This window comes from Nelumbo lutea, chromosome 4 (assembly GCF_056320005.1).
Source record: "Nelumbo lutea isolate HS-2025 chromosome 4, American lotus-T2T, whole genome shotgun sequence".
Taxonomy (NCBI): Eukaryota; Viridiplantae; Streptophyta; class Magnoliopsida; order Proteales; family Nelumbonaceae; genus Nelumbo; species Nelumbo lutea.
This window is the reverse complement of record NC_142687.1, coordinates 26,736,110-26,847,983: the sequence shown is the minus strand read 5'-3', so window position 1 is coordinate 26,847,983 and position 111,874 is coordinate 26,736,110. Positions and strand designations below refer to the sequence as shown.

Below are 111,874 nucleotides of genomic sequence, written 5' to 3'. Positions count from 1 at the left end.
CAGCCTAGAACGGCATGATGGCACGTGGACTATACCAGGCCTAGCATGAAGGTTCGCACCAAGCTGGGGACCTAGGGTTCGAAGTCCATGGGCTGGCAAAGCATGACATGTCATGTTGCCCGCGACAGGATCGTAGCAGGCCATTCTCTGCCTATCTAAGAACTAGTCATTGGGGAGACCCCCCCCCCCCAATGGGTTTTTTACATAAATACCTCCCTAATAACTATAAGTAGGGGGTTATTTATGTATTTTGGTTATGGGGGAGAGAAAAAATGATACAAATGCCCCCCCCCCCCCCCCAATAGTTATATAACAACTAGTTTAATGGCATTTTGGGTAAAGTTATAAATAACTTTTCAATGACCAAAATACCCCTCTTAACAATTAAAAATAGATAGTTTTTAAGGTATTTTGAGCAATTGAATTATTTTAAATTCTTATAAATAGCCCTATCCTCCACCATTCTCATCACACCAATTCAACAATTCTCTTAGTCTCTCTTCTCTCTCTCTCTTTCTCTCTCTCTCTCTCATACATTCTTTGAAATCTAAGTGAACTCTAATTGATTGATTATTTGATTCTCCAATTCTCAACTTTATTGAAATTTCAACAAGAAGACTTGCTCAACCAGTTCAAGTATCTCAAGTTAGCAATTTGAGAGGCCTGGACTCTTGGAATTAAAAGGCTTTAACCATTGAAATCAAGTTGGGGTTATGAACCAGCAATCCAGGTAGGTCCAATTAAATTAATTTTTATTTTATTTTTAATTAAAAAAATGGCTAGCTCCTCCTGAAATCAATTCCCCAACATGTTCACTATTGACATATTCAGTTGCATCATGATAGTATTAGCACCGACATGGATGTTATTGATATTGATGAAACTTTCACCTCTAGTAATGATACTAGAGGAAAGAAAAAGAAAGCATCAAAGTTGAGTAGCCCGATTTGGAAAATATTTAAAGTAGAGGATGTTGAGGGGAAGGGAAAAAGGGAAAATAAGCAATTTTATAAAAAAAATTAGGAAATACTTTAGCTATTGTAATAAGGGTGGTACTGGCCATTTGAATTGACATTTGCTCACACATGAGAAAGAAGAAGAAAATGAAGAAGTGAGAGAAACAACACAAACACAAATTGGGAGAGGGGGATTTGGTACATTTAAATATTTTCAAGAAAAATGAGACAAGAATTAGCAAAATGCATTGTGCATGTAGAACAACCATTTTTATTAGTTGAAGATACTAAATTTGAAAAATGATTATGTAATTCTATAAATCCACAATATAAAAAAGTTTCTAGGAATACTATTAGATCAGATGTTTTAAAAATTTTTTGTTCATATGAACAAAATTTAATTTATTTGTTATCAAATCTTAATTCTAAAGTTGCAATTACTTCTGATGTTTAGACTTCTAAATTTAACATAAGTTATATTTGTGTTATCAGTCATTTTATTGATGAAATTTGACTTTTAAATAAAAGAATTTTAAGTTTTACTAGGCTTGAATGGCCACATACTAGCTCAGTTATTGCTATAAGCATTTTAAATACTTTACATGCTTATGAAATAGAGAATAAATTATTTTCTATCAGTTTTGATAATGCTAGTAATAATGATTCTGTAATAAATATTTTAAAAGCTCAATTAAAACCATGTTTAAATGGTAAATCATTTCATATCAGATGTGCATGTCACATCTTAAATTTATGTATTCATTATGCTTTAAATATTATTTATATTCATTTCTAAAATTAGAAATTTATTATATTTATTAAAATTTTGGAGCAAGAAAACAAGAAGCTAAATATTTATGTCAAAATTATGGTTTAAAATATAAACATTTTATGTTAGATGTTAAACGTAAATGGAATTCTACCTATGCTATGTTAGAAAGTTGTATTTCTCATAAACAAATTCTTATTGATTTTTATAATGCAAAAATGCCTAATAATATTATATTTGAGAAAGACTGGGAATGGCAGTTTGTATAAGAGATTTTTTAAAACAAATTTATGATGCAACTAATGAATTATTGGGTATTTATTATCCAACTAATTGTAATTTACCTTATCAATTAATAGTGATTAGTGGTTGTTTTGCAAAATATAGAAATAATGCACAATTTAAAAGTATTGTTGAAATAATGGAAAATAAATTTAAAAAATATTGAAAGAACATTTCTCCTCTTTATTGCTTAGCTACAATATTAGATCCTAGGATGAGGAAATATGGTTTAGATATTTTACTTAAAACATATTATGAAAATATGAATATTGAAATTGGAAATAAAAAAAAATTAATAATTTATTATTTGAAATGTATAGTTTATATGAATCTGAAGTAATAGGAAATGATTCTACAAGTTGTACAACATCTCACTTCTAAACTTGAGCCTAATAGTACAACTTGAGCCCAAAAGTTGTACAACATCTTCTAAACAATGTGGCATGGCGCCAGGGGTGCTTTTGTAATTTCAGGGAATTTTAGGAGCAATGTTTGGTAACTTTCAATACGTTGGGTTAAACTGGGTCCAAGGGTTGAACCGGGTTCTTGGGTTAATGATGGGTGGTTCTGGGTAAAAAAATGGAGGGTTGAGATGGGTCTGATCACAAAGAATTGGTTTGTGTGTGTGGGTTAACAAGATTGGTCGAAATGGAATCTTTTTGGATGAAAGGGTATTTTTTTATGTGGGCTAACAAGGGTATTTTTGGCTAAAATTTTGTAAGGTGGGGTTTTTAGACATCTTGAGCTGATTGGTGGAGTCAGATTGGCCAATTGGATCAGGATCAGGCGGATTTTGAATCTGGTCAATCTGGCACCTCGAAATTGAATCTTTATGTAATCAAAGAAAATGAAGGTGTTTTGAGATGTCTTGGATCTGATGGTTGTGTCTGATCTAATGGTTGAGGTGTGAGTGAGAGTCAATCGGGATCATTGGTATCAGACAGGTTTAGCGGTGGATATTAGGGATCTTAGGGTGAAATTTGGGTTTTTTGGGTTTTTGGGTGTTTCAAAGAGGTTGGATGGGTCTGACCGGGTGTTTGGGGTGAATTAAAGGCTCAGGCAGCAGACCGAGCAAAAATCGGGTGCTAACATGCATGAACGATGAAAGTATAGAGATGCACATCTACTTTAAATATTGGTTGGATGCAGAAGATACATTACAAAACAAAGGAGGGTGTAACACTACACCTGATGTTTCACCTGAAGCAGATGATGAAAGTCATGAACAATAGTTGACTAGTTATATAGAATTTTTTTTATTTTTTTTCGAATTATTATAAATTTTGGTTTAATTTTAATTTGTAACTATATTGTATTTTTTTATATTTTATTAATTTATTCCATTTTCATATTTCATTCATCCAAGTATCCAACCATTGTATGCTTTGTAATTTGTATCATTCAAATTTAAATGAAATAAAATTCCTATTTTTCTTCCCATTTGTTATTCCATCATTCTTATTTGGTTAAGTTTTTTTTTTTTTTTCATTTATGTATTACATTTCTCATTTCTTAATTTTTCAAATAGTTCCCAAAACTCAAAGGAAAGTTAAATATTTTAGTTTTACACTTTTACTTATAAAAGAAATCAAAAATTTCAAAACAAAAAACAAAAAAAAATGCAAAAAAAAACAGTCTAACCCGGTTCAATCCACGCCCAAGGTCCAGCCTGGCCCAGGCCCGCAGTACGGCATGGGTCCACACGGGCTTGGGCCGTGGGCCGTGCTGATCTGACCCCAAGGGCAGCATGGCCATGATGGCCCGCGGGCCAACATGTACTTTGCACGAGCCCCCCGCGGTGTATAAAAAAATGCTTGGTACAAACGTAATTTTTTGCAATATTTAACATATTGAAGGTCTCTTTCCCAACTTCCTAATTCATATTGGAGGTTCACCATGGCAGCTTTACGTCATACTTGCTATTTTACTTGATCTTATGTTCCACTTTTTTTTTTTCTGCAATCACTCGTGTATCAGATATGTAATCCAAGACTTGATTATTGTTGAATGCATGTGCCTACGGGATATTGAAAAAAAATATATAAATTAAAAAAAGTAAAAAAATTGAAAAGGGGGAGCATTGTTCATATTAAATATGCATTGATACCAAATTTTAGATATGGAATGTATCCATATTTTAATCTTTGCTGTCATTGTTGGGAGAAATTTACGGTGATTGATAAAAGGTTCCCTGGTATAGAGTGATCCTAAACACGGGATAATATGGTGTCCAAGTCTAATCAAGGGTGCCCCAAAAAGTGATTATGAGATGCATTATAGACAATGCTAATAAAACTATTTTTCCACGTTTATTTTCAACATTATCTTATAGTGGATGCAGTTTTCAGTTTCCAATTCTACTTTTGAGTACCCAATTACTTTATTAATCAAATATACTCTCTAACTGCAAACCAATCAGTTTCAAGTCGCAACTTATCACAAAATGTTAATTGCAAGTTGTTGCAAAATCCCCAACATTATCATCAATGACCCACCAGTTCAGTTGGAAATTAAGACAGACTCGTATATTAAATGGGTACATGGAAGCGAAAGTATAAGCATTTCCTTAAGCCTTTGTGCTAAGTTGTGCAATAACCAATGAAAATTTATCGAAATTCATAGGGTGGTTTGATTAATCACACTCTCAAAAGTGAGATCTTTCACTATTATAACCACCCACTCTTCAGAGTTCGACCAATCAAAACCACCCCATAAACTTTAATGGGTTCTTATTGGTTAGTGATTTAATGTACAATTTAGCACAAAGCCTCAAGTTCAAGAAATCCAGACTAATATAAAATGGCCATGGACCAGATAAAAACCTAACCTTCGGCACTATTTTTTTCACAAAGAGGGGCATCTTCTAAAAGAACTAAATAATGCATTCATTGCTCTGATCCCAGAAGTTAAATGCCCTGAATCCCCTAATCAACTGTTACTGCCGTGTTCATCCCAAAGCCTGCCTTATGTAATTAAATATTGTTAGTGATGACTTTCTTTTTCTTGAAATCTTTGTCTCCTTCTGAATGAGGTCAAACTGGTGATGAAGATTTCTTTTCTTGATACTGAAATGAATCAAGGATTTGATCGAAGAAATGAACCACAAGGTTGTATTTGGTTTGATCCTTTCCCTACCTTTTCTTTCAAACCAAACACAGCCCAAGTTCAATATCTAATTTTGATCTGCACCCTCCGGCTGCTTCTTAATACGATATTGAAACGAGACCATTTCATAATGATCATGAAGAAAATATACGCAGATAATTTTATTGAATTTCCCTCTTCACAACAAGTTAACAAGTTCATTTTTTTTTCTTTATTTGTCATTAATTCATGAGTAGAAACTATATGTGGAGGAGTCGATGATGATATTCCGCAACCCGCCAATGGTTGATGCAAACATGATGAATAAACCCACGAATATGCACGCCTGTAATAGGACAAGTAGATAACTATGTCAAATTTCTTGAAAAGATTTGAAGTGATGATGAGAAATCCCTTAATAAGGAAAAGATTCTCTATATATTTACCCAATTGATTAGCCATGAACGACTGAATCTCCTGGGCTTCTTGATTGCCAGCCACATTATGCAAGGAAGCTGCCACAAGTTCACACCACAAATGTTTAATTACCTCTCTGAAGCAAATTCATCTTTTCTGTAGAAGGAAAACTGAGAAACAAATTTGTAATTGACTTACAAAATATGAAGTTGGAGCAAAGCCAAATCCACCAAAGAAACCCAAAAGATCACCAAAAAATGGGAAGGTGACACCAACGAATAGCGTAAGTGCTGCAAATGAAACAGGCCTTTGGTTTATCTCTTATGCATTAAACAGTCTATACTTCATGGGGTGATGTAATTTAGCCGTATTGTTCTAGAGCTTAATTATCAGAAACTCTCTCATGTTGGTTTCTGTGTTAATCAGAAAAGAAAATCATTCTGTCATACCAACATAAGTGGATCGAGTGACGAGTCGAAGTGGAAATCCTGGTGGAATGTTGAAGCGCCTTATCATTATCTTCTCAAGCATATCAAAGACCGGCATGGCATATACCTGCAAATACCTCTGAATTAACTGATACTTTTTTTTTTTTTTGGGTAGAAATTTAAAAGTTGATCATTCTGTATCTGTTAAAGCATTCAATGTTATTGATTTTATTTGTATGTCTCTATGTTAAGATAGATCTTTCATGAGTTTGGCAGATTAAGTGTCAAGAGGACGTCTCTTTGAGGGCAGTCGTTCTGTAATATTCTAAACTATACAGTCTTATATATATTTCTTTTTCTTTTTTGTGCCTCTTCATTGCATACAAGACCATCGACAACACCCATAAGAAGAAGTGATCTGCTTCAAGTTGAAAGGATTAGAAGGGCTAGAAGTAGATCAAAAGAGACATGGATGGAAATGGTACGTAAGAAATAATTTAACAAAGGATATGGCATTAGATAGATAAATAGAACATAATGGTGAAACAGGATTCATGTAACAGACGCATATAGTTCGGATAAGGCTTGGATGATGATGATTTTGTGCATCTCCATTAAAAGAAACAGAAAAAAACTAGAGTATAAAGATACACTTGGTCTGCACATAAATTATCCAAGAAACTGGCATGGGTGTGTTGATACTCAATTGAAATTTAACATAAGTGAGCTAGCTTTGTAGTTAAATCATTATTTTAATGGAATCTTAAGTTCAATTATATCTGAACCAAAAGCAGAAGAACGACAGAGATAGTTGCTACCGAATTATCAAAAGATGTCTAGTTCTGTCACAAACCTTATTAGAATATGCTTTCTCAATGACTATAACAATTCCATGTGTATATATTTTACCCTCGTATAAAGAGAGAATTTCAGTTACTCCTTTTTGTGGGGTCTCTCAAACTTTTGCTTTCTACTTACAACTTTAATTTATTCTTTCTTATTTTCAATTAGGCCCCATCTAATATACTATTTTTGTCTTAGCTTTTCCATTTCTATACTCTACCTCTTTTATTCTTTCTTTTTTTTCAATTAGGCCCCATCTAATGGACTATATTTTTCTTAGCTTTCCCATTTCTGTGCTCTACCTCTTTTTCCATCCTTCACCCTTCTGCGCTCCCCCCCACCCCCCCACACTCTCATGTTCCATTCTTTGCCTGTCTTACCTCCTCGGGGTCCATTTTTCTGCTTTTTTCTGACAAACACTTGAATGATAAAACAGTCTAGCTCATGAGTCTCCATTAATTACATGCATAGTTCCATGGTGAAGAAATGTGATACCTGGTAGCTACCAATGACATGGATTACCACCATCAGGTTAGCTGCAGCTATGAGCCATTCTGGTCGTTGAAGGGCCATCAGCAGATTATCATTCACGTCTTGGCCGAACGCCCAGTAGCCTATCAGTGCCGTTGGGAAGTAGCAAATTGCTGTGATGAAGTATGCAGTCATGGCACCTTTCCACATTGGAACCCTTGATGGCTTCTCCGGCGTCGATGGAATTGTTGCCTGAATCTCAAGGACAACCCCATGACCGGCAAAGGCAAACGAGATCTGTCCCAGCGCATTGAACACCCGAAACATATAATCAAGGGAGCTGGTTTTCTTGTATGCATAGCTCACATTCTCAATCCGTCCTCGACCCAAACAACCAGTCCAAGATATCGTTGAATAACTGCAGTTGCACCAGAAAAGTTAAACAAATGTGAAGCAATAATGGTTCTACTCCATTATTATTAGGACACATGGTCCAGAAACGGGAGATACTATCATACTACCCCACCTAAGGGACATGATCGCTGCAGCTAAAGAAACACCAGCAACAGAGTTGAAATTAGGGAGCTGAGACAGGAAGAAGTGGAGGGAACCAAAGATGCAAATCCAGAGTGATGAGCGAAGTCTGGTGCAGTTGGTGCAGGCTATCTCCATGAACTTCTGGAGACACTTCCCCCCAGTGACCATGTAGACAATGTCACACCCCACCTGGACGATGAGCTGCTGAGGGAGCACAATCCATGGCCCCAGTTTTGGGCCGAAGGCGTGCTGGCCGAGTTCATAGTAGCGATCAAAGCGAGTCCCAGGAACACATTCATGGAGCTGTATCATCTGCCATATCGTGTACAAGGTGATGCACCATGACAATATCAGCACAGTTGCTCCTGGCCCCCTATTCCTCACAAGGAGAGAAGAATCAAAGCATCAAAATTTGGTCTTATATCTGTATAAATTCAACTTGGTAAGAATAAATTAAAACAGAATTGAAGTAGGTGTTATGTTATTCGATCTGGTATATATACCAGCCTAAGTAGGCCATGGCGTATGGCAGGCTGAGAACACCTGCTCCAACCATGGCTGTGACATTGTGGAAGGCTGAGTACCACCATTTGGCTTCACGAGGGGGGCCATCTTTTGACCACTCTTCCTCAAAACAAACTTCCTGCAAAACAAGAATCCCCAAAAAACAAAATCAGTCATCCATTAATTATATGGGAAGAAATTAAGATTGATGGGTTCAAGGGAATGAATGAAGCAAGAATTTTTTTAGCTTTACCTTTGGACGGGGTGGTGATGATGCAACCATTCTTGCACTAAAAGGAGTGATCACTACCTTGAATATGTGGGATTAAGTGATGAGTTCAGTGATCTTCTCACCACCTTGAATGTGGGGAGTCCAAGGTATCTTGTTATATATTTGTGCTACAATATTGTAGTGGTTGGTGATGCCCTTAAAGACTGGTCTAATATTAAAGGTAGAGAGAAGAATCCAAATCTTAGGAAATATGGGAGGTAGTTAGCCGTCTAGGACCTTTTTTATTGTTTACTAGCTACAAAGAAAAATATAAGGTGGAAACAAACCCTGTATGTGACCCACCAAGTCATCATTCTGAATCATTCACTTGATAGCCAAATCACAGTTGATGATTTGAGGAATCAGTAGGCCATGTGCATCGCCTAGCTATCATACACAAACAATAGCAAAACCAACCTCTACTGGAGCAGCCGAGGCTGCTGCACATGCTTCTCTTTTCCTTATTATATTTGCAAGGTGGGATGAAAGCTTTCTTTTAGACTATCTGATTTGAACTAATGATGGTGAAGCTTAGTGGGTTGGCGCATGGTTTCTATCTTTAAATCACAACCTGTTACTTAACATTGGGAATTATATAATTCAGGGGTATTAATTGAGGTGATGAGGATGCAGGATGCTTGCTTTACGGGTTTGTGGGGCTATATCTTTGGGCTACGGCAATAGCTTTGGAGATGGCAATAAGTTGGGTGAAAACCCAATCTACATCAAACAAAAAAGTAGAGAGATTTGAGGTCACCTTTGCTTATCTTATCTAGGTCGTCATGTAAACGACATTGTTACCAGCGGTGGTTGAGGGAAATGGGTCGGACCCGGGTCAAAATACAATGATTGTGAACAGACATTCCACCTTGATCCATGGGTTTACATGATGAGACTTCAGTTGGAGACTTGTGTTCTTCAAATTCCTAAACATATTTCTCTAATGTGTGTGTGTGGAGAGAGAGAGAGAGGGGGAGGGGTCACATTTCAGTCACTCATGGAAGGTTCAAGGCGTGAAATGTCTAGATGCAATGAACATTCCAGAATTCTTATTGGAATAGACTGTGGCCTTGTAGATGTGAAATGCTCGTAACTTTCATTGAAATAGCTGCTCACCAGACTATGGCCCCATGCCTTAAAAATCCCTACACCCCATTTATATCCACCTTGTATTTTGGCTTTTCATAGGAGAGCCATGGCCCGTATGAAGGGCTGTGTTCAAGCAAAGGCAGAGCCAAGAGTGGTGAAGGGGAGCCATGGCCCCCGTGCCATAAAAATCCTTGCACCCCATTTATATTCACCTTGTATTTTGGCTTTCTATAGGAGAGCCATGGCCCCTTATTTTAGGGGAGTGTTCAAGCAAAGGCAGAGCCTGGAGTGGTAGAGAGGAGCCATCGCCCCATGCCTTAAAAATCCTTAGACCCCATCTATATCCACTAGGGGTGAGCAAAGGGTAAGTTCTACCCGGAACCGAATGGAACCGACCTCGAATCGGCCTTGAACTGACCCTACCCAATCTATTATAGGGTGGAGTCTGGTTCCAAATTCTTGGAACCAACCCCCACCCAAGTCAACTCCAGGGTCTAGGAGTTTATCATACCTAAATTGATCGAATGAACCAACCTTAGTTGGCCTTGGTGGAATCGAACTTGGCTTGAAATATATATGCCCCAAACCTTTCTTAAGGTTGAGAAGATTTATTTGAATCCAAGCACTCATGGTTACAAAAGATATGGTCTCACTTTACCATCGAGTTACTTAAGTGATTTAATCATTTGTTTTAATTTTACTATTTGAATGTATATACTAAATAATGTAAAAGATAACATTTATAAAATTTAAATCATAATGACAAATTTTAAACCATATATATTATATTATGGTAATCTACATATTAAATTACTCAATTTAATCAATAAAGATAATATAAATTTTAAACTATATATTATCATTATTGAAAATTAAATTTTTAAAGGACATATTTCTTTTTCTTTTTTTTTTTTTTTGAAGGAAAAGAGTAAAGAAAGAACATTTCCACAGGTGGACTCTAAAACTGATCCCAGAACCAACATTCACAAGATAGGTTTTAGTTCCAAAATCTTAAAATTAACCTTTCTACCATATAACTGAACCAAACTAACCCATACTCACCCTTAATATCCACCTCTTATTTTGGCTCTTCATATTAGAGCCATGGCCCCCCATGCCTTAAAAATCCTTACTCCCTGTGTATATCCAACTTGTATTTTGGCTCTACATATATGTTTATTAACACTTTTGGCTCCCCTAATCCTTATTAGCTGTTTCAAAAAAAAAAAAAAAAAAACCTGCTCAATAAAAATTATGGATGTTTAAACCATTTCTCACATGTAATGCCAAAAAAGTACGTAAGGCTGAACAATGCTCTCTGTCCCGGTTGCATCCCATGATAATAACATTAGTGAATCTCAAGCCACGAAATTAACATCAATAGAAAATTCATCAAAGCGATATATAATAAGACAAGTATAGTGGACACAAACAGGATTAAACAGGTTGATAAAGACAGTATTAGTGGTATCCAGATCAACTTCCACCCAAATGAACAACGATCCTAACGACGACAATCGGAACCGAGGAAAAATTAGTACGCAGTACACACAATAAAGGAATTGTACTACTGTTGACAATCGGAACCGAGGAAAAATTCATCAAAGCGTAATGACATTGTACTACTGATGACCCAGTAGTTGAGATGATAATTAGGTTTCACTCGACAAAATGAGTTTTCTGAAATTTAATAAATACCATCTGATTGATTGTTGATTAATCACAAGTTTTTTAGATATGATGTATTTTTTTGTTTTTTATAAATGGGAGAGTTTACGAATTTATCTTCATTCCTTTTCTGGTATTAGTGTGTTTCAAAAAAAGAATGATTCCTAAGCGCTGGAGTTGTAAATGAGTAAGATTCAAATCAGATCCAATTACACCTATGTCCACATCTAATTATATGAAACCTCTATATCTGCATCCGCAAATTATCATGTTAAATTTTGGATTGGATTTGGATTTATCTCCAACCATTTTAATGCGTTTAAAATTACCAAAAGTTTTAAAATATTTTAAAAGTTTAATTATTTTTAATTAATTTATATATCAATTTCAATTTCAATCGGATTGGATGGGGTTAAATTTACAGCTGATCTGATTATCAGTCCAATACAAGTTCTAGCATCCAAATTTGGAATAACTGGACTCAGAATTGAATCGACTATCAGACTTTCAAAGTTCATTGAAAACCTTTGCCCATTTGGGTAAATAACTTTCCCGCCTCCAAGGAAAATTGCTAATACATGATGGGGTAACATTATTCCTTCAATAATGACACTTTTATGAATAATCTTTTTTGATGTCTTTTGCTTGTGGGATTCACCGCCCTCCTAATTGGACCTCTCTTGCTGTCAAGGGTGAGCAAAAAAAAAAAAGAAAAAAAAAACGGAAAACTGAACCAATCAAAAAAACCCACTGAAGCTGAACCAAAAAATTGATTAACCGATCGGTTTGTTGTTTTCAAAAATCCAACAGTTTCGATTAACCATTTAAAAAAACCAGCGGTTAACCGAACCAGTATATATATATTATGTATTATATTTTTTAAAATTGAGTAACAAAGTTGGGTTTTCAGCCTTTCTCTTTGAAAATCAAACCTGTCACTGCTGGTCTAGGCCATCCGGCAATCTTTTAGTCCGACTTTGACAATCTCTTCGAATGACGTGCCTTTCCAATTTCCAATGTAAGAGAAATAGAGAATACGAACTATTGAACTAAGAAGGACGTTTGGTGTTTATTGTTCAAGACTTACTTCAAGTCTTCAATAGCTTCTCTGAGTTCTCTCAGCATCTTGAACCCAAGAGGCCCAGACCAATGCTTTTCCACACCAGAAATGGTTTCCATCATTCCCGGGCTTTTTCACCTTTCTGGTTCTCTTTGAACATAGGAACACCTTCGGCTGCTTCAGGAATGCCTTTTCCGTCTGTTCCACCGTGATCCAGAGATCTTAAGAAAAGGATGACCAAAAGGAGGAGAAACTAGACACTTTACAGTTGGTTAGAGCTGTTGTTCATCTTAACAACTGCATCACTCTCTCTCAAACTCTTCTTCTTCTTCCCCAATGGGCCAGACTTACTCTCTGTTCTCTCTCTCTCTCCACTCACTCAGACTCTTTTCTCTCAGTAGGTTTTTTCCTTTTTTTAATTTTCAATGCATAAAAAAACCGAAAAACCGAACTATAATTAACCGGTCCACCGGTTATCCGGTTGCATCAGTTAAATTTCAATTTGATTAAATTTAAAAACCTGACAGGTTAGTTCGGTCTAGAAAATCACCCGACGTGAGCACCCCTACTTGCTGTAATTTCTTTTTTTTTTTCTTAGTGGCTCTTTTGTTGTTTGTTAATCAAAATAAAATGTTCAACACCATTAGCCAATTTTACAGTGAGTGATAAATTTATCAAAATATCAGTTCATGGTTTTAATAGGTTGATGCACAAAGTTTCTAATATGGAAAGGTTGATGTGCATTGCTTCAACAAATTCACTTCTGCGCCCAACAGACCGCATCCCAAAAAATGTGCCACAGTACATTTCAACCGTGAATTAGAAGCATCTCCCAATTACAGATAGGGAAAATACTCTCAATGCACGCTAAGATGTGCATGTGGAGTGTTTTTGGGGCACGCTCTATGAGGCGCAAATGTGAACTCTGCTCCAACGCTCTGTTAGCATTAAATAAAAGGAGAGAGAAAAATCCTTTTGGGATTTTGAAATATTTTAAGGCACGTCTCGATAACTAACGTAAGCTAACAGTTGGACCTAATGTTGATTTTTGAAAGTATACCTAATTGTCACAATTGAGGCCCTAAGTTGCATTGCCTCTAAAATAAAGGGTACCTATGTCTAATTTTCCCTAGTTAATACATATATATAGGCTCAATTTGAAAGTATAAATACAAACGTGTAAACTGTAGAGTGCAAAATTTTATATTTTATATTATTTTGTATATGTTTATATTATACTTTTTTTTAAATTGAGTTATAAATGCAAATGAGAAGAATGTAAATCCTAATTCACTTTTAGGTTCATTTACAATCCCTCACTTCTGCACGGGCAAAAATCAAATTGCAGCTGTAAACCAATATGGCCTTTAAACAATGTCTCATTTGCAAAACCCTAGCTATCTGAAATTGCACCCAAACAAACGTGAAATGGAGTGATTTTATGGATGCTTCACATGGAAATTGAGGCAATTGTGATGTTAATTTAATAATGGGTGATATAATTGAGTCTATTTAATAAAGGGAATTGGGATCTGTTCCTTACAAAGCGCAAATCAGCCATATCTTATTTCTACTGAATAATAAATATAAATATGAGAGATATTTCTCATATGTAGTTTATCGGACTATAAGGTCAGTGTGGGGCGTGCTCCGTGAGGAACACATTCAGAGTCAAAGGTGATGTAATCTACTCCTCACATATGGGTGCCGAACATCTCATCTCATGAATAATAATTAATGTGTGGGAGATATTCATAATGCATGATAAAATGTGCCTGTGAAGTGCCAAGTGTGGGGAACAGATCTAGTCTCAAGTGAGGATCTATTCCTCACAGATGGGCACCTCATAGGCACATCCCACCGTGCATTAGAAAGATCTTCCATAAATAAAAACTAATGTGCGTGTGAGTCACCAGGTGTAAGGTGTAAATCCGGTCTCTCTCGAGTCAAAGTAGGGAAGAGTTGATGTTAAAGCCACGTCACCCATTTTATCATAAAAGTTTTAAAATTTAAAAAATTTCAAAGGTACGATCACTAGTCAAATTATTCCCACCGTCCGCCGAGTACGTTGAACCTCTTCCATTTCAAAAACTTTTCAAATGATGTTGCCGACCTCATGTGTGCTATTTTCGTTGTAGGCATGTTTCATGAGTGATTTTATTACCCTTGTTGGAAGACTTAATTTAATTTTAGAGTTGTCGGGTCGGGTTCGGGTTGGGACGTAATGGTCCCCGTGCCAAATTAATTATTAATCGGAATAAAATCATAGATTTAGAACCGTCTCTATAACTAATAGTTGAGATCGGATTATATTAAAAATTATATTTATTTTATTTATTTAAGGGTTTAACTATGTTATCGGAAAGATATCGTATCCAAAGAAATGTAATCAATCAACCAGTATCATGTTAATCAATCTAGGGATGCAAATGGATCGGATGATGTCCAAAAATCGGATTTTGATATCTCTATTTTGTATTTTTGGATCGGATTGGGATCACCCCCTTTCCTTCCCAGCCTTCCTCTCTTCTATCCAATTCGAAAGGATATAATCCGGTATATATATTATTTAATGTATGTGTTATTTATTTATTAATAAATATTTTATTTATATTGTATTTTTGTAAATTTTTATTTTTTTTATAAAAACATGTATATATATGATAAAAATACTTGTATTTTTTATTTTTTCTTTATTTAAACTGGTATATCTTTTTTTCCTTTTAATAATTTATTAATTTTTTAAAAAATTAAATCGGATCATATAAATTTGGATATCTAACATCCTGATCGGATTTGAATTCAAATCAATATTTATGAGATCCAATCGGGTTCAAATATACCTTGATTTGAATCTGGCCCAATCCACTTGCATCCCTAAAACAATCAAATGATATTTATCAAAATTCACGTGTGAGCTTTGACTGGTCAAATCTCTTCCAATACCATACATTTTCAGCATCATAGATTTTCCCTTTATTTAAATAATAACTTAACCTTAATCTTTAATAATGCAAATTTAATAAAAATTATAATAAAATATTAAATTATTTATATATATTAATAAAATTAAACATTTTAACTAACAATATAATCGGTTTGGCTCAATTCACGAAGTCAGATGGAACCAACCCATTAAAAGCCTACTTAATTTTGTCTCCAAGTATTTTTCCAAACCTAGATAGATAAACTAGTAGAGATGGAAAGCAACAAGCAACAGCCAATAGGCTATGTCAATTTCAATTGCTAAACGGATCCGATTTGATACACAACCAAGTGTATAGTAGTGGCAATTGCATGGGTTGGGTTGGGTTGGGTTTAGGTTGAGCTTCTATCCGAATCCATCTAACTCGCTAGCCCATTAATGACCTAGTTATATAAAATTAAATAGGTTGGATTCAACCCAAACCTCACCTTGGTACAATCCAATCCATCCAACCCATTAGTCTTATACTTATGTACTTAAAACTAAAAACTCTCTTTTGACAAATAAGTTGGCCATTGCTTGGTGGTAACAGTAGTTGTTCTTTATATAAGTGGTGAATGTTCAAATCACATTACATGCATATTATTTTTACAAGGAGAATAAAAGGCAATTAATCACTTGAAGTGATTGAACCATTTGGATTGGATCAATCCAGTGTTGGTTCGAGGTAAAACTAATTTTAATTAATAATTAATATAAAATGAGTGCATTAATTATAAATTATTTCACTCAAATGGAGTAAATTAAAAAAAAAAAAGCTAAGAAATTCATATTTGTATCTTTAGTAGTTAACCCAGTGGTTATTTACAATCCGATCCGATCCAACCCATTTAAATTGACCCAATGGGTGATTAACCCATTTCCAACACGCCCATTTACTTGGCAGGTTAGATATTGGGTGGGCTGGATGGATTTAACGGGTTGGGTGAAAAATTGCCACCCCTACAAGTGTATAGGAGTATTCAAATTGTTATTGATGGTCATGTGAGTTTTAAAATTTTGGTAGGGCTGTAAACAGATCATCCCATCAAATAATATCGCGAGGGTTCCGATAGATTTCAATATACACGATTTGTACATGTTCATGTAAATGGATCCCATCTCAGACTCATACACTTTCTTTTAGTACATAAATCAGATACAAGGGCCTGAGAGAAGAGCTCAGGGATCAAAGACCAAGTACAAGAATGATACAAAGATAGGCCATGCCTGGCTGTACAGTGATCAGCACTGTTTGCACTACGAGGAACAAATCTAACCGAGCTAAGAGGCAAACGGGATAATAAACCTCTGCATGTGACTATCACATTGTGAAGTTTCCACCGTGGGTCTTTATTTTCCACAATTGGCAGAAGGTTGACGATAGATAAAGCATCGCCTTCAGGGATACACAGAGAATAGTTCAACGCCAAAGCAAAGAAAAGACCCTCAAGGAAGGCGGAGGCTTCTGCTAGTGGAGAATCGCATTTGTTAATTTTGCAGGCTCGAGCAAAGAGGAAGGAGCTTGAGTGGTCTCTCACAACCAACCCAATGGAAGCTGAAGAAGAACCAACAATAGCATCAACATACATTTATCTCCAAGAAGCCAACAGGAGGTTTCTCCCAACGATGGATCATGGTGGGTGCTTGGACTGGAAGTGAAACCGTCTGAGAGGAGGTTGCCATGAATGATAAAATAGAATTCTAGATGTGAATGAAACTTCTGTACAGAAGAGCTAGGTTAAGCATTTTGTTGTTGAAGATGAGAGCATTCCTAGCTAGATAACCAAATGTGATGGAGCAGAAGGCAACCTCATAGGATCCAACCATCATCAAAGCTATGTCCTCTATCTTTTTTCCACCAGAGATAAAGGTAGTCTACAATGTCGTTGAACTAGCACTCAGTGGGATTGAACTGTAAACAAGAACCGAACCAAATCGGTTCCACTGAAGGGTAGAGAAAAAGAGTGTGTAATTAATGTTGTTTCTGGGTATTCTGAGTAGAAGAGACAAGTGGTATCAATAAGATTGGAATGTCTTGCAAGATTTTCTCTTGTGGTCAGCATATTAAATAAAGATTTTCATACAAATGCTTCCAGTTCATGTCATTATGAAGGTAACGGGATGTAGTGGACCCACTAGGATTGCTTTGAGCAAGTAGTTTAATGCACAAAGAAGTGGTGAATCTTCTAGAAGGCGTGTGATCATATACCAATTGATCTTCAGCCACCAAGGAGATGAACTTTTTGTACCAAATTTCAGGTAGGAATAGGTATGTGATGGAGATTGGAGAATGGGGCCTAAATTCCACTGTTTTGTGGTGGGGTCGATATAGTTTGCCACTTGTCCTAGGTCACCAAAAGTTGGAAGAACATTAGAGAGAAATAATCCTTGTTCTACCCATTGGTTATGTAATAAATGCACAAACCAACCATCTCCAAGAATCCAGAAGGCACCTTATTTAATTACCTCTTTGCACTTGAGGGCACCGACCCAAATAGAAGATGTACCCTTTCTTGTTGAAACCATCCAGAAGGATTTGCCGTGCAAATAATTGCCATACCAAACACAAGCTCGCAAGGAGTTGTAGATAAGGTCATAGAAGGCTGGTGCAAATGGGGATAAAATTTGTCAAACATGTATTAAGCCTTTCCTTGTTCATTAGTTTCCCTTTTTTTTGGTTTCCTTTTTTTCTTTGTCATAACCGTTGACATATTCCATCTGATGTGGGCTAGCCAGGCCCAGCCCATTACGGGCTGGGAGGCCCAGCCCACTAATGCCTACCACAGCAGGGGGGAAGCTTTACTGTCTTCTTACGAAGTCAACCGCGGAGCAGTTAAGCATACTTACAAGGACCTATCATCTGACTTCGTACGGCCCTCATCTGGTGCATTCATCTCCACCTATCTCCAACTCGATCAAGTATAGATATGAAGTAATTCTCCCTTGACAAAGGATCCGGATCCCAAAATTCTGATACAGCTCTCTCATTTACTTCTAGCACCTACCTCACTTCCTTAGCATTTATTTCTGGGGACCTAGTGCATCCAAGGACTACCATTGAGGCCTTGTCTACACTTCCTCCCACTTTACACCTCGTACTAAATTGAGCGTTGGAGCTTCCGCCTCGGATCTCCACTCGAGGCCTCTGACACCTCTTGTTTTGCAGTACCTCAAATCTACAGGAACCTCATTACCGAAACCTCAAAAGGGAGTATCTCACCTCGGCCTTGGCCTACTTTGAAGTGAATTTATCTTGTTGCCCTCGACTAATCCGTACAGCAATACCATCAATTATGGGATTCTTCTTTTAGCTTCCTAGAATAATTGTCTATATACCTATCTCTTCTTATAACAATACACAGAAAATATGAATTGAATTCAATCTTCAGAATTGTTCTCATTCTTGCTTTTGGCATGGTAGCAGAGCCAATACATTCTTAATGACAACCGTAGCTCCAACATTTGCTTCATGACAATCCCTTTGAACAACAATAATGGAGTCAACTAGTTTCACTGTCAAAGGAAACAAGTATGAAGATATTTCTAGTCCCTAGCTACATTATTTTGACAATCCAGGTACGGTTCTTGTCTCACAAGTACTTAATGGAGACAACTATGCATCTTGGATTCAAGTGATGTTAATGGCACTTAGTGCTAAGAATAAAACCAAATTTGTTGATGGTTCCTTACCCAAGCCCAATAATACTCATCCAGACTATGACTAGTGCATGGGTACGTTGCAATAACTTTGGTGTTATCTTGGATTATTAACTCTCTCTCTCTCTCTCTCAGAGCTTTTCTGCTAGATCAGCTTCTGTTAAATTGCCTAATGGAATAATGCTAATGTAACTCATGTTGGTACTATTATACCATTTCCATCATTGGTCCTTAAGCATGTACTTATTGTACCATCATTTGGATCCAACCTCATTTTAGCTAGTAAATTGACTAAACAATTAAATTGTGCAATCACATTCTTTTCCCATTCTTGTATTTTAAAGGATCAGGATTGGAATGGGTAAGGAGTAAGGTGGCCTTTACTTTCTCACAAGCAAGGGGGAGCAATCTCTTTCCATTGCAGCAGTTGTTTCCTCCATTGACCTTTGGCACCATCGTCTTGGGTACACGTCAATTCAGCCTCTTCGTGTTTTAGCAAAATCTGTTCCTGACATTGATGCTTCTCATTTTTCTCTTTGTGAAATATGTCCTTTAGCCAAACAATCCAGACTTTCTTTTCCAGTTAGCTAGTAAAGAACCTTTTAATATAATTCATGCTGACATTTAGGGTGGTTATAAAACTCCTTTTTTGATGGTTGTTGTTATTTCCTCACCATTATTGATGATTACAAAAGATGCATGTGGGTCTACCTCAAACAACACAAATCATAGAATGTAAGCTATTGACGGATTTCTTTCTTCTTGTTGAAACTTAATTTGGGTGTAAAATTCGACAAGTGCATAGTGATAATGAACCCGAATTTGATATGCCCATCTTTTATCAAGAAAGGAGTGTTATTCCTCAAACAAGTTGTGTTGACACCCCAACAAAATGGCATTGTTGAGCACAAACATGAGCACTTGCTCAATGTTGCTAGAGCCTTACGGTTTCAAGCAAATTTACCTATATATTTCTATGAAAATTGTATTTTAATTGCAACCTACCTAATAATTCATACACCTACAATCATACTTTTTGGTCAGACACCCTATGATCTCCTTTTTTATTCTCCACCAAAGTTTCTCATCCTTGTGTCTTTGGTTGTTTATGCTATATATGCTTCCACTCTTTCTCATGAGCGCTCTAAGTTTGATTCTCGAACAAAACAATTTGTGTTTCTTGAGTACCCTTATGGGAATAAGGAATATAAATTGCTTGATCTCAACACAAATACTTGCTTTGTCTTTCGCAATGTCATCTTTCATGAAAATGGTTTCCCCTTTCATGGTCAACTAGATACATCATCTAACATTTCCTTCCTTGTCCCTTTCTAAATACATCCCTAGACACAGTTGTTGAAAGTGATACTAGATCGAAGACTTCCCCTATAGAGGCTTAGCTAGCAGATGAACCATTAGTTGAGTCTCCTTAGTTGATACATCCATCTAATGCTCCATTAGAGCAAGGATTGAGATACATGTGAATCCCGTCCACCAAGCTACTTGGAGGATTACCGTTGCAAGATGGTCATCTCAACTATTCCCAATCCATCCTCAACCTTGTCTTTGGGTACCAATGTAAGTACAAGTCACCATCTCTCTAATCATTTGTCTTACCATCACTTTTCTGCTTCACATCAAACCTTGGTTGCAGCCATTAACACCACCACTAAACTTAAACACTTTTCTACAGCCATTCGATATCCAAAATGGTGTGAGGCCATGGCAGTTAAGGTTAAGGCATTAGAAGAAAAAAAAAAGACTTCGATTTTAACACCCTTGCCTCCACACAAAAAGGCAATTGGGTGTAAATGGGTGTATAAGATCAAATATAATGCAGATGGATCAATAGAATGTTATATGGCATGCTTAGTAGCAAAAGGATACACTCAACGTGAAGGTTTTGGTTATAGCGAAACATTTGCCCATGTAACAAAGATGGTTATAATTCGTTGTTTGCTTGCTATTGCAACTATTAATAATTGGCACTTACATCAACTTGATATGAATAGTGCATTTCTTCATGGAAACTTGAATAAAGAGGTATATATGGAAATTCTATTGGGTTTTTCTAGATAGGGAAGCATAGAGTGTGCCATTTAAACAATTCCTTATATGGTTTGAAACAGGCTTCTCGGTAATGGTTTTCAAAGTTCTCTAATGCCCTCATTGTTGTTGGTTAGGAGCAATCAAAGGCTAATTACTCCCTCTTTTCTCAATAGTTAGGGAACTCCTTCACTGCTATCCTTATTTATGTTGATGATGTTATTTTAGAAAGAAATGATAACAATTCCATCACTCAACTCAAGTTGTTTCTTCATGAAAGGTTCAAGATTAAGGACCTTGGGCAATTGAAGTATTTTCTTGGTTTGGAAGTCTCTCATACCAAAGCAGGAATTTATCTCAGCCAATATAAGTATAAGTATGCACTTGAAATTCTAGAAGATTGTGGTTTCTTAGGTGCTCGACTATCTTATCGAAGACTTAATGGGTGCCTCATCTACTTAACAATTACATGGCCTGAGATAGCATATTCTATACAAACCTTGAGTCAATTCATAGACAAACCTCGTCAGCCTCACCTTGTAACAGCTCATTGCATACTTCATTATCTCAAAGGTTTACTTGGACAAGGCATTTTTCTATCTGTTTCTAGCTCCCTTCAACTTCATGCTTATTGTGATTCTGATTAGGGAGCTTGTCGTGATACTCGTCAATCTATCATTGTCTACTTGATACTTCACCTATCTCTTGAAATTCGAAGAAACAACAAATGATATCTCATTCTTAGTTGAAGTGGAGTACCGTACAATGGCAAATACATGTTGTTTGGCATGGCTATCATATCTCCTTAAGGATCTCCGAATGCCACTTTCTCAGCAAATCCAGTCTACCATAAACACACTAAACACATTGAAATAAACTACCACATTGTGCATGATAAATTGCAACAAGGCCTCATTCGCATTGCCTACATTCCTAGCAGTGATCAACATGCAGATATCTTTACAATAGAAGAACACCAAAAATTTATAGATTGTAGAAAATACAAAAATGTATAAAAATAGAAATTATAAAAAAAATAATAAATTTTATAATAAAACATTAAAAATGAAAAAAAAAACAAGAAAATTGAAAACTGAAAAAGACCATTTTTCCTCCAACTCACCATTCAGGGGTAATTTGGTCATGAAAGTTGATATTTATGCAAACATGAACACCTCTGTTAAGAAGCATTAACGGTGCACTAACGGAAGGTGAGTCTTGTAAAATAAAAACTTACTGACATGGTGAGTTTTAGACATTTTGAAAAGTTGTTGTGAGTTTAAGAGAAATGTTGAAAACTCATGGTGAGTTTCAAACAATTTTCCTAATATAAAATATAAAATTTTACATTCTACATGTTTGCATATACTCCTTCCAAACTGAGCTTTAGGTTCCTCCACCACTGTAGCTTTGGGAATCGAACATATGTAAGTTTTATTCACTTTAGCAATGGTGGAAGGGTGTAACCATCAATCTTGTAGCTCCTGAACCATAGTGAGTGCGTTGTGTTCCAACATTGTTGGTAAGCAAAAGCTTGAACTCCATCGGGGCCAGGGTCTTTATAAGCTCTCATACTGAAGAGTGTTATGGGCCCGGGAATAGGATCTCGTCACGGGTCGGTCCATGGGGAAAACCTCCTATTTTCCCTTGTTCCTCCCCTTTCTTGCAGAACCTATCTTGGCTTCTTAAGGGTGATTTGTCCAAGAGATCCCCTAACTCTCCTTTTACTCTCTTTCTTGACTGAAATTCGATACTCTCATTCAATAATGATGTCTCCTTAAATAGGAGATTATAGGAGTCCTAGTCCTATGGAGTCTCCTTGCTAAATAGGGAGACTTCCAACTCTATCTTGATAAGATAAGATAAGTTAATCCTAATCTGATAAGATAAGATAATCTAATCAACTAATAAGATAAGATAAGGACAATAAGATGAGAACAAGTAATCTAATCTAGATAAGTCTACTGCTACCGAACTGGGTAGGATGAGAACATTGAATCACTGTTGCTGCTGTCGGCAGCGATGGTACTTCTTCCCGAGGAATGCGTCCATAACATTACTCCCCTCTTGGACTTCGAGCTTGTCCTCAAGCTCGAATTCAGTATGGGTGTCTTGAAAAACAGTCAAAGGAATCTCGGATGGGTGGAATGACTTTGCCCTCCTGGATCAGGTTCCAATGAAGAGGGTTCATCCTCATCTTCCTCTTGTTTCACTAGGAGGCAGAAAAGTCTCTTGCACCTGTGCCCTATTGAGTAGAGTTCATCGCAATTAAAACATTGTCCCCTCGCCCTGCGTTCCGCCATCTCAGCCCTAGACAAGTGTTTAATAAGGGGTGCAACGACGCTACTCCCCACACTGGATGCTGATCTGGAATTGTTGCTCATTTGTGGCTTCTGTTCTTGGCTGGTTGCTGAATATGGAGCCATTCCGAGTGGTTCCGGGGATGCCCATGCTAATGGAGCCCGCCCCATACTGAAGGTTCCGTGGCTGAGTTGTACCTTGCGTTCGAAGGCACGAGCTATATTCATGGCTGTGACTAGGTTGGGAGGGTGTTGCATCTCCACGTCCACCCTTAGGGATTCTGCTAACCCTACGGTGAACATATCTACTTGCTGATCTGGTCGTACCGAGGCTGCCCTAGCAAGAAGGGTTTGAAACTGGCGCTGGTATTCAGCCATGGTTCCAGTTTTCTTGAGGTTAATTAATTCTCCCAGCGGGTTGCTCGTCAATGGGGGTCCAAACCTGAGGAGGCAGTAGGATTTAAATTGTCCCCAACTAAGCTCGGGTTCTTCCTGCTCCAGATGGTAGAACCAGAGTTATGCCTCTTTCGTTAGGTGGAAAGCGGCCAGACTGACCTTGTCTTTGTCATCCGTGCATTGGTTACGAAAGAACTGTTTGCAGCGATATAACCATCCTAGTGGATCTCCGGTGTTGTTGTAAGACGGAAATTCTAGCCGGCTATACTTGGGAACAACCACGGCTGCTGGGGCAGCGGTCTGTTGTTCGTCGGACGTCTCTGCCCAGTCTGGTCGGTGGCTGTTGGTGGTGGCGGTTCCCTCGGAGTTCCTTTCCTTGTTAGAGAAATACGATTCCAGCAAGCATCGCAGCTCCCGGACATCCTCTTTGACCTCACGAACCTCCACGCTGGTTTCCACGAGCCTATGCTCCAGTTCGTGGACCCTGGATGATAGCTGCTCCAGATCTCCTATGACGCCTTGCTCTGATACCAAAATGTTATGGGCCCGGGAATAGGATCTCGTCACGGGTCAGTCCACGAGGAAAACCTCATATTTTCCCTTGTTCCTCCCTTTTCTTGCAGAACCTATCTTGGATTCCTAAGGGTAATTTGTCCAAGAGATCACCTAACTCTCCTTTTACTCTCTTTCTTGACTAAAATTTGATATTTTCATTCAATAATGGTGTTTCCTTAAATAGGAGATTACAAGAGTCCTAGTCCTAGGGAGTCTCCTTGCTGAATAGGGAGACTTTCAACTCTATCTTGATAAGATAAGATAAGTTAATCCTAATCTGATAAGATAAGATAATCTAATCAACTAATAAGATAAGATAAGGACAATAAGATAAGAACAAGTAATCTAATCTAGATAAGTCTATTGCCGCTGAACTGGGTAGGATGAGAACATTGAATCACTACTGCTGCTGTCGACGGCGATGATACTTCTTCCCGAGGAATGTGTCCATAACAGAGAGTTTGGTGAATTTCTTCAACAGTCGTAACTGCACAAAGTGAATTATTAATATCAGCATTAATAATGAGTTAAGCCCCTCAACGGATCGATGCAAGGGAGGGATTTGTGGATGTGAACAGCTCAAAAACAATGAAGGAAAATACATGCAATCTCCCTTGGATTGGTAGTCCAACCACCCATGAAAGTTTTTAGCTACTAAATAATATAAAAGTGTCTATAAAAAATGAAATTTAAAAAAAACCGATACCACCTGCCGATACACTGATGTACCGATATTTTAAATCGTGTTTTATCTGAACTGCAAGCAAATGAAATAAGTAAGACACAAATTAATACCAAAAGAAATCAAAACTAGCTTCTTGTTGCTAACAAGGTTAGGCCAAGGGCAATAATGTATTTTCACTTCCTTAGTCGACGGCCTACAATTCCAACCTGTGAAGGAGGCATGTCAGAGGCCCCGGGTATTATTCCAGGGGCAAAGACTCTAACGATCAAGTTAATTTATAACAAAGGGAGCAGATGAGGCATGAGGGAGATAGCTCAGACGAGATCACCAGGATCCTAGGGAGTGATGCCACTTATTTATATTTGAACCTGCCTGGAATTTATTAGTAGCGGATGGCCAGGATGCCATCCGGATGATGCTATGTGTCACCATCCTGAGCCTGTCATATGCCCCTCATTTGCACTTTCATACTTTTTGCACCAGTTCAAATGAAATTGCACCGCAAATAAGCAGGTACCTCTGTTCACACCGGATTCTGTACACAACCTCTGTTCACACCTGATTCTGTACACAACTGCCCTAGTTAACCATGCACACAGCCCAAAAGCCCCTTTCCTGTATCTGTATGCTTATATTTTTATTTTAATAATAGTTTTTTTCAAAAACAAAATAAAAAAAAAAAATTCTGACTTAGCAATTTTATTTTAGAAAGTGACAAAAGTAGGCAGATGTGAACAGAGGTCCATTTGTTTCTTCGCAGAAATGTAAATCCAACGTTCACAATTATCTTCCACGCCGAAAAGAAAATGTAAGAAGGCGTGGTCCACGTGGCAAACATGTGAAAAGAAAAGGAGAAAGAGCGGAAAAACGTGCGAAAACACGCTCGGACAACCCATGTTTGCCACGTGGACTTCCCGTCACTCTCTACTCTCTCTACTTATGAGAGTTATGGACAATTGGCCATGTCCCTGCTTTCGCGGGTATTGTTTCTGATATTTCCTCCATTCGAACAATCGATCTCACCAATCTCTTCTCGTTATCCAAACGCATGATGCAGCGATTTGTCGATTGCGTCCTCGCAGTCACCAAAGAGTTAGTCCAATGATATCTTCTTCTCCTCCAACAAATTTTTTCTTCTTTTCTTCTTCCTTTTCTAATTAATTCTGTTGTTGTTTTCTGCTTTTTGTGATTATCTACGTTCACATTTAGATTTTAGAGTAGATTCCGTTCTTAATTGAATTGACAACATTATAAGCAATCATGGTTACGTGTGACGTCTCCTCTTCCGGTTCCGGTTGATCTTGATTTGGAATTTATTTGTTTCTCGATGGAATGCGCATTTTTCTGGGATTCTAGTTTTCTTAGAAACTTGTTTTTTTTTTCTTTCTTTCTTTAGAACCAATAGAGTTGTAATTCGTAGTTTGGATAGATTCAATTTGGAATTCCACAAAAATAATGACAATAAGATAGGAGTAGCTGCATGCAATCATTCATCACCTTAAAAAGTGGTGGAGCACGACGCAATTTTGAGAAAAAAATTGTTTGGAAGAATTCTGAACTGAATGATTCGGAGTCTGTAATTGTGAAGGAATTTGTATGCTTGAGAAGAGAATCTTCTTGGCCTCTGAAGTTTTTCTGGTTTGGTATGGGACCAGGAAGGAGGGCCTTTTTCGGTAGCTTTTGTTCTTATCATTCATCTTGGAAGGCAAAGATATTCCCTTCCTGGCCAAGCTGGTTCAAGTTGGTCCCAGCAGAAGTAACTTTTCTTCCCCTCAAAGGTGGTTTTTGATGAAGTACTTGCCTTTAACTATTTTTTAAAGAAATTAAGTTGCCAAATTATGCTACGCTAGAGGAATTTAATTAAGAACCAGTTCACTTAACAATTTACTTTTTTTTTTTCTTGAGCTCCAGTATCTAGCTATCCATGGGAATCCTGGCATTGTTGTATACCACTTCAAAAGGCTTATATGATTCCATCAACGACCGTTGCATAAATGACCTAATAGTATTAGAGGGCCCTTTGCTGTCACTTGGAGCATTGGAAAGACAGGAACTAGTGATTATTGAAACTTAAAAGACAAATATATCTTGCAAAAAATTGTGATCATATAATTTTTTATATCTCTATCTTTTTCCCGCAAGATCATATTGTGATGAAGTGTCTACATAATATGTTAACAAAGAGAAGAAATATGGAAGGGCCCTCTAATGAACATGCTGTCTTGATTTGAAGAGTAAGCTAGCAGATCAATACATCATTAGATAATCTGATTAGCTACGTTAGTCATCAACGTTACTTGTAAATAATAAGAGTAAGCTAGCATATCTGATTAGCAGGTCTGAACTCAAAACCAAGGATACCTGGGAAGAAATAATATGAGGCATTTTCCCATGTTTGTGTAATCTAAATATTGAAATAAGTTATTGCATTTAGATAGAACCCAATTGTCCTACTTAGGTTGACTTTTTAGCATTCTCTAGACAGTGCTCTCGGCATGCTGTACCCTTCTCTAGGAACTCAGCTTTTGAACTGTGGATTGGTTACTGTATGCCACATGTGAGAAACCAATCATAGGGCCAAACTTGCAGTTAGAAGACTAGGATGTCTAGCTTATAATACATGTCACAATTTAAACAGGGTATCCGAAGTGTGCTATTTAAATTATTTGTGAGCATATCTACATTATGATTATGTATGTGTCTCTCCATATGCATGATATGGCTCTGCCCTTTAAAGCTGGACCTTTTGCAGAAATTTTCACCCTCAGTTTTATCGTATGCATTTTGCGACTAGTATGGTTTCATGTCCTTTATTGAAGCTATTTCTCTTTGTAACATCAAATAAATTTGGCATTGACTGCTTATTTCTGTCTGTCTAGGTCAGTCAAGACATTTACATATGAATCTTTAAACAATATTGTGAGGTTGATAAATGAAGTTTCTGCACTTTTGCTGGTAATTTTGCCAGGAAAAACTACTATTCTCCAAAGTATTCATGGCTGGGAACTCAGGCCAACTGTTCATGGACCTCGACTTCCACGTTGGATGGAAAAGTAAGTACTGAAGGCTGTAATGATATATTTCATCTGGAAATTGTTACATGAGTATGTTAGATTTTCACCCAAATTATGGATTTTTTTTTTACTTGGAAAAGTTTGCTCTCAATTTACATGAGTGTCTGTTAGATTGATTTCAGGAGTTTTATGTACAAGGCATGTCTTCTGTTTTGGAATTTCATTCATGCACCATCTTTTCTCCTGGAGCTTTGAAGGTTCCAAAGTCAGATCTAAACAATTTCTGTCTTGATTTAGGTTTAGAATTCAAAAAATCACCTTATTGTTGTTACACATTGAGATTAATATTACTAATTAGTGCCTTCCATTTCCATAATATTAAATTAATTTGACATAATTTTAATTTCTGTATTGTATTTTAGATGTTGCTTTAACATTTAGGATGTATCATATGATTATTGACACCTTGGATCACACTATCTTACATTTCATAGATATCCTTTTTCATTATTGACTTACCCATAAAGCTACTAGTGTCTTTGGTCTTATTTAATGCATCTTTTTATCTGAGTTTGCTTTATAGAATTAAGATGGTTTGAAACAACATTGTCCATGTACCTTCAATTAGTAATGATTTCAACATAGGATTTTCTTTTCTTGTCTCAGATAAAGAAATTTTCTGTTAAAAAGAAAAAAGTTTGACTTGTCCATTGGCTGGAACAGGGGGATAGCACATTTATTTATTTTTGTATGTAATGTAATCATCTTTCCTTGGCTCCTTTCTGGTGATAGTGGTGTCTCTTCCTTCAACCAGTTCATTTATGAACTTTCTATGGATTCCAATGCTTCATCAACTGTGGATTACTCATCTGGAAGAAAAGACAGCAATGGAAACAATCCTGCATCTCCATTATCCCAAGCTTCATGTATGTCCCGTGCAAGTAACTTCACCAAGTATGATAAATGCGAAGCAAGCTGGGTCAAACACCCTTTTTCATGGATCTTTTGGCCTGTAAAATTTCTTCTGCTATTACCCTTTCATCTTTATCACTTATATGGATTTAGGGGGTCAATCTCCAGTTCCTCCAGATGCCACCAGCCTACAGATTTATATTCTACCAAGAAATCAAACCTCCTAAAGGACCATGTTTTTCACCGCACAACAGACAGGAGACGTGGAGTTGTTGAGGTATGAAAGGGCTGCTCTTTTTAAAATGTTATTGCTCTGATATTAATTTCTGTTATGCTTCTAGTTTTATTCCTTTTTTATTTCATGGAATTATTTTTTTCCCTTTCTCATGCTTGATGTTACTGTCACCAGGACCTCCAGCTAGCAATTGAAATATTCATAGAGGCCATCTTTGACATATTTCATAAGGCAGGACTCTGTCTTCTTTCCCCATCAGAAGCTTTCAGAATTTTATCTAATTGGTTTTCTTCTCTCAACAGCAGTATCAAACAAGTATCTTCTTGTGGTTCAGATACATCTGTTCCAACATCTACACTTGGGGAAAATGACCCCACTCCTACTGAAAGGAAAAACACTCTTTATCAGTCTCTAAACACAGATGCCCGGACATGCCAAGATGTTATAACGGAGTTTGGGTAAGGCCTATTTGGTTAAATGTATAGAACCTTTTTGAGTCAGTCCAAGATGTAATTTACCTTTCAATAGAGGCTATTTGTAATTAGGTTGAATCTCATAATGTAAAGTGTCTGAGAGTGGTTTGAAAAGGAAATATCACTTTTAGATTTCATGTCTTTTTTTCTGGATGTCCTATTTAATATCATAGACAATCTGTTTTTGTTTCCCTGACCAAATTTTCTAATTTGGACCTGCCTTCTCAGTTATCCATATGAAGCTATTCGTGTGGTTACTTCTGATGGATATGTCCTTCTTTTGGAAAGGATTTGAAGGTACAAATCAATCTTTTTCTTTTTAGGTTTACTGAGTTGTTTCTGTAGTGGATTTGAACCAGTAAATAGATGCCTGACGCCTGCAATTTCATTTTGCAGGTGTGACTCTCGAAAGGTGGTGCTTCTGCAACATGGGATACTGGATTCATCCATGGGGTGAGTTACCCTGTCCTCTCAGAATTCGGAAGTGGCAGGATCTTAAGTTGGGATTCTAGGCTTTTGTGATTTGCTATTGTTTAGATATGATGCCTGGGTACCTGTAGATAGCGAGAATACCACTGTTCACAGGATACAAATAGAATTATGTGATCAATTAAATTTTCTCAAGATAGTTCAGGAATGTATCAGGCAGTTGAATACAATACATGATCTTACATGGACAAAATGCAGTCTTCTTGTTAGATAGGCTTGACATATTTTGTTGCATTGGCAATTGAACATGTTAAAGAAAGCATTAAATGATTTTTCTCGTGAAAGGGAAATGTTGATAAAAATGCACTAAAAGTAGGTTACAGAAGACTTTAAAAATTATTCTAGCATAAAGTACATCTTCATGATTCTTATTTTTACAATTAGTGACATTAGCCCATCTTTGTTACTTATGAGTTGTCTTGATCTCATCTTCAGATGGGTATCCAATGGAGTTGTTGGTTCTCCTGCATTTGCAGCCTTCGATCAAGGTATGCTCTAAAGATAAATTCATGATTTTCAAAATATCTTATTGTTAAGATCAAACTATGGACTAAAATTTTCTCCTCTTTTGCAGGTTATGATGTCTTCCTTGGGAACTTTCGTGGTTTGGTATCTAGGGAACATGTTGACAAGAACATTTCCTCTCGACAGTAAGTTTAGTCTCTGTTGATTGGTAGACATACAATAAGATACAGTTCTCTTCAATTGGTCACAGCAGTAAAGTCGAAATATGAAGTAAATAGGAATATAGGAATATCATTGCTTGTGTGGCATAATTGTTGTTTATAATTGATATTAAATAAATATCATTCCAATAAGTTGCTCATCTTGCAGGTACTGGAGATACTCCATAAATGAGCATGGAATTCAAGATATACCTGCAATGATAGAGAAGATTCATGAAGTGAAAACCTCTGAACTGAAGAGCAGCCAATCTGATATTGAAGAAAAAACCAGTCATGATCAGCCTTACAAACTTTGTGCAATTTGCCACAGCTTGGGAGGAGCAGCCATATTGATGTATGTAATAACACGTAGGATTGAAGAAAAGCCCCATAGACTATCAAGGTTGATACTGTCATCACCTGCTGGCTTCCATGACCACTCTACCATAGTATTCACGATAATACAACACCTGTTTCTTATGTTGTCTCCAATATTGGCACCACTTATGCCAGGAATATACATACCAACAAGATTTTCCGAATGCTGCTGAACAAGTTGGCCAAGGACTTCAACAACTACCCTGCCTTGGGAGGTCTGGTTCAGACCCTTATGAGTTATGTCGTGGGTGGTGACAGCTCAAATTGGGTGGGGGTGTTAGGATTGCCTCACTACAACATATATGACATGCCTGGAGTATCCTTTTATGTTGCTCTTCACTTGGCACAGATGAAGCGTGCAGGGAAGTTTATAATGTATGATTATGGTAACACAGCTGCCAACATGGAAGTATATGGATCAGTTGAGCCCTTGGACTTAGGCAAGTACTATGATCTTATAGACATGCCTGTCAATCTGGTTGCTGGGAGAAAGGATAAGGTGATCCCGTCATCCATGGTGAGGAAACATTACAAGCTGATGAAAAATTCAGGTGTGATGGTTTCATTCAACGAGTTCGAATACGCCCACTTGGATTTCACATTCTCTCACCGAGAAGAACTCTTGGCCTACGTTATGTCCCGCCTCAACAGCATCTAAGCAGCAGAATACTAAGAAGGCTGTCATGTTGAAGGAAAAAATGTGTGATAGACTACCCGAATAGGTGGAAAGTGCAAAACTAAGGAGTATTAAACCCCTGGCAGATGTCCCTCCTGGTGCTTCAAAAGTTGAATTTATTGTACGTTTATATTCTGATGATTGTATACAAATTGAGTTGTAAGTTATAACAAACTTAATATATCATTGTCTTTAGTTTAACCTCAGTGTAATTAGTTAAATAGGTTCTTAGTTGTATATCTATTTATTTCTTTTAGGAGAGGTAAATAGGTTAGAATAACATTCCTTTTAAGGTCTTTATACCCAGGACATACTTGTATAGTTGTATTAGAAAGTTGTACTGATAAAGGTTGTTGTATATTCTTACCTGAAAGAAAGATACCGAAGAAGCACAAGAATATAGTTTGTAACTTTGTATATATTTTACCACGGCATGCTGAAAGCAAAATATTCAATTTCAATCTTATCTTGATTGTGATTCTACTTCTTGTTCATTTAGCAATTAGCACTACTGGTACTGGTGTTTCCTCTGAAACGATGGCCTTTGTCTAGTACAAATTATACATCTAATATGCCTACATCTATATGTCTAGTACAAATTCACAGCCACTTCATGGAATGTTGGCACTGATGGCATAATCCGAGGATGAAATCATGTTACTTCCTCTTCTTCCAGAAGATCAGTCCAATTGGGTGGGTGGGGGATGGTCCCTCCACCTTTGAATTGTATTAGTTTAAATTCAGATTGGGGAAGCTACAAGGTGCCAGGAAAAAGTTGGCACAGTTAAACTTGCAAAACCAGTTAAACAAAACGTTTAATTGGGTTCATGGAGATGTCAAAACTTTGGCAAACTCATTTGCAAGATGGTCCATTAGAGTCTTTCCAAAACCCTGCCCGCCCCAAATAGGTTGAAGGATCATCTTGATGTACCAAGGAAGCCATAAAGACTACATTTTCCATTGTATTATTAATAGAAATTGATCATCTATTACCGATTAGAGAAAAAATACATCTTTGAATTTAATATGTGCCTTGGGAGAACTCATCTCTAAAAACTAGCTGTTCGAGGGAGGGAACCCAAGCACATATATACCCCACAACAGCATCCCATTCTACCAATGTGGTATACCTCACATTAGCATCCCATACGACCAACATGGGACAAATGGATCGTAACATCCCACCACACTTCCGCAGTCTCGCTGCCCATGCAGGCTGGCTTTGCACTAGTCCACCTAGTCCCAGCTGAACACTGCAATACCAACATTACCACTTGCGCCACACAATTGCAACTGGGAAACATAGTGTAGGCTCTAATACCATTTGTTATGTGCCTTTGGAGAACTCACCCCTAAAAGCTAGCTGTTAGAGGGAGGGAACCCAGAACGGCATTCCATACTACCGATGTGGGACTAATGGATTGTAACATTCCACCACGATCTGCAGTCCCGGCACTCACACAGACTGGCTTTGCACTAGTCCCCCTAGTCTTGGCCAAACACTGCAATACTGACGTCACCACTTGTGCCGCCGCACAATTGCAACTGGAAGGCATAGTGTAGGCTCTGATACCATTTGATATATGCCTTGAGAGAACTCACCCTTAAAAGCTAACTGTTGGAGGGAGGGAACCCAAGCACATATATACCCCACAACAGCATCACATTAGCATCCAATACTACCAACATAGGACAAATGGATTGTGACAGTTTGGAATAGCACTGGATAAGTCACCTACACATTGACAGTGAAAAATAAACCTTTGGGTTTAGGACAGTAAAATTCATCATGCACTTAATTAGGCAGCAAATACATATCCAAGAGCTTTTAGACAATAGCCCACCGCCTACCCAAAACCCGACTCTGAAACCAAAACAAAAAGATAAAAGACTTTCGTCTATTTACACCCAATTCTTTCATGATCATCATCATCTAAGCCTTGTCCCAACTATATAGGGACAGGGTGCGTCATTCCATTCGGTTCAATGCCATATCCATTGTAAAACTACAAGCCCTTAAATTATTTATTACATCGTGCACTACAATTTTAGTTACTTGATACAGGAGTGATTGTTTCCTAATCTTTTTTTTTTCTTGGTAAAAGTTTCCCAATGTATTTGTTTCTCCGATACTCCTGATATAATTTATTTCATTCGCACCCATGAAGTGTATTTCTAACAAAATAAGGTTACAGCCAGCTTGCCTGCAATGATTTTGACCTGAGAGATTAGTTTTTGACCTGATACATTTGTTTCCTAGAAATAATTTATAAATTAGCTCCTTCAGGTCCTCCGTAACTCCCATTTCTTGTCTGTCCACAGCTGTGTTCTTGAGGCATAGCACAGCTCAATTAATTTAAATACCCTCCTCCAGGCATGTTTGGTGGGCCTTGAGATGATATTTGTCCCTGAGACAGTAGTTGTGATCTACTTGGGCCTTGAACATATGCTTGTGTCATTCCTGCACCAACCATTTGCTGTGATTGGTGCTGTTGTGACTGTTGTTGCAGTTGCTGATGCTGTTGCTGTTGTAACTGCTGATGTTGCTGCTGCTGTAGCTGTAAATGCTGTTGCTGTTGTTGCAGCTGTGGAGGATGCTGTTGCTGCTGTAGCTGCAGAAGCTGTGGATGTTGTTGCAACTGTTGCTGATGTTGTTGTTGCTGCTGCTGCTGCAATTGTTGCTGTTGCTGTAGTTGTTGTTGCTGCTGTTGTTGCTGCTGATTAGGTATTTGTGGCTTGAATACAACCATATCCTGGTTCACAGAAAATATTGTTCAGTTGAGAGATGCATGTAACTCTGCAAGATTGATTGTGCTATTAACTTACCCCAGGGAAAAGCATTCCAATCAAGCGGCAGGCCTTGTCAGAAACTGAAAGGAGCAGCGTCTGAGATGGCAGTTGGATTACTGCACACTGAAAGCATTAAAGAATGCCAGATATTAGAAAATGAAAGGATTTATATTATCAACCATGAAATCACTCTTCAAAATTGAACAAACCATGCCCAAAACATTTGATAGCTGTGCATACATGGAATGCTCTTCTGATCATTAATGTTGTAACCACTGCTGAGGTTTTAGACAGTTTTGTGCAGTTTGTAGTGGTAGTTTTTGATTAGTTATTTTTTAGATAGGAAGTGGGGATCACAACACTCTTGTTGGATCCTTTTTTAGTAGTTACTTTAAGTGTTTTATGCTGTTTTATTGGTTAGCCTCCCTATAAGGGCATATTGGTCTTTGTACTCTATTATTTTAAACTATAAATAATAGTGAAGAGGGTGGCCAGAATTACTGCTCTCTTTGCTCTCTCAAATCTCTTCTCTTCTCTTCCTTCTCTCTTTCCTTCTTCTTCAAGAAATATTCTTTTTCTTTTACAGTTTTTTATTTCAGCAGTTTTCTACTTGGTATCAGAGCTCACCTAGGGTTTCTTGGAGTTTTTCCATGCAGTCCTAGATCAGCCGATTGCATGAGGAGATAAAGGGATGATCAATCTACTTTAGATTGTCCAGTTGTTGGATTTTTTGGTGTTTTCCAGTTATCAGGAGGGTGATCTATGTTTTGGCATCAAAATCAGGAAGAACTGGAGTGTGAGGAAGAGGAAGAGTCCTAGTACTGTGTGTACAGCCTCTTGTACAGATATTTATACTTTTGATACTTAATAAAATACTTTACCTTACCTTTTCCAAAAAAAAAAAGCATGTTCTAGAGAGAATTCAACTAATCAAATGGGTAAATGAGTGTAAATCATAAAGGACTTTCTCAACTTAAAAGTTACATCCAATGTTGTTAAGACTCAAGCTGGACCAGACAGTTGGGCCATGAAAACTGGGAACCAGTAGGCATGAAACCCTAGTTTTTCAAATTTCTGAAAAAATGGGCGACCCATTGAAAACCATCTGGGTTTCAATGATCTGGCCAATTTCAAACGAACACCCCCCCCGATCAATGACTTGTCGAGAAATTACAAAATGTCAATGACAAGATTTGAAGCTGAGACCTATTCTTTGTGTGCTACATGCTACCATTGATCAAGTATGACATTTGTTTTAGTTTCTGTCTCTGTAATATCTATATTTATCAAATATGTATACACTTTTTAATAAAATGTGAGTTAAGACTTGAACCCTGGTCACTTGTATTAAAAACCATTTAGCCACTACATATACATATGATGTATCATTATACAATATTTTATATCTTATTTATATGATGTCATGGGTCACTGGGTTGACTCAGTGGTCAGACTGTTTGACCCATGACCCAGCAGGCATTCCAGTTTTGTGTCTGGTCCAAATCTTACAACATTGCTTTAATCTCCTACACTGACCAGATGCTAATATTTTATGTTAAAGGTAATGCTCATCTGTTCTACAGTAATAAACAAAAAGGGAAAAAATAAGAACCGTATCAGCTTTCAGATAAAAATATGACAGACAAAATACATCTAAACAAGAAAGCTGAACTTCCATTGACTCACAAGCTTCTTATCCTGAAGTTGTCCAAGAAACCCATGTTGATTCAGTGCCCGGAAAACTAAGAAATCTGCCTTTCCCACATATTGCCTGATATTAAATAAAAAATAGAACAAATTAAAAAGGTATATTATTCATCAGAACTAAACATAAATACAGATAAACAGGATGAGACAGAAGTCTATAATAAAATAAAAACAGGGACAGCAATCAGAAATTACTTGTTGTTCATATGATCCTGAGATATCAGACGAACTATTTGCATTGTGGGTGGCCAATCAGATGCAAGCCTGAAATAGAAAGAACTTATGTCAAAACATGACTTCAATACCAATCTTAGAATATGGTAGATGTAGAGAACACTGATGTGGGCCCCACAGCTGTGGCCCCCACTGTGTTCGTAGGACAGTATGTGCAATTATTTGTTTCAGTCATGTTAGTGTTGGTGGTCAGCGTGTTATTTCAGTTGTTATTTATTTCAGTTTGCTATTTGCTTTATTTGTCATGTAAGTATTAAGGGCATATCTGTCCTTTCTTCTATGTACTGAACATAACCTATAAATACTAAGAGAGTGGCGGCGGCAGATCAATTTAGAATCCGTCCCTCCTTTCAAACCTTTGTGTTCTCCTGTTCTTCTCCTCTCTTTTCTTCTTTTCCTTACTTTTCTTCTACCTTTCCTAATCTGAAATCCATTAGGATTCAAGGCTGATTGTAGCCTTGATCGCCTACTATAGACATACAGTGCCAGAAATTTCCAATGACACAATAATGCACTTTTTATCTCTAGAAACATAAACAGCTGTTCATAGCTTTTATACAGATAAACTGTTTCTGGACAGATTTAAGACTGACCATACTTTATGGTGCCAATGCACAATAACACTTCCATAAAATTAGTGTTAAGACATTTCAGGAAGTTGAAGTGGATGAATAGCAAGACCAGGATGAATATATTTAGGAAGGATATTTTGAGAACTTAAAGATAGCACCAGAAGTCAACACTGACAGAGCATGTAAGATAAAGACCTAAAGAATGCAGTAGCTTGAAGAGAGTAATTTATTGCAAATCACAAAGGGAAGGGTACATGACTTAGGGTAGTAAGGAAATATTTAGCAGATTTTTAACAAAATTCATGCAGTTGATATGATAGATGAAAAGGACGCTTGAATATATGAAATATATGGAGGGGCTTCCTTTTATTAATCAACTGTCTAGAATTATTGACAAAGGACAGTTTCCCAAATCTTATGGTTAAGAGTTCAGTGAACTAAATCTCCATACAAATGTTTTAACCTACAGACATATAAAGTTCCAGGTAGTCCAACCTGGTTTTGAAAACAGAGATTTTGGGCTACAAACATATGTGGTTGAAGGACTACTTTTGATAGTACCAAAAGCAGTATAACCCTGTCCTCCCTAGGAAGGAAACTTCTGCAAGGGGAAAAAAAAAAGGTTGAACTACAAATACAAAATGGATCTTGGTTCATTAAGGGGATAGGTCTTCTTCCTCTCTTATCTCTTCCTACCTCCGTCACCTAATATCTTCTCTGTTTTTCTATGTAAAACAGAGTAAGATCAAGAAGAAACACAGCATACAACCTTGCCAAATGACTAGGTTGATTGAAGTCTTCTAGAAAAAACAGAAAAGAAAACCAGAAAGGAAAAAAACTCTCTGTAGGCCTACTGCATCACAAAATATCCATAGCTTATTTTATTCATTTACTGTGGGTATGATCAAGGAATATTCCTTTGATAATGCTAGGTGGATTCTAGTGATATATTTATCTAGCTTCCTTATTGGTTTCAATGTCCTCCAACCCCCTCCTGCACCCCTAAAGACTGGGCTTTTTTATGGTCTTAGAAAATTTTAAGTGGTAGTAATAATTTTCATTGACTACTGATAAAAGAGATGGCACAAAGTTAAAATAGATGATTTTATAAGCGATGAAACCCATCAACTTACGTCTCAGATGCTGTTACATTCCTATAGCCCTGTCACAAAGGAAAATGTGTTAGGTATCAGTTTTTTAGATAAATTAGAGAAGAAGATTACAAATCATATTCAATTTTGTAATTTTCTATATCAAACAATCACTAATGCTGTAAGGATGAGAACAACATTCCAACATAATATGAAAGTAAAATTATCTTGATCATATGTATGAATACATACTTCAAGTCTAGTAATAAATACAGGTTGTCCTTGTCTTTGTCCTGATAAGGCTCCCTGCATGTCCACAGAAGTCATTCCAGTAAGTCAGTGTTTCCAGAATCTACAATGAGCAGAAAAACAGACTGATATTATGACTCAAAAAGTAAAACTGAAATTTTGGGCAAAACACCTTGTTCATTTAGTTTCTTATACTTCTCTTATGTTCAGAAATCCTAGATCTGATAACCAGAGGGATGCTTAGTTAGGCTTAGAAAAAGGAAGATGTTAGTTTTTACTCCTCTACTTATAAACCTCCTCAAACCTCTCTTTTGATTTTAGTAAATATTTTTCTCCTTAATCAATAAATAAATTTAAAAAAGAAAGAGAGATAAAAGTAACAGAAAGACATTTTGCCAAAAAAAAATCTAAAAGATACCAAGCTTTATTGTATTTCATCATATAACACAAAATCTTGAAAAGAATAATGTTAAACCATGAATAGATTTAAACATTCAAATATACAGTTTTACAATTAACCCTTTCAATAAAGCAACAAAAGGCACCAGAATTACCTCCCAGAGTTTAACATATCTGGACTGTGATGGTTGCAGAGTGCCTGCTGTCTGTTGCACATTAGCTGCAGAACCATTGTTCACACCAAGGGGTTGTGTCCCACCCTGGACTTGTTGAGACATTCCTGGAGTAGGAATCATTGTACCAGCTCCAGATGAAATACCTGATGGACCAAGTCCAGTCATTATGTTTTGATTCATACCAATTCCACTTTGTCCTATTTGTGTTCCTGAAAGATTTCCTTGGCCAACAGTGGGTACTGGTTGGCCCATGCTAACAGCTCCTTGAATATTAGCCAATGGTTGTGAAATGCCTAGGTTTGAGTTTCCAGATATATTAGAAGCTGCTGAAGTCAATGAACCAATAGCTGTGTTTTGGGTAACTTGTGCAGTCCCCATTAATGACCCTGATCCAGTTAATGATGTGATACTTGATTGTCCAGATGAAAATACAGTTTGCGCAGCTGGCAAAACAGATGATGCCATTCCACTGGATATCATGTTCGACATATGCATTGCCATGGGAGTTGCACCCACTGTCTGCAGCCCAATAGAACTTCCCCGTACCTGAGAGAGGTTATTGAGAATGTTCACATTTGCTGCAGCACCTGGAGGACGCAAGGGTTGTGAGACAGGATTCACTATTGGTTTGAATTCCTGCACATTGTCAGCATTTGCTATCATCTCTTGAGAAGAGGCAATTGGTGAAGAAGTTTGCAAGCTTGGAACAGCTTGAGTAGCCCCATGTGAAACAGGTGGAATATTTGAAAAACCAGGTCCCGTTACCATGGAGGAGACAGTGGTTGGCTCCTGAACAAGAGCACCAGGAGTAGCATAGTTATGAAACTAATAAAACTGGATAAATGGTGATAAAAGCTGCTTTTTTTTTTCAGAAGTGACAACTCCAATGAAAGTAAAATAGAGGGTTTATGAAGCTGACCACTTTTACAGTTGCAGTAGGAATGTTCCCAACAGGAATTTGCTGACGAGTCATCAATGGACCATTGACTGCAAATAAAAAAGAACAGACTGTAAGCACTAAACCGGGCAAAAGAGTGGATATGTATCAACCATTACAACTAAATATGTTGGCATAATACTGATAACTGGTAATAAATACCCTCTCAACCTTTCTAAAAAGGCTTTTAATCATTAGCAATCACTCTTGTGCACCTTGAGTGCCAATAGAAGGAAGTGAATGCCTGTTTATACTTATTCTCATAGAAGGAATCAAGAACCATTTGTATTTGCAATTAAGCAAAGTGTATGAAAGAAACTCGTATTGCCTTTCATATTGGATTCACTTCCCTGATAGCTATGTACTGTTTTCATAGAGTTTTTTTAATCAGTCATGAAAGTGACATGAAGAGATAAAATGTAAGCAAGTAATTGACACCCACTAAAGCAGAAACTTAGTTGTATCAAATGTTCAATGTGTTAGTTTTTTTTTTTCTTTTTTGATAATAACAGAATAATTTTATTAAAATAAAAACATCAAATCTTACAGCCTGGTGTAGAGATTACACCACAAACGATGTGTTAGTTAACTCTGCCCGAACCAATAGAGATGCTATAGTCTCCAGTGGATCACGACCATGAACATGATCAAAACTTGGTAAGGATGAACATGATCAAGTGATTTTAAAGAAAAAGAAAATAACATCAATGGTAGAATATAATCCAGGGAAAAGAATTTGGAGGTAGTCCCTAATTTGGGAAAAACAGCTAATATGCTACTCTTAAGAGCTGATACATTAAGTCAGAACTTGGTAAGGAAGAAACATCATTAAAAGAGTAAGCTCTCCAAGCTCAAGTCTGACCACATTAGTTGATGTTTTAACACATTTTATTTCTGTTTAAGCAAAGAATCAAGATAACATTTAAGTGCTGAAAATAGAATAACGGGTAAACATTTAGCACAATTAATTATGAAAGGTGATTAATTAAACATGCAAAACAACCTGAAAGAATGGTGTAACGAAATTCAGTGTGCAAAATAACCTGAAGGTATTGAAGCTGAAGGCCCTGAAACTGGAGGAACAGAAGTTGTATCCATCTTCACTGGACTTTGATTTGATGTCAAACTTGTTATTCCAGGGCGACTTAGAGCAGCACGAGCCTCCATGAAATTCTCTGACAATAGAATGAGAAATTGTGGGTTCTTAAGATTATCAACAGATGGATCTGCTGCTCGAGGATTACGCTTTCCCTATATTGACAGAGTGGAGAAATTAGTAACAAGCATGACTTCCATTGACTACTGATAATCAAGGTGTTGACATTTAATGAGTATAGAGTAGTCAGATGCCATAAAACAAGAGACTTGCAAGTGGAAGTGCAGGCAGAAAAGAGAATGAAAAACAAGATTAAGAGTATGGAACAAAAAAAAAAAAAAACCAAGGACTAGAGAAAATTCTGTGAATATCAAAGGCCATTAAGTAATGAATAACACAATTAATGTCTGGCGAGGCACTGATTCTATCTGGTTGTATACTTTATTTTTTCATTTTGCATTACCATTGTAAAAGGCTCTCTTCTTTTATGGAGCGTACCCAAATCCTTTTTGCAAATCTTTTATACTTAAATGAAATATAAATATAAAGTATAGAGCCTTTTCAAGTAGTATCACAAAAACAAAACAAATAAAATTACAACCAGATACAATCACTATATATTGTTATGGAGAACTCAAGCATTTACCCATTACTAATAAAAGGTCAAAACCATATGCAGTAAGTTTGGGCCGAACATGTAGCAAAAACTCTCTTTTTTCTTATGTGGAGCACTTTTTTGAGGTCAAGCTGACATATATTTGCCAACAAAGAGAGGCATCTTTTGAGATACTGAGTGCCCAAGTCCTATTTCTTCCTATCTCTTGGATGCAGGTAATTAGTGAATTCAAGTGTATTTCACTCAAAGACATAAAGAAGAACCTCATTGAGATACTACAATCTCCACCAGGCATCACTATCAGATGAATTTCTTCATGTCCTTGTTGAATGATTACATCTTATTCTTTTTTATTTTGTTTATTTATATTTTTTTCTTATATATGATGTGTTGTACAACCAGGGTGTTCCTGTCATTTCTCTGTTCTTGGGAGGATATATCTCTATCACAGGCATACTCTCTTGGACATAGTTAAGAGAGTATGATGAAGGCTCTATTACATCAATCAACACTTGATCACTCCGCCCTTGTTACATGGATGCCATCCATATAATTTATCTCATTAACAGAGTCCCCTCTTTGGTTCTTCGGTTCAAGACCCCATTCAGTGTGTTGTCCTCCAAAGATGATGTTTTTTCTGTTCCTCTACGGGTTTTTGGCCATACATGTTTTATTCACATCCATATAATTTATCTCATTAACAGAGTCCCCTCTTTGGTTCTTCGGTTCAAGACCCCATTCAGTGTGTTGTCCTCCAAAGATGATGTTTTTTCTGTTCCTCTACGGGTTTTTGGCCATACATGTTTTATTCACATACTAGGTCCCCATAGGTCCAAGTTTAATCCTAAGGCAATAAAGTGTGTTTTCTTTTTTTTGACCCCCAAACTTTGGATGGGCAGCCACGAAAACGTTATTAAAACCAAATATAAGAAGTCCTGGTGGGGGGGTGGGGGGGCAGGCATAGGAGACCCAATTTGTTAGGAGTAGCTCCAATAGGTGATAAGAGGAGAGAAAATAGACAATGATGGTTTGGTCATGTGCATAGAAGACTATTAACAGCCGAACAGAGGAGAAGAGAGGTAGGAGAAGAGAAGAGGAAGAGAGGAGAGAGGAGAGAGGAGAGGAGAGAAGAGAGAGATTTGGAGTCTGCTACAATGCCGCTACAATGCTGGCGGCGCCAGCTTATATTAATATATATAGAGCGACCATAATTAGAAGGGAAAGAACCCTTATGCCCCTACTTAAGTTACAGCATAAAAAACAAAAGAAAAAACTGCTTTAATTTGTCCAAACGGACTCTAACTCAACAGAATACAAACATAATAAATAAAGTTAACATTCCAACACCCCCTCAAGTTGGGACATGGATGTCAACCATGCCCAATTTGTCACACAAATTATTATGCCGCACGTGTTGAAGGCCCTTGGTGAAGATGTCTACAAGTTGTTCCTCTGAACTAACATAAGGAGTGCACACTTCTCCGCTCACAAGTTTTTCTCTAATAAAAGGCTTGTCCACTTCAATATGTTTTGTTCTATCATGGAGGACTGGGTTAGCAGCAATGTTGATAGCAGCCTTGTTGTCATAGTAGAGTGACATAGGTTTGTTAACTGCAAAACCCAACTCTCCTAACAAATTTTTTATCCACATCATTTCAGCAATACCATGAGACATGGCTCTGTATTCTGCCTCAGCACTGGATCTAGCCACCACACTTTGCTTCTTACTTCTCCAGGTGACTAGGTTTCCTCCCACAAAGGTACAATACCCACTGGTAGATTTTCTGTCATCGATTGCCCCTGCCCAATCAGCATCTATATACACCTCCACTTTCAAATGCCCGTGTTTCTAGAAAAGCAAACCAGCTCCTGGGAACTTCTTGAGGCATCTAAGGATTCTTTCTACAGCTTCAAAGTGAGTTGTCTTAGGATTATGCATGAACTGGCTAAGAACACCCACTACATAGGCAATATCAAGTCTGGTCATAGAAAAATATAAGAGTCTCCCTACAAGTCTCTAGAACTTCTTTACATCCTTCAAACACTCCCCCTGACAGTCTCCTAGATGATGGTTGGGTTCAATGGGTGAATCAATTGGTTTCACTCCCAACTTGCATGTATCCTCTAATAGATCTAGTACATATTTTCTTTGGGAAATAAAGATGCCCCTTTTTGAGCGAGCAACTTCAATTCCAAGAAAATAACGTAAGGGACCTAGATCTTTCACCTCAAATTGAGTGGCTAGGAATTTCTTCAGCTTCTGTATTTTAGTCTTCCAGTCTCCTGTGATTACTATGTCATCAACATAGACAATTAAAGATGCAATTTTCTCTTCGCCTTTTTTCACAAATAAAGTATGATCTGACTGGCATTGTTTGAATCCCATCTGTTGCACTGCTAAATGAACCCTACTAAACCAGGCCCGAGGTGACTACTATGTCACCATTCAAGCATGCATTCTTGATATCCAACTGATGAAGTTCCCAATCAAGGTTAGCTACTAGTGAGAGGAGGATTCTAGTTGAATTCATCTTGGCTACTGGAGCAAAGGTCTCTGCATAGTCTACTCCATACACTTGTATAAACCCTTTGGCCACCAATCTAGCTTTGTATCTTTCTACTAAACCATCAGCTCTATACTTTACTGTGAATACCCACTTGCAAGCCACTGGTTCCTTCCCTTCAGGAAGATCCACTAACTCCCAGGTGCCATTTTTGTGTAAGGAATTAATTTTTTCCTTCATTGCATCTGTCCATTCAGGTTTGGATAAAGCTTCTACTACATTCTTAGGAACAGAGACACTGTCAATAGAGGAAAAGAATGCACGGTATGAAGGTGAAATATGATCATAGGACACAAAGTGAGAGATAGGATGATTAGTAGTACAAGACCTAACACCCTTTCTCTTAGCAATAGGAACATCAAGATCATTAACAACAGGAGGATCAATGTTAAGAGATTTAGGCATATCAACGAGAACAAGTGTACCTGGATGATGAGGAGGATCTACCTATGGAGAGTCCGATGATATTGGTTGCATAGTTTTGGGTTCCACGGCTCTTGAACTCTGTTGGCTCTTATGGCGGCAAAGAAAGACCCGAAATGGAGAAGGGTCGGGAAGAGGAGGTAGTCGAACTTGAGTGTGTTTCTCCTCAACCCTACTCTCCCCCTGAGGAGAAACCAAGAAGAAGGGTTGACTCTCAAAGAACGATACATCCATGGAGACATAGTACTTGCGTGAAGCAGTATTATAGCAGCGGTAACCCTTTTGAGATAACGGATAACCAAGAATAACACAAGGAGTGGCACGGGGATCGAGTTTACCGCGAATAGGAGACAAGTCATGAACGAAGCAACAACACCCAAAGACACGCATTAGAATAGGGGACAACGGTTGATGATATATGCAGCACACATAATAACATCCATCCAAAAACGTTTCGGAACATTCATATGAAGTAATAAACCATGAGCTACCTCAAGTAGATAACGATTTTTCCTTTCAGCAACACCGTTTTGTTGAGGTGTCCTGGCACAAGAGCTTCGATGAAGAGATCCACATGAAACAAAGAACTCTGTGAGATCATTATGGAAGTACTCTTTTGCATTGTCCGACTGGAAAATGTGAATTTCAGTTTGAAATTGAGTGAAAATCATTCGTTGAAAGTTTTTCACAATCTTTGGCACTTCATCTCTAGATTGCATAGAACCAAGTATATCTAGAGTAGTCATTGATCAAAGTAATGAAATATTTATATCCAGTCTCAGTAGGTAGAGAAATAGGGCCCCAAACATCAGAATAGACAATATGAAAAAGAAATTCAGATCTTTTATTTCTTAAAGGAAAGAAATTTCTACAATGTTTGCTCAATTGGCATGTATGACACTGCAATTTACTAACTAACAAAGACTTAAACAACTCAGGAAACATAAGTTTTAAAGACTCAAACGAAAGGTGACCAAGACGATTATGCCACAAGTAGACATGACTCTCACAAGAAGAACTTAAAGACTCTGTGGCCACAAGACTAGCTTTATTCTCCAGCACGTAGAGGCCATCCACCATGCTTCCTCTACCAATCGTCTTCCTCGAGGTCAAATCCTGAAATACACACGAAAAAGGAAAGAAGGTCACTGAACAATTCAATGAATGAATAATACTGCTAATGGAAAGTAAATTGATAGGTAATTTAGGAACATGAAACACATTAGAGAGAGTAAGACCATGAGGAAGGGAGATGATTCCTTGACCGGTTATGGTGGAATAAGACCCATCAGCCAATCTCACCTTATCTCTCCCAGAGAGGAGGTTATATGCCTGAAATAAATGACTTACCAGTCATGTGGTTTGAGACTCCAGAGTCAATTATCCAAGGGGAATCAAATGTATGAGATGACACATGGAAAGTAGTGGCAGTGTTACCTGATGTAGACACAAAGGAGGTAGGAGTAGGGCCAGAATCCATCTGGCGAAGTGTCCTACCATATAATTCCAAGTAGTCATGCAAGGAGTTGATGATCTTTTCCTTGGGGTCAAAACCAGAGTGTCACTCTTGGGGCACCATGGGACTAGTCTCTTGCGATGCCACATTTGCTGAGTTATATTTCTTCTAACTCTGCTAGGTTGGCTTCTTAATCGGATCAGACTTCTTACTCAATTCCCGAGCCCATTTCGGCTTGCCATGAAGATCCCAACATGTGTCTCTAGTGTGCTTGGACTTTTGACAATGAGTGCACCAATGCTTGTCTTTGTCATCCACTCTCTTCTGTGGACCTCCCTTTTTAAAAGAACCTCCAACATTTGAACTTGTACCCCCTCGGACAACTAGTGCAATTGGTTCCCCTTCTATACAATTCATCACACTTCTTCTACTCTCTTCAAACTGAACTAGGGCATAAACTTCTTGGACTAAAGGTAGGCTCTTACTTCCTAAGATTTGTACCCTCATGGATTCATATATAGGATTCAGCACCAAAAGAAAAACAAATACCCATTGCTGGTAAACGAGTGATTTGTAGGCCTTTGCATCCTCATCGCACTTCCAATTCACATTTTGATAATGATCCAGTTCCTTCCAAATTGATGTACAGTCTAAATAGTATACTGAGAGACTCCTCTCCCCTTGCTTGCAAGTGGAAGATTCTGCTTGTAATTGATATATCTTTGCATAGTGCCTCTGTTCTGAATAGGTAGATTTTGCTTGTTCCCATATTTCACAAGTTATTTCAGCCCACATAAAGGTCTTCCTTACTTGTGGCAGCATGGAAACCAAGAGCAATGACATCACCATGCTATTTTCTTGGTCCCATCTGTCATGTTCAGCACTACCAATCTTTGGTTCCTTGATTTTACCATTAATATACCCGATCTTTCCTCTAGCAGTAGTATATAGTTTAATTCCCCTAGACCATTCAAGATAGTTCAGTCCATCAAAGGGGATTACAGCCATGGGCAAACTCATATCCATCCCTCCACTCATTCCATTTTGACCTCCTGAAATTCTTGAAGTTGCAGAATTCTCAGAGGACATAATTCAAACACCTTTCAGACCTTACACACACTTTATGATCCCTCCTATCACCAAACAAACAGTCCTAGAAACACCAAGGATGAAGCCCACATGCACACACTGCAATCTGGACACAATCTAACCACAAACCAGCCTAGATTGACCAAAAAAGGCAAGATTTTAGGGTGATCTCAGAGCTAATCTGACCTAGCAGTCACACTCCACCAGCTTCCAAACACCCCAAACACATCGACTGCTAGGAGGGGTCATAAACCAGTATGGTAACACCACAAGGGTTAAAAGATCAGGTCATCCTCGACCTACAGATCTGAATTCTCAGACATGGGATCACACGATCCATAAAAAAAAAAAAAAAAAAAAAAAAAAAAAAAAAAAAGAGGTTCAAACCTCACAACTTCTCAGAATACATTCAGCAGTCTAGAGCCATATAGTTTCTTCTTGGTACACGACCAAGGAAAAGGAAAAAAACACTAAAAAAATCTACCAGTCATAGATCTGCACTTTTTTTATCTCAGTTGAAGAAGACAGCAGGTTGAAGCTTGTTCGATCTGCTCACATGCCTAGCAGAACCACTCTGATACCATATTAACAGCCAAACAAGGAGAAGAGATCAAGAGAGGTAGGAGAAGAGAAGAGGAAGAGAGGAGAGAGGAGAGGAGAGAAGAGAAGAAAGAGATTTGGAGTCTGCTACAGTGCTGGCGGCGCCAGCTTATATTAATGTATATAGGGCAACCATAATTAGAAGGGAAAGGACCCTTATGCCCCTACTTAAGTTACAGAATAAAAAACAAAAGAAAAAACTGCCTTAATTTGTCCAAACGAACCCTAACTCAGCAGAATACAAACATAATAAATAAAGTTAGCATTCCAACAAAGACCATCAAAAGCACCCATAAAAAAAATGATTTAAGCACCAATAATTTAACGATGGAAATGACATTAAACAGAACGGACTGGCAAAATAGGATTCATGTAGCCAACCATTAGGAAGCGTAGGTGGAAATGTGGAATCATAGATGTCATCATGCCTATCACAACTAAGGCAAGCTAAGAAATCTTCTGACTCGTTTCCTTCATGCAGGGTTTGACTTGTCTCCATATTTATGTCACTTCTTAAGTCATCAATCTCGCTCCACCAGTGACATAGTTCATGAGTAGGATAAGAATTCTTTTGAACAAAGTCCATTAAGACTTTAGAACCCATAAAGATGTGAATATGAGAGAGACCCAAAGTTCTAGATAAAAGAATACCATCCTTCAGGGCCATTGCATCCACAAATATATTACTGGCAGCCCTGTAAAAAGAAGCTTTATCTCCCAAGAAGGTCCCATCATTATCTCACAAAATACAGCCACCACCACTGGATATGCATATGATCAAAAAGGAGGATACTTTTATGATCCAATTTCAAGGAGGACCTTTGCTTCTAAGGATGTCACATTTATTATTTCCCTTCATACTTTGGGATTACATCTCAAGGGGAGAATGGTGGAAGTGAAGGTATTGATATTGGTTGCTTTCCTTCTTCCTGTTCTTGTTCCAAAGGTTGTACTAGTTATGGAGACTTCTCTTTCATCTGATCACAGTTATGACTTATGGTAACCCAAGAAAGGAGTTATAGCTGTACCAAAGGGGGAAGAAGAACACCACCTGATGAGACCAGAAAAAGGAAAAAAAAAAAGAAAGAGAAAATAACAATGTTAATATGTTTTGAGTTTGTTTTTGTAGTTGGAACCCCAAGTAGTTGTCTTGGGAAGCTTTGTTATCAGTTTGGTTCTAGGGGTATTTTCGTCATTTTTTATATTTCAAATTCTGGTCAGGGGGGCAACAGGGTGCACATCTGTTGGATTTTGGTCTCTTGGGTGTTTTTATAACAAAAGTTATCTTTTGTGGTTGTTTGAAGCTAGTTTTGTTCTTAAGGTGTTGCTTGTGAAGGGGGAACATCCTAGGGGCTTATGTGTAAATATTTTAGTTGCCTTCTCCAGTAAACCATTGAGTCTAATAAAAGAGAAGGGGGTTGTTTCTATGGGGGTATTTTTGGTTCTTCCTCTCTTATTTGAGTTGTAGCTCAGCCCCAACTAGGGTTTTCAAGTATTAGGAGCTTGCCTTCTCCAGTAAGCCATTGAGTCTTATAAAAGAGAAGGGGGTTGTTTCTGTGGGGGTATTTTTGGTTCTTCCTCTCTTATTTGAGTTGTAGCTCAGCCCCAACAAGGGTTTTCAAGTATTAGGAGCTTGGGTTTTGAGGAGTCAACCCATTTGGTGCCTTCCAATCCCTCTACTGTTGTGTGTTTGCACGAGAAGCCAGCTTGACACCATTATTACTGTAACATAACTGTTCTCGGAGGAGTTCTACTTCAGGTTCAAATCTGAAATCCCTAAGAATCCAACTTCCTTTTGTTGTTTTCAGAGTTGCATTGTTATGCTTATTTCTGTAAACTTGAAGTGCTGCATATATCTTTCACTTCTGTCCATATCACCACTCCAAGTCACCTCTAATGAACTTCATCCATCTTAGTCTCCTATTTTAGATCTTGATCTTCCCATTGCATTGAGAAAGGGTAAGTGCCACTCATCTAATAGCCATAGTATTTACCATCATATTGCGTATGATAATTCGTCCCTTTCATATTAGTTTAAATGCAAAGCAGATAGCAGTATAGATAGATAAAAGGTGTGACTAGTTGCCAAGGGGTAATACACAAACTTATGGTAGTGATTATGAGGAGACATTTTCTCCAATTGCAAAAATGATTTTTGTGCAAGTTTTATTGCATTTGTTGCTCATAGAAGAAACATGTGAGTATGTGACTAACCACATAAATACATACACACAGGATTATGTTGCAATACTTTTCCTTGAAAATGTTTCATGCAATTAAATGGATATGGATATAACCATGTATTACTTACTGGCTTAAATGGCTTACTTATATCCACATTTTGAGGAGGCTAATTCATGATTGAAACTTTGTAGTTCTACCAATATCCAAATGCAAGAAAAAGAGAGTGCTAGATGCATAACTAAATCAACAAACTTTGGTTCCAAGACAGTAAACCACATCTTTATTCATATGACATAGCATTTCTAGTTGTAAGAAACAGTTCTCTTTAATTAGAATTCATTTGGAAAATAATTCAGACAATTGAATTAGTTTTCACTACCTATATGCAAAGTATATTGAATTGAGAAAACTGACCATACAAGTTTCAATATAAATAAGATGATTAGTGCACAGACTAAGGGACAGGTTCCATTGAACAAATCTAGGAAAAGGCCTTAACAAGCTTGATACAGAAGTTTGCAAATAGAAATTAATTCAACTATAACTAAAATCCATACCGCATTATATATTGCTTTAAGTTTTGGGAGCTGCTTTGGTGAAATGACTGATAGAGAAACAAAGCACTGCATGCAGAAGTACAGTAAGAAACACTGGGAAGATATCCATAAATGAATCTTCAGCATAAACATGATCAGGAAGCACAAAATAACAAAATAATAATAATAAACTTTGCGGTTGCATAACCTGAGCAAATGATTTAGCAACCGTCTCAGCATCTGATAGACAACTTTCTGTTTGCCCTTCCATGCTTTCATTCTTCTCTAAATTTTGGTTCAGTGGACGATACACTGGTGTGGGCAGGGGGTAGGGATTACTGGCAGCTACAAGAATACAATGCTTTTGCCCATCCACATTTTGCTGAGTTTGGCTCCCATTTGGAGCCACACAGAACATCTGAATGATACCACTGAAATTAATCTTTACCATATGCAAAATGAAAAAAATTTGTCCACAAAAAGAAAATCCATATAAGAAACTCTAAAAAGATTAAATAAGAACAAGTTTGACAAAAAAAAATAAGAGTTTCATGCATTTCAGCATCTTCTCAGTCACTGCAAAAGTCAAACTTGTTTCTCAACCTCCTGCACCATTTAGTATTTTTAAATTAAGTTCTCAATCAGCAATAAAAAGGACATCCGCAGAAAAATAATGCAACGAGCTTTGCAGCACACACAAACAACGTATAGCATACATTCATTTCAACTTCCAATGGCACCTTTTAGCAATATCAGTTAATACTTAAATGTTGGGTAAGCATCCAAGTGAATGGGTACATACCCAATCCATTTAACTCAAACTCCAAATAAAATAAATAAGCAAAACCAAATAGGTGGCTCCAATACATTTCCCATGCAAACATATCATGTTTTATAAATAACTAAATATTGCTACTTCATTGCAAAATGAAGCATCCAAGTACCATAACTGAAATTAGGGCTTCAAGTGCAGAATTTAGAAAGCAAACCCAAAAACTAAGATAACTAAGGGATCTAACCTCTACTTGACCAAGAATCAATGTTGCACGTATCTTAAACAGGGGCTATATAGTGCCAAGATAGCCTATATCGCCACACTAATAATCATCTTTATGCACTAAAGCATGAAGGTTTTACGGTCTGTTTTTTTTTTGATAATTATGAAGGTTTTACAGTCTTATTCATCAATATAACTTGTCTTAATATTTTCAATACAATATAGGTAATAGGTCCATAATTGCAGGCTGAGCAATGCTAACAGGCAGTGATGTTGCCACTTATAGCATGCTAAGGGACACTAAGGCCTCGTTCGTTTGCAGCTTGTAACTTACCCAGGTAAGTGCACTTACCCAGGTAAATGTCTACCCATGTTCTTTTGATTTCCAGGATTCCCGGGTAAGTAACAGAATGGCATTTTTACCCATAAAGAGAGAATATAAAAATGGGTAAAGTTCATTATGCTTTATAAAATTTCCCCACAGGTGGGAAAGTTACTTACCCACCTGAGAGATGGGTAAGTTTTACCTGGGGAAGTGGAGCTTATTTTACCGTGGGGCCCATTAGTAAATGCAAAAAGAACATTGTAAAGTTGGTCAATGGGAAAAAGATACCCATCGACCAACTTTCCCAAGCTTATTTTCCAGTAAACGATTCAGGCCTAAAAGAGAACAGTTAACCTACCTTTTTTGTGGGCCTCACTTTGCCTTTTTAGTGTGTTCAAAGTGCAGCAGCATTGCCCATTAGCAACCCACTAATAGATTTTTTTTTGGTAGAAACCCACTTATATGTTAACGCAGCTAGATGCCAGGACATCAGAAACTCTATGTTTAACATCTTAAATTCTGATCATTATTACAAGTACAAAAATATAGTAATTAACTTACACTCAACAAATACTTTCTAGTAACTCACATTTCCTACTAAAACTCTAATTAGGAAGATATACAAGTGAAAGACAGAGACAGAAGCAACTATAGAGCTCCAAAAATCAAGTTACTAAGTAAATTTCAGGCTCTTTACTTTCTCCTAAAAGGCTGAAAAAATTAACTTTATAATTTCTACTTGACATAAAGGAAAAGACTACAAAGAAACATTATAAAAAAATAGAAACTACCCCTATAGCTCAAAAAGCATAAGAACTCCCAAGGATAACAAAGAGGACTAGAAATCGTGATTTCATTCAGTACCATTGGGCAACATTTCTTCCTCTTATTTAGTCCATTTTCCATCACCTAATCTTCACTTAGATCTTTTCTACAGATCTTGACTTGCATTATAAATTACAAAACATATGCATAAGTTAAAAAGCAGAAGCTAGTTAAAGTGTCAGTGTGCCACAGAATCAACACCAATTCATGCATAAGCAACAAATTCATATGATATCCATAGACTGAAACGAAGAATTATGTCTGTAATGAACCTCCAGGGATTTACAAGGAAAAAGTAGAAGCAGTATAATATCCTGACATCATTGTTAAAACTGGGTTCTCTCATTAAAGAAAAATTTTATGAGATAAAGAGACAAAAACTGGCATAGCAACTTTTCAAGAAACCCAGTGGTCTGAACATTGTCTTTTCCTTTTCTTTTTTCATATGATGGTTGGTCTACCATTTCATATACTGAACTCAAAAAACCTTATCCAAATAGATGGGGTCAGCTACATGAATCCTGTCCCACCATGATGTCTACCATTTTATACAAGTCAAGCTAATATAATTGATATCTTTCTACAGCTTGGTGATCTCCTGCTTATTATATTCAGTATAGGATTTTATCTTATCAGAAGAAAAGTAATAAACCACTATATAAATGAGGGGAACATCAAGTGAGCATGACTTCATAATTGCTGCTCTATTAAAACTTTCTTTTTTAGCTTACTATTTTTGGAGAAAGAATAATAATTTAAAAACATCGAATGTATGATACATAATTAGAACAAACAGCATAAAAAAGTATGAGTGATGTAGAAAAAGAAATAGCCCCTACCATTAGAGCTTCAGAAAGCCCTTCCCCTATTGCAGCTTCGCAAAAACCACCTCCAGTAAAAGGTATGGCTGAGAGCCACTGTAAAAAAGTATCCATATTTTTTGTCCAGCCACTTCGTTGCACTAAGCAAGCTGCACAAAGAAAAGAAAGGGAGGGAAAAAACTGGCTTCAAATTATCTAGGTAAAAAAGTTTAAGTGACTGACAAGGAATATGTCTGTTAATACACATTGGGTGGGGAGATCAGCAAATGCTTTGGCTGATGGCTCAGCTAAGTAAGGGGCAAATAGGGAAGTCTTGTTTTGGGCTCATCTGTAATGCTTGTCTTTCCATTTTAAGTTTCTTTATAATCAGTTGAGAGAAGTTGCAGCCTGCACCTCTCCATGGGCTGTTGTCCGAGTTCTCCATTATCTTTTGAAGTAATAAAATTATCTTTATTCCTCAAAAATTATCCAGGTAAAATATCAAATGGAAAAAAAAAATCAAAGCAGGTTACAGTGCACGGTGTCTATCAGACACATAAGCAAGAAGATTAAAAAGATGACAGAAGACACATGTACAAATTTTATACTAAGATTCTGTCCAAGCTTTGAAAAAATCTAGAGGATTGGACCACAGGGCCACTCCTCATTGCAGATCTTGTCTAGCCAGAGTTTTGGAAGGGGTGGAATGGATACAGACCAAACCTCCTGCATTTTCTTGCAAAAAGTGACCAATCCAAGACTTGAACCTACATTCTCATACTTGTCAGCCCAAGATTTACTATTGCACCAAGCAATGGCCCCTAGAAGATTGGATCATATGAATTGAAGAAATAGCAATATAAAGGAATTCAATGATTTACTTCACAACTTTTCTACTTTATATAAAATGTAAGCAAAACCTTAATTTTGTGATTATGATGGCATGCTGATTCTGGAAGACAATGCCTCATCCCTCAGTCATTCTCTTCACTAGTTAACTCCTGGTTAGCTAGAGGGTATAGCAAGAAAGTTTTGGAATCTTGCACGTTTTGCCATTTGTTGGTGTGCCCTGGAGGAGAGGAATACGAGGATTTTGAAACAAAAACAATCTATGGTGTTTTCTGTTATGGGAAGGATTTGAGTGCCCCATTTCTTCAGGCCTTTATCTTATAAGAGTTCAAGATATACTGGAGTTGCCTCAGCCCCTCATTTTCCTGATTTCTTAATACAATTATCCAAAAAAATTAGGATTAACTTGTTCTTATGAAGAAAGCAATGGTTATATAATGATCATCATTCACCAAAAGAGTAAGTCTTCATCAACAATTTTTATCACCTCCATGCATTTTGTAGCTCCCTAGTCCATGCCCAAGGCAACTTTCTCAATATAGATGCCTCAAAATTACAAATGGACATGCAAAGTACCCAAAAGTAGATCCTTCCATAATCCCTATTAAATCAAATTCAATTGAAACCTAAAACCAGAAAAATATAATCTCATTTAAGACAACAACAGGGAACAAACCAATTATGATGAGGCATATGCAAGAAGAATAAAACCTAAAGGCTGTTTCAGAATTTTGGTTATGCCTTTCTCTTGGGGATAATCTAAAGGCCATGAAATTTAGTGATCCTGTGGTGGAGAAACAGAATAAATAACTTGCTTTATTTAGGAATACATGCATTGTTTTGAAGGTCAATGTTATCCCATCTTAAGTTTACTACCTCTTGTCATTTAAAGTTTTTTCTGGTGTCTTGAAAGGTATTTTTTGCATTGTTTTGACATAATACATGCATTGTTCATTTAAACATGCCTATATCTTTATCTTTTCCCACTTATATCTTGTTAAATCTGGATTTGCTGGATTTCAGCTTGGACAATTGGATAGATTAACCCATCGCCCAACAAGAAAAGCATATTAGTGTCCAGGCTGAGCCCCATAACTTTTAAATTCAAAATTAATAACAATTAGAGAATAGTTCATTTATTTTCAATCCTGGATTTGCTGGATTTCAGCTTTGACAATTGGATAGATTAACCCATCACCCAACAAGAAAATCGGATTAGTGTCCAGACCGAGCCCCATAACTTCTAAATTGGAAATTGATAGCAATTAGAGAATAGTTCATTTATTTTCAATCCCTATCTGAAATAGTAAATCGAGTCAAGCAGAAACTTCTGTTCATTTGCATGGTATCAACTCTCAAGAGATGTAGAGACTTCTGTCCCTCACATTATCATCGATGGTGATACAAGTAATACAATTGGTTGGTTATGAGCAGATGGTGCTTGACATGGCATTTTAGGCACACTGGTACAGTGGTAGAAAGATTGGTTATGTTAATCAAACTTCATGATTGAGTGATCCCAATTTGGTTAAACCATAGCTAGAGGGATGGATTTGAATGATCTAATGTGTTGGGGAGTGGAGATAATGCCTTAGGGATAGGTTCTTCACTGCTATGTAATTTTCTTTTTTTACTGATTTATCTGTGGAAAAGCCCGTTTTGTAGCATTCGCTCTTTTCTCAATAGATATTGCTCTTAAGGCTCAGTTTGAATAGAGTACAAATACAAATATGTAGAGTGTAAAACCTTGTATTTTGTATTATTTTATATGTATTTGCATGGTACATATTTGTATTTGTACTCTTTCCAAACTGAGCCTAACCATCAGAAAAGCATAAAGAAAAAAAAATGCAATAGTAATACTGCCTATGTAGGCAACCACTGGTCACATTCAGAAGGAAAAACAGGAAAACGTGTTACAGTGGGAATTAAATAATATGGTCTTTGAAAGAAAAAACATTAGTATATGATCAGAAGGAAAACAGTATTGACATAAAGATGTAATATGCTTGCATAAAAGAAGAGTAAATTCAGAGATAATGGTATTGAAGGATAAATACCACTACAAGATCCATGAGCATTAAATACAACAAGGGAGAGCTCAAAATTTGCACCAGGAAGCTTCTGTAAGAAATAGAAAAAAATAAAAGTACAGAGATTATCAAACTGGACAACTCCAGAAAATTCATAAAGCTGATAGCCTATGAAAAGTCAAACCAATTGATCAAAAACCAATAGCAACTGAAAATTAAGATAGACCATACATCTGAAAAATGGAATGCATCCTTAGGCAGAAAGGACAAGTTTAGCTAACAACAATCATCATATTTTCAAATCCAAATTCCAATTATTTGACCAATGTCTTCTTTGGTTATTCTTCAAATCAAGAAGGATATCATGTCTATGATCCTCTATCCAATAAAAAGTTTGTCTCTATAGAAGTCACTTTCTGAGAGTCTATTCCAATATTCCGTTCCTCTCTCCATCTAGGACATTTCTTCAGGGAATAATGGTTTGGAAGAAATGACCTCAGCTGCACTCTTCTTATTCTTGTTAGTATTCCTATAGTTGAGCCATTACTTATGTCACTTTTGGGAAGCAGATAGAGCTACAAAAATATATGATAAGATAAAAGTCAGTTATTGATGCACTCAATAAGTTAGACTCTTCAAACTCAGGTAATCCAAGTAACCCTATGTCCTATTTTAGCCTTGATTTTTCTGTAGCCTTTCAGAAAGTTATTTTTCTCTTAATCCTATTGAAAAATGTGAGTCCCACAATGCCTTATCTCCTTCCCTTCTGGCCCTTATCTCTTCACCGTCCAACATTCAGGTACCAACTTCCAAATAATATTCAAGTACTGACCAAACTAAGTATAAGATGGCAATTGATGAGGAAATAAAATCCTTAAACAAGAATGTCACGTCACATGAGACTTGGTTAATCTTCTAGGTGGAAAGAAACCAGTGGGTTGCAACTCTGCAAATGGATTTCTACTGTAAAATTAATAAATTCAAACACAAGCCAGACGGGTTAGTTGAAAGATAATAAGGCAAGGTTAGTGGCCAAGGGGTTCACACAAATTTACGATATTTATTACCAAGAGATGTTTGCTCCAGTAGGGAAGATGAGTTCTATTTGAGTAGTTTTCTCCCTTGCAACCAATTAAGCTTGGCCTCTTCATCAAATGGACATGGAGAATGCATTCTTACATAGAATACTCAAGGAAGAACTGTATATGGTTGTCACATCTGATGTTGAGTTGCCTAGTATCAAAGTGAAGGTGTGCAAGTTGAAGAAAGCTATTTATGGGATCAAGCAGCCTCCTAGAGCCTAGTTTGAAAAGTTCACTGATGTTTTCAGAAAATCAAGTTCATTAGAAGCCAAGAAAATCATACAATCTTGGAAGAACAAGTCTACTATTATATTGCTTGTGTATGTAGATGATATTGTAGTTAGTAGTGATAGAACAGAGGAGATACAGCCACCAAAATTGTATTGACCAAGCAATTTGAAATTGAGGATTTGGGGCCTCTTAGAATCAAGGTTGCAAGATCCAAGGTGGGAATATTTATTTCATAGCAGAAGTATGTTCTTGATCTTCTATGATAAATAGAGAAACTAGGTTTGGAGCCAATTATCACCCCAATGCACCCTAATCTGAAGCTTGATGGTGTTTGTGGTGAAACTTTGAAGATATAGGGATGTTTCAAACGTTGATGGACAAGCTTATTTACTTGTCTCTTACTAGACCTGACATTGTATTTACTATTAGAGTAGTTATCCAATCCATACACTATCTCGAGTCCCTTATCTTAATTCAATGAACCATATATTCAGTTCTTTGAAAGAATTCCCTAGAAAGGAGCTCTCATTTTGTAATAATGGTCACAAGAAGGTGGAGATTTATACTGATGTTAACTGGCTCTGGGTTAGTTGTTGATACAAGATACCCTTCAGGGTAATATTCATTTCTTAATGGTAACTTAGTCACTTAGATCACTAAAAACAATGTGTGGTATCAAAATCAAGTGCTGAAGAAAAGTATGGAGCAATGGATCTTGGTGCATATGAACTATAATGATTGAATACCATTCTCTTTGAGTCTGGTTGTCCTGTAATGGGTTCAAAGAATCTATACTATGATAATAAAGCTATAATCAGCATTGCTTCCAATCCTGTCCACCACAACAAGACTATGAACATCAAGGCTGACAAACACTTTATTCAAGAGAAAGTAGGATGTCAAAGATATGCCCACCCTTTGTAAGACAAATGAACGATCGACAGATGTGTTGACCAAGGTTGCCAGAAAAACTCAACTTGAGAGTGTTATTTGCAAGTTTGCATAGGATTGAGAATCTATGGTGATTTATTAATACTATATTATAGACTATAGCTCTAGCTGCATCTAAGTATAAAAGTGCAGTATAGTAATTGCCCATGAGGTTCTATTAAGTCTCTCAATAAAATAACTTGGATGAGGCATGTGCCTCATATTTTCTTCCCAGAACTTCTCTTTCTTCCTCTTTTTCTCTTCTCCACAAATACTTCTCTAGAAATGCTAACTGAATCCCGACTTACATAATGAAAAATCAAGATCTTCTTTTTATTGATTATAGAAACCGTCATTAAAAATAAATGAACTTTACATATAAGTAGGTTGATATGAAATCATCCATATTTATATGACTACATATATAAAAATGAAAAATTAAAATAAATGACTAAATACTTCACAATTTCCTCCTAATCCTTATCAAAATTGATTCTTTCCCTACTCTTGAACTCCTTAAGCACCGTAGCCAATCAACAATAGATGCACTAATATCTGCACAAATCCTCAAGGACAAGTTGAAAATGACCATATCCTCCTTTGCTCTATTTTGAAACACCATAAAAGGAGTGATCCTCCATAATATGTGCCCAAAAGCTTCGAAAGGGTTGTTTCAACAGTTTCTCATAATTACACCAACTCATGAAGCAATAATAGAATCCTCTAATCCATCCAGAAAAAATATGAAGTCCAATATAATGTAAGAATAGGTACTATCTATCTTCTCCACACTCAAACATTAAATATGTTTGTTATTCTAATGTTTCCTTCCTTAAATTGATCAACAATGAGAATCTGCTAAAGCACAACTACACATGTCAATCTTTCCACTCTGTGAAGAACTAGTTTACACCAAATCCTACTCACCTACTTACCTAGATGTCAAATCCACCCCCCTATAAGTTAGAAAAATTAAGTGAACAGAACATCTTCCAACTTTTCTGATCTTCCTTATCTTGCTCCAACCAACAATCTTCCAGGGCCCTCAAGAGTACCAAATCTTCCTTAATTCCTTTTATAGTCATAGCCTTCTGAAGGTAGGATTCAACAAACTTTCCAAATTTTCCAAGTACCAAATTAACTAAATCATTTATTAATCAGAGAAGGAAATTAATGAAGTTGCAGATTGAGCAAAGAACTAAAGCTCTCTAATCAAAGACTAGGGATCAACCAATAACCTTAAGGACGTAAAACAAGCTTATAATGGTTGGTTTCTAGTCATAGCCTTCTGAAGGTAGGATTCAACAAACTTTCTAAGTTTTCCAAGTACCAAAATTAACTGAATCGTTTATTAATCAGAGAAGGAAATTGATGAAGTTGCAGATTGAGCAGAGCACTAAAGCTCTTTAATCAAAGACTAGGGATCAACCAATAACCTTAAGGATGTAAAACAAGCTTATAATGGTTGGTTTCTACATTGTATTGACGATTATGGAAAAAAAATACCTGTCCTGACAACTCCTTGCCACAAAAGCACCTGCACAAAAACCACATTAAATTAAATAGCTTTTTTGGAGTAATTTAACCAAACAAGGCTACAATGTATAAGAGAATGGCAGCAAATTGAACCATAAATGATGGAAGCCAAAGGCAGGAATTAAAAACAGAAGATTGATTTACCATTTCATCAAGTATAATTATAACATGGACTATAAATTTTGTTATGTTAAATTAAAGCTCTGAGGCCACTGGTTTTCTGATATAGCCTCTAGCTCTTAGAATGTCTTGGCTAGGAAATATCTTGAGTCATCACATTATAAACTTACTTTGGCATTATGGGCTCTCAGATTAGTGAATATTCCCAGTGTACAATGGCTTGAGGTACATAGGTTGATGTTTTTCTTAAGAAAACTTGAATACTATACATTGCTTTTTCAAAGACAAAAATATCACTTGTAGTTGTTGTCTTTTAAAAAAATAGTGTTATCCTTTTGTTTTCTTTACATATGGTGACTTGTCATGTTTCCTCTCACTTTGGTCAAGGGTTACTTCTCCTAACCAATGCAGGAACTGCCTAGCCATGCCTGTAGGAGGGCAGAGACTAAGGCATCATGATGGCAATTATACAGGACTTCCTTAGTCATAGGTCAACAACCTAAGAGCTACTTAATTCATCAGACTTGAATGGAGCAATAACAGGCTCCACATACATCATTTTTCAACCTAAGCTAAAGCAGCCATGACTCCTAGATGCACATCCTGAGCTACTTAATGAAGTGAGACTTCCAACTAAAGTTAAGAATGCTATCACATCCAACCAATTCGGAATCAACTCAATCTTCAGGAAACCATTTCGTGGTCAAAAGGAAAGCTCTTGCACCATCCAAAACTTAAATTCCACTACATAAAGTATAAAAAAAAAAAAAAAAAAAAAAAAAAGAAGAAGAAGAAGAAGAAATTCAAGCAAATATATGTGCTAAAAAGAAGCCGGAGAAGTCAATGAGAGACTTCCTTTGGGAACCAGGACAAGGAAAAAAATGATCATTTGATTAAGTGTGGAATTGTGTGTAGAAGCAAAAAGGAAGAGGGTTTGGGGTTAGGGAGGGTGGTTTAGAAAAAACAAAGCATTATTGGGGAAATGGATTTGGCGTTGGCCATTGGAGAGAGAGAGAGAGAGAGAGACTTTGGCATGAAGTGGCAGGGATTATTCGTGACATCTCAGAGGATGGGTGCGACACAGGTGTATCAAGGCGGGCTAATCTGGCAGCACCGTGGAAGGCCATCCACAAACTCATCCCTCAATTTCTCAGGTTTGTCAAGTATGAAGTTTGTTGCCTTGTTCTAGTATTTCTGTCCAGTTTTGGGAAGATATTTGGGTGAGAAATACCCCTTTAAAGGACATTTTCCCTTTTCTGTTCTCTATCTCATTTTTAAAAAAGAGGCAATTTCAAAATTCGTCTCACCCTCGGGGACACTCCTGGATCCAAATTGGGATTTTGGTTTTCATTGTGGGTTAAGAGATGCTGAAATTGATTCTTTATCTCATTTGCTTGGCCTCCTTAATCAAATTTGTTTGTGTCCTTCCAAACCAGACAAAAGGGTGTGGGTCCCTAGTCCCAAAAAGATGTTTACTTGTGCCTCATTCTTTAAGTCCTTGTCTCAGTCTTACACTCAACAGGTCCTTCCCTCAAAGGAAATTTGGTTCAGGCCGATTCCCCCAAAGGTCATGGCTTTCTACTAGGAAGTGTACTATGGGAAAGTAAACACTTCAGATAACCTACAAAAGAGAAGACCCTTCTTTTGTATTTCTCCCAACTGATGTACCCTCTGTAGAGCTCACAGGGAGGATTGTGACCATCTATTCATTTCTTGTCCACTCTCTATAGAATTGTGGGTGTGGCTATTCTCTTTGTTTGGGTGTAGCATGTAATTAGAGCTTGCTAGAAAAAGTATGGTTGATCTTTGATCAGTCTACCTTCACCTGGCCTACAAAAAGAGGAAGATCAATGTGGAGAAGTGCTAGAGTAGCCTTGATTTGGACACTATGGGAAGAAAGGAATGATAAGATATTTCAAGAGAAGGAAAGAAATAACCAGAAATTGAAGGACTATGTATTGGCTAGGGTAAAAACAATGGTTGAAGACTTTGGACCTGTTCCATCAGTTCTCCTTTAATGACTTTTGGAGAAATTGGTTGGCAATAGTGAGGTGCTCTTCAATCAAGAACAAGGTAGTGCCAACATGGTGTCCTCCGGTTGAAGGCTCACTGAAGCTGAACTTCAACAGTAGTAGTTTGGGCAATCTAGGGTCATCTGGAATGGAGGGGGGTTCTGAGGAACAAGCTTGGGGAGGTTGCTCTATTGTACTTGGGTCCTTCAGGATTTGGTGACTGACTCTGTTAGGGAAGAAATGCTAGTTTCTGTACAAGGGGTGCAGTTTGCAAACCAAATGGGGGTACAGCAACTAATTATTGAGGGGGGCTCAAAGGTGGTGGTGGGCTGGTTAAGAAAACCTGAGGAGACTGTTTGGTGCTATAAGAACAAAGTTAAGAAGATTAAATGGCTAACAAGGAATACACCGGTTTCTATTCAGTGGGTGGGGAGATCAGCAAATGTTTTGGCTGATGTGTTAGCCAAGCAAGGGGCAAATAGGGAAGAATTGTTTTGGGCTCAGATGTGATTCCAGTACTCTTTTCCTAATTTATTTGCATTATGTCAGGAGATGCTGCAGCTCACGCCTCTCCATGGGATCTCGTATGAGATTGTAATCCTGAATCAGTTTCTATTCTAATAAAACTCCATTATTATTCACCAAAAAAAAAAATCTGTTAAACGTAACCTTCTAATTACACTTAACAGAAATAGAATATCTACCTCCTCATGAAACAAAGCCATTTTAAAATGGTCATGCGGGGTTGTTATTTGAAAATATTTTTTACATGTTTATTTCTGGTCAAATCGAAGCTTTTCCCAGAGGGAGAATTTAGGAAAAATCTAACACAATCAAAGGATTACCGTAATTACCATGATATGGTTTTCTCGGAATTCTCCACCACCGTTAACCAACTAAAGCAAGATTCTTCTACTTCAATCTCCTGAACAAAACCACCCTCCTTTTTTGTGTCTCAAACAATTTTCTAGTTGATTGGGTGACTCCTTGTAATAACCCAGAATTCCTATAAGAAGTGCCCCCGAGAATCCACTCAATTTTCATAATCACTTCCACAAGGGACTGAATGAAAAGCAAATGTAGTGAGCCAATAAACTACTGAAGGTGGATTGAACCAAACTTGTCCCGCCAGGTACGAGGGTGTACTTCTCCGAAATACACACCCCTAATGCAACCCAAGATGCAGAAGAAGGCTCTGAAACTCACAACCCCAACTAGTCAAAACCCAGCTCACCAATTTAAAAACTTTCTATCTTAATTCCACCAATTTCAAGTTACATGCATCGAACACAACTCCAAAACAAACAGTCGTGCAAATAGAGTAAATTTACCTCATCCTCCAAATCAAAAAAGATAACAAAAATAACAAATTACGAAATAAAGAGATGAAAAAAAAAACAAATTTTTCAAGGGAAAAATGAAAGAACCTGATAATCTTTTCGAGATAATCGGAGACAACGGTGTTCCAAAAGGGACCCATGGCCGCAGTCCCTTCGATGGCCACGATCAACTGTTTTTCGGCCATGTCCGGGTTTGATCTGCTTTAAGGAGGACCCAGCGGAGTCCCAATAAGGGTTTTTCCTCTCTTCTTCTTTCTCCAGCTGAAGGTGGGAAAAAAACGAAAAATAAAACAGAAGAGACCCGTGGGCTTTCCTTTCAAGTTCTCTCGTTCCCCAGTTCTCGGTTTACTTGTTGAGATGAAGTGATCATCAATGGAAGGATTTTTAAATGGTGGAATGATGCTACGCTGGCTTGGATATTGACCGTTATCGCTCGTTGTGGGCGGCGGTTATGACTTATGACGGCTCTCGGAGTTTCTCTCGGAACAGTTCTGTAGGTCAGCTTTTCGGTATCGTATCGGATGCTAGCACTGAATGCTATTGACGGTTGCACCTGTTTTATTTACCATCTGCTATTACTGCTTAGCTCATGGTATCAGGTCGTATTCGGTGCACCATCGGACACGGTCAACTTTCGTGCCGAAAAATTTTATTCTCAAAACCTATATGGGGTTTCGTCGAATAATCTCTCCGGTCTTCTTGAGTTAACAAAAACGATAAGTTAATTTTCTTTCCTTGGCAAAAAAAAAGAAGCAGCTTCACTCAACTTAACTCATCCCCAATACCCTTAACCAAGGTTTTCAAAACCGGACGGTAGAACCGGAAAAATCGATAACCGGTCACGCTTCACCCTAAAATCAGAATTTGGCCAAAAACCATTTATTTGGTCAGTAAACCCCTGACCTGAGCGGTTAGACCATTTGGACCATCAATCCGGATAATGGTTTTTAGCCATTTTATGTTTTTTAATTATCTAATTTTTTACTTTTTTTGTTAGAGCAGGTTGGCCGTTCGGACCGGACAGTCAGACTGCTTGAGCCGGACCTAGAACGGCTCATTGTTTGGTCCAATCCTAACCCAACCTGATTGCCTTTCAATTGTATTTTTATAACATATTTTGAAAATCTAAAAGTCATCAATTTAAGTAAAATTTAGTTTATGAGTTATAAGGTATAACTTTTAAGGAAAACAAAACTAAACATAAAAAGAAACCCTAAAGTTGCATTTGTTTGTGATACAAATGCCAAACCGGGATATTTATATACCCTATTCAGATTTATGAATGTTTGTTTGACATACCAAAATGCAATCATTGAGAAGTCAAAAATGTGTTTTCTATCCTAATGAGAGAGTATTATTGTACCCATTTTTTGGATACAGACTCAGCTCTTTTGGCAATTGGTACGTTTGACCTAAAGTTTAGGCATGGGAGCATCGGTAGTTGAAGCATTTAATGATGGGGCCTACCCTCTGCATCAATTTTAAAACAAACAGGAAGAATACAATAATGGGTTACAATGTGAACCCACTTTGTGCATTATTAAACCCAAAAGAATGTATTTGTGAAGAATACATATTTACATTTGCATTAGAACCAAGCATGGCCCAAGGCTCCATTAGGAAAGAATGCAAATGCTGGTTTAGTGCATATATACACTTTGGTTCAATTTTACTAATGTTTGACAATAATGTATTTATGCATTAACGATGAAAAAAAAACACACACGCACACTCAACTTCCAAGTCATGTTTACACCTAAAATGAGAGGAAATTTTACATCAAAAAAAGGGATGTATATTCACGCTCAAAATTGATGAAATGTTAAAATATTATATTTCAACATTAGGATTTGTATTTACAACCATTACAATTAAAAATTATTTGGCAAGAAAAGATTTATCAATGCAAACTATGCCAACTTTACATTTTGTATGGACTAGATTGAACTCTGCATGCATTTGCACTCTTCCCAAATGGAGCCTAAGGCTATATAGAAAGAAGTCATAGAAATTTACAAGAATACCTTATATACAAGTAGGGTAAGAATGGCAATAAATCGGGTTCGGGGTAGGACTCCCTGTTCCTGACCCTTAGTCTGCATCCCCAACCCATTAGCCTTCATCCCAATCCCTAATGGGGACAAAGTTCCTTGTCAAGTACCCAAATCTATAAATTTTTTTATTAACTTTTTTTGGAAAAAATTACTTAAAATAAACAAAATTTTTAGAATTAAATAATATTTCAAATATATTTGAAAATATAATATAAATAATATTATATATATATATATATATATATATAAAATCAGGGTTGAGGTAGGACAGGGACATGACTCCCGCCAAGGTAGTCTCCATCCTGATGAGGCTAAAGAGATCAAGCATCCAATGGGGATTGGGGAAATTGCCATCCCTGTAAGAGTATCAATGAACTATGGGCCATGTGTACGAACCAGCTAAACCTAAACCTGAACCGAAACCCAACTTGGATCAAAGAATCCAAACCCTAACCCAGTCAAGTTGGGCTTACCATTTAAACTGACCTACTTCACTACAACGAAGTACAAATCCTACCAACTGGGGCGCCAACCAGTTGCTAGCTCCATTCATTCTGTGTGCAAGAACCATACATGATGGTAAGGGAGTTGTACATTATAGTTACTTGATGCTTACGAGCAAAATATGCAACCAAGTGAAGAAATTGGTATAGATGTCTGTTTACGTGCACTCAAAAGAAACTTAAAAGAGAGAAGTAGTTTTCTAATATACTCCCAGTGTAGTTGCTTAATTCATAAGCTTGGCTTAGTATTAGCATTCAAAAGATTAACTTCTGTGAATCAGAGTGAACTGGCATTAGGATGTTTTCTAAATGACATCTGAAGGGATGAGTTGCAGATTTTCAAAACAATAATGTTTTGTTTCGGGCCTCTCATATTAGATGTAATTACACACAACATCTCTTAAATAAACAAGAAACTTTCTGTTAGCTAGATTGGAGCGGCAGAGTGATTTTAAGTATTTACCTGATGAAGAGGTTGAGTCAATGAATTATGGGAAACTATTCCTTAGAAAGCGCTCTTCACACTGACCTCACAGTCATATCCCACCGTGTATTGAAAATATCTCCCATGAATAATAATATTCAAGTACAGAAGATGTTCCCCATGTAAGGTTGATGCATGCTGTGATGAATAGATCGGGACTCTGCCAATTTGGGCTTTACACCATATATTCCATCTTAGTGAACAGACATCACTACATGTGAAGAAAATATGGAAAAGCATACACAAGGTACAGAGTTGATATTGAGTCGACAAGTGACAACCATTTGGCACACTTGTCCTTAAGCTTTTTAGATTCCTGTAAGATGATGATGATGATGATGGGATAAGAGCCTGTAAGCAGACTTTACTAAGTATGTACTCTGTTATTTCTCTTCCATGATATTTGATCATATTCCAATTTTTCTTTGACTAAAAACCTATGAGGTTTACTAAGAAGAGAGGGAATTGAGATAGAAATAACTAACTTACAAATTCTATCAATTATTAAAATACTAATTTTGCCTCTAAAAACTATTTTTTTGAAATTACATATTTTACAAACTTAAATTATTACCCTAATTTATTTTACTTCATTAACTTGTGTTTGGATTTTTATCGCCGCCTTAACCTTGTGACAGAAACAAATAGGGTTCAAAGTATCAATACTCTTTGATATACAAAATTTGCATATGAAGAAAGTTTTTGTATCTTTCAGACTTATTGTCATATCATATAATTTAATAAAAACAAACCAAAGTTAAAAAGTCGTAGCATTTAGCATTTTGGAGACCCAAATATTTGATACAATATGCCTTGTGCTGTGAACCTTAGAAAAAAAATGTATCCCTTCGTCATAAGAGCATTTATGTCCATCATGTTACAAGTGGAGGGGGTGGGATACTATTTCCACCCTAAGCAGCATTGGAAAGAAATTGGAAAAGTACAATAGACCCCAAGATTAAAGATTTTATTTGGAGATGTTGCTGGGGGGCTATTGCAGTTTGAGAGAATTTATGGAAAAGGGGTATTGGGGTCTCTGCTGAATGTCCAATTTGTCAAAAGAAAAATGAATCTTATGCCAAAGCTTTCTTTTTCCTGTTTCGCTTTTCTTTCGTTATGTACCCAAAAAAAAGGAATGAATAAGGGCATGTTTTTTTTTTAAGAGAAATCTTTTAAGTTTAAGAGAAAAATGGTTGTTCGTTTCCTCTTATCTCTTACTCTTAAAGTGCAATCATACAAGTTTTTGTTTTCCAATGATATCCCCAAAATGGCAAATAAAAACTCTCATATATGGGGTCAAAATGGATATTTAATAATTTTCAAAATTCAGAACAACATTCTCTGCATTCAGCGTTAAGAGGAAATAAAAGTTCATCAATACCAATATACCTCCTAGTGGGCATTCTTTATTCGGATTTTGAGGGGGGGAGTTGGTCAATGGGATTTTGGTTCCCATTGACCAAGAATCCCATGTTCTTTTTTAGATTTATGTGGGGGTCAGGGAAAGTTTATTTTCTTGGGTGATACCCATCTCCTAGGTGGGTAAATAACTTTCCCACCTGGGGGGAAAGTTGCTAACACTTGAATGGGACAAAAATTCCCTTTTTAATAATGGATTTTTATGGCAAATTGGCATTGCCTTATTTACATGAGAAATAAAAGAATATGGGTGAATACACTTACCCGAGTAAGTATTTCCTAGGAAAAACTTATGCCCAGTAAACTGCATTTACCTGTGTAAGTAACTTACCGAAAAATGAACAAGATCATAGTATTTGACCAAAACCTCTGTGAAGGTATAAGTAATTTACCCTTTTCCCTTATGAGTAGGAAAAGTTTTTTAATCATCTCAAATTTGTGTTTGAACTTCCTAGTAGTGAGAACAAAAGATAAACAAATCAAATGGACCCTCAATTCAATCCAATTATATGACAAAAAAAAAATCAATCCAATTATGATGAGTTGGGGTATCTTTTAAAGATAAACAAATCAAGTTTGACACTTAAGTTATATATCTATTTATCATTCACTTCAAGTTATATATCTTTTAAAGATAAACCTCCTCCTCCCCTTCTTCTTCTTCTTCTTCTTCTCTGCACCTTCGTTCTTCTTCTTCCCCTTGGTGCTGAGATAGTCAGCACCTTCGTTCTTGTCTACACCATCATCTCTACAACTAACGCCAAGAGAAACACCAGAGACTAGAGGTGGGGAAGAAAGAAGAGAAACAAGGTATATATACTTACAGGGACATGGGAGTCTTTGGTGTTTCTCTTGGCATCAGTTGCAGAGAAGAAGAAGAAGAAGAAGAAGAAGAAGAAGAAGAGAAAAAAGGAGGAGGAAAGAGAAAGATAGAGACAAGAGGTGGGGAGAGGATATTTGTTCGGTGGTCTGAAGGTGGAAGGAGATGAATAGTGTTTCTACTCTTTTTTTATATTTTTTAAAAAAGATACCATATTCTAGAAATTATGTTAAAAAGATTATTTTTATTGATAATAAGACCCAAAAGTTGCCCTTATCAGCTATAATCCCTAGTTTTTTTCCTAATCTCTGTAATATTTTGCATATCATCCATGTCTAAATTAAACAAAGAAGATATATCATTGCATTGCTTGCTTTCAGGTAGAGTTTTACCCATTTTAAGTTTTTTTTAAAAGTAGTTTTATTAATTTCTATGAACAAGCTTGGATGCCTAGCCTGGCCCATGATCATCCCCGATAACCAGTTGATCCTCCAATTCCAAAACAGAGAAAAAAATTTCTATTCTCTTAGACTTTTTTAATATAAGGATTCGGAAGTTGGTCCTTTTTTTACCTAAAATTGTTTGGTTGTTGATGATTTGAGTTCCCATCCCGACAAAATGATTTATCCTTTCAATCATCTCTCTCTCTCTCTCTCTCTCTCTCTCTCTCTCTCTCTCTCTCTCTAAATTATACCTTGAGCCAGCTCAACATTTAAAATGATGTTTCAGGTTGGTTTAGAAACCAACAAAACTCTAACAACCGATTGTATATTTCAAATTATAAAAACCCTCACCATATCACTGGATGCATATGTGGTTGTTGCCATTATGAGACTCTTAATCCATGGTAGACGCAACAAAAAGCCTATATTGAAATTGCCCTTAATGCTGGGTTATTTGAAAAATAAAAAAAAAGGGTTTTCAGTTTTTCTCCCACTCCCTCTGTCTTTCAATCTCCCTCCCACTCTCTCATTTTCATAATCATCTCTCTTTGCTCAACGATTTTGTGATTTGAAAAAAAAAAGGTTTTAAATTCTCTCTATCAATCTCTCTCATTCTCCCCCTCTCTATCAATCTCTCTCATTATGTTTCTTGGTTAATCTCTCCTCCTTCACTCTCCCTCTCAGTCGATCTCTCCTTCTCCCTCAATCTCTATATATTTCTCTCCTCTTCCGTCTCTCATTCATTTTTATTTTTCTTACACACTTATACATATTAGCCAAATCGTGTTAAAGAACATAAGACCAACTTGGCATGGTTCTATCTTCTTCAACCCAATTTGATAAAAATTCACAAGAAACTCTTGGCTATGAAATTTATCCCAACTCGATAGAAGTTTATAATTTGATTGTACAAGTGGTTGATCTTATCTTTTGTTATACAATCTGATTAATATCGTATAAGTGTATAAACAAATAAAAAAAAAAGAATGAGAGAGGGAGAAGGAGAGAGACTGACAGAGAATGATAGAGATTGAGGAAGAAGGAAAGATTGGCCAAGAGAGAGAATGAGGGATGACTGATTGACCAAGAAATAAAATGAAAGAGATTGAGGGAGAACAATAGATTGATACACACACACACACAGATTGACAAAGAGGGTGTAAATATAGAAACCGGAAATCATTTTTATTTATTTTCAAATCGTATAATCGTTGAACAGAGAGAGACAACTATGAGTGTTAGAGAGTGAGAGGGAGATCGAAAGACAGAAGGAGTGGGAGAGAAACTATTTTTTTTTTTAATTTTCAAATAACCCAACATTAGCAGCAGTTTTGATATAAGTTTTTTGTTGTATCCAACATAGATTAAGAGTCCTGTGGCAACAGCTACATGAGCCTCCGATGGCATAAGCGTCCAATGACATGAATGGGTTTATAATTTGCAATATAGAACCAAATGTGAGAGCTTCCTATAGTGTCAAGCCCACTATCTAAATTAGAATCTGCAAAAGGACCGGGATATAATTTGCAATATAGAACCAACAATGAAAAACTGTTACGCACCATACTTCCGGGATGCACGAAGAGCTGTCACAGACGTAGCAGAGAGTCTTTTGGCCACTTAACTTTCTATATAAACGCCAGCCCCTTGCACTCAGATTCTCAGAAAACCAACACTGCTCAAACTATTGATGGCGACAACAACCGATTATATGTGTATGTCAGGCTTCGTTCCTCCACGTTCAAATTCACTTGCCTGTACTGCTCTGTTGCTCTTGCTGACATGTTCAGTGGTGCACCATGTCAAGAGCGATCAGATTGGATGCATCGCGGCTTGCCTACAAACGCTCTCAGCTTGTTCGCTTGGATGTGCAGCAAAAGGTGAAGAGGCGATGGCCTGCATCCAAGGATGCTTGGCTCCCTACATGATGTGTGCAGGACAATGCAGTCCATCCCTAACACCCCCACCCCCACCTTGCGCCATTATTAAATGGAAATGGATTAGTGCACTTAATATTTGAATAATCTCCAAGCTAGTGATATATAGCTTGATGGGTCATCGAAAATTTAGATTTCTATCAAGTTCAATTGTTTTGTAACTTTGCATAAATGGGCTTTACAAGGCTTCAACTCAAATATATATAAGATAAAGACTTGAAAAGCAATATCTATCAAGTTCTGCAGAGTTTTGATTCATATACTCCAGTTGTTTCAGAGTCAGTGTAATGAGAATGCCGGGCGGAGCCAACACTGGGTAATGGCCCTCTGTTTGTTCATTGTTCTTGCCTTGGATAAAAACAGTAGAACTCTCCCATCTGAGGTTCGAGGTTTTATCAACTCCCCAGCTTCAAGTTCTGTGAAATTTTTGCTATAGAGGTCGTAGTAATACAAGTCATCTTCGAATGATTCAAACTAGAGCATCCGATTCTGTATCTCTATGAGTGCAAACTCTCCTTTCCCATTCAATCTATTATCAAACACGGCCATAAGATCTATTCAGTATTCCTTCACCCACATGTAACTGCAATAGTCCTTAATAAGCCTGTCAATTCCGCCAAAGGCAGCATCCATTTCTTCAAAACGGCTTAGAGAAAGCAGCTCAGTGAATGAGTGAAAGTAGACCAATCAAAGCTTCAGCCCTCCTAAACAGGCCCCATGATCTTATTTGGCTGCTGTAGGAGGTAAGGTCAGCTGTGGAAGCTGAAATGTCGGTCGTTCTGAAGGCAATTCTTTCTGCTGCAGCCAACGGGTGAAAGATAATCTTTGTGGAGTCTGATTCGTTGGTTTCAATCTCTATTTTTATCTTTTTCTAATTGGGAACGCCTTGTTCTGTCCTTGCTCCTGTTTAAGTATTTTGTGCAAGCTGATTTTTTTTTTTTTTTTTTTTTTTTTTTGTATAAGCTTGATTCTATTAGTTTTAGGCTTTTGTCCAGAGATAGTAACAGAGTTTTACCCATTTGATGGCTGAAAAGGCCAAGTCTTTGACCATGGATGGAGCCATGGAGGTAGTTTGGCGTTGACGACTGCAACAGTGTTTTCTTGCAATGGATATTTTATTTTGATCAGCGAAGCTATGCGGCATTGAAAAAGTCAGCCAGATAGAACAAACCACTGGCCCCGCCTCCAACCCTTAACCGTTAACATCTACGGATCTACCACCAGTGTGAGACCATTAAAGCCAGGTTCAGCCTCAAGGCCATGCCGCTCCCCTGGTTCGTCTCACTCTGTCGCATACCTTCTTTCTTTGGTAGGTATGTGGTATACCAATTCAACTCTGCTGCATTACGGTAACCATGATAGCGAAAGTAGTGTGTCGGATTTGGACAAAGAGAGCAAGGCTGAAGAGACAAGGAAAAGGAAGGAGGTGAAGCGATGAAAGCGACAATGGTGGGTTCCCGGAAAGGAGCAAATATCAGGATTATCACAGACACCATTCTTGGAGGCATCCTTGGTTTCTTCGTTATGCATCGCGTCGAAACTAGCTACAAGGTTCCCTTTCCATGTGCTCGGCTTTTATCGTTATTGGTATTTATTATTATTTTTACTTAATAATAAATTCATTGTTCCAAAATAAACAAGTATATGGGTTTTATCTCAGAATTTTTACTTCTCACTGGAATGGGATTCTTTTCTTTTTTAATTTATTTTACTTCTATTTGGGTAGTTTGTGATTAAGTTGCGGTCAACTGTGGTTCTCTAAATACATGAAAAAATGAAGGAAAGACTGCGGAGTATGAAAACGAACGGAAGAGGAGGGAGAAGTCGGAACAGTTCGAAGACATCTCTTAGCCTTGAAGAATCGTTTGCTTGTTCTTTTGTTTCCTTGTTTGTTGTGTTCATTTTAGCTTTGGGGTGTAACTAGCTAGAGTTTTATAGAATTTTTATTTGGAACGACGATGTTGCAGTTTGGGGACCCGGCGAAATTGAAAACTAAGAAGGTAAGCATCTTTCACTGGATTATAATTTAATTGGTTACTGGGTCGAGCTTGAACTTTTATTGATAATTTGTTTTGATGCTGGATTTATTGGGTTTTTTCGGTTTGGGTGTTCAATTCCATTCAGTTTAATTATGGAAGGCAATAACTGAGCTTTATCTTACCTTTCTAAAAAGAAAATCAGTTATGAGCTTCCTGGTGGTGGTAGATGTAACAATTGCGATTTGTATTACTCGTTGGAATTTCTGTTAAATAGAACTCCATACACATAATGAAAGTTGAAGTGGCATTCAAATTGTGGAGGTCATACTTCCTAGTTTGCATCCCCTATGCAAATTTTTCTTTCAGTAGAATTGGAGAGAAATACCCTTGTATGTCTCCTTATAATTAGTAGGTTTAGGAAATTTGGTCAATATATGGTAAGCTCCATTTTACTTAGGTGAAAAAGGACATTTTTTTTCCAGATGCATGTTTTATAATAAGTATAAAAAATAAATCATCCATTCTTCTGCAAATAACCAATACAAAAGTATAATTTTGAGGATCCTTTTCTTTGTTGTTCACTACTTGTTCTTGTTCCTCTGATACCATGTTAGAATTCTTAAATTCGTAAAGAGAGAAAGAATAAAGAGCCAAATTTGTTTGGCTTTGAGGGAACTCAATAGTCATCACTTGAACCAATTCTAATATTACCCTGGCTAGAGAAACAAATTGCCCATATATCCCGGGGCAGATGCCATTTTTTCTTATTCTTTTTCCCATTAGGTGCAACCAAGTTGCATAGTATCAGTACATTCAACATTTGGAGATGAATCCAAAATCCAAATACACAGATTATTCTTATACCAGATCCCAACCATTTTCTTGTTCCTCATTTGGAGATGACTATTGAGGGAACTCAATAGTCATCACTTAAACCAATTCTAATATTACCCTGGCTAGAGAAACAAATTGCCCATATATCCTGGAGCAGATGCCATTTTTTCTTATTCTTTTTCCCATTAGGTGCAACCAAGTTGCATAGTATCAGTACATTCAACATTTGGAGATGAATCCAAAATCCAAATACACAGATTATTCTTAAACCAGATCCCAACCATTTTCTTTTTTTTTTCTTCTTTCTTTTCTAGCAAATGCATCCACTTATATTCCCCATAATTAGAACCATCCAAATAGTATAGTTTTGCATTTCAAGATCAACCAAGCCCAAAAAAGATCATGGCTTGAACTTGAAGGAGGGGTCACCCATCAAAACTTAAAGCTCCATGGACTAGGGGATTGTCCAAACTGACTAAAAGGTCTCATGGGTTTCCTTAATGACATTAAGAACCCCGTCCTAGAAGAGGTTCCAGTTGATAAGCATTTCCTTAATCAAAGCGGGTATTGTTATAAAATTATGGTTAGTAGACAGGTAGCAGATTTATTTGCAAAGATTCAGAAACACTACCCTAGCTTAGGTAGGGAAGAATCAGGGGTGTTCTCTGTCAATCAAATCTTGTGTGAGAGCTCTGGCTGGTGGTTCCAACCCAGACTTTCCCTACAAATTAATTTGGGTGCATGGTGTTCCATCAAAAGTGGCCTTTGCTGGATGAGTGTGCTGGGGAAATGCCTTCTGAGAGACAACTTGCACAGAAGAGGTGCAAGATAATGGATATACATATCACTGCAATGCCCTGGTCGGGCATCACAAACCTTGAGTTTACGGATATCGAAACTCACGAGTCCAGGATTTTGGACTAGTGCAGTGAGGCTAGTCATTGAAATAGGAATGTGCTATTAGGAATTTCTAAGCTCAGTTTTGTTGAGACAGAACTCCCACTTGTCAACAAGACACATTGGTTCTAGCTTCTCTGGAATAGCAGAGACCTTGAGCCTGCATTCATGACTTCTCCCACAAGGAGGGGAATTATGGCAGTTGGCTTGTGACAGGCGCAAAGATCAGGATTGTTCCATGAGGTGAGATAGGAAGAGTGATGTCGGGGAAAGCCTGAACAGGCTGATACCTGGTCCCCCACTCTACATGTGTCTCTCCACGAAGCAACCTGGGATCTGCCGCCCCAACTAATACAGACCAATCTGGAATATTCTCAGGTGGTGTACGTCTGCATGGACGATTCACCCCTATAAATAGAAGACTTGGTTTCCTACTAAAGGGATCCTTTTTCCAAGAAACCTAACACTCTCAACCCCTATACCCTTTCCTCCTCCTCACTCACTCTATCACCGATTCCACCATCTGGATCTCAACTCTCAGAGCTTACAAACCATATCCATTGGCTTACAGTTAGCATTGAGGATGTTAGCTGTGTATTCTGCAATCAGCATCTGGAGTCTGTGAATCACTTGTTTATTTATTGCCAATCCATCTAGGGTATCTGGATTTTCTTTTGAGTATTCTCAACATATGTTAGGTGTGTCCTCAGTCTATGCTTGAGTTGTTGGATGGCTGGATGATAAGGGTATTAGTGGCAGAGGTGAGAAAGTCTCTGGATGATAAGGGTCTTGGTAGGGATAGAGAGGAACAATAGAGCTTTTAACAGTGATGTCTCTGTACTTGATGATATGCTTAGGGCAATAGCTGCAAAGTAGTACTTCAATTACTAGCCTTCATCACATATTCTTCACAAGAGATTTATTCTACTTATCTCTCAATTTCCTTGAGCAAAATTAGCATCATGTCTCTCTATATGGCTGATTAGGGGGGCATTGTCCCTTTGCTTGTTTGTCATTTTAATCCTCTTTAATCACTCCTCTTTGTTATTCTAACTATAACCAGAACAAGGGTTCTATCCTTTCATTTTCCCCCCTTTTTCTCTGCAAATTAACACACCACACATTGTTTCTCCTCCATGTCTCTTTCACATTCAACATAAATAAGGTTCTTCCCTTAATTTATTTATTTTTCCTATTCCTTGATTTATTACACACATTTTGTGTCTCTTATTTTCTTTCTTGTATTAACAAAACAAGGAATTTTATGTCATCTTTGATATTATTTTTTACTTGCTAAACTAAGTAGGAATATAAACTAATTCATAAAAAATAGGGAAACAAGCAAAACTTATTTGGGCTTTTCATATGAAAAATCATTTCTTTGACAATTAATGTGGCAATGCAGGTTCAAGTCTGGGAGAACTCTCTTTGTTTAAAAAAATGCCAAAGGTTAGGTCCATATCTAGTCTACCCCTTCCAAGACCCTAGATAGCTAGGACAAACATTAGGTAATGGCCTTTTTTTATTGCCTTGACATCAGTGTCTTGGCAACCCAAATCTTTGCTAGGAAACAACTTAGGCATAGTGATTAGTGAGCTTCCTGAAGAAGATTTAATTAAGATGTCTATTGAATTGCATAGTCATACCCTTGAATCCATTTCAAAAAGGCCTTTCATAATATGTTAGGTAAACCATAAACAAGTTTCTTTGCCTAGATTTGTTAAATTATTACATAGATTATGAGTTTGAAATATAAGAACAGGCATGTTATTAACTATACCTGATTTAGTTTATTTAAGTGGGAAAAATAGGATTGTCTATTTTGTGACATGCATCTTTCCTTATTTAGATTTTTTGGGTGATGTTGTCAGGAAGGTGATCTTAAGCATTACTAGATACACCATTTATATGAGATTGACTTGGCAGGTTGTGTTTGAAGATGTTTTCATTGCATGTGATTCTGGTACATTAGAGCAGCTGAAGGAGCTAAGTTCCAGGCGTAGAGCAATTGAGGAGTCCATTAATGAGAATAACTTTATTACAAGGGCTATTGCAAGAGAAATGGCCGGAGGGTTGACTTCTCACAATGAGCAGGTATTATTGGTTTTGGTCTAAAACTAAGCACCTAGTTCATATGTAGCAACTAGCAAGTTGTACTTATGTTTGCTAAAATATCATAGGATCTGCAAAAGCTAGAAAGATATTTGCCACTATTGGAAAATTTTGTGGCTCATGTGGAATCAGTTAGCAACAATCAGCAGATGGTTCGGTGGACTTCAGACCTTATGATAAGATGGAGCAGTGCTCTTTGTGCTTCTCCTGTCTTCAGTTTTATGGGTCCAAAATTTTTTCGCATTGATAACCTGCACTTTGAGCTTAGCATGACTCTTTTCCTTTATGGTGCACTTCTTCGGGAAAGGGCTTCAGAAGTTCTAAAAGAAGGTAGTGAAGTGGATTTCTTCCTGCATTTTACACTCTACAACTACAACTGTCATTGCTATTGTTATTTTTTTATTGGTTTATTTGAATTTGTATTTGGATGATTATCGTGATTTGTGCTACCATGAATGCAATGCAGATCTAGTACAATCTGCCACTCTTTACAGAAAAGCAGCAGGGGTTTATGACCATTTGGCTAATGAGATACTTCCATCTCTGCAGCCTGACTTGGCTAAGGATAGGATACCAGAAGCTACACCATCTATGTCCACTATTATGAGTCTGATTTGCTTGGCTGAGGCTCAGGTTAGTGATATTTTCTATTACTGTCTTAGCTCTTCAGGATTTTTCACCATGATGTTGCTAATTCCACACTTCACAATCCAGTTGTCAACTAATATGTTTTGTTTAGCAGTTCGTTTTTTTTTCCTTTCATGTTTATTTCTGGATTCAGTATTATGAGAGAATTAATGTTTGTTCTAATAGATTTGAACTGCGATTTCTATTATAATTATGCTTAGGCTGTAACCATAAGAAAGGCAGAAGAAAAGGGAACTACTAAAAGTCTTTTAGCAAAGTTGCACTGTGGCATTACACAGTCACTTGATGAGGCCACTGACATTCTATATTCTACCATGGGGGACTGCAATGATATTTCAATGAGGTTTCTGGTATGTATTACCTTCAATTGATTTTTTTTCCTCAGTGAATAGTGAATACATTTTTGTTTCATCTGCAGTGTACCTCTCAGTTACTCTACTGTTATTCTGTTGATATTTATTTTCTTTGTAGATTATGTAGCTTATAGTGATACTTCTTCATGATTTCCCAATTTATTTTCCTTGAAGAATGTATTACTATTTATTCTTGGAATTCATTGAACGCTTCTTACATTCATAATTCATTAATATTAAAAGAAAAAAAGCAACTTTTTTTGTAGATGGAAGAAGCAATATAGTAATAATGACAAATTTTCCTTTGGTAAGATATTTCATAGTTGTATTTTTTTCTTCCTTTTACTGAAGTTTTGTCGTTAGTGTTACAGGCCCACGAATAGGATCTCGTCACAGGTCGGTCCATGGGGAAAACCTCCTGTTTTCCCTTGTTCCTCCCTTTTCTTGAGGAACCTATCTTGGCGCCTTAATGGTGATTTGTTCAAGAGATGACCAACTCTCCTCTACTCTGTCTTGACTGAGAATTTTGTGCCCCTATTGAATATCATTAGCTCCTTTAAATAGGAGATTACAAGAAGATAAGAATCTCACTTTTAGGAAGACTCCCTACTGATCTATACTACTGAATTTAGATAAGAACACTGAACAGGTAAGACTCCCTACTAGATAAGATAGAACTGTATCTAGCTAGATAAGATGAGTACACTGAATTAGATAAGATGAGAACACTGAGTTAATCGCCCATTACCGCTACTGTCCATTAAACTCTGAATTAATCGCCCATTACTGCTGCTGTCCATCACTGCTGCTGTTAGCGGCTGTAAAAGCGTCCACAACAGTTAGCATATTTACACCCTGGTTTTCCCTTCTCCTTGTATTATTAATGGTATATCTTCCTTAGTCCCCCTGTAATTTGGCTTTTCAATAATCAGTATATTAGGACTGTTATTCCTCATTTAGATATTACTTAATAATTCCTTCTTATTAGGCATTTTTTGTCTTAATACAACTTTTGTTTTGGATTAACAATGAAAACATAAGGGAGAAAGAAAATACAAAAATGGGGAAGAGAGTTTCCTAGAAGACCTCTATTCAAACCAAATTTGGTTAATCGGTGCTCAAATAATTGGGTTTTATAAGGGCAATAGAGAAAATTAATGACCGTGATTTGAGTCATTTGACAAATGTCAGATTTGACCAAGTAACATTCTAACTTAGATGGCATTTGTAAATCTCCAAATATTCGTTATTAATATCATATTTGTTATCCTTAAGCTGGATTTCTGTTTCTTGGGATAAAAATGCAACTTCATTCTATTGGTTTTTTAGTAAAACCAATGCTTAATTGCTTGAATTATTTATCCAAATGGATTTGGCAATGCTTTACTCTTGACTTCATAATTATTATACATTGGGGGATCCTTTCACATGTAGTACTTGTACATTTGGCGTGTGCTTATGATTGATTGGGTATTAAATTAGTTAAATTTAAGGGGTTCATCAAATGAAAGCAATCATAGGTACTGAATCTCTCTCTCTCTGTGATATCTTCCTACAGTGCTACATTTTAGAGTTGATAGATAACCAAGTAATGGTAAATTTTGTGCAGGACTACATACCAGCTTGCAGAGCCCTACATGAGTTGAAAAGCCAGAAGCACCTCGCAGAAGACTTAAGTGTAGATCAAGTTGGGGTTGCAATTGGAGTTCTTCACCATGCTTTGGCGATCTCTCAGGAAAAAATGCCAGGGGAAGAGGCATGGTGTTTGGTTTTCAGAGAGGAGATGGATGCAATGAGTGAGATGCTTAGGAAACTTGAGCATGAGAATGAAATAGTATGGCATCAGAAAGTCTGCAGTGATGGCAAGTTGCCATCCCTTCAAGGAATGAAAATAGTGAAAGCAATACCTTATTGTAGTCAGAGTTGGGAGAGAGAACTTGTTTTCAAGATTCCAGAGAACGAATGACCACAAGGTGGTATCTCTTTCACTTAATTTGGAGAAAGCAAAGCATATCAATATTTTTACGCTTCTTCAAATATTTTCACTGTGGAAACTTTGTCCTTTGTGTTCAAAAGAAATTGGGGAGGCTTATTTATGTATATTGGCAAATAAGAATCCAATCCTTTCCCATCCATACCTTCTCATCTAGTTTTAGGCGATGTCCTCCTGACCTCTCGGACATTTTCTGTTTCCTGGAAACATTATGCCCAACAGCCATGTCTAAAGCCTCTTAAGTTTTTTTTCCAGGACTTAGGCCATGTTTGGTAGTGCTTGAAAATAAGTGCTTATTTGGGCTGGGACCACACCATTAAGCACTTATTGATGTTTGAGAAGTAAGCCCGAAATAAGTGTTTATTTTAAAGATAAAGGCTTTTTTTTAAGCCCAAATTTTCAGCTTTTTTAAGTGTTTATACGATAAGCACTTATTCAATTTTTTTCTTCCAAAATTATCCCTAGTTGAATTTTATAAAAATATTTTCGTAAAAGTGTTTTTATAAAAGTATTTTCGTAAAAATGCTTTCGTAAGAGTATGTTTATTAAAGGGCTTTCATAAAAGTGTATTTATAAAAGAGCTTTTGTAGAAGTACTTTCATAAAAGTATTTTTATAAAAGTAATTTAATAAAAGTACTTTCACAAAGGTATATTTTGAAAATCTTAAAGAAAATGAAGGACAAAATAATTATAAATGCTTATTTAAGTGCTTATTGGAGAAAATGACTATCAAATGCAGTGCTTATTTTTAAAGAAACGCTTGTTTTAAAACACTTATTTTTAACATAAGCACTCCCAAACATGGCCTTAGTTCAGTTCTGTCATAACCATAACTGGTGCCTGATATACTCTTTATGACTTCGATGACTGTACAAGCCTACACCAGGCTTCTGAAATTGAGCAATGACCTGTGACCCGACCAAACCTGTGCATGGCCTGGTAGAAATCCCACGATCAGGAGTTACTATTTCCATAAAATCCTCTATTGTGCTTGGCATGGCATTGCATACAAGCAATATGCAATAACCCTTGTGCACTCACCGGTAAGGTAGTCATTAGCCATCATTGCTTGGTAGATGTATAAATTAGAATTGAAGGATGTGATATGAATGAAACATGATATGAGAATGGGGTCTCTCCACTATCATGCGCATCATTTCCACATTTTGGTGTGGGCTGTGCAGCCATGGGCCTCTTGCCACAATGTTGAATGTTCTGTAATGTGCACCACTTTCTCAACCATATTTCTGTTAAATGGTTCAGAAGATTGCATGCTGATCATCAGGTTCATGCAGCTTCTGGGTCCCTCTGGAATTACAAAAACACCTCGTTCATCGTGCTTCCTTCCAAGTTATTGTTTTGTGCAAGTAACCAGGTTTTGCCTTCTAGTGAGTTGTAACACCATCTATCTCCTAACCAAAATGTTTGGTTCATATCGTTCAGTACAAACACTTGCTCAGTTTGGAAAGAGTACAAATACAAATATGTACAATACAATTACATATAAAATAATACAAAATACAATGTTTTTCGCTCTACATATTTGTATTTTTACTCCTTCCAAACTGAGCCTCAGTGGTAAAATCTACGGAGTTCATACCTGCAAGCCCATATTTCCTTGAAATAATCACGATACTGAGTCGTTATCAATTTATCTAGCAGTAGATCAATCAACTATATATGTTTTTATTTGACAGGAATTTAGAAAGCCTCAAGACCAATAATCTCAATCTCCCATTTAACCACAAGCAGAAGGGGATTGACGGGCAACCAATTAAAAAGGCATTTCCCATCCTTACTGTATTGGCATATAGTGTTGGAAATTTAACTTCAGCTTAAAATAATATATTCTAATCTGACTTAAGTTGGATTGCTTCAGTCAGCTTTTGTTATATACCAGTACAAGTTGCACCCTTCGGGCCTTTGTAGTTTCCTGGGACCAACGAATTCATATTATCAGATGAATGCACTGATCTCAACAAGAAAAAATATAGCCTTATCCATTAAAAAAAAAGTAAAAAAGAGACTCACTTGAAAGTAATGATTTTCAGGTTCTTTCTCAAATAGAATGTGAAACAGGCAACATACAAAAAAGCAAGGACATTATTCTATATCTACAAGGCTTTCACACATCTTACATGAAATTGAAGATATTAGCATACTCATATACCTCTCTTTACTCAAGGCTTTCAATTTCCAATGTATTAAGTGGAGGTTCAAGAAGAAAAACCAAAGAGCACAAAACCACAATGAAGAGGGCAAATGTGATTAGTGATTTACAAGGGCTCACATATTGTCTAATAACTGCAATTCCCTTTTCTTGACTCATCTTCGAAGATTCATTATCCAGTTCCAGAGTTGGACATGTAAAAAAGCCATAAACAATGCCTATACAAGCTGCCCCAAAATGCATCCTGCAAAGAGCGTGTTGAAGTTTCAGAAGTAACACCAATTGCACTAAATCACAACAATTGTATCTTGTTCATTTAAGAACTCAAATCAGGAAATTGAACTTTTTTCTCAAATTGGTGTGACTAGGATGTCCCAAACAGAAAACTAACCATTCATCAATTGGTCCAAAATTGCTCAACACAAATCCAAGACCAGTTGCAATTACTGCCTTCCTAAACAAGCCTTCTAACACCTCCTTTGCAAGTATATCTTTGTTTTGGATTTGATAGATCAGCCAAGATCCAATTATGGCAAAGACGGGACCCTGAGCATGAAAGTATATTCAAGGAGTCAAAAAATAATAACATGATGTAAAACTACAAGAGCCAACAAGGACCGCTGTATGATTATCCTATAGATGCAAGAAACATGTACAATTACATAAACATGAGTACATGGCTGGCATCAAGGCTAAAGCCGATAAGAGACAACAAATAGCATGGGCACTGAAATGGTGAGAACTGAGGTGTTCTAAATGCTACATTAGTATTAAACTATAGCTCTAAAAGTTCTTCATACAACAGTCATAACATTGAAATTATCTCCAACAAAAATACCAGTTATGATGGTAAGACATATGATGTAAAGGAAGACTAACATAAAAGATCAAATAATGTCCATGGGAGTAGATTTCACATCTACCAACTTCCAGAACTTACTAACAATTTTAACGATGAATTGCCTTTGAATAAGATATCATGCAATTTTCCTGCAACATAAAGCCAGATAGGAAAACACACAGAAAAAAAGAAGCTGGGTGCATTGCTGCTTACTGTCCCACCTACAGTTGGCTCTGGTGTGTGAATGAAACTTATCAAATTTCCAGAAACCCCTCCAAGTATATATATCAACAAAAATGTAAACGAACCATATCCTTTACAGACTTGAGGCCCAAATGTAAGAAGAACCCAGACACCAAGAAAAACATGAAGAAATCCAGTGTGCTGCACAGAAACCAAATCATTAGAGGGAGAGCACCAATCTACATTATAAAATGTTTGTGATTGTTCAATCTACATTACAGTATAAGTAGTGCTGTAGTGGGTATTAAAAGAATACATCAATCAGATAAGATTTGATATCTCTACATGAGAGGACATGAGTAATTGACATATTGTGCATTCCTTCAGAAACTTAACAGAATGTTATGATCCACATGGTAACTGATAAGTTGGAGAAAGAAAGGACAGCACATATCGGCTCCTTGTTCAATGATGGTACATTGTCAAAAATGGAACTAGCACCCAAAGACCAAAATCAAAATATACAAATAATGTTGGACTATGATCTAAAATATCCATTAAAATTGAATAAAGTGCTTGGATCACTACTTCAAGTATACTGACAAAACTCAAAATTGAATATAAGACATTTTTACCATATGGTCAGTCAAATACAGGAAAGTTAAGATTGCACCAACTTGTATCAAATACCCATGTGAAGGTTCTATATTGACTTGTAAAATGTCTTTTATTTTTCTTATGCAATGTAAAATATGTTTCGTGTAGCAGTATTGTCACACATTGCACAGAAAAGAAAAATATAAGATTCATAGACTCAAACGGGTCATTACTGAATTAAATGTCTTGTATGAAAAAGAAGGGAAGAATTAATCAGAAAAATTGCAATTACAAATACCAACACAGAGCATTAGGTGCCCATCATTCATAGAAACCCATAATGAAGTAGAGTTTTTTCAAAGAGAAAAAATGAAGGCAATTAAAGAAAAGATCTTCCTTGTAAAGGTTATATAGTGATGTAGTACCATTCAAATGAAGCATAAGTGCACCATCACAGCAAATAATTCCTTTAAATTAATCTTGCATCTTTTCTTTCTCTAGTAACCAACCTTTCAAGAAATGCTTTTCAGTTTTCATGATATGTGTCTCTTATAAATCTTTTATCCCAGTAGAATTTTCTATCAGGAAAAGAATACACCAGAAATTGTCCAAACAGAGGTCTTCAATCCAAGAAGGAATTCCAAATAGAACTTTATACTAGTCAAAAATAGAACTTTATACAGTTTTGACCATAAAAGGCTTATCCTTTTCTGTTCCCTTCCTTTCTCTCTAACTACTGTCCTCCACTTTGATTATCTGTAAAATTTCCTATAGAAAACTATTGCATGGTTTAGAAGTTAGAACTATGGGTCTAAGGCAAGGGGATCTTCTTTCCCCTTTTCTGTTTGTGTTGGTGGTGGAAGTGTTGAGCAAGCTGATTGACAAAGGGAAGGAATTGGGGCCGATTTCAGGGTTCAGGTTTGGGAGGGAAGGGCTGATTATATCTCATTTGCAATATGCTGATGATACCTTAATTTTCTTGGGGCATCAGTTGAGCAAGCCTTTTCTCTAAGTAGTATTCTTAACAGCTTCCAGGTCTTAAGATTAATCTAAGAGCATAATGATAGGGGTAGGTGACATCCAGCAGTCGGTGCTTGAAGAGTGTGCTAAGGCCATGGGGTGTTTGATTGAGGAGTTTCCTTTTTCCTATCTTGGACTTCCAATTGGAGCTAGAGCTGCTTCCATTTCTACATGGCAACCTGTTTTGGACAGAATTGACCAAAGGCTGGTGGGGTGGAAGGGGAAATATATACCCTTTGCAGAAAAATTAACAGTGATAAAAAATGTTCTCTCAAATTTTCCTGTTTACTATTTATCTTCACTTAAAGCTCCTGCTGCTGTGGTGGGAGAGATTGAAAGGTTAGAGTCAGACTGCTACGAAGTAGTAAATGGTGCTGTGATTTGGAGGCCAAATCTTAGAAGACCCCTTTTTGATTGGGAGGTGGAGGAGTGCTTGGAGTTGTTGACAAAACTTCAGGCCTTGGAGATCAACCCCTCAGTTACAGATGTCAGATTATGGAAAGAGTGTAAGGATGGGAAGTTTATTGTCAAGTCATTGTACTCGGCACTGATAAGAAATCAGGTAGAGGCTGATCCAGTTAGGGGTGTTTGGGGGAAGCTTGTACCACCAAGGGCTGAAGCATTTTCTTGGTTGATTGTGAGAGGTTGCATTCTAACACAGGATAACTTGAAACTTAGAGGTCTGCAGTTTCCAAGTACATGTGTGCTGTGTTGTGCTGGTGAGGAAGATGTGTCTCATATTTTGCTTCACTGCAGCTTTACATGCCCAGTTTGGTCCTATTTCCTCAAGTTATTCAAGGTGGTCAGGAGCCCTTTTGCTGATCCGGTTGAAATTTTAAGCTGTTGACCAAGAATCCAAGGTGGAGTTAAAGTCAAGATCCTTTGGACATGTATTCCCTTTGCTGTTTTCTGGGAAATATGAAAGGAAAGAAATAGAAAGATCTTTGAGGAGAAAGAGAAAAGCATGGAAGAGCTGGTAGCTGTTATTAGTTCGACAGTTATTGGTTGGATGCTCTTGCTTCCAGAGTTTCAAGGACTGCGGAAAAAAGACTTTGGAGCTGACTTTTGGACTTCTCTGAATTCTTATAGGAATGTTGAGATCTGTCTTGTTTCTGAAATGGTGTTCTTTTTTGTTTTTTGTGACCTTACATTACTGTAATCCGGAGGGGGTGACATCTTGTCACCTAGTTATGATGTACTGTTTTTTTCTTTTAGCAACAACCTTTCTTTTTTTACTTATCTTCAAAAAAAAGCTAGAACTACCAAAAGTTCGAAATTCCTTAGGAAACCATTCAAGCTAGACAGAAACAGCATGACAAGTTCATCTCCAGATTACTTTTTTTCTGTTCAAAAAAAGTTTTCCTTGATCCTTCCAAACCTAATGGCCGAAATTGGACTTGTTCCCCCTCCGGTTCCTTTACTTGTGCTTCATTTTTTCAAGCCCAGTCTCATTCTGATATGACTTCTTCGCAACATTTCCCAGTTACGGAGGTTTGGTATAAGCCTATTCCACCTAAGGTTAGTGCTTTTTGTTGGAAAGTTGTTCATGGAAAGATTAATACCTGTGATTTACTTCAAAAGAAGAGACCACAGTGGTGTTTATCCCCCCATAGATGTTTTTTTGTGTAAGGCCAATGGTGACAACTGTTATCACTTGCTATTTGCTAATTTCTTGTTCTTGTACTTGTATTTGGGAATGGTTTCTCTCTTTATTTTGGTGCAGGTGGACTCCTCTGAATAACGTCCAAAACCTATTTGCCTCATCATTCTTTGAATGGCCAAACAAAAGGGGTAAGATTATATGGAAACGTATAAAGGCAGATATTGTTTGGACCGTATGGGAAGAAAGGAACGCAAGTTTGTTTAAGGACAAGGAAAGCTCCAAGGAGGCTATAATTGAAACTGTCTTGATCAGATCAGAACGGCACATTGGTTAAAATCCATGGATAAATTCTTTAATGTGTCTATGGATGATCTTCTCAGGAGCTGGAAGGTAGTGGCTGAATCACCACCTAGTAGATCAGAAGCTAATCCAATATGGTGCCCACCGGACAGGGGATTCATGAAACTCAATTTTGATGGAAGTTGTATGGGTAATCCAAGACCTTCAAGCATAGGAGGTGCGTTCAGAGATGAGAGAGGTAATGTTATGGCACTTTATTCAGGGCCAGTTGGGAAGGAGATTTCCTTAGAGCAGAGGTTCTGGCTGTGATGGAAGGAATACAAAGAGAAAGTCTGTTAAACATCAGAAAATTAGTTATTGAAAGAGATTGCAAACTGGTGGTGAGTTGGTTGCAGCGCAATGATTAGAGGATGCGGATTTTTAGCTCTCTAAAAAAGAAATTCAAATGGATAACAAAAGATATGGAAGTAAAGGTCCAATGGGTTAAGCAGTCTGCTAACTCTATGGCAGATGGTTTAGCCAAGCAAGGGGTGGAGAGGGAGAATTTGTTCTGGGCACAGTTGTAAAACTTATAGGTTTTCGAGGAGAGATGAGTCTGTTTGTCTCTCAATGTCTGTGTGTATATTGTACCTCTTGTATCTATCCTTTTAATCTTTAACATAAATCTTTTTGTTATTGATAAGAAAATGTTGATAAGGAGAATAAAATTCAATGAATCAAATATTATGTGACATGCATGACAAGTGTAATTTCCTAAAAGATTTTATTGTAATGAGGAAATTGTGAAAACATTAACAGAAATAGAAACACGAACCCAATCGTCAATGCTGTACCAGAAACATTGGTGTAACTAGCCTCCACCACTCTCCAACCAGAATCAATTCATTTATCTTGGCTCCATATAATAAAGGAAGAGAGAAGAGCTCTAGATCAGAATTCTTAATTGGACTTGCTAGCTCAAAAATAAACACTGCTATGTTTATAGAAGCCAGCATGCATCTGATCCAAGAAAAAAGAAAGGGAAGAAAAGGAAAACAAAAGAAACATTAGCCACTGAGGAAAACATTACACTAAGAGCAACAAAGATTTCTAAATTAAAACACAATCCAATAAAACTATAATAGAAGAATGCAGATTAACAACACAGGCATGAAAAGTAAAGCATCATAAAGAAAATTGAAGAGCAACTTACATTAAATAAAGATCAGATGCTTCATCATATGATTGTAGGCCTTGAGAATCCTTTGAACTACTCTTGGCATCCTTGGTTACTAACTGCGTTAGATTTTGCAACTTTCTGTCTTCATTTAATTCATTCTTTCTATTAAAGTAATATGTTGATCTTATCGGATTACTTTCAACAGGTTCATCATCAAGACCAGATGAAATATTCGGTGGCTCTACTGCCGTAATGGACAAGAAAACATCAGAAATCCAGTACTTTGTTATTATATCATATATAAATCATAACACTATAATACTTTTTTAACTAATTTCAGGAAAGAAGAAAGTAACTATCTCTACAGGCAATGAAGGAGAAAAAGGAAAAGAGTTTCAAGAATAAACAATAAAAAGAAGTTTTTTCCTGCATCCCTGTGCACATTGTTACTTCTTCACAGAACATAAAACTTACAAGTTACCATTAATTATGACAAGAAGTTTGCTTAATTATGGCTAGGGAAAACAGAAAGCCAACACAAATGAATTTGAATAGTCTTGTTCATATGAGAATGAGACAGCCAAATTCTACAATCCCCCCCCCCTTCAAACTGGCATATAAATGTAGGATATGCTGCTTGTGAAATTATTACAACATATCCATGAGCTTAGATACTTCTCTAAAGTTCAAAGTAGGAAATAAAAGCTTGGCTATGACCTCTTTGGTTAAATTGACATTGGACGTCAATCTGCTTAAACCTTTTATAGAAATTTAGGGTGAGATTCATAGAAATAATAAATTCCATGTCCATCCAATAAATCTTGATCAGAAATATTTCACATGCAATACTAGAACTTGGACTGCTTTAGCACTAAGATGTGGAATTAAGTTAGTGCATGTACTTAGCATCAAAATTGAACTACAAAAATAGATTGCCTCTTCTTCTAGCTCATTAAGTCTCCCACAAATCATTAAAAGAAAATATAATTCCTCTGTTATTTGCAAAAACAGAATAATATAGATCTCTGACATTAAGGTGTCCATGGCTTGCATGTAAGAAACCTTCTGCTGGCATAGATTAAACATCACACAGACATGAAGCTGGGGAGTAATGAAAACAACTTCATCATTATATATCAATTTATATCAATAAATGTATTTCACAAGAGTGATGAGAAACATAGAAACTTCCTCAGAAATGCACAGTGGCACACTAACATGGAATGCTAATTGTAGTAGTAGTAGTAAGTGGTTTATATGGCTTATTTGAGAAACTAAAGAACTACTGTACTACAATTTTAAATTGTTGAGTTGTATATGCTTTCTCAACCAATATACAATACATTTGTTCTGACTACCACCCACATGCGGATATGATGAGGTTATTGAAAATTTTGCATAACCAAATGTCAAGAAAATCCACTCATCGAGCTATCTGTACAGAAATTAAGGACAATCAGCTGCATAATGTCATCTAACTCCAGTATAAATATTCTGTATAGTTGAACATACACATGTAGATTCAGTTTCTAGAACCATGGTCCTTGATAAATATCAGGAAAGTTTCAGTTGTAGTATTTACCTATCTTATTAAGTCTGCTGAGATAATTTTCTAGAGAGCCCAACTCTTTCTTTGCTTTTAACTGGTCACTCTCACCATGTGATTTTGTCACTTTGTCAGGAAATTTTGAAGAAAGTTCCAATTTATGTTCTTCAGTACTGTTTGTAGTTTCAAAATCACTTGAAGACAGAGAGGTATCTTGGTACTTAGCTTCCTTTTGAAGCTTACTAAAATAAGATTCCAATGCTTTCAAGTGCCTCCCATTAGTATTTGGTTCTGATTCATGTGCAACCTTACATGACATATCTCTTTGTGAAGCATCTTTTGAAGTAGATACTTTCTCAGTTTCTATGCCATAGACATTATGTAGACTAGATAATTTAATGATTCTCTGAGATAGCATGAGCTTCCTTCTATGAACCATGTGAAATGCATTATCTCCTTGCATTTTCTTTGCTTTCATACAGAAATTGGTGATATTATATCTTTCATGCCATCTCCTTCCTGTATCACCAGAAAATGATAAAAAGCACCTACATGCCTCTTGAACAGCAAAGCATTCACCTGTGATACTTCTCTCCTCCCTTATTGATTTTAAAGTAGGAAGGGCGTTATCCTTGTAAAAAACATTTGAACATATTGGAGTTACAGCCATGTGTGTCTGAAACATTACAAGGAAATTGGTATTAGGAGTTATTATCTATCTTATTTATAGCTGCAAAATAAATAAGTTAGAAATAAAATCTGCTGAATATAAACACATACCAGTGATTTTTTTTTTGGTAAACACATACTGGTGATTGAAGTCTATGTGAATAGTGGTACAATGTTAAGAAACAGAACATCAAGGAAAAATGAAAGAGAAGAGAAGAGAAAAGCATGCAGCTGTTTTTGGTATTCTGTTACTGGTTAACTTATTATGTATCCTTCATGTGGATACTTACACTTCTGTCCCATTTTTTGTTAGGATATGGTGAATTTAAACAAGAAAGATCAAACAAATAAAAGAAAAATGTGTTGAGCACAATTGCATTTTAGCCACATGTATTCCATGGTGCTTTGTGCCTCAGTATTTGTGCCATCTGCAAAATGACAACAAACTGCAGTGCCTCCAACTTGGAAAGTTAATTTATTTCAGAAACACTTTTGTTCCAACTCAGTGTGCATTGTTATATCTTCCTCACATCACAAATGTATAGATTTTCAAGTCTGATATCTTTATATCAACCATAGCCCTCATAACTCGGGTATCATTATCACCCCACATTTAAATAAACCAGTTAGAAAATTACAAAATTACATACATATGTAATTCCATTTCAATGCTACATAGGATTTTTTTTCTGCCATAGAATCACCATTTACAGTTCTTATCAGGAAGTTAGTAAGATATTGATATCACTATGCTTAGTTAATATATAACAAATGATTAAGTGCTCATACTTTAACAATGGATGGATATGGCACTAAACAGAACAGAATGAAAAAACAGGATTTGTGTAGCTGACCCCATAAAGTTAGGATAAGGCTTAGGTGATGATGATGATGATGATGATGATGATGATGATGATGATGCTTGGTTAATATATAAACAGAGAGCACGGAATTGTGGTTTAATAAAACAATAACGACATCTAAAATCAATCTAGTGAGATGATGCCAAAACTGTAAATAGAGCATTTAAATATTTCTGGCAACTGAAATATTCACCTTTAGTCAAATCATTCATTTGGCATAGATATCCAATGGTAAAGATGATGGTTTCTGGGGTACAAAATCTGTCTGGCATGGTGAAACTCTGTTTATACCAATTTTCCAATTACTTAAGAATCCTAGTTGTCAAGTTAGTAATGAAGCCACAACTAGGGGTGTCAATGGACCGGTTTTGGGTTGGACCCGTCCAAATTGATTTTGATTTAGACGGATTGGACAGACCAATAGGACATATTAAATTGGACCAATCCAGTCCAAAGTATTTATTGGGTTGGGTTGGACCTGGTTCATCCATAATTGATTATATTGGATTGGAACGGATTGAGCCAATATCCGGTCCATTGATAGAAGATAAGAATACAGGTGTTAATGGACCAAGTTTAGGTTGGAACCAATATAAATTAAAACCAATTTGAACAGATTGAACGGTCAGACATTGAATTGGACTGGTCCAAAATGGTCCACAGTATATTCACAGGATTGGATTGGACCCGGTCCATTTGTAATGGACTCATGTTGGACCGGATCGAATTGGACCAAATCCAGTTCGATTGACACCCCTAGGCCCACAACCTATCGACGGCTATGGACAATAAATGACTACGTCATTATTACAGTACGAAACCTGATAATCTTCAATAACACATGGATCCCATCAATCATGTACTGCATCTGCACTTATCGCAATTCTATATGAGGTTTAGAGATAAGCTACATTTTGGAATCATGATGTAAAATGCTCGTGTTTGCCATCATGCCATGGAGTGTGTTGAAGCTACTTCATTTGTCAAAGCAAGCATCAACCGGGAGTTGCATAATGCGAAAAACCTAGTGCTATTTTAGGACTACTTTTTGTACACGTTTCTTATCAACATTCAAACATTTAAACAAAAACCTTGAGCTCGGAATGGATCGCGAGATGGGTAATCACAGATTTGAGTTGAAACTAGTAAAGGATTATGATGAAACATGTAAAGTAACCGCTATTCATTGAAACTAGTATTCCATACTCCACAGCTCAACAGCAATATATAACCGAAGAAAGAGGAAGAAATCAATACAAAGAATCAGATGGGTCCAACTAAATTCACATGCTCGCAAAACCAACTTTGTATCAAAAAAAAAAAAAAAACGCCACAGAAACATGATAAACAAAACACATCTTTCTTGGAGGAATATATGCCAGTTATTTACCATTCAATGAGGAGATAACCACATCTCTCGCTAAGCAGAGTCATCTCAAACAACACCCATACCCATTTGCAGAGTTGCAGAGAAGATTATTAGAGACTCCATTGGTTGGCTGTGGATATTTGGCGCTAAGGCCCTGTATACGTCAAACGAAATCCAGGGAGTGCTGCCTTATCGACGCTGGCCCATTTGGTGTGCACCACGTAAGAGTCGCTGGACCTAACCACAGATTGATTGCTCAACAGAGATTCCGAGGGTCCCTCGAGGAGTCAAGACCACCATTAATTGTGGGTATCTGAGTTGTCCTTGTATGGAATGTGAGAGAGCTCCGCTCTGCAAGAAAGCGAAATCGGTTCGGTCACCGTGTTGGGGTCCAGCCTGTGGGCTCATGGCTTAAGTGGAGTGATGGACGCACATGACATGAGATGACATGAAAATACGCAGGGCCTCATATTTCTCGTTGCAATACGGACCATAAACGTTGCCTAGACCAAAGATATGGGAACCAACCTAAGTTTTTTTCTGTTTTTTCGGTAGGCACTAAGGAATCTGGTTGCGACACATAAATGTTAAAGGCTTGGATCCAGAGACATAAGACTGTGGTCTAGGGCCTCCAGGCCCATAACTGGCAACCGGTACCACAAACACAGAATCGAAATTCAGGGCGCACCTTTCAATGGACCCCACCATGATATTACATTTGTGCAAAGATTTGAACGGTGGAGGCCACGTACTCACGGTTCGGTTAAATGTCGGTTTGGTTTGTGGTTTTTCAGTTTTTTTATTTTTATAATATTATATATATATATATATAAATATATAATTATAAATTACAAATATATATAATATTATATTTTAAATAATAAATAATATATCATATATTATAAATATATATTTATATATAATGCATATTTATTAATTTATAATATACAAAAATATATAATATACATAAATATATTTTAAGTATATAGAAATATATGTATTACCAATCGGTTTGGTTAATCATCGGTTTTTTATATTGGTTAACCAAAACCAAATCGATACCCGGGGTTTTATTAAAACACCGAACCAACTAGTTCAGTTAGCCGATTTTTCGATTCGGTTTCGGTCAGTTTTTTTTATCGATTTGGCTTTTCGGTTTTTCTGCTCACCCCTAGAGGCCAGTTCAAACCTTCAATGTTGATGTTTGAGTGTTTATTGTTTTTAAACGGGCTTTTTTAAGGGTCATTTATTAAAACACCCCTATAGCTTTTTTGGATTTACTAAAACATACATTAAAGTTTACATTCTAAAACATTCTTTATAGTTTGCCTACCTTTCATTATATTATAATGGAAAATACCATTTTTGTCCCTAATAAAGTAATAAGACAAGCAACCACTCAATGACCCATTTTTTTTGGAATAAACAACAATGGAAAATACCAAGAGGTGTTAAGCATGCTTTTGGAATAAACTATAATGGGCCCATGTCTTTAAACATTTTCCACTCACTTTAGGTGATCATATTACTATTTTCAGATGGTAAAATAAATACTTTTTAGTGAAAGGTCAATTAAGTAAATAGGCTGCAAACTATAGGAGGTGTTTTAATAAAATAAAAACTATAAGATATGTTTAAATAATATGTGAAACTATAGAGAGTGTTATAAGAAATGACCCATTTTTTTAGATAAGTAGCGTATGAATATTTTGTGAGAAAAGTGTTTCTTTCACATGGGGGTGGCATAGGCATTTTGGTAATTAGGTGGTGGACCAAGATGGCCAAAAAAACACAAAAGTGCTTATAAAAAATCCATAATTTTTGGCTTCTTTAAAACTTGCTTATTGAGTCGTTTTTACCAAACACCTAAATCAGCTTTCTTCGGATGCTTTTAGTAAACACTTTTGCTAATAAGCACTTAAAAAAGCTTTCCCAAAATACAAGTAAGGCATCTTAAACAACCGTAATGGTGTATCCAATATATATCTATTAATGGAATTGGTTGATTCGTGGCACCTTCTCGTTTGAGATAACGGTATCTAATATCGCACGTGCAATGATATCTGCACATATGCTAATAATGATATGCAATGCCGCACACCCTCTTTCTCTTTCTCCCATTTCCTCTCTCTCTCTCTCCCTCTCCCTCTCTCCCTCTCTACCTTTCTCTTCGTGTCCCCCTCTTTCCCATTCTCCCCTTTCTTCTCTCACTTTCTCTTCTTTTTTTATTTTTCCCTCTCTCCCTCTCTCTACGTTTTTTCTTAGTTATGTTTTTAGTCCATGTTTTTTCTCTCCCTTTGTTTTTCATTTTGTTCTCTTCTTGATTTTATTGTAGAAATGATCAAGGCTAAGCAGACATGCTAGAAAGAGGAGAAACTTCAACCAAGGCTCTTATTACAACATTTTCAATGCAGACGTGCTGGAAAGAGGGGAAACTTCGACCAAAAGCCTAATTTCATTCGCAAGTATGTTCGATTTCTTAATGGCTTTAGGCTTGGATATCTTCTCGAACAGTTAGCTAATCAACAGGGCAGGGTGCTATGAGCATCCCATAGCATTGAATGTTGCCATCTTCAACCTTCAACCTTCATCTTCAGATCTAGATCAATAGTTGGTTCAATAGGGTGCTATGAGAATCCCCTGGCGTTGAATGTTGTCGTCTTCAACCTTCAACCTTTCATCTTTAGATCTAGATTAGCAGTTGGCTCAAATCCAGATCAACATGGTAGGGCACAATGAGCATCCCCTAGTGTTGAACACTACTGTCTTCAACCTTCATCGTTGGACAGCGATACCATCAAAATCTTTAGTCGATATCAAGTTAACAATAATTTTGTTCAATTTTTAATTTATTTACAATTATATGTTCAACTTGATTTGATTTAATCTGCAAGTATTAAGGCAACGTGTTGGATGGAAGGCCACGTGTTGCCTAATATGGATACATTTTCGATTGTTTTCTCCATGACCTCACTACTGCAAATTGATAGCCAACTGCCAATTGGGATTACTTTCCCATTGGATTAATAATAATTTATTTATTTATTTTTCTTTTGTTATTTTTGTAGACTTTTGTTCTCTTTCTTTCATTTATTATTTGTCTTAATATTTTATATTTTCATTTATTTTGATTTTGTTGATAGCAGGTAGCTAAAATATAGACTTGACGGTTGACTAGTTGTAGTGATGGCTAGTGGGAGTGGCTCCCTGATAATTTGTCAGCATTGAATGTATGGATACTCTGTTTTACAAGCCCCTAGAAGTTACTAATTAGGGTTTCCAACTTCTCTGGATCTTCACATCATAGTAAGTGTCATGGAGGCCAACATTTAAGATTAGCAAGTCTATGTTCCTTTTTGGTTCATTCAAATTTCAGCATGATCTCAATCCACCTTGTTGGTCGTTCCTTGTATGACCTGTTGCTATATGATTTTTGTAGCATGTTTAGTTTAACATTCATGCCAACTACTTTTTTGATGATCCGTCTACTTGATATTAATCAAAATATTAACTAATCTCCTTTTATTTTATGTACAAACACATGTTGTGAGTTTATATTTGGAGGATTCAATGGCTTTTAATTTACATGCATAGTTGTCAGCTTGGAGGTGGATGACATTAGAGCTTTTCTACAACTCATAACCCCCTGATGACCCCTCGACCCCCTCCTGAACAAACAAACAGATAATAAGAGGAAGAAAACTACACACTATAAATTTAGGTTTTTGTGCAACTTTTTATGTGGTGAAAATTTGGTAGGTCATTTGATCAGCTTAGGCATCAATGACATGAGGATGCTAGACACATGGATTTAGATACAAGTGTATCTGAAAAAAGTATGCAATAGCCTGCAACTAAAATGGTCACATTTGATTCAATCATTGATGAATGCATTCGATGCTTATTCCCTTAAACCATATGCCTTAAAATTGTTTACTGTCACCTGAATCCACCAAACCCTTTGCATCTCCCCCTTTGTTTCCTATAAAGCCTTTAGCCTTGCCACAAAGGACAATAATGGTGAGGATGTTGGTACTTTAATTGTGTAGCTATCTTCCTCATTCTTTGTTGAATGTTCTAATGTCAATTAAATTCACATTTTTTCCTTTTCTTTTTCTCTGATGTGTTTTTCGTTACTAGTACGAGTGCAAGAGTGCAATCTAATATGACAATGCAATCATCAAATTTAATTTGGGATTTGTTTTCTTGAAAAAGAAGAGTAGAATTTGGGAATGACTGATCTACTACATAGTTGAACAAGGAACTTCATTTTTCTCTTTCAAATCTCTTCTTATGGAGTAGTCTATTAACTTTATAGCTTTTGTTCTACTTTCAGCTTCAGAGATCAACAAATTGTTCAGAACCATCCAAGGTAAAGTCATTTGCTATTTTAATCATCACTTTTTTTTAAAGCACATTAATTATTAGAATAATTCATGGGTTTTTTGTTTTGATATTTCATTAAGGGACTTCACATTTTCTTTATCAAAGTTGTTTTTTTGCTTAAGGAACACTCTTTTAGATTTATAAATTTTGTTCTTCTATTCTCAAGTTCACAAATCAACAAAATGTCTAGAAGTAGCCAAGTTAAGAGGTGAGTGAGTCATTTTCTATTTCAGTCTTCATTTTGTTTTTGTTTTTGTTTTGGAAAAGCACATCAACTATTGTAAGAATTGCTGGGTTTTTTTATCACTTGGCTACTAATGCAATGATATATAAATCACAAATCCGATATATGTATTAAAATCTCCAAAGTATAGCTAGATTATGAGTAAAAACAAAGGTAGAACTCAGTAAATGGTTAATCACCAAGATGAACTATGTACGTTAGTAGGTTTTGAGACAAGAATCACCCCCCTTGGTCATCCACAACTAACCAGCTCAAGTTGAGGGGGTACATTATGGACCCAGGTAGAGATGGCAATAGCCAAGACCACCATCAACCCATTGGAGCAGCTTTGGCATGCTTATTAGTGATTAGATTATAATCAACCCAAGTGAAATGAATTCCCAATCGGAATTATAGTAGACTAGATCTGCACCACTCTTCAAGTTCCCAATCACTTCCCATTTGCTAATGAATATATATTGTGGAATCAAATCTTAAACTTAATCAGACTAGGTAGATCCAGACTTTGACCAATAATAAGAACATATAAGATTCTAAGTATGATGTAATCATGAAAACATGCAAACATTTAAAAAAATACATACAAAAGCTATCACTAATATTAATGCCTGATAAATATGTAAAGTACTTGACTATCTACTTCTAGACACAATTTTCTGGTAAAGTCAATTTGGACTAGGTTGATCCCAAAGTTTACCATAAAATAAGTTTCAGTTGTAGGTGGACTCGTCCAGGTGGTGTGTAATCCATATTTACAAGTTCCTTCAATCCTCAACAAGAGGAAAGGAAAGGTGATGCAGAGATGCACTAGAATGGCTATTTTGTAGTTTTGAATCCATATTTACAAGCTCCTTCTTTAATCCTCAACAAGAGGAGACAAAAGGTGATGCAAAGATGCACTACAATGCCTATTTTATGATTTTGAATCCATATTTACAAGCTCCTTCTTCAATCCTCAACAAGAGGGGATGAAAGGTGATACAGAGATAGAGTGTTCTTGGAAAATCATAAAGCAAAGAGGCCATTATAAAAAAAAATCTTAATAACAATGGTTCATTGACTCAAAACATTGGACTTGCTTGCTCCATTTAATACTAATGAAATCTTCAGAAGCTGGTCTAATATAGCAAATTCATGTACTTCACCTCTTTAAGGATTGAAATAGAAAAGATTGTTGAATGTTAGATATGTGGAAATAGAAGGGGACTCATGGATTGTATTGGTGTGGTATAAATAAAAGTCAATAGCCATGACACCATTGGCATACATTAAGGGAAATTAATCATATGATTATGGAACTAGGTGTTTTTTGTAATTGAGTCCCAAAATCAACAAATAGTTTGATAAACAATTTGGCCAAACAAAGAGTAAACAAGGAATGATAATTTAGGGAAATGATAGCACTTTCATGTTTCACATCTCCTAGACAACAAAGATAGTCAAATATCTAACTGATGTATAGGGGAGGCCTTGCTTAAGCACTTTCATGGTAAGTCATTGAATGACTATGCAAAGATGTCAAGACCAAGAAATGTACATTATAGAAGCATGAATAGACTCATTTGGGAAGAATTATCTTATGATGTCATATGCTTGAAAGCCGAATTTGAATAAACGTATTCTACCTTGAACATTGAACAAAAAGTAGTGTATGATAAGATTATTCATTTATTGTTAACAAAATTGGTGGCTTCTTCTTTCTATATAGTAGCGGGAGAACAAGAAAACATACTTGCGGAAGATATTGATTTCCAAACTCATTTATAATCGTAAAATTGTCTTAGTAGTTGAAACATCTGGGATAACTTCTTTACTACTTCTAGGAGGAAGGACTGCACATTCAAGGTTTAAAATTCTAATTGAACTTCATGATACTTTAATTTACTCCATAAGTCATCATTTTGCTCGTGTTGAACTATTATAAGTCATTGATTTAATTATTTGGGATGAAACTCCTATGGCTCATCGATATTCTTTTGAGGCCTTAGATAGAACACTTGAAGATTTAATTAAGGTAATAGATCTAAGTGCATCTAATAAAGTTTTTGGAGGTGAAAAAATGGTTTTGGGTAGGGATTTTAGACAAATATTACCAATAATTTTAAAAGGCCATCGTCAAAATACAATTTTTATGTCATTACAAAGATCCCTGTTATGGTCACAATGTGAATTGATAGAGCTTCGGGTAAACATGAGAATACTACAAGACAACCAATAAATAAATGTAGGTAATGATATTGTTTATTTGCAAGTTGGGTCCTTAGTATTGGTGATGGTAACATACCTGGAATTTCAATCAAAAAATCTAGAGAAAATGATTGGATTTCAATACAAAAAATTGTATTATTAGAAGACAATGGCGTAAGAACTCAACAATTAGTTGAAGAGACACTCCCAAACATAGAAACAATGTTCTAACATGAACAATATCTTTGTGAATGGGCAACATTGGCACCAAAAAATGATGAGATGGATGATATTAATGCATATGTACTTTCACTTTTGCCAAGAGATGTTCAAACATATTTTATTATAGATATACTTAGTAACATTGAACAAGTATCAAGTAATTAATTAAATTTATATCCACCTAAGTATTTAAATTCATTGAACTTTCCTAGCTTACCACCCCATTCTTTGAAGTTAAAGATTGGTGTACCAATAATGTTGTTACAAAATTTGAACCAATCAAATGGACTATGCAATGGAACACGACTTATAGTTCAAAGATTTGGGAGGCACATATCTGATGCAAAAATCATCACAAGAAACCGAATAAGAGAAAAACTTACATTCTTAGTATCATAATGTCACAATCTAGAGTTCATCTACTTTTCAAATGAAGAGGAGACAATTTTCTATAAAGTTTGCCTTTACCCTGACGATCAACAAGAGTCATGGATAAACTTTAAAGAATATTAGAATATATTAAAATCTTCGATCATTACACATGGGCAATTATATGTAGTTGTTTCAAGGATTTCTTCAAAAGATGGATTGAAAGTTTAATTGCTAACAAAAATACACTCCCATCATACCCGACAAGAAATGTTGTTTACAAAGAAGTATTTAGTGAAATTTATAACAAGTAAGGGCAATTATATGTAGTTGTTTCAAGGATTTCTTCAAAAGATGGATTGAAAGTTTAATTGCTAACAAAAATACACTCCCATCATACCCGACAAGAAATGTTGTTTACAAAGAAGTATTTAGTGAAATTTATAACAAGTAAGTTCTACTCTTGGTTTCTATTTAAAAAGTATACTTTAAAAACATTACATTAAATTCTACTAACCTATGTGAACCATTCAAAATATTTTCTTGAATTACAGGTTTTTCAAAATGAAAGAGAAACATATGCTCCTCTTAGAACTTACCGATACATCAGTAGACCTGCTCATGGATCGGGTAGCCCGCCGGGTTGGCCCAGCCCGACCCGATCTAAGTCAGGCTTGGACAAGATTTCAGGCCCGTGAGCTCGGGCTCGGGCATGACTTTTTATTGGGCCGAGCTCGGCCTTTCTCAAGAAAGCTTGGCCCGAGCCCGAGCCTGACTTGATAATGTATTACATTAATAAAGATATATTTAATATAATAAAAAACATATATAACATATTTTTCTTCTCTTTTTTCAAGTAATAATGAGACTTTTCATTATTTTTTTTTTTACATTTTGAGATCTTTTAGTATAAAAAAACAACTTTTAATTGAATTAAAAGGGAAAAATCATTTTTTTTCAAATTTCTAATCGGACTTAGGCCTGGGCTTCGGGCTTTATCGTCGGGCCAGGCTTAGGCTCAAGACCTAGGCCCAACGGTCAGGCCAAGCTCGAGCTCGAGCCTGAACATTTTCTATTAATGAAAAGGCAAAGCCCGGCCCGTGAACAAATTTACACATCAATCAATTGGATGGTAAAGATCAAATTCATGGAAATAACATCAAATTAAAAATCAAGGACCAACTCACCATTTTACCAATGGTTATTTTTAATTGATAAAGAGGTAAGCTTGTATAATATTTTACTTTACTTTTTCTTAATTTTCAAAAAACTTCAAACTAATAGTATTATCAACTTTTCAAGGCAACCAAATGCAAGCAATGGTTTTCAATGATGATATTGATTTTTTTGAGCTCATTATAAATCTTGGAAGTACATTTTCCATTTCAAATGGTATAATAAAAAAGATTCTTGCACATATCTCACATTTGTCCAAATTTAATACAAATTATCAAATGATCATGAATAAAAACACTAAAATTGAAGAAGCAATCCCTCTACCAAAACATCAAGTAATATAATAGTAGCTCCCAACATAGTTGAAGCAAAAGAATTGGAAGCTTGATATTCTCATTGCTTTATTTTTGAAAAAAATATATATTTATTTCGAATGTTATAAACATGTCTATTAATACAATTTTATATTGTAGGTCACTTCATAATGAAAAAGATTTGACAAAAAAGATAAAAGAGAAAGTGCATGCATCATCTAGAAATATAGAATCAAGCACATTGATTCCAAATGTAACTATAATTCAGGAAATTTCAAATTTTACAAACAATGTATAAATATATTTATTTTTATTATTTAAATCATATATTTATATACTCCTTTAACATTCTCACACTATACCATTCTTTTAAAGCAAAGCAATAATTATATAAAAGCTTCTATTACAAGCTTGAATGCACAACAATCTTTTTGGTACATGGCTTGCAAACAATGCAACAAAAAGACTTTTAAGAGCTATGAAACATTTTTTAAATGTAAAAGGTGCAAGAATCTTAGTCTAGCAACTCAAAGGTAATAACTTTATTATTATATTTTTTATAAAAACTTAGAAATTATAATATCATAAAAACTTAAAATCATTGGTGAAATAACTGATCCAACAGCTTTCATGCCAATCTTTATATTTGGACACAAAGCTGAAAATTGTTTAATTGTATAGCAAAACAACTTATAGACCATACACAATAGGTACACTTACTAAATTTTTTAAAAATACTTTCTATTATTATTTAACTATATTTCTTCTACACTTTATAAGGTCTCATAGATCAAATCAAGGAACAAATGGTTGAATACTTATATAAAATCCATCTCTTTAATGACAAGTTAATTATGATGCCTAACAATCAAAAGCAGCTCACTATCAACAAAGTCAAAGATATTGACAAAGAAATTGCAAACTAATGTTTCTAAAAATGTTTTTTGGATTCATTTTGTATAACCCAATGCATATACATTGTGACTGATTTCTGTGATATGTAAGATTTGGTTTGCTATATGTTCCAAAGAGAATATGTTTGCTTAAAAAATGCTTTGAATCAATTCCCAAAAATTAAATATGAGGTTTCTTCTCTACCTACTCAAACAAGAAGATATATAACAACTATGTGCACCCAACTGATCCCACATCTAGCCCGATTATCTTAAATTCACACAAGTACTACACCCCACTAGTATAGAATTGAAGAAAATGTGTTTATGTAATGGATTGTTCTTTTTGTTATGAATGTTTTGATCCTTAGTAGTGTAAATTGAAGAAACCAACAATGTAAAAAATAATGACGTCAAGCAATCAAACTAAGTACCTCCAAAGTTTTTCATAAGAATTAATTGTGATTGACCAATTACAACAGGTAATATAGGTTTGCATTGATTAGAATTAGTTTAATCATGTTAATAGACAAAGCAATACAACAACTCTCTTAAGGGTTGTTTGGTATCATTGGTGTTTTTAAGTATAAATGCAACAATGCTAACACCACATGTTTTAATGATCAATTTTCTATTTATATTAAAGACTGTTTTGGGTTAGAAGTCAAAGTCATAAAACACCTTGTAGGGAATATGCCATGGGGTGTTTCTTGCCCTAGGAGCAAAGAAATGGTATTTCAACTCAAAACATTGCAAGTTGAAAAGTACCAATATGGTACCAAATACAACCTTATTGCTCATAAAGTAAGATCTTGTGGTAGGGAAATCAACCTTGTGTGGTTAGTGGACGCATTAAACAATGATTATATATATTTTTGCTCATAGTAGTAAGTTTATTTTATCTATCAAGAAAAAGAAAACAAATATTACAGGTTAATAAGTTATGCTTTGAAAACTTCTCTTTATCTTTATGGTTCTAATTAAGGGCACAACTTGGGTTAGGTTGGTTTAGGTTTAAAATTTTTTAATTTTTCAATAAACAGAAACCCTAACTTGAGTATGATAGACCACATGAATATGTTTTAGTGTTATTAGCATTGCTTACATTGAAATTGGCCACGAGGGCGGAGATGGAAAGTTGTTGGAGTAAAGTGTTAGCTTAGCCCGACACATTGATAAATAAGAGAAACCTACAATCAAAAGAGACGTCAGAGGCCCCATGGTGACATCCTAGGGTGTGGATTCCGATGGTTAAGTCAATAATGCCAAGGAAAGAAAAGATGAGCTGGAGAGCTCAATGAGATGAGTTGGAAATCTTAGTGAGACATGATATAAGTTGAGATGTAGTCAGACGTGTACCAAGGTGTTCGGCGTATCTTATGCATATAACGTAATGCAATTTTGTCTTGTGTATTCAAATGAATGAGGGGGTCACTTATTTATAGGAGAAGGATTCATCCAAGAACCGACACATCATTCACATGTGGTCGAAGCTCGGTCCACTTGTCATGCCCTTGGTTAACACGGTGTGTGCACATGGTGTAAACATCGTATGCACATGGTAGGCAGCACACCTACATGGAATGTATTAGCGTTGATGTTTTGATGTGTTTTTTGTGCATGTTATGAAATGGTACCAAGTCAGGTCAACGAAATCAAGTCGTCTCAAGCAGGTTAGGTCAACTCATCCAGGTAAAGCCAATTTGTCCAAATCAAGTCAGCTCATCTAAATTAGGTCAGCTCCGCCAAGTTAGGTCAGCTCATCCAGGTTAGGTTAGCTCGGCTAGCTCAGCTAGCTCAGCTTGCCCTAGGTAAAACTTGGTCAATTAACAACTTTGCCCCCCCCCCAACTTGCTACCACTTAGTAGTTTCTAATTGGTGGTCAATTTTGACAATATCAAGCATGTTGTGCAAGGAGTAATTTACCTACATATATTTATCAAGTAAAACTTACTTGCATACATTTGATCATGATTAGTCACTTCTCCTTGTAGGAGTTTTTTATTGGTATTACATATGCATTATAAAGGTGGGGGACAAATCAAGGTGCACTTGAGGTTTTATTGGCTTTATCATAAAGAGTTTGCAATTACACGAAATTCATCACATGCCTCTATATTTGGAGGAACACCGAGTGACCATCTCAGCTACTTGATCATGGGCTCTCTTTATTTGAATACAACAAGGAGAAATTGCCTTGTTTTCTACATAATTAAAAAGTCTTATGTAGCATATCATCCCCCACCTTTCGTATTTAGGTGTTTCTATGGTTAGTGTGTTTCATAGTTTATCAAAAAAAAAAAAAACTCCCATCTTTTCATTTTTCAATTATAAAATTATATTTGATTATCCAAGAATTTATATCACAAAATACCCTACCTTATGGACTTTGGGACAATCATGTCTGACTCGATTAGACCTGATAAATATCTATAATTACCTACAATAATAACAATTTAAAATTTTGTTTTTCATAATAATCTTAATAAAAATGATAATATAATAATAAACAGTTTGTATATTGATAAAGCTAATGTTTTTAATCAAAACTATCTTATAAACTATCTATAAAATTTACCATTTTGGACAAAAAATATAACAAAATTAATAAAAAAAATTAAGAAACCTTTATACATTATTTAACTATATAATCGATTTGAAATAGCAAGAACTAGTCATAACCTAGGTGATGTTTGGCATTGATGTCAATTTCCAAAAAAATGGCACCACGTTGAAGTCACATGGATTAAAGAAGAATCAATGATTTTCAATCTATTTGGTTGGTTGATTTTCACAGTTTTTGGGAAATCGAAAAAAAAAACAATTCCTAAAATCGGCCCATCTTGAGGGATCACCATTTTCAGTGATTCCGATTTTTTTAGGATGACATGGCATCTGACATGTCTTCAAGAAAATGATGATATTCCAAGGAAAATAATCACTCTTTAAGAAACAATAGCAAACAAACTGCTTACATGACATAAATGATACCAAATAAGAATTTTTGGTGATTTTTCAAAATCGTTGATTCTAATTTCTAGATAATTGGCAACGAGGAATGATCATCGATGCCAAACATCACCCTAATTACCAAAGGGGAGAAACCACATAAATAGAATTGACATGAATCACTTTGACCGAATTGGTTTTATCAGATAGACCTGAACCATTAACAACCCTACGCTCCTTGGTTCTTATTTTATTTTAGGGGAACTCTATTAAACTACTCCAAAGGTTTAGGAAATGGACTAACTATACTCTACTGTTAACATATTCCATTAAGGCATTAAAGTACCCATAAATTTCCAGACCATTGACTAATTCATGTCTTTCCATTAGCATTCCATCGCAAATCCACTCATATGCCATCCCAAATGACTCATATATTTTTAAAATTTGATAGTAATACCCTTTTGTGGTTGAAAATGCCCCTTCAGCCTGGCTTCATGAAACATTGGGCCATGACCAATGATAACAAGGGGTTGAGTTTGGTCCTAGTTTCATTTGTTCTTAGAACGATGACTAGAGCTTACCTAGTTCTCAATAGGTTACCTTCTCCATAACCGGAGCTTACACAACAACCGAAGGTACCTCGCAAGCGATAATGAATTCCACTTTAATCAGGTTTGGTACTTTTTCAACCAACGAATATTATTATTATCTAAATCCCATAAAGCATTGTATCTCGATGATTCTTGCCAAGCATATGTAGGGTTGGAGAAAGGGTGGTAGGGTTTTACAGGAACATCATTTCAAGGTAGAAGATGATGCATCAAGTCACTTTGATTGAAAAATTGGTAACCATGCTAGCATGATTGGGTTGTTGTATGTTGGGTTGGAAATAGCGATGATGTTATCAAGGGATAGTTTGGCAAGTCTTTTGGGGAAGATTTTCTGGTAGCTAGGACAGTCAAAAGACGCATTGAGCTTTTGCATGAAGATTTGAGCATCCTGAAGCTAGTTTGGCTATTGTGCATCTTTCTGTGCCTTTCTGTGCAAGAATAAAGCGAGAAAGATACGAAAAACTTCATTTGAAGCTTCCCGAAATCAATCCAAAATGGGCTTTTTGCATCTTTTCGACACACCAACTTTTGGCAATTATATCTATTACGAATTAAATGGAAAAAGACCACGACACAGTCTACCCAATTTGTAAACAGCCAAAAGACCGCACAAACATGCACCAAACAGGGCTTAAGTTATTAACAATAACTTGGCTAGGCTTGGCATTGGAGCATATTCAAAGTTGTGCCTAGTTCAAGGTCAGTAGTGGCTAGAGATAGTAGGGGTTTAATGGTCAGAACCAAGGTATATACAATTTCACTTTTAAATTTCTAGTTGGGTTTCTTAGTAGAACAATCTTAATGAGTTTCTCAGCCATCACTAATGTTTTTCTCAAGCTTCATTCCAACGATCTTCTTGAAGATATGTCTATTGGGTTTTAGTTAGAATGGCTTTTGATGAGGGGTAATTTGGCCTGACCAGCACCCAAACATGTGGAAGCAACTTACTGACTGGACGATGACTCGACACTTCTTGCCACCTCAGTAAGCCAGGTCAGCTCGGGCACTTTGGACAAGACCAAGGTCCGAGCAGCTCGCGATGGCCCGACCTACCAAGGCGATACGTAGCCAACTTCTAAAATCAAGTCAGTTGTCTCCGAACTCTTTGAGATCATGTCGCACATCTGCCAGCCTTATCTTCATCCTGCCTAGATCGGACGGATCCGATAAGCCTTATCAGCTAGCACGAAGTCCACTTCCTGGTGTGGAACGGATTCCTGGTAGTGCGGGCCGAAAATCCTAGAGGTGTTTCGTGAGGCCTACGACAGCTCATCTATATAAGGGCACCAATCCCAACATCTCAAGGTAAGCACAATTTATTGCTCACTAGCCTACTTGAATTCAAACTTTCAACTCGTATACCAAATTACTAACTTAAGTATCAGAGTGCCCACATTGAATAAGTCACCTCGGGTCCTCTGAGCATTGTTTTCTTGCAGTTCGACCGACTAGCTAAACGTAACGTCCAAACTACACTCCAGCTAAGAACATCCAAATCGTGCATTATTAGCTTTGAATCCCAAGTGATCTAGCTTTAATTCTAGCTTTAATCGGGCTTTAATATTTTCATCGGATGCCACAACACCCTTTGTAACTCTATTCATAGTGTGAAACCAAGCTTGAAACCTGATCTGAAATATGACCCGCCATCTTATTTCCATTTTAGTTTGCACCCATTATCCCCATCAAGTTATTTTCATGCACATTCCATATTTCATTATATTTCCTCAAAAGATGCCAATTGTCATAAGAATTTTATAAACATTAGGAATGTGTTTGGTTTGAAGGAAAAAGTAAGAAAGGGAAGGGAAATGTAAGGAAAAATTTTACAAACCTCGTTAAGTTCCCTTACGTTTCCCTAACCTCAAAACCACCGAGGATATGCTGCTTATTTGACCGTGTACCATTTGTTACGTAATCAATTGCAAGTGAATACTGACGTGTTCAATTGTGGTTGGTTAATGGTTACGTAGTAAATTTTACACAACTAAGAGTGCAGGAGTTCAGATGTGCGCCCCACAACGTCCCATAGCGCATCTCCACCTTGTATTGGGAACATTTCCCGATGATTACGTCATCGCGTCTGATTATCATCGGGCGATGTTCCCAATACACGGCGACGATGCGCTGTGGGACATTGTGGGGCGTTCCTTTGTAGGGTGCAGATGTAGCTCAACCAAGCGAATCCTTGGTGAAGGTGGGATACGCAGAGACTTCGCGGGAAGCTCCTCGCTCGAAAGAGAAGAGATCACAGGAATGCAGGATAACCCTACAGAACACTGGTTTACGAATTTCAGTTTCTTGTAAATTGTTATTGATGAATCCTTTTGGCTTACTAATGCAGCCCTGTCGTTCTTTCTTCCTTCGTTTTTTTTCTATTCTGTTTTTTCTGATAGAGAAAGAGAACTAGTGCAAATGGCAGACGGTTGCTATTACCATTCTCACCCACCGAAGCCGTTCATCTTCGTCCGAGTCGAAGTTCACAAAGCACAGGCCCTTCTTCTATATGTATAATCAATGTTGTTTCCGCTCTGGTTTCTGAAGGGAGCGCGGCCGGGAGGAGCTTCTCCGGCACCGATTTGTTCAAGCTCACGTATTCGGAGGCGAGGTCTTCTTTGTATTTAATATTTTTTTTTCTTTCATTTGTTTGGTTTTTATTGATTTTTCTTCCTTCGACTTTTATTTATTTATTTTTTATTTGGTGCGGGGGAATGCTGGTTGTGGGTTGCGTGCGAGGTGAAATTTGTAGTTGATCCAATCCTTGTGGGTAACTTGTACTTTGGAATTCCATGGTTTTATGATGCAGCCAATAAAATTTTGAAGAATTTCCAGGTATGATGTTATGCACAGTGGCACTAACACGTACCACCGCAGGAGCAAGTATTACCCGGCCTTTCCGGCCTTCCCAGTTCCCACACCTAATTTAGCTAGGGTTAGCTGGTAGTTTAGGTTAACAATAATCCATATTATCCAACCTAAAGTGCTTGAAATCCTTATTCTTTCCAATACATCCAGAACCGATCTTTGAAAACTGATACGAAATATATAAATTGTTTAGTGTCCTCTAGTTGACCTGGAGAGACGGGGAGCCTGAAACGGGAAAGATGAGACTGAAACGGGAAAGATGAGAGAACTCCGGGGGGGAACCCGGTGTGATAATTCCGAAGTTCAAGTCAGTAATCTCTCAAAGGCAAAGTGTAGACCAGATAGCGCAAAGTTCACATACCTTGTTTGTTGGGGGAAGGGGGCTTTTATAATCATTTCGCGCACTCGCTCCGAGGCCTTTGTCAGGTCGGGTATGATTACCCTTGCGTCTATCAATTCGAGCACCGTCCTTTCTGTTGGGACAGAACTGTCACTGCCTAACCGTCTCTCTGGAGATGGCGGTGGCAGGTGGCCGTTTAGAGTGCGGCCGTCAAGCGTCAGATCCCAAGTCAGTCAGGTGCGGCGCCCTCGGGTACGGACTTCCTCGGTGTCAGGCATAGTGCGGTTTACTTAGTTTTGGTGCCCTGAGGGTGATGTGGAGTGGTGAGCGAGGCGAAGTCTTGAGTTCGGAGGTACGTATAGGACAGGTCAGCTCGGCGAGGGGTATCCCGAACTGTTACAAGGCATGCCAGTTCGGCGAAGTATGTCCCGAACTGTTACAAGGCAGGCCAATTCGGCGAAGTATGTCCCGAACTGTTACAAGGCAGACCAGTTCGACGAAGTATGTCCCGAACTGTTACAAGGCAGGCCAGTTCGGCGAAGTATGTCCCGAACTGTTACAAGGCAGGCCAGTTCGGCGAAGTATGTCCCGAACTGTTACAAGGCAGGCTAGTTCGGCGAAGTTTGTCCCGAACTGTTATATGCAGGCCAATTCAGATTACTTTTCTGGTTTGGGGCCAAGGGTGAGTTCGGGCCCCCAGTAGAGAGTTCTGACCACTGGTTTCTCCCCTTGGTGCTCGCGCCTTAGGCTTGCTTTTGTGCCGAGCTGTTGCCTTTGCCACGTGTCGCATAACTGTGAGGTCGGGCCAAATCTTCCTTCATCAGTTTAGGTTAATAATAATCCATATTATCCAACCTAAAATGCTTGAAATCCTTATTCTTTCCAATACATCCAGAGCCGATCTTTGAAAACTGATATGAAATATATAGGTTGTTTAGTGTCCTCTAGTTGTTCATTGGTTTCTTCTTTTTTTTCCCCTTTGATGCACCATTATTTTTTATTTGTACTCATTTGGCATCAACAATTTATAGACTTAGTAAGGCCAAGATATTTATGCAAGATGGAGGATTAGATGTCTGAGCATTACAGTGTTCTACAATACTACAACAAAGCTAGCCCTTTTATAGTTAATAGTACAAATAAGCAGAAAAGCTGGTCCCGAGAAACCCCTTGTTTAGCTAGGGAGTCTGCCAATGAATTTGCACATCTGTTCACCCATCTGAAGGTGGACTCAACCACATTTGCAAGTCCCCGTCAACTTCAATGTGTCTAATATTAAGCTGTTTAGCTTAATACAGAGAGGAAATTAAGAGGTTCAATTGATTGTCTAGTAATATGCTAGTAAAGGTACAATGGGAAAGGTCTGCTGATGAGATGGCAGTTTGCCTTGCCAAACAAGGGTTGAACAGGGATCATTTGTTTTGGGCTAAATTTGTGGTTTTCTTTGTTTTATCTGTGGTGTTCTGCATCTTGCGCCTCTGTCTTGGGATCAATGTCATATTTGTAATCTCTTGCTTTTAAATCATTAATAAAATTATCATTTGCTTATCAAAAAAAATTAAGCTGCTTATCTGGCCTTAGGCCTTGAAGCAGGGTTGATAACTCTGTTGTTAGGGAGTCACTAACCCTTAAAGGTCCTGCAAACAGTGCTACTATTGTGCCTCCTTCATCCCTGAAGGCTCCTTCTATTCCAGACAGACTCAGATATCCTAAAGAGATGCCATCAAAGTTCAGTTTGACCCTGTTGTTTCATTGGGGGGTTCACTTTTATTTTACTGTCAAATTCAACATAGGCGATGGTGCCATTAGGGGTGCAAATGAATCGGATCCCGATCCTATTTGGTCAAATTTGGATCACCCCTAATCGGAGCTTCGGATCGGATCAGATTCGGACCCCCTACCGATCTGAGAAGATCTGATCCGATGTGTTATATGTTTATAAATATAAATATATATAATGCATATATATATATATGTTATTTATTTATTTATTTATAAATATATTATTTATTTGTTTATAAAAAACATGTATATATATGATAAAAATAATTAAAAAATATTTGTATTTTTTTCATATTTATTTAAATTGGTATACTTAATTTTTCTTTTAATAATTTATTAATTTTTAAAGAAAACTAGTTGGATCAAATCAGATCCAATCCGATCCTTTTGCATCCCTAGCTGCCATCACCACCCAACCTCTCAGGAAATTATCCACCTTAAAGTCATTGAATATCTGCAAGGTCTCCCCCCAATGCATTGCCTTTGGCTTAATTCCTTCTTTTATGGTTTTCAAGGTTTTACTTTGCTCCTTAGACAGTCTATTATTCCTCTCTTCCCACACTGACCAAAGAATTGCAGTTCTTGTTCCTCTGCACATCACCTTCCCTCTTCTTTCAGAAACATTTATAAAGCTTTAGCTGAAGAGATTAGCTATATCAACTAGAGGATCCCACCTACAACCAAAGAGAGAGAAAAAGTGCATCCAAATGCAAGACACAAACAAGCAGGAGATTAGTAAGTGGGGATTCAATTCGCCATTAGATTTGCAAAGGATGCAAATATTGGGGGGGGCAGCAAGTAGGTCACCTATTTTGGAGCAAGTCACAAGCATTAACTTTGCCATGCACTACTTCCCAACAAAAAGCTTGGATCTTAGGGGGAACTAGCTTGCACCACACCTCTTTTACGGGAAAAGGACAATATACTTTTTCAAATGCAAATGAAATCCCCAGGAGTTACTTATAAAACCTTCAGTTGCTTTTACTGTCTAAACACTTGGTAATCTAAGAAGAAGAAATATAGTAAAAACAAATCAGGCTATTTGCAGGCAAAATTTTGACAAGCGTTGTGTCAACAATCAAGAAAACATGAAAGAAATGCAATAACAG

General features: G+C 36.7%; 4 protein-coding genes and 1 pseudogene across 12 annotated transcripts; 2 read left to right on the top strand and 3 right to left on the bottom strand.

The window, feature by feature from the left end:
- Positions 1–5,249: 5,249 nt before the first annotated feature.
- LOC148854757 (Transmembrane amino acid transporter family protein) lies at positions 5,250–9,042 on the bottom strand. The gene is made up of 8 exons (XM_088985592.1): positions 8,545–9,042; positions 8,291–8,430; positions 7,777–8,160; positions 7,275–7,668; positions 5,958–6,063; positions 5,707–5,798; positions 5,538–5,606; positions 5,250–5,437 (listed from the first exon to the last, which is right to left on the bottom strand). Exons 1-8 carry the CDS (start codon positions 8,572–8,574, stop codon positions 5,339–5,341), a joined length of 1,314 nt encoding a protein of 437 aa, XP_088841718.1. The 5' UTR covers positions 8,575–9,042; the 3' UTR covers positions 5,250–5,338.
- Positions 9,043–25,956: 16,914 nt separating this feature from the next.
- On the top strand, positions 25,957–32,306 carry LOC148854756 (uncharacterized; annotated as a pseudogene). The gene is made up of 9 exons (XR_016112937.1): positions 25,957–26,078; positions 27,866–28,039; positions 28,793–29,189; positions 29,322–29,605; positions 29,849–29,917; positions 30,017–30,073; positions 30,545–30,597; positions 30,684–30,759; positions 30,944–32,306. The product of XR_016112937.1 is annotated as an uncharacterized LOC148854756 (transcript).
- Positions 32,307–33,826: 1,520 nt separating this feature from the next.
- PFT1 (phytochrome and flowering time regulatory protein (PFT1)) lies at positions 33,827–64,306 on the bottom strand. The gene is made up of 15 exons (XM_088984704.1): positions 63,715–64,306; positions 60,126–60,156; positions 56,404–56,467; positions 53,534–53,664; positions 50,756–50,965; positions 50,569–50,634; positions 41,027–41,234; positions 39,966–40,033; positions 39,026–39,835; positions 38,475–38,528; positions 38,265–38,293; positions 36,521–36,589; positions 36,305–36,389; positions 34,655–34,741; positions 33,827–34,581 (listed from the first exon to the last, which is right to left on the bottom strand). Exons 1-15 carry the CDS (start codon positions 63,810–63,812, stop codon positions 34,180–34,182), a joined length of 2,412 nt encoding a protein of 803 aa, XP_088840830.1. The 5' UTR covers positions 63,813–64,306; the 3' UTR covers positions 33,827–34,179.
- A 7,209-nt stretch (positions 64,307–71,515) lies between these two features.
- LOC148854754 (uncharacterized) lies at positions 71,516–80,243 on the top strand. Of its 3 annotated transcripts, none has more exons than XM_088984546.1 (6): positions 71,516–72,838; positions 76,924–77,091; positions 77,178–77,439; positions 77,576–77,742; positions 77,958–78,107; positions 79,720–80,243. In XM_088984546.1, exons 1-6 carry the CDS (start codon positions 72,722–72,724, stop codon positions 80,074–80,076), a joined length of 1,221 nt encoding a protein of 406 aa, XP_088840672.1. In that variant the 5' UTR covers positions 71,516–72,721; the 3' UTR covers positions 80,077–80,243. The 3 variants fall into 3 exon arrangements, with proteins under 3 accessions (XP_088840672.1, XP_088840673.1, XP_088840674.1); XM_088984547.1 differs by lacking the exon at positions 71,516–72,838 and adding an exon at positions 72,912–73,287; XM_088984548.1 differs by lacking the exon at positions 71,516–72,838 and adding an exon at positions 73,058–73,287 and having other exon boundaries at positions 76,869–77,091.
- A 1,892-nt stretch (positions 80,244–82,135) lies between these two features.
- On the bottom strand, positions 82,136–92,909 carry LOC148854753 (Rhomboid-related intramembrane serine protease family protein). Of its 6 annotated transcripts, none has more exons than XR_016112925.1 (7): positions 92,446–92,754; positions 89,560–90,199; positions 88,011–88,221; positions 87,652–87,817; positions 83,337–83,499; positions 82,666–82,820; positions 82,136–82,518 (listed from the first exon to the last, which is right to left on the bottom strand). XR_016112925.1 is itself a non-coding variant. In XM_088984545.1 (7 exons), the coding sequence occupies exons 1-7, from the start codon at positions 92,446–92,448 to the stop codon at positions 82,281–82,283; spliced, it is 1,572 nt and encodes a 523-aa protein (XP_088840671.1). In that variant the 5' UTR covers positions 92,449–92,909; the 3' UTR covers positions 82,136–82,280. The 6 variants fall into 6 exon arrangements, 5 of the variants coding, with proteins under 5 accessions (XP_088840671.1, XP_088840670.1, XP_088840667.1 ...); XM_088984545.1 differs by having other exon boundaries at positions 83,341–83,499; positions 92,446–92,909; XM_088984544.1 differs by having other exon boundaries at positions 83,329–83,499; positions 92,446–92,820.
- Positions 92,910–111,874: the final 18,965 nt, after the last annotated feature.

Bases quoted from the DNA above. Each gene is read 5' to 3' on its own strand.
- LOC148854757 (XM_088985592.1), bottom strand. From the start codon at position 8,574: ATGGTTGCATCATCACCACCCCGTCCAAAG. The intron at 7,669-7,776 runs GTGGGGTAGTAT...GTGCAACTGCAG, and splicing joins GCAGCGATCATGTCCCTTAG to TTATTCAACGATATCTTGGA. The intron at 5,438-5,537 runs GTAAATATATAG...GTCCTATTACAG, and splicing joins GTTCATGGCTAATCAATTGG to GCGTGCATATTCGTGGGTTT.
- PFT1 (XM_088984704.1), bottom strand. From the start codon at position 63,812: ATGGCCGAAAAACAGTTGATCGTGGCCATCGAAGGGACTGCGGCCATG. The intron at 50,966-53,533 runs GTAGGGGCTATT...GGTATCATTCAG, and splicing joins GGCTTTCTGAAGCTCTAATG to ATGTTCTGTGTGGCTCCAAA. The intron at 39,836-39,965 runs GTCAGCTTCATA...GCTCTTGTTCAG, and splicing joins CTACTGCAACTGTAAAAGTG to GAGCCAACCACTGTCTCCTC.
- LOC148854754 (XM_088984546.1), top strand. From the start codon at position 72,722: ATGAAAGCGACAATGGTGGGTTCCCGGAAAGGAGCAAATATCAGGATT. The intron at 77,743-77,957 runs GTTAGTGATATT...AATTATGCTTAG, and splicing joins TTTGCTTGGCTGAGGCTCAG to GCTGTAACCATAAGAAAGGC. The intron at 78,108-79,719 runs GTATGTATTACC...AATTTTGTGCAG, and splicing joins ATATTTCAATGAGGTTTCTG to GACTACATACCAGCTTGCAG.
- LOC148854753 (XM_088984541.1), bottom strand. The intron at 82,821-83,214 runs GTAAGTTCTGGA...TTTCATGCTCAG, and splicing joins ATTCATCGTTAAAATTGTTA to GGTCCCGTCTTTGCCATAAT. The intron at 82,519-82,665 runs GTTAGTTTTCTG...CGCTCTTTGCAG, and splicing joins TTTGGACCAATTGATGAATG to GATGCATTTTGGGGCAGCTT.